This window comes from Aquila chrysaetos, chromosome Z (genome assembly GCF_900496995.4).
Source record: "Aquila chrysaetos chrysaetos chromosome Z, bAquChr1.4, whole genome shotgun sequence".
Lineage (NCBI taxonomy): Eukaryota > Metazoa > Chordata > Aves > Accipitriformes > Accipitridae > Aquila > Aquila chrysaetos.
The window spans coordinates 9,719,813-9,841,708 of NC_044030.1; the positions used below are offsets into that span (position 1 = coordinate 9,719,813).

A 121,896-nucleotide genomic window follows, 5' to 3' on the forward strand; every position below is an offset into this window, starting at 1 on the left:
ATGTTTGATTAGCAGTGGCACAATCCCAAGGCAAGCAGAATGGCAGTCTCCCCTTTCCTACCAGCCCTTGGGTCAGAATCATGGAGCAGGGTCATGTCAGGGGACTTCAGCTGTGTACACATAAGAGGTTCCTCAGCACATCACAGAAATACATATGTCTCCTCTCCAAATCCTTACAGCTGCCCATGTGAGGGTCAAGAGTCTGAGGGAAGGCATGACATCTCAGCACTGTGGCAAGCAACCATGAGTTACTGCCTCCTTATTCTTTCCCTTCTCTCTTTCTCCTTCCCAGCAGTAAAGCCGTATCTGTGATCAATGATAATTTGCAAAGCCACACTTTCACTTGTCCTTTCTGAAACCCAATTGTGGCCATCTTTTGTCAATGGCAATCTTTTTCATGGTCAGAAGAAAAGACAGACCATGTGGTTAAAGTATTGGATAGGAACTGTGTTTCACACTGAGCTCTTGGCTCTCATGCAGATTTACTGCATGTGAGGAATTAACTTATTTACTAACCATGAAGTTCTCATCTACTAGAGACATCAGAAACAAATATATAACAGGTTATTTCAGGCCCCACTTGTTTAGATTTTACAAAATCTAATCAGCATAATGGTATGCTATTTAAGCAAGGACCATAATTCGGACAGGAGGAAAAGAAATACACTTGGTTTAACAATAAAGCTGGTTTGTCCCTGGAACTGTGCAAGATACAAACAATATTGAATTATTGCAAGTCCGAACACATACTTTTTCTTGGAAAGAAAATAAAATTATTAGGTTAGCTTCGTTATTCAAGAATGAAAAAGAAGCAAGAAAAGTAAAACTGAAAGTATCACAAAATTTTCAAAATAACTCTTGTTTTAATACTGCAGAATGTCATTAACTTAAGAAGTCAGGTTTTTCCTGGCATGAATGGTGTGCCAGTTGTATGATATATCAGTTAAACCAGAGTGGTATGGCAGTTACCTAGTGGTCTGGTATTCCATGTTTTCTTTACCACGCTGCTGGTGTTGACAGGGTTACAAAATCTGAACTCCCTCCTTGTTTTCCCATTCAGGAGTAGGGGTAGTCTTTGCTAGGAGTAGTCTTTGACAGTTCCTCACTAATGCCAGTTTTGTCCCTTTTGTTTCTGAATTCCCTTACTTAGCCTGTCCAGTTCCACTGATGCCCCAGGACTTGGGGATGCTCTACCACCAGTGTGAGTTTTCTCTCCAACATGCAGCCTTCTTGCTCTTCCATGCTGCTTTGAAGAACAACACTCAGTTGCAGCACCCCCATTGACTTTTGAGAGGATGGAACAGAGTAAGATGTCTTCACCCCATAACAGGTACTTGCACAGTGGGTGTGATTCGGACCACAGACTCCCCAGCACTCTATTTAATTTGGTGCTACCTTCTCTGGGTGCCAGCACCAGAGATGGGTTTTATGCAGCTCAGCTCTTCAGTCTCCTCACCTGCGGCCTATTCCTATACTCGGCAAGGTGCAAGGCTGCAGCACTAACAAGGACTCATGTTTGTACATAGTTATGCCTTTGTCATCTCAAAAATCCTACTTGCTTTGTATGCTGCAAGGAAAGTATCTTATGACTGAGAGCTTTTCTATATACTCTTAACCCTTGTTAGCAAGACTGCTTCTTGTTAAGAGCTGATCAGACACAAAAGTTTGGCATTAAAACAGTGCACTTGAATACAGTAGAGATTTTTCTGAGATGTGCTAATATTTGTCCTCTTTGCAAATTAGTGTTCTGGGCAATTGTTCCTAGGCAAGGACAGGAATATTTAGTAGCAATTTTACCAAGCCTGGAGTATCTGGAGTGGCTTAAAATACATTTGGCTGGCTATTGGCTGCCTTGCCCAACCAGCAGCTCAGGAAAAATGTAGTGAATCATCACTTAAGTCAATGCATTCAGATGTAATCTTATTCTGTAATGTCCTTTCATGTTTACTAAGCACAATCTAATGAATTTTAGACTTTTGCCATAAAAATATGTGGAATTGTCCCATCACATTCCAAGACACTTTTAATTATTATTAATTGCATGTCTTCCCCAAATCTTCTATGAGACCTTTCAAAAAATACTACAATTCACTAATCTTTGTACCTTTTGAATACGCTGGCTTTTGGAGGCATAACCTAGGTCCAGGCAGCACTGAGCATAGAAAGCTGCTGTAGCCAGAGCTTCCAACATGCAGACCACTGCCCATTTACCACCTTCATGCGCTCATGATAGAAAGCCTCCAGCCAGGCCATAAAGCCATCTTGTTTTCACAGTGCTGTCAAGTAATATGGGAGAAGAAATACGTGTGTAAGAGAGAAATTACAGAGTTGGCCCATGTTCCCAAAAATAATCCTACGGCACCAGGCAATGCTGTAAGATTAGGAGGGAGACAAACAAAACCCATAACTTACTGTTTATTTTTAATACATCTTAAAAGATGTTCAGTCCTCTGCTCTGAGTCCCTCCTAATTTGAATGTGTTATAGTAGACGTTATTACCATTATATCAGTAATGTTTTCAAGCCCCTTTTCTCATCTTTGTTTAAATATTTGAACTCTCTTGAATCTCAGGCAAAGCACAAAATATCCAGTTTCCCCCATGAAATATTCATGTTACAGGTTAGAAGAGACAAAAACCCTAAACAATTGTCGAGGAGAGATTATAAACCTGGATTTATAACCACATTCTAACCAACACAAGGAAAAATAAATGGGTCAGTAGAGAAACAACAACAAAACCTCTCAAAGCAAAGGGGCCAAATCTTCAGCTAAAGTAAACCGCAGCTTCATTAAAGTCAATGGATCTATGCCTGTGTACAGCAGCAGAAAATATGGCTCTGGATCTCTGCTTCTACTAGTGGAGGCCATATGATAAGCCTTCACATGACTGAGTTCTCTTCATAAATGAACGATTGTGTTTAGCTAACTTTATACGTATGTTTCCTGTATGTGACTTGAGTAACATCCACGAATAATTCATGACAGAAAATGACAGATATACAGTGCTTTTCCATCATTTTAGCATGGGGCTTGTACTCAACACACTCAGATAGTATCATTTCTAGAGACTTAAGTCAGGCAAGGCAACATACTTTTCATGTAAGAAGTAATTGTTTGGGTAATATCTGATGTCTGCAATGCCTTTCTCACAAATGTGCTCATATTTGCTAGGATTTTGGCAACACAGTAAAGGACAAAAGACTGAGAATGAAGGTGAAGGTGCCAGACCCAGCTGACTTTCACAAAACCTTTCATGTGCAGAGATATTCAGCAAAGTATCTGCAGAGCCTTCAGTTGCAGCAGCAGTGCAGGCAGGTGTGGAGATGAATGTGTGACCAGCCACCCAGACATCTACCAGCCTTGATAGGAGTTGTAATAACAACTGGTGAGAGTTCATGATCCCCTTGCTAAGCATGAAGACACATGGCATGTCAGCAGCAGAGACCCAGGACCAGATCTGCTGCTCCATCTCTGCTGTTTATTCCATCCCATCAGCACATGGCAGCCATTAAGTCCACTGTAGGTGCAAATTGATTCACGGGCAGTTTTTAGCACAGTGAGTACAACACATTATCACCTAAATTATCTGAGAGACACTTTTCTGCCTGCTGTGTCCATTCAAGATCACCTGTGACACAGGGCAAACCACAGCACTGCCCAGAGGGCTTCGTCTTTGCAACAGAATCACTTATTTCACTCAGTTAATTACAGCAGACAATGTAATTCTTAGTGCACAGGCTTTTAGACAAAAATGCATAAATGTTCTTCCTCCCTCTCCAATTGCAGAGCATGCCATTCCTTTGGTATCCAGCACTTTTCCTCCTTTTGTACTGAGTATCCACAAACCCCATCTCTGGCTACAAAAAGTCAGTATCCTTATTCTGAATTTTCAACTGCAGCCATACTGCTGCTTGTCTGCTGGCAGAAATCTGGATTTGCCAGTGTGCTATATACCTCAAAAGTGTTAATCTTCTGATTGTTTTGATTGTTTGTGGTTTGGGGTTTTTTTTTTCTTTTCTCTCTCCTAAGACGTTGACCTTTTCAGCAAAGGTCCAATTCTTCAAAGTCAATTAGTGATTTCAGGCTCTCCATTTTAGTGCTTTCCACATCAGATATATCAATACTACCTCATTTTCTGAAAGAGCTCAGTATTCAGTCTTGGAAAACTGGACCTTTGGCATAACCAGTCACTAATCCTCAGTTCTTATTTTACTCCCTAGCCCCTCAGCCACAAATCTCTTATTGAGAGAGAGAGAGAGAGAGAGAGGGAGAGGATTTGTTTCTTTAATGACATATTCATTTACTTATCAAAGAAAAAAAGAGGTGAATCAAGACACAGGAGAAAAAACAAGTAGCAGCAATGAACTGTGAGTCAGACTTATACTGAGCCTGCAAGGAATGACTGTCTGGAATTGGGGCTCTACTGAATCTAATCCATCACAGATTGATGAAGAACACCCTCATTATTGCCTAGAGGAATTTTTCTAAAAGGATTTCAATCCAAAATTCAGGTTTGAGAAGGAGGAGGAAGTTGGTGAGTCATAAGGTTTTAATAAATCAACTTTGGCTGTGTATTTGCAGGATGATCTTACTTTCTCTCGCTTTGAATTAATGAAAGGAACTGAACTGTCCTTGATAACAGCCCATTAGGACTCTAAGATATAATTTTTCAAATAACAACTTTAACAATTACCTTCTATATTTCATTATTTACACAAAGTAAACTAATGTAGACTATTCCTTTTCAAAAATAACCTGCAGAGCCTATTTTATGTCTGGGCCTGTATACTGTAGAGCCTGGAGTACCAACAATCAGGAAAAGCAAGACTGTCTCCCTGAGTCAGACCTTCAAGGAAGAGTTGATGGTCAGAGATCACCATGCTTTCCCTCCATTTGCAAATGTTCCAAAAGGCAAAATATCAGAGAGAAAAACAGATGTCATGAGAGACATGGATATTAGAAAAATTTTGTGCAATAGCCAGGAGGATTTCATCCCCAACAAATAGACCTGGGAAATCACCAAAGGGCAGATCAACTCCAGAAGAATTAGTAGGAAGCTGAGAGTGTGTTTGAAGCAGACTGTCTGAGTATTAATAGACAGAATCCTGCTTGCAGCGGTCAAATCAGGACTCAATGTGGAGGAAACAAGGGTGCCCAGAAGAAACTCAGATAAGACCTTTTCCAAACAGGGCAGGGTATGGAGGGCAAAGGGCCTCTGAAGGAAATTGAAAACAGGGAGAAGTGGAAGAGATTTGGGTTTTGTCCTGCAAGCTGGAGTTGTTGCAAGAACAATGAAGGAATGAACTTTCTTCAAAATTTTCAAGAAGAAAGAAAATGATAGTAATTATCTGTGAAGGCACTGAAACAGCTTATGGACCAAAACTCATGGTGAATAATATACTCTTAAAACACTTTATGATTCTTTTTGAAGGACCTAGTCTCTCTCAGCTACCTTCATTAACATAGTTCTTCAAAAAGTTAATGCCAATGATAAATGTTCTCCTAAAGGAGTTTCAGGTTTACAAAATCCAGGTAAAGCACAATTAAAGGACCCCTACAACATTTTATTTGCATCTTAGTATCAGAAGACCTTGACAAAATTAGACCTTCAGGTAATTACCATACACTATGCCAAGGACTTTTTTTGACTATGAACATCCTAAGTAGCAAAGTCCATTTTTAAAACAAGTACAATTCTTCCCACAAAAATGTCTGGCTCAACAGATTAAAAAGCCTTTATGCACAGAAGCATAAACTAGTTTTTCTTATTTGGAAAGTTATATTCAGAAGGAAGTTATGTTCAGAATCTGTTATATTATATATAAATAAAATTAGTTTATTAGTTTCCATCATCTGATGCCTTTAAAGTATTGGACTAGCAGAAGCCAAACAGAGCATTACAATTATTTCGCTACCTACAGATGGATGAAATTTCTACTAAGGATCCATCATCCCTGTTAAAGGGAGGAAATAGGTATCCGTATCCTGATCATTCACAATTCCCAAAGGAAATGAGCTCAGATAGTAAAATAAAGGCCAAGTAGTTAGTCAAGGCTCTATGCAAATTATAACACAATAAATTTCCAAACTCCCTTGTTTTATTGTTTAGAAGAGAAAAAATTGAGGAATCCTTGCATAAAATCAGAAAGGAAATAAAAATCAATACAAACAAACTACACAAGTGGCTCTTCAAAAGTTCACCTCAGACAGGAAAAGAAATCTCACTTCATAACTCATTATCATGATGGTTAAAGTAACTAAAACAATTTTAAAACGTGCCAGAACCCTATGCTCTGTTGTCCTGGTTTCAGCTGGGATAGAGTTAATTGTCTTCCTAGTAGCTGGTATAGTGCTATGCTTTTGACTTAGGTATGAGAAGAATGTTGACAACACTGATGTTTTCAGTTGTTGCTAAGTAATGTTTAGTTTAAAGTCAAGGATTTTTCAGCTTCTGATGCCCAGCCAACAAGAAGGCTGGAGGGGCACAAGAAGCTGGGAGGGGACACAGCCAGGGCAGCTGACCCAAAGTGGCCAACAGCATATTCCATACCATGGGATGGAATGTCTAGTATAGAAACTGGGGGGAGTGGGGGTGGGGGGATTGCCGCCTGGGGACTAACTGGGCATCGATCAGTGGGTGGTGAGCAATTGCATTGTGCATCACTTGTATGTTCCAGTCCTTCTATCATTATTATTGTGATTTTATTAGTGTTATCATTATCATTATTAGTTTCTTCTTTTCTGTTCTATTAAACTGTTCTTATCTCAACCCACGAGTTTTACTTCTCTTCTGCAGGCACAGGGGGAAGTGAGTGAGTGGCTGCATGGTGCTTAGTTGCTGGCTGGGGTTAAACCACACCACCTGTATAGAGAAGCAGAAACAGGCCATGACTCAAGGCTTTTGAAAAAACTTCTTCTGAACACCTCCTCCCACTGGGTGGGATAAAAGGATGGTTGAACTGAAGTCAACAGGACTATTCATTTTCCCAGTTATGCACATGGATAAGCACCTGCATGAACTGAGACTTCACAGTCTAGCCATGATGCAATCATCTCTGATTGGTATTTCTTGTCCGTGAAATAGACATAACCCTGTCTATTTTAGGTCCTGTAAAAGCTAAATTTACTCAAATAACAAAGGTGAACCTAACTTTCAAAAAAAGCCAAACTTATACAATATGTATGTTTAGGAGACTTCTAATTCCAGTACTGAGCCAGTCTAATCCACCTGTCAAAGAGTAACTCTACCAGGACTATCTGTGCATGTGGTTAGAAAAGGACTAAAGTATTAAGGAATCTCATAAAGGTTGGACAGAAATAGAACATTAAACAAATAAATAGGTTTCATGTAAAAAACATGTCTTGAGAGTTTGCAGGTTTTCTCTTTTTTTCTTGAAAGTGGAATCAGACCGACTGTCAGACAGTCAGATGGGCAACATCTGCCCATCATTTCCCAGGAACCTGCCTCCAGCCACCAGGACATTCACAAACCAACAGAGAGCAACTGCACAAGGATACTGGCCAACTACCTCCGTGCCTTCAGGTGCATCCTTCTGCTACCATGGGCCAGGGTCGTCATTCATCCCTTGGTTTTGCTTTCCTTCCCCAAGAGCTAAAAACCCTGGTCTTCTCATGACCACTGTGACCAAGGCTGTCTTCCACATGTACTTCCTTGCCTTGCTAAAGTCAAGGAATACAACATCCACTGCTCTTTCGTTGTCACTAGAGCCAAACACCTCAGCGTAAAAAGGCAGTCAGGGTGGTCTGGCACAATCATATTTCATAACTTGCTGTTGACCACAAGTATTTGCTGTCCACAAGCTTGGGAAAAAAATAACAGTATTCCAGCCTTCTTGGATGAAATGTCCTTGCCTTTTTTTTTTTTTGGTACATCATTTCCTTTTTGATTATAAGCCAGTCTCTTCTCAGCATTTCACTTTGATTCTTGCACTTGTGGGGGGAATTCCATTTATAGTTTAGGTGCTGAATGCCATCCCTCAGCTACACTGAAGGACTCTTTAGGACCTTCTGCACAGGTCTGCTTTAAAAGTGAAATGTTCAGGTTTGGAAAATAAAAAGGTAAAAAAAAGTCTTCTAATATAAGACTACTACAGACCTTTCATAGCTGGGAGCTCCTTCCATAAAGTGGCAGAAATTAAATAAGAAACATTTTAGTAAAAAACAAAAACAAAAAACAAACAAACAAAACCCCCGAAAAACTAAAACCCTAATTGTTTCTAAAAAGCCCCCAACATACATACTCTTCTCACTACTAAGTCCCAGAAGCTCTGATGTTTTAAAATATTCATCTGTTATGAAATTCCAGAAGTTAATATTGACATTCTTCATATGGATGTCTGAAAGTTGACTTTTAAGTAAACCTCTTAATGGTTGGAAGGGATTCTATCAATTTCAGAAGTTGTTGTGGAAAGATACAAAGTTGTCTCAGGGTTTAAGTACTTAATGGTAAATTCAAAGCACTGCCTCTTCACACTCCCAGCTGCATAAACTTTGATTCTAATGTCTAAGCTCAAAGTTTTCTGGTTTTATGACAAACCCTAAACTCATGAAGTAAGTGTAATGTGTAGATCAGTGTAATGTTAGCATTTGCAGCTCTTCTGTTGCTACTAAAGCACTGTCCTTATAAATCATACTACTGCGGAGTCATCATTCCTCTAATTAATTGGCCTATTAAATAGGCCTGCCCAGATTAAACAACTCAATATCCACTGTTGCCTCTCTACAAAGAGGAAGAATATCTTGGTAATGTCAATACTAATACATGTCTGGCATTGGTCATTATCATGGAACTCAAGGGAAAAAAAGGTCTGCTGGGGATACTGGAGAACTGTTATGCAGAATCTCAGTTCAGTCCTTGTAATCATGCATGGGTGATAGTCAATCAGGATGTAAGACCTGCATAAGCACCTCAGACAACTTTGGCAATTTGATCCTCAGCCCCTTGAATGACTCAGCAAAAGGAATACTCCCTCTAGCAGTCCCTCCTTGAAAATAAGGAGTGGGAGAAACGCATTCAACCCAAGCAATTTTTCCATTGCAGAAAAGGCTGCTCTGATGTGAAGATCATAAAATAAAAAAAGCAGCAGAGAGGCAATGACAAAAAAGGAAAACTACTGGAGTCTTAAAGAAGACTCTGAGATAGCATGGGGAAAATTGCTTAGATAAGCCTAAACATGTCCCAGAATATGCTAGAAATAAATAATATTTACATCAGGAATCCATTCTTTTCCCATTTTGGAAGTCAACAGGCTTTGGATTGATTTTGCTCATGTGTCTTTTATGTCTAACACAATGTGTTAGTAGACTAAAAATATATTTTGTATGGTGCATTTCAGACACAAAAATACTCCAGAACTTTTCAGGCATACTTCACACAGCTGCAAAAATTCAGTGTGCACATGCTCGTCAGTGCAACTTCACTCTCACATCACTTGGAGTAGTGATCACTAACTTGCTTGAGGTTTGCAGAGTGGCAGAAAGTAGATACATGAGTTCCAGAGAAGATAGAAAAAGAAACATTACTGTCTGAAGGGTGACTACTGATGGTGCTTGGAGGGGGCAGAAGATTTTAAGGCAAAGTGCTAAAAGATCTCAGGCTGTGGAGATGCAGACAATAACAGAACAAGTGCAGAAAAAAAAAGATACAGAAGAGAAGGAAACAACAGGCTGACAAGCTTAGCTACGGCAAGTCTCTATTGTGTTTTGAAACTACATACAGACATACTTTCACTTAAGTGAGAAAATACTTGTCGACTACCACCCATCAAGGTGCTACTGAGTTCATCAGACCTGGGGTAGAATTAAGGTGATATTCTGAAATGCCTATGAAACCAGTGTACTGTGATTGATTGATTGATTGATTGATTGATTGATTTAGGTTATATCACTGATCTTATTTCCATCACTGAACTCCAAAATCTACATGTCACGTTCAGATGTCTAGGTGGAAAGAACTCTGTGAACCCAGAAGACAAACTTAGCAGCCGGACATAAAAGCATAAACACCCAGAAAGCGCAAAACCAATCTACTGTATTTCTATGTGAAGTGTACAAAAACACATGGATCAGAGGATAAGTAAGATTTTTATTCTTTCAGGTTTTTGTCTTGCCTTTCTTTGAGGAAGGGTCATGCGGAACTTAATAAGGGTAAAATGAAAAAGACTCTATAGAAACTAAACAACTTCTGTAAAAGTGGCTTTAGACATATTTGTGGGATTTTAACATAACCTTTCTTTGGGCCACATGAGCATATAACAAGACACCACACTGACTCAGCCGGACAACTGAGTGTTCACCAGGGAGTCAACATCAGCTACTCCATGTCCCTCCCTTAAGGAAGCCATTCCAATTAGAAAACTACTGGTCTAAGAGCAACTTGTCCTTTAACTCCCATAATAGGTATGGTTCGAGGTCATCAGGGTTTATACCATCCCCAAACTCTTGCCTTTTAAAATTTTTGTCCACATCAATGTGAATCTTCAAACGAGATAGCACTTTTCAGCAGAGTCAATGAACGTTTAACCCTGCATGCCAACAAAAAGGCATGGCAGCTCTTTGTAGTCCTGCTTCCCTCTACCACCCAGGCCAGGCAGCTTCCCTGTGCATACCTTGGCTCCTCTCCTTCCTTCATGCCAGGGTTTCTTCAGGTGGAGAATACACAGTATGAGGCACAGTGAGCACCCAGATCATCCTCGGCTGTAAGAGCCCTGCCTTCCACCAAAGTACCATCTATATCCATGATGTTACTCTCTGCTCCATGAAAACCTGCAGCAGGAATACAGTTTGCTTCTTAAGTTTTTAAGAATCTTCTGAATCCCTAACAAAAGATCATTAGCTTTTCTAAACTTCTGAACTTCACATGGACATAAAATATATCCCCACTTTATATGTAACTGTTGACTTAATTAGAAAGCTGCCCTTTATCTAGCACAAAGAAAAATGGCATTTAAAGCATTTCTAACTCATTTGGGTTTCTGCTCACTCATTAGCTGTACACATTTTTCACCTGTATTTTTCATTATTCACAGTAAGTCTATTTTTACAAGAGTATTTTGACAACTTTTTAACTGCAAATGCTCACTGATTTTCTGGCAGTCCTCTGCAGAATTTTTAGCAGTATATGCTTCCCTGGCATGATACCAGCAGAACTCAATGTTTGCTTTCCCAGCAGTTTAACTCAGTGTATTAATATCTTGGGTGGGGGGCTCTAGTCTTTTAAATTACCCAGTCCTCAGCAGATGCTGTTAATTTGCATAGCTACATTGACCTCAGTGGAGCAAAGGCAAATAACACGTCATGGACTTTCCCCACTTTGCTTACCATTCTACCAGGACCCTGCTGTTATTACTAGTTAGTTGGATTGATCACAAGGCCTTCTGCTGAGCTAATATGATGTGTTCAGTGGGATTAAACCATTACTACACTCATACGCTTATTCCTCCCACAGCTGATGACTTCTTGCTGGAACAATCAAAGGGGGCCCAATTTCTAGTGAATGCCTATTGGCTTTAGACTCATAAACTTATTTAGGTCTAATATTATATCAACATATGATTCATCTGTATCCAAGCGAACTTCAAACACAGGTTAATGAACTTAACCAAAGCGTCTGCCCTGAAAAGCTTCCAGCAGATACTGTCAGAAAGCTTCTTAAAGCACCATGGTCTTAATAAGCTTTGCCAGCTGACCTGGCAAGGGCAGGTCAGTCACACTCGTTGCTTTTCTTGACTCTTCAGTGTCTTCAATTTGCTGGTCACAAAGGCGCGTGGTCATACTCTCCTGTTGTTTTCCTTCAAGTAATGCCATTGATCGCAATCTCTGGCTTGCGACCAGTCTAGAATTTGACCTTTCTCAACACAAAAAATGCAACATGCAACTTGTTCTACAAATGTAGCTCTTCCTTCATTTAAAATACTGTCAACATGTACACTATTTTATCTATTCACAGATGATTATTGTGGTTCTGCTGTTCAATGCAAGAGTAATAACGCAGACATCTTAATCTCAAGACTATGTGGATTAGCTCCTATTCCAAATTTGCTACAAGTTTCACAGAAAAATCAAAGGATTGAGCAAGGAACAAATAGCACTGTTTTAAATAAAAATTGTGATTTTTTTAATGACCTATTTAAACCAGTCTGGAGAACTGCATAAAAGCATACATATTTTAGTCTGAATAGTGCTTATTTTAGATTAAGATTGTTTCCCTGGGTATTTGGCACCACTGTAACTAAACCATTTGCTATATTAGGCTGAAGAGATTCAACTTCTTCCTGTAGACAGGTTTAGCCCCTTGACAAACTTGCAGTGCTCCATATCAGCTGTGGGTTGTTAACAAGGCAGGGATAGCAGATCAAGCCCAATAATTTTGAGGGGTTTTTTTATTATTATTAGTCATCAGTGAATAATTCATAGCAGCCTTAGTGAATCTCATTTCTTTTTCTGTTCTGCAATCAGCCTGTGCTTCTTTCTGGAATATTTGTTGCTCCCCAAATCATTTGTCAAAATCAGTCTCAGCCTGTAGATTTATCAAAAGCAGCTTCTTGCAAGCAGTTGATAGACAGAATTCAAATGCATGATAGGTTTCACCAGGCACACAGGGCTCCAGATAACTTTCTTATTCTAGTAATTACAAAACTATAACTGTAAGACATGGATTTGAGTTAGAACTCATTCATTTAATTAATCAGGTGGGGATTTATTTGGGAGACTAAGGGAATTTTAGCTTCTTTCTTCTTCCCACTTTAACAACATGTGATGCAATCATGCAGCTTCCAACCAATCAATACAGTTTAGGACTCTTATCAGCCCTGAACTGATGAAATATTTATTTTTTAGAAATATATTCAAAGAAGTCCATTGTTCTTATGAAATTTCCTTCTCCTAATTTATTAGGATATCTGCAGAAACAAAGCAAACCTAAGACAAAAATATTAAATTTATATGTGTAAATAATTTTAGGGAACAAAAGACACAGAATTCACTCAGTGGGAGTAGCTGAACTCTGCTAAACACAACTGAATCCACTCCTGTAAACAAACCAGTGGCTTAATCAAAACCAGAAAGGTTTCCTCAAAACACTATCTGCAGAAACCACCTACTGGTTTTGGTAGACACAAGTCATATCAATTTGTCGTGAGTCTGTTCAATATTGGATTTCCTTTCCTCACTTTTCTCCACTCCAAAATACTTATAATCCCTTATTAGAGAGAAAGTTTCTCTAAGTCACATCATATACTTTTTTTTGTTCAGCAGGTGCATTTCTGGTTTTGTCTTCTCCTTTTGTTCCACTCCTAGCCAAGCCAGCTAGTTAAGTACTCCCAACTTACAGTTCTACATGAGATATGCCCCATGGCTGGGTAATGCTTTGGGACATTTAAGTAATGCATGGGGCTAAGCTACTGTTCTGCTTTCCTCCCTACGTATTTATTCAGGTTTAGTTCATGAACATTTTGTGTGCATGTGGCAAACAATTCAGTTTGCTGTTGAAGATGACACCTCCATGGCAAATTTGACTCTGAGACTAGAACATCTTTCCTGTTTATATTGAAATTCGTCAGCTAAAATAATGTCTCCCAAAGTGATGTTCCCAAGGAGTTTCCTGTTGTCTGCAGAAAAAGTCTGAGGTAGGAGACACTGAGCACTTTAAATCTGATCTGCATTCCAAACAGCCTCCAAACTTTTCATTTCTCATCAGCCTTTGTCAGCCATAAAAATACTTGGGCCATTAAAGTTAGGAGCAGCCAATGCCCAGGTTGCCACCTGTTAATGTCACTGACATACTATCAGAAATGTCCCACTTGCTCCAGGTGTGTAGCGCCTAACTCCACCAGCACTCCCACTGAGGTCAATTTGCCAGGGGCAAGCAGTGCACAAATTCAGCAGCATTTGGCCTTCAGTGGTGGGTCTGAATCTTATTATGAAAACTGAGTAAAGGAGAGAGCACAATTTTGCTTCTCTAGAAGCAAATGAGAGAAGCACATAAGCTCTGGCTGCCAGTACACTCTGCAATTTCTTCTTTATTCCTAGAAGCATGTGTTATCTATAGCAGATTCCCTCTCTCTCTCTCCACCAGCTCACTTACAGAAGCTTCTCCGCTGTGGAAATAACCAGGACAAGACAACTGCTTGCTTCCAGAGACCTCTTGTCTAAACTGCCTATGGTCATATTAACCCAACCAACTTCTTACATAAAAATCCTTTTACAACACAGAAGGTAAAATGGCAAGCTATTTGTCGAGTCTTATTTAATAATTTACCTTTCAAATGCATCAGGATGCTTTGCCTTTCTTTTCAGTAGTCCTAATAAAAAGCAAAAATGCATTTTTTGCCATAGCTCTTTGTTGAGGTACAGGAATGCACAAGGCTTCAGTCACAAAAAAACCACATAAGTCATGTTCAACATGTTAGGATTATGTCTCCATTTTTGATGCTTTGGGGTCTTTCCTGGAGATTTACACAACAGTGGTTAGCCACACCATCTGTAAGACTTAGAGCTGATAATTGCTTATTCTCCAGGCTTGCAAACAAGAGAGAAAAATCTTGACTTTCTCCTCCTCATCACAGAACTCTTAGGTGTTTAAAGCAGCTTGTCAAAAGGATGCTTCAAGCATCTCTGGTGGTGGAAAAGTGGTGCTCTGTTTTCTCAGAGATGTTTCCTTCCCAGTAACACCCTTCTGTCTCCCTGTGATGTGCTAGAGTAGTGCTGGAGTCTGTATTTGATAGCAAGAAATCGCAACTCAGTAAGGACTCATGGAGTGTATAACAGAGCTGGAAAGCACATCACTATTTCAAAGCCCAGGATTACATGATAAACCCTAAGCTATCTTTACTCTTTCTTTTCATAGGATATACCTATCCGCTGCTATCCAGCACCATGTTAAAAAAACTTGAGCTTGCTCCAAGACAGCCCATTTGTACAATGGGAATAATTTGACACTGGCATTAGCGCTCGGAAATTTCATGAGTGTGTTGTTAAAGGGAACTTGTGTTTTTGAAAATAGCCTTTATAAATATCAGACTTCATTGTTATTGAGCAGATGTGTAAATTCTTCAGTTCTTAGGTTGCTTCTGGAGCATGACAAAAACCATTTGTCATATGTACATGTCTGATTTAACTATTGCTTCTTCTGTACTACCTTACCAGGAGAGCATCCAGCATCACTTTATTTAAAGGCTCCCTGGAATAAAAGCCACACATGCAGTTCATCTATCTCCTTCTAAAACCAGGACCTTGGGTGAATGCCATTCTCGCTTGTACTTTATCTCACGTGTCAGCATTTTACAGACATTTCCCTTCTGCCAACATAATCTCCTGCATGAGCCTAATCCTGCCAAATTTCAGCATTATTTAGCCGCCTAGGACATTTACTTGTATCTTTTTTTTTTTTTCTGATATCATTTTGAAGGGGGCTTAGTTGTAATTTAGACTATATTGCAGCTTATACCCCTGCTGGGTAGCCTATTCTTCAGCTCAGATCCATAGGAACAAACTGCTCAATACCTCCTTGATACAGAAAAGTCTTATCTCCATTCATGCACATGCCCTTATCAGGGTATTTGACTCAGAAAGATAGATTGGATAGCACAGCTGACACCCAGGACATCTCTTACTGAAGCAAAGACTGAACGAGGTGAGCCCTGTCCCAGGGCTTCCCTGAGTCATTAGCTCAGCACTATGCCCAGGCACAATAGAGTGGGGTGTGATTTGGGGTTTTTTGTCAGTACAGCATGTCTTATGGGGCATTTCAACAAGAAGCATCTTTAAAGGAATACATTATTTGTTACAGGCGCACACCACAGACACACACACACACACATGCATGCCAGTGAGCTAGTACTGTGCAGAAAAGGAAGTTACTGGAGAGACCAGCAGCCTGCTGCTCAGTATTACAACCACACAGGGCTCAATCAACAGGTGTGTGTACCACACCTGCCTGGGGGCTAGAAAGCATGCTGTGTAAACACAGACCCCGAGGAGGTTTTTCCTTCTGATGAAAGCTAGGGAGGGAGCTCTGCACAACGTCTGGATCCTCAGAGGGACTGACACCTCTTTCAGGGTGGCATCCCTCAGGTGCATCCCTGACAAGCTGCCTCTTTGGCTGTGCAGCTTCAGGCAGTGCCCAAAGGCACGAGCGAGCCCACAGACTTTCAGGAATGCAGTTGTCATGACTGCTGCTGGCAAGCCGACTCCTGCCCAACTCAGTTTTTCTTGTACCAGAAATCCTTATTAAAGCCAATAATTTGAGTAAGGTCATCCCAGCTGCTTTGAGTAAGGGTTTGCAAAATCAGTTATTTAAACAGTGAACAGAAGGGTTAAGCCCACGCTGCCTCTACACTTCTCGGAGGAGATGAGGCAGTTTGCCAATTTTGCAGCCCTTAGTAAACTTGACAGAACTGTTTACCTGGACAAATTGGGTGAATTATCTCTTACACAGATGTGGCCTTTCCTTAGTTTGCTTATTCAGTTATAATTTAACTTCAATAAGCACCCATGATTTCTCACTTTCCCCCTCCCTTTTTATCCCCACCTCTAAGTCAGAGGGAGCAGAAGGGAACGAACAGCAAAAAGCATGTGATCTTGCCAGGGTGATGTGGTGTGGGGGTGCCCTCCTAACCTTGTGGAAATTGAAGACTTTGCCTGAAAGTTAAACAGTCTTTATTCATCTTTATTGAACATTTACACCAAGTGGCCTTTTGAAGCCAACCAAAACAGTGCAAAGGTTGCACACAGGCTATAATAATTTTATATTTGCCGCAGAAGCATGGGGGAAATGATATAATGCAGAGGGCACCATGACACCAGCAAAGCAGTATTGATTTTTTTTTTTTTTCCAAAACTATGGGTTTGCTCTATGAGAATGTGCTTGTCTAACCTCACTACTCAGAAGACATTGGTGTTGGTAACAAATTTGACACTGACTTCAGACAGTTTTTTCTCTTTTTTCTCTTTCCACCTCCCAAAATTTTCACAAATGCCCAACTGTCATCCTGGAATAAAGAAGGAAATACGTACAGGGAAAGTTGCATTAAATCCAGCCTGGTCCTAGAAAAGTCCATGGAATGGCATCCTGTTTTCACGGGGGACGTCCTCAGCAGGGCCATGATAGAGGATCTCCTACTACCTGGAAGAAAAATTGGGGAAGGGAGTACCTGCCTGCCTGCTGACAAAAAGTCAGAAAAAAAATCAGCGTACTCACAGCAATGACATACAAACGCATGCACACATTACCCTAGGAACCACTTCCTGCTCAGGGCTTGCCAGCTCAGGGAAGCTGGCCTGCAGCGGCGATGACTTTTCTTCCTCAACAACTCCCTGTGGATACTGGGATAACATTTCTGGCATATAGCTGGTGCTTTTTTGGTAGAAATTAAAGGCCCCTGGCCAGATGTCTCCTGTACCTCCAGGTTTGGAGTAGCCAGACAGCTCTTTCCTGTGCAGTTGGCTCCGCCAGAATTTGACTCCAAGACTCAAGAGGCAGACTTTACATTCCACCAAGCAAGCCCTGGATGCCCAGATAACCATCTGCCTAAACTGAGGGTCTTCTAAAGGCTCTCTGTGCCACCCATCATGATGCTGTAAGCACTGCTGGGACCATTCCCATCTACTGCAGTTGTTTTCATCACCATCATATTAACTATGAAGGAACAACACAGGAGATGTGACAATAGAACAGAAAAGACTTAAAAATAAAAACAACTACAGTCAGTGGCAGAAACTTCAGGTAGTTATAGCCAGAGGCTTAGTACTCAGCTAAGTCATTACTGTCCTTTCTCTACTAGTTGTAGGTTTGCCCAGGATTAATGTATCTATCTCAAAGGTGAGAACAATGGGGAGTGCTATAAAAGGACCAGCAACGAGAAAAACATGACTAAGTGTCAAACTCAAAATATATGGCATGAACAAAATATGTGGCAAATGGGGATCTCAGAAAGGTTTTATAGCTACTTGTTTGGGAAGATATACGCCACCACTTCAGACAAGGAGCAATAAAAACGATCAATCAGATCGCTCACATTAACAGAGAGAACAGCGCTTTCGCCTGCAACTAAACTCTTCCCTCCTCATTCTGGCAACAAAACAGGTCTCACAGTGAGAGTGTATTCATGCCCACTTTAGGCACCTTTACACAGTGCCAGTGGTGGAAAGAAGCTGTGATGGAATACTAGGCACTTTTTTTTTCCATTTATAGGCACCTGGAACATCTTGAGGTCTTCCCATGGTAGCACCAGTTTCAGAGAGGGGACTACCAAAATCAGAGGGGTTGGTGGCCTGTGTGCCACTATCTGGCAATGTTACAAGATCTCCTTCCTGCTCTTTCCAAAAGGGACCCAAGATACAAAGTGATTCACTGCATGTTTTCCTCACTGACCCTTTGAGCATCCTCTGACAGTATTAGAGTTTGTCTGAATTTATATTGCCAGAAGAAACAAAATGGCAGTTTTGCTTTAGGGAGCAAGAACTGTCTCAGCCTCTTTTCTGAGGCAGTAAAGTATCACATAGCCCTCACTGGTGAAAATCAATTTGACTTAGAAGCAATTGTTTGGATTCAACACCAGGCCTGCCCACAGGAGGATATTTGCAGGCATAAGTCTGGAGTAGCCGGTGCACTGTCGATTCACACCAGATGAGCACTACAGTGACGTGAAATTTTTCAAACATAACACCCTACTTAACATTCTTAATGCAGTTTTAGATATCTGAAAGTATTTGCAAATTTCTTCTGGCTGGAAAAAGAGTGTGGAGGACAGAAAGTAAGGAACATCCAGGTGACCTTTTTTTTTTTTTCCTTGAGATGGCAATTCAAATGAAAAACATAGCATTTTGAAATGTTTGAAACTGCATTTAGGTAAATGGGGCATCTAAATAGAAACAAAATAGTTTATTCCTAGTGAATGAAAGAATTAATTTTACCTGAATGGTTTATTTTTCCCTAATTCTCAGTTTTCAATGATGGTTATGAAAGGAAAAAAAAAAAAAAAATTTCATCCTTTACCCTCTCCAAGGCTAGAGAGATAGTGTATGGTACCCTGCATTTCAGCTAGTGACTCGGGCATTTCAAAAAATGTGAGCGGCTAAAAAAGGGGCAGATGAACAGGAGTTTAAGCAATCTGGCTATCATGCTCCGGCAAGCCCAAGGAGCTTCTCTCTTAGAGCAAAGAGAGCAGAGCAACACAGACATGAACAGGAGGACAGCGATAACCTACTTCCAAATACACCAAGTTGCTCAGAGGGAACAAGCCTTGCAGAAGGCCGCTGTGATACACACAGGACAATTGTTCTGCAGCCCAGAAAGCAAACAAACCAACCCTACTTCAAAGAAATGACAATGAGCCAAGCAAGCGGAAAGAGCAGCAAGAGAAATAGGAGTGGTGATTTTAAACACATTTCCCTACTGCATTTTTCATTGCTGAAGGGTTTTCACTAGCTTTAACTGTGACACTCAGCCACCTATCAAGGATGAATAGTTTCTGCAGTCACCATTCCCCAGCAATCAATGCCACCAGCATTGCTGCACTTACAGTTACCCGAGGTGACAACCGATTCAGAGGAGGTCCATCCACTTGCCCGGATCTGCCTGGTCATATTGCAGTTGAATAGTTAACACAGGAGAGGAGATTTCTTGTGTAATTTTCAGAGCTGTTTCAATAATAAGTTTGATTACATTTTCTGAAGCGCTTGCTTTTTTAAACTAGTGTCACCTGTGCCCTAAAGCCAGAGAAAGATCTGCTCCTATAATGAAGCTGCAGATGAATGACAATTTAGGGCTGTCTGTTAAGACATGGAAGAGTAACCATTTCTTATAAAAATAATTCCCACATGAAAACTAGTAATTACCTAACTGCACAGCAGAGAAGTTACGTGCTTACCAGGTTTTTCCAAACCTGACAAAAAGGATGCAAATACAGACAGTGCCTCTGGGGTTGTACAGATCTCAAGTGAGCTCAAACTCACAACCTGAGAGCTAACTCCTGAGGTTTTGGGAGAAAAAAAATCATTTTTCTCTGCACTGTGTGAAATTTACCATATTTGAAGCCAGTTCTCCCAGCCAATAATTCCTTATTTCTAACAGAGGAGACTTTGAATACCTGTGTTAATATGATCCATGCCTTAAAAAAAAATGAGGAAAAGGGACAGGAGGAACCTGGGTTGATCAGAGAAGATACCAAGAGATAAAAATCTGATTATAAGACTAGAAGAAAAAGGAAGAAGAAAAGGGGAAATGGGAAATTGTTTTTAACTCTTAAACATAGTATTAGCTCATCTTTACAGGTGGCAGCTGGTATAGTCAGTCTTGGCCTACAGACCACCACTCTGCTGTTCATCATTTTCCACCTAGGAACCAGTTTTGCAACCACATATCGATTTAGAGAGAGCAGTATGAGAGAAACACTAGCTTTGCAGGTCATTTGGAACATGGTAACAGCAGGCAGGTATGATGAGGTGATAACATGATGGAGATAAGGACATAAGAGACAGAGAAATATCAGCACAGCTGCACAAGACCTTGGTAAGACCTCATTTTGAAGACTGTGTACACCTCTCGTGATGTCCCCTCAAGAAAGGTGAATTTAGATCAGAAAACATGCAGTTCAGACCTCTTGGAGGGTAGTGACCACCTCTCTTATACGGCACAATGAAAAGTGTTTCCTTCTACACAGATTTTGTGCATACCAAATGAAGAAAAAGAAAGGGAACGTATGATGTTTCTTTATAAATCGCTCTGAAGTTACATCTCAAAGAAAGGGGAAAGAAGGTTAACATTCAGAGAGGAAGTTCTCTTCAAGTTAAAGAATAAAGCTAGCACTAGGTCAGGGTAAACTGCTTGTGAAGAAGTTACCAACAGGTTTCTAACCACTCCAGGCGTGAAAGGTCTCAAACCGTCCTCCCACGGGGGTCAGCAGACAGCAGGAAACTGCACTCCGTTCGAACAAGGCTGAACCAGCCAGGGAAAGATGACAGGAGTCCCACAGGCAGAAAACTTATTCAACTCTCTGGGGGGTAGGCAGCCTGCACCTGGCCGCGGGGGAGAGCCGTGGCATTGTTGCCCCTCTGACGGACAGCGTGGCTGCGGGAGAGGGCTTCCCCTAAGATCCTGGAGACCGATCACGCCCCAGAGACACAGCGCTGAGCGTGTCAGTGCCCCGATCGGAGTATTGAAGTCCGAGACGTACGGTCAGCCCAGGATTAAACCCAATTACCAGAACCGAGACGAGGACGGCACTTCCCACAGCCCCCTTGCCGGCACGCACACAGACGCGCACCTCTGCGCTGCCCCATTTTCTCTTAGCATAAGGCTGTCCTGTCATAAAAGCAATTTTAGAAAGTGTCCATGGCTTGCTGAGCAGGGATCTCGGGTCCCACCTGTCGAAAAATGATTCGGTTTGAAGCAGCAGCGCCCGGGGAAGGCAGCGAGCGCAGCCAGCTCTGCTGGCTTTCCCGACGAGCACGCTGAGGCGGCGGGGGACGCGGTTGCCCCCCCAGCCGAGGGGGCGAGGCGAGCCCCCCCTCCCCGGCCCCCAGCCCCTGCGGGGTCGGAGCAGCCCGGGGTCTCGGTTTCACTTCGCCGCCGCTGCGAGAGCCCTGCGACAACACCCGGGCGGAGGTTTCCGTCGAGGCTGTCCCGGGACGCTTCCCCGGGGCGGGGGGGGGGGCAAACAGGAGGCGCGGAGGCAGCGGGCGATCCCCCGAAAACCCCCCTTCTTCCCCCGGGCGGCCCGCGGGGGCGGCGGCGACTACAAGTCCCGGCTGCCCGGGGAGGAGCCGGCGCGGGGCTGCCGCTCGCCGTCCCTCCCGGTGGGAGCGCAGCGCAGCCCAGCGACAGCCCGCAGCCCCGCCGGCAGCGCCCGCCGCGGCCGACCGGCAACTTTTCTCGCCTCCGGAGCCGGCCAGGGGAGTGCACCGAGGGCTGCGGAGGAGAGCCGGGCGGCGGGCGGCGGGGGCTGGAAAAGGGAGCCTTGCCGGGGAGGGGGGCGGGGAGGGAGCCGGGCAGGGGGCTGCGGAGGGGGAGCCTTGCGAGGGAGCCGGGGACGGGAGTTGCGGTGCAGCGGGGAGGCTGCGGAGTGGAGCCGGGCAGGGGAGCGCACGGTGGGCTCGGGAAGGGGAGCCGGGGAGGGCAGCCCTGCAAGGGACCCCGGCTGCAGGGCCGGGCGGCGGGGGGAGCCGCTGGGCAGGGCAGCCCCGCAGGGGAGCTTCTCGCTCGGTGCAGGGCAGCCGGCCAGGGCGAGCGCCCGGGCGGAGGATCGGGGCAGGGGCGCCTCGCCGGCGGTTGCGGCGGGGGCGGTGCGGGGTGCCGCCCCGGGGCCGGGCCGCTCCAGCCCCGCGGGTCCGTGGGGGGCGGGCCGGGGGCCGAGCCCCCCCCCCCCCCGCCCCGCTTCCAGCCCCGGGGCGTGGGCGCGGGCGCGGCGGCGGCGGCGGCCCCATGGGCGGTGGCGGGGGCGGCTCTGCGCGGGGGCCGCCCGCCGCGGCTGATGCCGCTGCCGGCCGCCCGCGGGGCGGCTGAGGCGGCTGGCGGGGCCGGGGCCGGGGCCGGGGGAGGCGGCGGCGGCGGCGGCGGCGGGCGGGGTCCCGGCCATGTGGCGGCCGGGGGTGCGCGGGCTCCTGGCCCGGGCGTGCCTGCTGCTGCTGCCGCCCTGCGCCCTGGTGCTGGCGGCGGTGCCCGGCTCCGCGTCCCACCCGCAGCCCTGCCAGATCCTGCGGCGCATCGGGCACACCGTCAGGGTGGGGGCCACCCACCTGCAGCCCCGCGCCGCCGCCTGGCCCGAGGAGGCGGCGGGCGGGCGGCGGGCGGGCGGCAGCCCCGAGGGGGGGAGCGCCGCGGGGCCGCGGGGCCGGCGCCCGGGGGGCGGCGGGGAGCGGCGGCCGCCCCCCCTCGCCCTCGCCGCGGGACGCGCTGCTGCTGGCCGTGGCGAACCTCAACGGCGTGGCCGGGCTGCTGCCCTACAACCTGTCCCTGGAGGTGGTGATGGCGATCGAGGCGGGGCTGGGCGACCTGCCCCTCTTCCCCTTCTCTTCCCCCAGCGCCTCCTGGAGCAACGACCCCGTCTCCTTCCTGCAGAGCCTCTGCCACACCGTGGTGGTGCAGGGGGTCTCCGCCATCCTCGCCTTCCCGCAGAGCCGCGGGGAGATGCTGGAGCTGGACTTCATCTCGGCGGCGCTGCGCATCCCCGTGGTCAGCATCGTGCTGGGCGAGTTCCCCCGCCGGAGCCCGGTAAGGCGCTGGGGGGGGGGCGGCGGGGGGCGGGCAGGGCTCACCCTGCACAGGGGCAGGGCAGGCGGCACCCGCCCGGCACCCCCGGGTACCCTGCGGGGAAGGGTCGGGGTCCGGCCGGCTGCCGGCGGGCGGCTGGGTCGGGCCGGGCCGGGCCGGGCCGTGGGAGCCAGGCAGCGGTCGGGCTGGGGAGGGACACTGCCCGAGCCCTGCCCGGAGAGAAGCAGTCTGAGTCTGGAGCCGCCGGAATCGCTGTTTCTGGTGTTTACCTCCTCTTGCATCCTCTCCCGTGTTGGCCCTTGCTCTCAGCCCCGGGGTACAGGGGGACGAGCATCCTCTCCGTGGGAAGGCTGTGTTTTGCTTCTCGGTGGCAAGAGCTAAGCCGTGAGCCCGGAGTCATACGCCACGTTAAGTTGTAGATTTGAGAGGGGAAAGGGGGTCCAGCACATGCACTGGTGAGAAGCTGCTCTTCTGGAGGTCCTCAGCTTGGCTTTTGGAGAAGGACACACTTTGCAGACAAAAAGAAGGTTGGGGCGGGGGGGGGAAGGCTAAAACCAGCATTCAGGGTGTTTATTTATTACTTGTCTAAATGCTGCGCTCTGTGTGTGGACACTGTGGGTTGTTCACTAGGTGACACTTCTCAAGGAAGTTGTTCACTGTAACTTGGCTTTGCATTGAGCTGTCTAAAGCATTAGGATTTTCTTTAGTTCATGCATCGCTGCTAGATCAGATTTTTGCTGAATCTAATTGCCTAACTAAAGTAGTAGAAACTAAAGTCTGACTGTGTCTGTGTTTGATTGTGTAGCTAAAACAGTAGAAACTAAATTCGTTGTGTGTGACTGTCAGGCACAAATAGTAGTAATATCCAAGGGGAGCTAAACTTTCTATCACACAGAGGTGGCAACTTAAGTGTTACACACTCTGGAAAAAGGTGATAGTTCAATATTTTGCAAACGTGTTTGATGCCAGTTATCATCTTCAGGCAAGAGGGTTGGAAGAAAATGCTCTATTCTGTGTAGCCCATGCAAGGGAAGTCATGAGTAAAATGGCAGAAGCTGCCATTAAGTAGCCAGGAGAAATAGTTGTTTTATATAATAAGAGATAGCTCAAGTTTGCTCTCAAATTGTAATCAGAAGAAAAGATTACCAACTTAATTTGCAAAAGCAAATACATAACTCAGCCTGGATCACTGTTAGACTTCTGTAATTTTTTGTGTGATTGTGACAGAAAAGGTAGGAGAAGAAAGTCTGTGCTAGGCAGCTCCCAGTCTGTCATTGAAGGTGTGACTGCTGTACGCTGGTCTGAACTGAGCTAGTTTTCTCTACCTCAGCAAAACCCATGTAACTCACGTTTCTGTAGATTTATGCAGCAACTCGAGGGTAATCAGTGCCACCGAATGCCACTATTGATGCGTGTTTGGTGCCAATAGCGTCCAAGTTTGCTCAGTTCCATGTATCAGCTTTTCAGCTACGCTTGCAGTTGTGCTGGAGTCAATAGCCAAAGCTCCCTGAAGACCAGATCCTGAACCCAGCATCTCCTTGCTCTCTGTCTATTAAAATCAGAATTATTTTCCCTTCCATGCGAGATGGGTCGAAGTTCATCCAAAGCTGCCTGAGGACACAAGATGAGTTAAATGCATATAGCAGAGGGTTAGAGTCATTGCTTCTTTCCACAGACTTCACAGCTCCTGCTTAACTTTCACTTTGTTCTCAGTGGGGAGCCAACTGGATCAATCTATCCAAATCAGGACTTTGGTCTTAAGCAGATGTTTAAGTGTCATTGTCTTCAGTGACAGTGAAACCAATGCTTGACATTGAACCTGTGCTGAATAGAGTCTGGGTTTTTTTCAGCTGAGCTGAGAAAATCACTCTTCAAGGCTCTGTGGGTTTAAAAAAAAGTCTCAGCCTTACTCAAAGGCCAGCAGGTAATACATTAGTCTCTAAAGATTGGCTTGGAGGGCTGACATCTTTCTGAACACTCTTTTTTCATACCTTCACGTAATAAATACCATTTTAACGCTAACTCTGGAGGCAATGCTCCAGCAGCCTTAATGCCCATACTTCCCAGAGTTACAGGATTTCCAACAGCATCTTGGACCCCAGGGGACCCTGGAGATGTTGGCCTCAGCAGCCTCTGGTGTCTTACTACCTGCTGCAGGCAGGGATTTTGTGTCACTCGCAGTCCCATGCCAGCACTGGCATGAAATGAACATGCCATGGACCTCCCACCGTCCTGGCTTAACAGCCCCAGAGCCACAGACGGGCCACTTCTACTGATTGGCAATTTTAGAGGAGGCAAGTGTAAATGACATCTTTGTAGGTGAGACAGATTTTGCTAATAGGCCCAGCATGCAATTTTTCAGACGAGAAGTCAGGAAGAAAAGACTGAGATCTGACCCTGCTTCTGAAATGTGAAGCATTGGCCTCCCTGGGGTCACCCTTCCCTCTGATGCTTTGGCAGAGCAATCCTTCCTCCCTCCAAAACACCACCACAGCACACCTTGCAGAAGCAGACCCAAAACTTGTTTGCCCTTGAAGAACATTTCCCACTGTCCACCATGTGAGGAGCACGGCAAACATGCTAACGAACTCGACGTTCGCTGGATGCTGTCTCAAGCCACTTCTCCTCAGCATTCAGAATTTTTGTTAGGATGGTTTCAAGGTAGTAATGTCTAACAGGGTCTCATTTCCCGCATTATGCCAGGACAGGAATGTACACATCTGTTTGTACTGCTGCTGAATGTTAACATCATTACTTTATACAGAAGTTTATAATAAGCAGATATTCATTGAAATTGAAAAAGATGTTGATCTTTGAGCAAATCTTGCCTAAGATGGCAAAAAGCAGTACTTAAAATGTAAAGGAAAATAAGGATCCAGAACTGAAATACATTTGAAAAATACTGGCTGTTGCCTCTGTGGCATTTGATGATATACTTCAAACGTGTAACATCGAGAGGAAATCCACAGTGTCACAGCTGGGCAACTACAGTCAGATGGATACCTAGAATGTTTTCAAAAGTTTTGTGGTTATTCAAGCATCTTTAAAAGTCTGTTTCTCCTTAAATTCTACTCTCCTGAACTTAAAAAAAAAAAATAAAAAATCAAACAGTCTTCCCCCATGACAATTAACAATCACAAGACAACAGCCATCACAAAGTGTGGTACAACATTTGTTCTCTCACAAGGACAGCTTTTGCCTGAGGTTCAGGATTGTGTGTGGCAAAACGCACACGTGGCTTCAAGGGCTGCTACACAGAGTAAAATTTGACATACTTTTTTTCATTTTCATTTGTATATGTGATTTAATGACTAACATATACTGACAGTAAATCCAGATGCTGTTGTGACCTGAAAAAAGCTGTTTACTTTTCCGAGTTTCCTGTCACTCTAGTAAATTTTCACACTCTTGGTAAGCAAAAGTAACAATTTAACACTGTCATTCAGCAAGCAAAAAAACCACTGGATTTCTTTACTACTAACACGAATGCAAATTGCACCAAAGCTTTGACACCTCATTATTTTGGAGACAGCAACTCATGAGCACTGGTGCCATTGAGGCAAGGCTTGTCACCTTATGTATGTTTTTATGAAGAAACACACTTTATTTTTTCGTTCCAAGACTGCCAACATCATTAATAACTTGCCCAGGGATGGAAGAGGGAAAAGATCCAGGGAACGTGAACCATAAATAAACACAGTGAAACCTCTTCTAGTACTACAGTTCAGAGCCAAGAGTCTGGGAAGAATAGCCTATAATATCCATTTTATAGGTGATGCTATCAGAAATGCAGGGGAGGTCATGTTTGCAGCAGCATTTTCTGAACTTCAGAACTTGGGGAGTATTTTCAGTGGGTTTCAGACAGATTAGTAGCTCTGATGTCTTTTAACATGAAAAGGACTCTTCTCAGAGCAATGAAACAGAATAAAGTAAATCTGAATCATCAGTCCCTGCATAGCCAGTCTACGCTTTATCTGGTTTCCTGAGGAACTGGAATTGCAGCAGTGCTGATTACTGCTATGACTTCAGAGAGGGTCAAAAGAATAAATAAATCAAGTCAGAGTTTTAGGTTAAACAGTGAATTTCCTGGTGAAGTAGCAAGCTCAGCCTCAAAACAGATGCTGTAGAAAGAAACTGACCATTAACATTTAATTTTTGGTTTGTTTTTAAAGGAATTAAGCTTTTTTTTTTTGGAAACAGCTTTATAGTTCATATATATCAAACCACCCTGGGTGGGGAATTACACATCTTTGCTTTTGGAAACAGCTAGGAATACCACTGTGTGTACAGTATCCCCAGAAGTCACACTGATCTGCAAGACACTGACTATGCAAAGCACCAATGAGGACAGGCAGAAATTACAGCAAGGGAATGGAGATGTGGAAAAGCTTCTGTCCAACTATGTCCACAGACAATTTTTTTCCTCCTTTGAGCCAGAACTGCATTTTTGCAGAAAAGTGGTTTTGATTGGCAAAAAAAAAAAAAAATTAAAATCCTCATTTTCCAGGAGAGACTGCAAAACACATGCTTGGCTGCAGGTTCTGGTAATTCAGACTGTTATTGCTAATCGGACCTAGTCCAAATGTTAAAGTTTGTAAAGTTACTGTGTAGATGAGGAATATGTATTCAGTCTTTCCCTGTGATCACCAACCCTCCTCACCTCACACTGCATAGATAGTATGGCTTATACGTTTTGTGCACTTCGGGAGGGTTTATGAGAGGTGCCTTGAGGGAAAAAAGTATGGAAATGGAAAGGATGTGCAAACAAATGTTCAGCTGCTTCTCTTTCAGCCAAAGGTCTCTGTGCAGTTTTGCTCATAGTAAGCCTTTGAAACTTGCACAGTTTAGGCCACAGATCTGCTATAATATGAGGGTCCTTTTACATTGCCAGCTAATGTAAAAAAGCTTTGTGTAACTAACAGTTTTGCTCTGTTGCCAGGTATCCTGTAGAGTCATTTTAATTCTTTTAAATACAGATTTCAGAGGCATAACTGATGTTTTGCTGGCAGTGTTGTCGTCCTAGCATCATGCGAGAGGTTTCCTCATTGTGACAGTCCTCTGTTAAAAAGCAATTATGCAATGTTTACTAACTGATCCAGTCTCTGACCTCTCACATGCTTTTCCCCAATATCATACCTTTTCCTCAGGTTGTTACTTTGAGAATGGTGTTACGTGTGCTCCTGTGCTGTGTTGAACATTGTCAGCTATGAGAGTAGTTTTTATAGTTCGTGGTGTTGTCAGCTGAAGCCAATCTGTTACCTTTAAGTTGATAAATGATGTGTGTTGAAGGGAAAGGACTCCTTGTTTATATTCTTGTCCATGGTCAGAAAGCCCTCAAGTTTGGAGAAAGTGGTGTTGGCATAACGTTTGGGAGTTGTATTGGCACATTCTGTATGTTGTGTTTTTTTCGTTTAATGCTCAGGGTCTGTTTTCTCTGTGTGTTGCACACTTAGAATCATAGAATGGTTTGGGTTGGAAGGGACCTTTAAAGGTCATCTAGTCCAACCCACCTGCAATGAGCAGGGACATCTTCAACTAGGCCAGGTTGCTCAGAGCCCCGTCCAACCTGACCTTGAATAGAATCATTAAGTTTGGAAAAGACTTCTAAGACCATGAAGTCCAAATACTTGATAATACAAGAAGTCCTCCGTGTCCCCTAAACTGTCAGTCATAACCACTATTTAAAACACGACTAAAGGCATCTAGTCATGTAAAACAGAACATTGCAGCCTACCTACTCATGGGGACTTCTTTAAGGATAGTTCCTCCATCAACAAGCTTTGCATTCTCAGAAGCATGAGGCAATGAAAAAAAAAAGAACCAGTCTCTTTATTCCAGTTACAGTGTTTAAGGAGGAGTTCATCATGACTGCAAAACATCCTTTTTCAGAATGCAGGAAAGTGGTGAGAGTATTTTTACTTCTAGTTCTCTCCTCTGGATCCTTAATTTTAACAACCTGTTGAGACAGAGGGAGCCAGAACTCTGCTGGGGTGAACTTTTCCAGTGCTATCTCCAGCCCCTCTTCTTTGGAAGAAAGCCCCTCAGAAATCCATTGAATTTGCTATCCTGCTACTGGGCTTTTGAGTTTAAGGGATCTTGCAACTTAGAATATTTTAGCATAGTAAATGGTATATTTGTATGGTACATGTATATGACACTTCGAGGTATGAGAATGTATTATTTTCCCAGGTATTTTGTTGCTTAAGGAGGAGCAAATTTTTGAGGTGAAGAAGTGTTTTGAAGCATATTAGCTCAAGACTTGGAAGTTGTTTGCAATACTAGAAAGTTATTTAGTGTTTCTTACCACCCAAGTCTCAGTGAAATCTTATAGCAGGCTTCTTTCTTAAAGTTCCCTAAGTTTCTTCAACACTTAGCTTAGATAGCATAAAGGTATTCTTATTTTATAGTATTTGTAATTTGTGATATAAGTTGTAAGGCTTGGTTTGCACAACTACCATTCACAGTGTTATTCATCATCCTTAATTTTCTGTACATTTTTCTTTTCCTGGCAATTGTTATTTAAGGAAATGTTGGATATGCGTGAATGTCTGCTTATTTCAAAGTTAGGGTGTTACAAGTGCTACAGACTTTGAAACTGGATAGTGCAGCGTTATTTGAAATACATACGTGCACCAGAGATTCTTTGTTTGAGTGGCATCAAGTCAACAGTGAGCAATGTATCTCAAATACAGCAAGGGGTTATTACCCAGATTTAGAATGTGCACTGAGTCTATAATTATTTAGGGTATCTGATTCTGGGAATCCTTAGATAAAATTATGCCAATAATCACTTTGTTCTTGAAGTACATCCAGTTCTGTCAAGTTTTATCAGATCACGTAGTCAACTTTATAAGTTCTGTTGTATTTTCAGTTATATCGATTCCATTTGAAAAGTGTGGTAAAGAGTTAAGATTTGGGAAAGGGGTGGACGGAAGGTGATTCTTTTACTTAAATACTACACCAGTAGACATTTCCTACACAAATGAAAAACAAATATCTATATTGAATTGTTATCAAAACTCAAAAGCAAAGATACCTGCTTTGTAGTTTGATGTGCATTTGTTTATCAGTCTCTTTCGTTGCTGTACTCATGATAGCATACTGGATTCTGGAGAAAATACCTGAGCTGGCTAGTAACAAGATTTTCTCAATCCTCATCTTGTGCTGCTTCTCTGATGCAGAAAAAGCTGTGTTAATACTGAATTCAATACCATACATGATGTTTTCTTTTTTGTTTTCTGCTGTTCTGGGTGTTCACAAAACAATGTCTTCCTCACTGCATAGCCTAGAAGAGGTCTTTCATAATACACTGCACAAACTCATGTGGATAATGAGTGATTAAACTATGACAGGGTTAAATCATTGGTTATTACTTTACTGAATGATGTGCATTATCAGAAGAAACACCAAAGAATACTTAGCTTTATTCACTAAGTAGAAATCAAAATTTGGCCCAAAAATACAAATTTAAAGACAACTTGCTAGCAGGTACTGTATGAATACAAAAGTTATGCTACTAAACAGATTATTAACAAAGAAAACACTCTCTAGAAATGTAAGTTGGCGTGTTCAGTATAACTTCCCCCAAGAATTTGCCCAAAAAAGTCAGAGAAAGCACCCCATCTTTCCACTAAAATGGAAGCAGAGCTATGGAAATTAGAAACCAGCCAAGGATTTTATCATGCTATATGTTATTCAATTCAATGCTCACAATGAAATTCAAAGACTACTTACAAATGTTTTCATCTAGGGTATATTTAATGAGTTATTTACTATTTAAACTCACAAAATACTGAAAACTCACAGTATTGGAACTTTAGGCTATATTGGATTTAGCTACAGTTCTAAGCCATCAAATAAAATGTTTATCTCACACTCTATTCTTTTCCTCTGTGGATTTCCATGTAATTTTTTAATATGAAAAAAATCCAGGCATAGAATGGTTAGAATTTATATATTTATTGTGATTAGCAGAAAACTGGAAAAAGCACATTTTCTTTTAAAAATCTAGGATTTTTCTTTCAAAAAAGAATCAGGCTATAAATCCCTGTTTCTGTAGCATACTGAGGGGCTTTTAAAGAGGGCAAGGATCATCTTTTCAGTCTGATTGAACAAGAGAGTACACTGAATCTCACTGCAATACCAGTAGCTATGCATTGCAGTTTATTCTGAATAGCTGAAAGGAGCCAGAGAAAAGAGGGAAGAAAACAAGAAAAGGAAGCAAGAAAACTAGAAACATAAATGTCAGTGATACAGGGAGAGAACAGGAGAAAATAAAATGAACTGAGAAAAAAGGAAGAGGTGCCCTTCTCTGTCTCTTTACTTTTTGTGATTCCAGAACCATAAAAACAAGCGAACTGAATTTTACATGAAAGTACTGTACAAAGAGCTGGGATTACCAAGCACAGAGCGAAACAGCTTGCCCAAGTCAGGGTTGAATTAGCAGGGCTGTCTTGATCCCTGGCTAAGGACACTTAACTTCCAGTGAGTAATCCTTCCCCCAAAAGTAGCGCAGACCTCCCAGGGAGCTGCTAAACCAACATCTAGGAAGCAGTGAAAGGAATAGGGATTAGATCAAAGGTAGGTTGCAGTTTATTGCTGCTGCTGGAGGGACTTCTTGCAAAGGGTGTGAGGCCCTGGGGAGGACGAGTGTAATTAGTGGAAGCCTTTTTTCCTCCTTGGTGCTGAGAATTACAGGAAGAGAGATGCACCTGGGCATCTCGGGAGACAGTCCCACCTGATGCTCTGGCATGTGGGGTCAGACATCTGGTCAGCATTTCAGAGCACCAGAAGACAGACCAAGGTCACTTGGATACATGCAGCATCATACCAATAGGTACCCAAAAGGGATTTTCTAATAAATGGGAGCAAGTTCAGGCACAGTGGATTTTGGATTGCAGCTTTGGACATCAGCAACTGTTCTTTACTTCTGGTGTGGCCCTGAAGGTCTCCACGTTTTCCCAAATGCACTGTCAGTCAGCCAAATTGGTTCTCACCACCATGGGGAGAGGATGTGCAGATGGTGGAAGTAACAGCAGAACTGGGAGAAAGATTTAAGCTTGAGTAGGCAGCAGTGACAGATGATTCATTTATTAAGGGAGTCACACTCCAGCAAAGCCATTTGTGCAAGGGACTCCTCGTCAGTGTGACTAAGAAGTTCACAATCTGGCCCCAAGTGCTTCACAGCTGTCACATCAAGCTACTAACATTACTCTTGGTAATCATGGACAACTACATGAAGAACTGAGAAGGGACTTGACAGCGTGGCGTACCACAAACCACAGTAAGCCACAGTAATTGTTACGTGCCACCTTTGCAGGGCATTGCAACCAAACGTTTAAGTGCAGCTGGCCTTGTGACTTGGTTTTGGCTGTAGGCAGGGTTTCAAAACATATCTCTGTTCAGGCTTGATGTTCACCACTTTGTCCTGAGCTTACTGTATCATCTCCCCACAGTGTAGTACAATACAGCCATTCATGAGCGTCTTACATCCCTATATATATATACCCTGTTGGTATAAGCAGAGAGCATGTGTGTACCACTGCCGTGCTAAGCAGCCATCCATATCTCTGTGAGGTACGCGAGTGCGTTATCAGCAAGTTGAGAGATGATGCCGAACCTCCCTGATGCACCCTGCTGCACTAAGTCTCCATTGCGATGGACTGCACCCTTGCAGGAGTGGTGAGCTGGGAGAGGCCTCAGGGTCTGCCTGGAAGGTTTCCACTTGGCACCATTTTGAAAAGATGTGGTGTGCAGCGTGCTGGCTAATTAACTTTTATCTGAAATGTTTCAGTCACCTGAATCTCCATGGCTGCAGGGAGCAGATGGGGAGGTGGAGAAGGAGGGGGAGAAGAGTGAACGTGAATACAGGTGCACCCTCAGCTGCCACTAAGGCATAGTAAATGGGGAAATTACTGTGATCGTTAGATTGTTATTATTATATAGGAGAAATCAAATGTTAGGGAATTCAGAAGCAGGCACCATTTTTTCCTTTTCTTGCCACAGTATTTTTATTACTTTTTCTTCACCAGCTTTCATCTGTGATGATAGTTTCTAAAGCCTGTTTTACAATGTGGAAAGTATTTGAAATGCATTATAAAAATCTATGAATATGCTGCACAGGCATATTTTAAACTCTTAGTATTTCCCTAAAGGCGTGCTATTCCACTTCCAGCTTTTTTAAGACTGTGAAGGAAATGATTGCCCATGCTGTTCATAAGACATTTTACAAGGCTTTCTAACTTGAGACAGAGTTAAAGGACGAGATAGATCTTCAAACATAAACTGAGATTTTAAAAAGGAAGTTTTGCATTTGTTGCAAGGAGAGACTATTAGACCTAGCAATTAATAGCCACAAAGAGCAGCTGTATTATGCACCAGGCTCTCTGAGTGATGCTACTGATAAAGCAGTTATATTACACTCATCTTAATAGCGTACTCACTCAAACCAGCTTAAAAAGAACTTTTTTTGCAAATCAGATGAAAAGTCAGTATTATGAGTTCACAGTTTGATAATTTTCCGGTGCTATTTTAGATGAAAGCATAATTATTTATCACTTTCTCAGCGTTTAAGACTCACATATATATCAGTTAAACAGCTCTCTGTAGGAGAACAGTTGTTTTTAAGAATTTACTGTACTCAACATAAGCATCAGAACATGGGAAAAATAAGATCTAACCTTTACTTGGAGCTGATAGTTGCCCTCTTTCGAGAGTGTACTGAAACTGTTTTAGCTGTGATCTACATTTTCTTGGTACGCTAATACCATGGAGTTGGTTTGACTTCTACATTGGAAGGGCAACAAGGTGAAAGAGTTATGTGCCTGGGTTTCCTCTGTTTGAATTGTATGTCATAGGTGATAAACTATAGAGCTCCGAGGGGACGAATATATACCCAATAACAGCCTTGAGGCAAACGTAGATAAATAGTTAAAGCAAAAAGCATTGATTATGTTTGGTTTAAGCTTTGAGACATGAAAACATCAGACATCATTGCACCATGATGCACTTGCCAAACAGAAGTTTCCAGGAGCTTATTCTTATTTCCAGAGTACAAAATCAAGCAACAGTTTGAAGGAAGGCTCTGCTTTTCTGTCATCTCTTTCCCCAGTCATCCAGCAAGCACACAACCTGCACCAGTAACTTTTAGTGACGTTTTCTTGCTCCAGGACCACAGAAGGAGGTGATGTGGTGCTGTATGATCCCCACATGCCACCTTCATTTGCCATTTCTGCAAAACCAATTGCACTGCCTGGTGTGGCTGGCAGAAGATCTGCTGCCGTTACCAGCTACCTTCCGACCACACGGAGGAGCAGCTCATGCTGAAGTCCCACTGGCATCTATAAAATTGTCTACTGCAGAACTAGTGTGGGGGAAATGATAAAACATAGCATCAGTGTTTGTTCCCCAGAGATTCAGGGAAGAAAAAAACCCACCTATTAATCACCTCTTTAAAAGTTTGTATCACAATGTATCAGTATAGAAATAGGCTGGATAGGCTGGTACAGTTAACAATACTCTTACGGCCTCTGATTAGGAATCTTGCATCAGCAGTCAACACAGGGAAGCCAAAATGATGATTATTCAGTCACCCTTATGATCATCTTTTTATACACGTGAATTATTTACATAGTAGAGGATACTTACACACTTGTTACTTAAAACCTGCTTTTTTCATTCAGGTTGTACCCCTAAGATCTCTTTAGAGCACATAGTCCTTCTAATGGCATTTATTTCACATTCATTATGCCATATTTTGTTTAATGTTGTCTTTCATTGTATAAGTAGAAAATCCTTCCATGCAGAATACCTGTGGGAAAGGATTCCTTCACACTGAGAAATTCTTCTGAGAGAGATGGGTGATCAGTCTGTTTTGAATATTGATGTCCAGAATCCCTAGGAACCCTCAGATTTTTTTCAGCTACACCATTTTCTACCTACTCTTCCATTTTCAGGGTGACATGCTCATTTCACCGTTTCTTAATCTTGCCCATTAGTCTTTGTTCTGAGGTCCTGTCTTGCACTATAGAATAATACAGATCCTAAATTAACAGAGTCTTGACTCCAGAAAAAGACCGCAAGGCTCTATTGTGATACAAATGATCAGCAACATAAATTGCTCATCACTCACTGTTCATCACATTCTCTGAAGAGCACCAAAAATAAGACACTTATTTATAAATAGCTCAGCCTGCTAGATTCCAGTGAAACTCAATTTCATATCTTCCCACCATTTTGACAGTGCATATAAATATGTAACATGTAGTTATGTGAAAGTTAGCTGTGCTGTGATGTCCTCCTTGGGCATTCACAACCCTTACAGGTTTACAGCAGAAGAATAAATTGCAAACAGAGACCGATGGTGGGATACAGCATACCACATGATTAGCATAAGAAAGATGCTTTGCTTGACAGAGAATGGGAGCTTGTTGCCCACATCATACTGCTCTTGTATTCCTCCCCAGAAGTGTACTTAAGATGAAAATGAAGTGAGAATTCGCAGTGAATAATACATCTGATAATCACAGACATTTTTTTTCTGCCTGAAAACCACCTGAAATTTCTGGAGCAAGCACAAACAATATAAGCATTAGGAATGACTGCATCCCAGAGCCTTCCAAAAATGCATGAAAGTGCTTCCTTTTACTTCACTGGCTTAGAATAGGGACCAGCTTGAGATACGGTTTTGGTTGTTTGGCTAAGCCGCATGATTTTTTTTTTCTCCTCCAATCTGATAAACACAGGAATTGGAGATATACATGGAAGCTGTAACTGGCAAATACTGCAAGTGTTCAGTTTTGCTATTAATTTTCTATAAGCATTTGTCCTAGTGTAATTTGATTACTGGAATGTTCATGAAAAGCAAATGTTGAGGAGAACAAGAACAGCTGAAGTGAATAATTTCATTCATGTGAGTATCTATGTGTTGTTTCTGATGCAATTGCTATCATGAAAAAACCAAACCAATATATTCAGACTTCCTGTTCACTTAAGTGTGGTATGGCTTTGCTTAGGATGAGGAACTAGTTCAACAGCATCTGTGGCTTGTTGCTGTGATATTAAAACTATATTTATAAGCAAACTTAACACTTCTATCAACTTTAACCTTTAATTTTACCTGACTTTGCCTTATTTTCACCAGAGAGTTCCCTTCACTTAAAAATCTATAGAAAGCCATTCACTAAGATCGAGAATTCAGACAATTCATCTTTTTGTGGATCGGTATTATGCCAGCACTATGAGAGCAAATGCATGTCTTCTGAGAGTCGTACAAAATTATTACAATCTTATTAGAGAGCAATAAGAAGCAAAATGGCTTACTATTGTCAGTAAGAGAGGGAGGAATGAGTATGCAGTCTGACCATTAAACAGGGGACTCAGATGGGAAATTCAGTCTTCAACACAGTTAAAAACATATGGGAAAATACACTGGGCTGAGTACTGGAATCATTACTGGTCTACCAGTCCAGGCATGGAGAAGTCCAGCAGAATTTCCTTGCTTTGTCAGAAGTTATCTCTGGTAGGTCAAAAGTTGTCCAAGGCTGTCAAAATCAGCAGCAACCTGTTGCCTGTCTGTAAACAATGCATTGAGTCTGCGTGCACATTTGACCACTGCCCAACGTAATAATGATGTGGTAACCATTGGAACTGTTGTGTGGTCCTGCAGCATCCATCCTTTTTTAAGAGTATTAGCAGTGACAGAAGGAAACAGCCAACCCAGAAAGCAAGTTCCCTGCGGTGCACGCAATCTTTTTTGCAGAGGACTTTATTTGACCTGAGCAGTGCTTCCAATCACATGGCATGGGCCAGGAGGCCAATGCTGCCCTCCTGATGGGGTAATTCCGCTTGCCTTCACTGTGAGCTTAGAGGATGTTCCAGCAGCCTTCACACCTCTTTGGTGTGTGTCCCCCCTGCCCCGAGTTTAACGGTCTGTGTGTATGTCAATCAGTATGCTCAAGCATGTATAAAATCTTCAGTCTTTTAAGAGTGGTCTCCAAACTTTGCTTACCTTTCAGAAAAGAAAAGCAAACCTTTCACAGAAGATCCTGCTTTCTGTGAGTGTCTCTCTCTCCCTTTTATTCTCACAGCTGGCTGGCTGTTCAACTCCAATTTCTTAATAATACATCCTGGTATTTGGTGTGGCACCTGGTAAAGGTTTTAAGCAGGGAGTTTTACAGAATATTTTAGTTCCTTTGCTCAGATGGGGCAGTGCAGCCTCCATGTCAATGCAAAATATCGAAGCAATGCTACAACAAAATTTAGAGCTTATGGTTTTTCACCTTCCTTAGTTCCATCCCAGGTCACTGAAATGTGTAAAAGTATAATTTATCTTTTGGAAAACTGACCAAGATTTGCATTCAAGTGCTAGCATCATGTAAACAGAGAAAACTGAAATGGGGAAAGAAAAAATATACATTACTATTTCTTCAGGGAATATACATTTTTTGTGATTTTTTTATTACAGGTTCTCTCCCTCAAGCAGTACCATTTCCTGCAGAGAGAGGCAGCAGCTTTGATTGTATGTTCTTGCCAAACTCATAGGAGAGGTGTGGTCTGTCATCCCTTCCTTTCAGGTTGTCTGCAGGAATTAGATACTCCTCTGCAACACTTCCCCTGTTCAGAGAGTTAAAATGAATCACAGTGCCAAAAATAGTCGATGTGAATTCCTTGTCCCTAGGCTTGGTTCACCAGACTCTGCAGAGTCATCACAGATTATTTGTATGGAGATGGATAGACACAAACATCTTGCTGAGATTAGTGAAACATGATGCTTTCATGTTTTATCACAAGCGCTTATCCATGTTAAACTCCCAGGTCGCGCTTCATTTTTGCTGGTTCTTACCCTCTCCTTTAGGAGGATACAATCACCCACTCAAGAAGCAGAAATAGTGCATGACTAACTATGTCACGGAACAAATGATTAACACTAAGTAGTTTGTGCTAGCTGTTTGCAAACAATCCACGTGCCGACAATTATGCTGAAGCAATTTTGTGAATACCTAACTCAATGTATTTTGCATAACTCAAGACTGGCTCCCAGATCATTAAATTCATAACTTCTGTCCTGTTTGTTAAATTCATAAATGTCATTATTTCTTCTAGTCCACAGAACTGGTAGTGCTAGTCTTGACTGTGATATTAGTCTGTAACACCGGACTGTGAAGGCTGTAGGAAGTATGGTGGCTCTGATGAACAAGGTGCCATTCAAAATGAGTTATAGCTGCTGTGCTTTAAGAGTTTATAAGCCACGAAGTGCAGGGGAGGGCAGTCGTACGCAGGCAGATCCATTAATACATCTGATGCTTTGGGATTTGCAGCTACCCAAGTGAAGATGCTATTTGCCCCAGCTCCACCCAGCCTACCCACAGACAGCTTGGTCTGGCTGCCCAAGTGCGTTAAAATGCTCGCAGAGTTCATTATCAGGAGCTGAGGGCCTCTTCGTCAGCTGCAATCACTCATCAGCCATCTGCTGACGTCAGGATTAAAGAGCTGACCTAGAGAGACCATGGCATCCATACACGTCATCACATGGGTCAGGGCAGGAAGAGCTGAGCTGTGAGGAAGAAAATGTCTCGTATGTCTGTAGGAAGCTCAAGCACAGATGAGTTTATTGATTCATTTGGTTTGGTGTATTGGAGAGCCTTTTGACTCACAGAAATGTGCAGCCCTGGCAGATCCTAGAGCACAAAGCTCTTAAAAAATAAATTAAGTATGCAATGTACTTGGGTAATTGGTACTTTGCAATGAGTGTAGTGGTTTTCAGCTGACACAGAGTTGCACAAACCCTACATAACTTTAAGGAGGAGATACATTGTTTTGTAAGAGGGGGGTACAGAGGCAGTGGAAATTTAAAGGAATTGCAGCAGAGAAGGTAGAGCCAGTATTGTAAAGAAAACTAGATTTGTAAAGGCCTTTCTCCTCATTTCCATGCTGCAAAGCATTCTTCCCATCAATAACATCCGGCCTGTTAAATTGTTTCTGTTACTTTCATTACTTTCTCATAAATGAAGCCAACCCCTATTAACCTGCCACAACCGTTTTTTCCCTCTCCCCCTCAAGAAACTTAAGGTAGCAGTACAAATAAGTTTTTGCATAAATAGGTAGGACAAAGAACCTTATTTATAATGAAGTAAATTTGGTATTTAATTCCATCGCAACAGTTTGTCCAGCTACTCCTCCCTATTTTCTTCTACAAGGGTAAAAAGTATGTTAAACTTCACCACCACCAAAGGTTTTGCTAGTAAGAGCAGTATGCTGAGTTATTTTTGTCCATATGCTATTGAGTTTCTCATTAACAAGGGAAGATCTTGTATTTCTTTGATACAGTATGGATTTCCAAATATTTTTTCAACTATATGCAGTTTGTGCAGCCCTCCAGCCTCACCAGCGATGCAGTGCTGGCCTCTGCGGCAGAGCTTGCCCCCGGGCTGCCCATTGAGCACAGCAGCACAACAAAAAGGGAGGGAAGGCTGTAAGGTAAAAAGCTCTCTCTTTATGGCAGAGCTGCTGCACCCAGGCAGTTGTCAGGGTCCACTGCCACCAGCAGTGATTTGTCCATGTGGTGCTTTTATGCAATTGCAGCAGGAAAGGTATCTACAGGGGAAGGCTGACGAGCTTCTCCTGATGGCGTGATACTGGGACCACCCGCACTTGCCACAAGCAGAGCTGAAGGAAAAGAGAATTACATTTCTCTGGCCAGCGGCAGTGTCTTGTGATTAGTGCTAGCTTCTGGCGAGTGATGGTGTCAGACAGCAGTATGAATCTTCTGTACAGCCAGATGGTCCCATCAAGCATGGCATGCTGTTTTTCCCATGCTGTGTGCCTGGTCACAGATTTATCTTCAATCTGTGCCCACTATCACATACTACATACATATGGATGGACACATTGCTTAAAGCCTATGAAGTATCAGTTACCAATGCTCCACTGAGTCCAAACTCAGTACAAAGGAGGGATTAATAAGTATAATTCATATTTTATAGTGATTTACAAGCTCTCTGCAATCACTTCATTGTTGGTCTAAATGTCCACACTAGGTGCAGAGTAAAAGAAAACCTGGTAGCAGTGATCTAGGCAAATACTTGTGCGCAGTAGAGAGATGATAGTATTGTGTATTTTCTGTCAAGCATTTAGATGAGAGCTGAAGATTGAGTCACAACTAGGAGCTCTAAATGTTCACCCAATGAGCTTACACATTATAAATCAAAGGATGAAACAGGCATGGGTGGTGATTTTTGATTCTCCCAAGCCTTACCACAATAATTGCTGTAAACCACTTTCTGCTCTGTGAAGTACCTACTACAGTAAGGTCTCATTTCATGACTCTGTACCCAGGACTCTTTTGGAATACAATGGATAATTAGTAAGTTGCTTATCCACTTAAAACTAATGAGGAAATCACAGTGTCCAAATGCTTACAGACATGGGGCCCTGATGAGGCAAGTATCAGTGAGATGGGTAACACTAGTCTGGAAGGACAGACCAGTGTACTGTGAGTAGTGTGGTGGTACAAATGCCCAAATTATTTAACAATAACTCATAAAATAAATGGCTGCTCGTTACTTTCCACATTCTTTTATCTATTGAGGCAGCTGTCTAGCATGGGAAGAAACAGGACATTTGAGCCCTAGATTCTGCTTCTGGCAAAAATCTTGGTATATTCTCCAAGACATGTGACTTAACCTCTGGGTTGTGTTGGGTTTTTTTCCCCCCCATTTTTCACCTCTGATCCTTCCCCAGGTAAAAGGGTGTGAAATATTCATCTTGCTGTAAGCCTTAGGAGAACCGTTTCACAAAGGACTGAGAAGCCTTGCCCTGCCACGATGGTGATCTGTACCCCCCGGGGCACTGCAGAGGGGGTTGTCCCCATTTTGCAGGGAAGGCTTCGCTCACAAAGGGAGCACAAGGCAAGGCAGAGATTTCAAACCAGATTGCTCAGTTTCTGTGTTCGACAGCCAGCCAGGAACCCATCTTCCTAATCATCCTCCTCCTCCTCCTCCTTGTCTTCCTCCTGCTCTTCTTCCTTCCTTGTCCTCCTCTCTTCCTCCTCCTCTTCTTCCTCCTCCTCCTCCTCCTCCTCCTCCTCTTCTTCCTCCTCCTCCTCCTTTCTTTCTCCTCCTCTTTCTTCCTTTCCTCCTCCTCCTCTCTTTGTGTGCCTACGCAGTCACACACTTTTGTGTGTAGGTGCTATATACTTTATTGGAAGCTCAATGCTTCTGCCTTTGGCAGCAGGGGGTAAGTTCCTCCTGATTACAGGATCATGCCTTATTTTGTGTTTTGCATGCCCAGAAAAGCAATTTGCAAACACTGCCACAAAACTTCTAAATTGTACAGTTGTCTTTTGGAGTTTTGTTTCTTTGTTTGTTTTTTAATGACAATGTATTAATTCAGGATTGGGAAGGAAAAATGGGGAGCAGCAATTAAAAAATTTACAGTGAATATAAACCACTAGGCTTTGCTGCATTTTCAAAAGTCATATTCTTGTTTTCTGTTGAAAGATAGTAAATCTGCAGCTGAAGAGCCAACATCACACCTCCCAGTTAATTTTTTTTTTCTTCCTGCAGCAACTGCTGGTGTTGAGCAGCACTTATCTTTGAACTATTTCTTATGCAAACAAACTGCCTCCTGCTGAGGAAAGTAGCTTCACCACCTGGCACACTTCGTGAAAGGTGCTCAGCAAGGTGAGGATGCCTGTGCAGGATGAGACCCTCCTACCCTGGCCAGCGGACAGCATCATGGACTTCGGGTGGGCAGTGGGTGGCATTTCATGGCCACTCGGGATGGCATGTCCCAATGGCCGGTCCTCTCTGTCAGCTCCCCACCCCACCTCACACAGAGTGTATTTGTTTTTAAAAGAGATGTTTGATTTTTGAAATTATTTTTTCCCCTGCTCACCCCCTGCCCTGAGAGCCAGTTAAAACTCTTCTTTCTAATTTCCCATCTTTCTAATTAAATCCTTGGTGTATTAAATAAGAAACCTCAAGTGGAGATGTTTAAATTCTGTTCCTGATATTAAGCCAAGCAAGTACACACAAGAATTCACCTTAGAGCCATGATTTAAATGTCTAGCCTCAGAAATATGAACTACTAGCTTAATCTACCCTGGCCTAATTTAATAGAGTTAAGAGATCAGTCTTTGCAAGCTTAATTCTTAGCTTGCTTTCATACGAAAAATCAATATAGAGCAAAATGCACCTGTAGGTAAACTTAATCCTGTGGAACATGCCTGGAGCAAGGCCCAGCAGAAGAGGGTGAAATGATGAGCTGGTGCTGGCTTTCTGAGGAACAGGACATGGGTCAGGATTAATTTCTCCCACTGTATTTTGCCACATGCCCTATCATTTCAGTGACTGGTCCATGCATAACTTCATGCAGCACAACCCGTGGGCATTTCTCCAACAGGCAGGGAACCGTAGAGACGAAGAAGCTAACTTGGTGGCTGGTGATTGTCCTTGAGGAGCGGCACCCAGTGCCCTGCAAGGAGTGCATGGAATCCCACAGCAGCCAGGGCTGTCCTGTGCCAGGAGATGCTGCCTGCAGCAGGACAGCCCTGAACACCACATCCTGAACGTCATTTTACGGCATTGGCTCAGGATGAATGGGGAAGGTGTCTTTGTTGAGTTGTCACCTCCTTCGCCATTTGTCTCCAAGGTCAAATGACCTATTTTCATTCTGCTGAGCTGCAAACACCAGATAGGGTTGCACAGCCTGTTGGGAGGCACATAGTCATTTGTAAAAATAATGAGACGCAGGGGCACAGCTACTGAGGGTAAGGGGAATGCAAATGCTCAGGAAGAGTTGAAGACACTTTCAAGCCATGCTGGAATTGGACTGGAGAGTGAAAGCAGTGCTCCAGATTTTATTCCTTGCTGCAGGTGTTAATGGTGAATAAAATCTAATTGGATTAAATGCTGTGTGGGTACACCAGGTACGTATCAGAGAGGACAATAGCTGCTTTTGTAAAATGGGATCAGACTTCTTTTATGTACATAACATTGTCCATACCCCCTCCCCTTATATTCTACACTTTCTTCCTGAATTAGTTTCTTTCTGTTTGGCCACCATTTTTCTCATGCCTAAAAAGCTAGGTAATACAGAAAGTGTACTCATAGCCAGTTGTGCTTGTGAAAAAGGTATTGGTTTTGTTGGCAAGGTTTTGGTAGTGGGGGGGTTTACAGGGGTGGCTTCTGTAAGAAGTTGCTGGAAGCTTCCCCTGTGTTCACGAGAGAGCCAATACCAGCCGGCTCTAAGACAGACCCGCCACCGGCCAAGGCTGAGCCAATCAGCGATAGTGGTAACGCCTCTGTGATAACATTTTTAAGAAGGAAAAAGTTGGGACAGGCAGATTCGGCAGCCGGAGAGAGGAGTGAGAACATGTGAGAGCAACAACCCTGCGGACGCCAAGGTCAGTGAAGAAGGAGGGGGAGGAGGTGCTCCAGGCGCCGGAGCAGAGATTCCCCTGCAGCCCGTGGGGAAGACCATGGTGAGGCAGGCTGTCCCCCTGCAGTCCATGGAGGTCCACGGTGGAGCAGATATCCACCTGTAGCCCGTGGAGGACCCCACGCCGGAGCAGGTGGGTTCCCAAAGGAGGCTGTGACCCCGTGGGAACCCTGCGCTGGAGCAGGTTCCTGGCAGGACCTGCGGATCTGTGGAGAGAGGATCCCACGGAGCAGGTTTTCTGGCAGGACTTGTGACCCTGCGGGGGACCCACGCTGGAGCAGTGTGCTCCTGAAGGACTGCACACCGTGGAAAGGACCCATGCTGGAGCAGTTCGTGAAGAACTGCAGCCCGTGGGAAGGGCCCACGTTGGAGAAGTTCGTGGAGGACTGTCTCCCGTGGGTGGGACCCCACGTTGGAGCAGGGAAGAGTGTGATGAGTCCTCCCCCTGAGGAGGATGAAGCGGCAGAAAACAACGTGTGATGAACTGACCGTAAACCCCGTTCCCTGTCCCCCTGTGCCACTGGGGGGGTTGGTAGAGAAGCCGGGAGTGAAGTTGTGCCCGGGAAGAAGGGAGGGGTGGAGGGAAGGTGTTCTGAGATTTGGTTTTATTTCTCATTACCCTACTCTGGTTGATTTGTAATAAAGTGAGTTAATTTCCCCAAGTTGAGTCTGTTTTGCCCGTGACGGTAAGTGATGAGTGATATCTCTCCTGTCCTTATCTCAACCCACAAGCTCTTTGTTATATTTTCTCTCCCCTATCCAGCTGAGGAGGGGGAGTGATAGAACGGCTTTGGTGGGCACCTGGCAACCAGCCAGGGCCAACCCATCACAAGCATTTTCTAGTGATGTACTGCAACGTGTCCATCTTGCTGATGGGAAGGTGGAAGCTGCTGTAACAAGGCAAGGATGGGAATGCCATTGCAAGAGCCCTTTATGCTGAGGAGCCTGGCAGGGGTAACATGCCAAGGAGCCCAGTGTGGAGCAGTGCTTGGCAATGTGCATTGTAATTACAGCCTTGGTTGCCAAATTCTCTGTCAACTCTTGCACTGTATTAATGGCAGTCCTGAAGAGCGAAGCTTCAGAGCAAACACCGCATGCAGTTAACGTGAGCTTTAGAAACCCTTTCTATATGCAAAGCCAAGAATTATTGTTAGTCTAATTGAAGTCCTAGCAGTCATATCAAAGTAGTAGTATTGGTCCCAATGATGCTAACACTTATAGGCAAATTATCCAAGTACTACAGCTCATTCTCAGTAATGATACGGTTCAAATTGTCATACGTGCAGTTCCTGTATCTCTTTTCTCCAATGTTGTGCTCACCCTTCCATGCACCTCTGGGTCCTGAGGTCAGCATCACAAATCTTCTTTAGGGAGACAAAGCTAGTGTGTGTTTTCAGGGGGTGGGGGTTGTTAGCGGCAAGTCGTCTGTGTCCCAAGATCTCTGAAGTGAGGAGTATCATGTTTATGGCAGGAGTTTCTTCCTCCTCTGGGTTTGCCTTCGATCACTTTTATATATTTGTTAATGCTTTCTGCATGTCTGCTGTATTTGCTTGCCCATTCCTCATTCATTCGCAGTTCCACCTTATATCCACATTTGCGGTATCATCTGGTACATATTACATATTGGATACTTGTTCTTTGTTCTCCCTAAACCCGGTTTTACTCAGCTCCCAAGGTTGCAATCTCCTAGTGACCAGTAGCTGACCATTGGTGAGTTACGATTTTTAGCCCTGGAACCTCTGGTGCTATCCTGTGCTTGCATTATTAAGGCTTCTGCTGTCATCTTGTGATAGCGCGTCTGGGGATCCTTGATACAACCCTGTTTTGTGTTTTCAGCAGTCTTTGAACTGTGATTTCTTGATAATCCAAGTAACATTTTATTACTGCAGCCTGATCACACCTATATGCTTGATCTAGGGTTGTTAGTAATCACTCTGAAAGAGTAATAAGAGTTCTTCCATTAGCAGACACACACACAGAGTGCTCTGGTAGCTACTTAAATAATTTTCTTCAAGTTGAAACAGCACCGCTGGAGTGTTAGCAGAATTTCTTTACAACAACAGAGTCTTTCTGCATTGCATCTCAGAATTTAGGAGTGCCAGGACCAAGGAGGCAGATCTCAGCAAGCCCAAAGTACGTGCGCTGTCTGCTCCCAGGTGCTGCCACGGTTTTGACTCTGCTGCTGTCAAAAGTTGAATTGCTACTTGCCCTCATGAACCAAAAATTGGGGGAAAAAAGCCCTTCCCCTGTGAATTCCCTGAATAACACATGTGGGAAAACTCAGACTACCTGCTTTGGAGTTGCTTTAAAACAGAGCCTTTCTGACTGGTGGCCAGGATGTGAAAAGCACCAATGTTTGTGAGGTGCTTCCCAACAGAAGAGCACACAAACTCCCCTAGACAGTCTGCTGAAGAGCTTTGAGTTAGCTGAATGCCATGTCTCCTTAAGGGAAGAATTAAATTCTGCTAAATGCTATTTTTCAACCATTCAGGCTTTTAGTGGCATTCAGAAGAACCCCAAAAAGATACGCCTCTGTGGAACAGCTACTGCATTTTGCATCCTTTGTAGGAGTGGGAAGACTTGTAATGGGGTAGCTCCAGTATAAACGCCAAATGAGAAATCCTGCTCACAAACATGACAGTCTAGATGAGGCCAGCCGTAAGGAAATGTGTTACTGGGAAATGGCATTAGAAAGAAAGCTTGGAGTAGAGCTAGCCAAGATCTCCTTGCTGTTGCTGGCAAGTGTTCACTTACTTGTGACAACCTGATTCCATAACAGTGTTGAGCTTCTAGAAAATTATACCATACAGTAACAGATTCTCCATTGTGGCTAATATTCACACTCAGTATGTCCTGGCATCTTTTAGCCAAACATTTGCAAGGGCTTTGTAGACATTGATTATGATAATGTAGCACTTGTGAGCAGGATTCGCAGACATGGACCTGGCTACCTCTTTCTTCCATTTGAAGGGTACCATGGAGCAGAGGTGGTTCTCTGGAGTTTTGCATTGCCATTTTAATGATGGAGGAAAGCCAATCATGGGGAATTAATGCAGCTCCCCCTATCTATTTGTATTAGCAATCATCTGTCTTTTATTAATTATAATGACAAATTTTAGGGAAGAAAAAACTGGTTTGGCTCTTGGCATCTGTGTGAAATATTCTTTGTCAAACTTCAAATGTTGGATTTTTTTTTTTTTCCTCCTGGAGCAAAGAACACCTTGAAGTTTTTGAAGTAGTATTACTTACGGTAATTTATAAGTGGCTATGAAGATAAGTAATGGGTCTTACTTTCCAAGAACAGCTGAAAGTTCATATATTATATTGCCTCTTTGACCTTGTGGAGAGCTGTACATATTCAGATTAGTTTGGAGTATTTGTGTGTAGGCATTAGAGATGCTAAGCAACCTCAAGTGATGACTGTCTGGTCTAATGAGAGAAATCATTTTCAGGACAAACTAAGTCAAAACTTAAATTAATTTAACTCTTGTGGTTTTGTGGTTTTTAGAATCAACAGTCAGTGCCTTTTTAGGATCTGCTTATAAGGATTGCCTGGACAGATGCCAGGCTTCTTTTGCTGCATGAATCAGAATACTTCTGGCTAGTCTAAGCTAGCTTTTCCCTCTCAGAAGCTTTTAAACCACCTGCAAAAAATAGCCTTTAGTGTGGGGACCTACCCTGTTTCAAATTACGGTCTTGGTCAAACGGGTATGTATGTGGAGAGAGATGCGCAAGAGAAGAAAAAGGAATTCATGAAGTCATCTTCCTCTTTCTGGGCCAAAGCAGGTCTGGGATTTTCTTCCCCAGAGAACCAAAAGTCTAAATAGCAGAAAAAAAACGTACTGCTGGTATTTTTAATCGTACTGATGCTGCTGCTTAAATAGGTGCTTAAGTGTTTTGCTGGGTGAAGGCCTAGGAGCCAAATCTAATGCTTACTGACGTCCATGACAAGGCTCCGGGGATTTAACCAGAACCAGGAGGGAGCCCAGGAGCAGCACAACACCCGGGCCCAGCTCCTGCTGCTCTTCACGGGACAGCGGAGGGACGCGTGCCTGCCCCGCGTACCGCTTGTATCTCTGCGGAAGCTGCAGGACGGATTTTGAGAAGAAAACCTGGATGCTTCTCCCTCCGCTGTGGGAACCTGCGGGTGCGTGGCCTCTTGGCCACAGCCTCCCCTGCGGGCGGAGCAGGTCTCTCGCTGCGGGCTGGAGGTGGACGTGCTGGAGCACACCTTCCTTTTCTGTTGCTGCCGGGCAGACGGCCCAGCGACTGGGATGTGGGCAGCTCAGCGGATGGTCGGGAAGGGTGGCAGGACCGCTCCATCCAAAGCCCTTCCCATAGTCTGTCAGCTGCCAGCACAAAATCCGCCTTGGAGCGTTGCAGTTTCAGCGGTAAGGCAGATATTAAAAAAAAACAAAACCATTTCATAGCATCTTTTTTCATGGCATGAAAGGAAGAAGCAATAGGTGTGCCCATAGCCTTTAGGGATCTGGGGTTTAAGCCTAAATTTTGTCATTTCAACCATGGAAGAAAGAGCTTCCCAGTTCCTGAAGCTTGCTCACAGCTGCCATTTAGCTCTGTTTGTAAAGCTGTGAGTCCCCACAGTTGCACTGTAAGCCAGAAGGCTTTCCTTATTCCTTCAGTGGAGCTTTCTCTGATGTAATTACATAGCCTGTTTTCTCTTTTGTGTTTCTTATCATAAATACATATTTGGGCACTGCCTTTGCCCCCAAGAGTCAGAGGAGAATAATATTTTCTGTGTATTATTTACTTTTACACAGTTAGCAAAAGAATCTTCACATATATGCTTTTAACTCTGCTAATGAAGCTATCATAATGTCAAACAAAATGTCACCGTGACCATGCCTAATTAGCATTACAAATTTTGTTGAAGATCCTTCAGGGTGTAAGTTGGTCCAGCTCCAGGCATTCATGCTCACAAGATTTACAAGGACTAAGGATGGGTCTACAGACTACTGAAATGGAGGCTTGAAAAATATTACATCAATGAAATGCAAATCATGTTTCAGTTGTTAAATGAACCTGCTATCTCAGGTGTCTCAGGCAATGAAACTGTAAAACTGCTCTGGTTGGGTTACAAAAAGCAAATAAGTCGTTACAGTCTCTGCTGATGTACGGGAGTGAAATGCATCAGACCATGTAAAGCTTAATATTCCGTGAATGGCTTGGTCCAGAGCCCACTGAAAGTCAGTGGAAAGACTGTTGGTCTATCTGATCCAAAGATGATTAGTCAGAACTTAAGGATTCTAGGCCTGTTCTTTACCCAGTAGACACTGAAGTCAGTTGATCATGGCTGTTTATAAAACAGGAGCTAATGACATGCAATAAAAAATTAAGCTCTCATAGACATAGAAAATGTTTTTGCTAGTGACACTGTGTAAATGCAAACACATTATTAAAAATAGATCACAATTAACATTATTCAAATGAAGTTTAATTGTCTGTTTGTGTAATTTGAAGAAAAACTGATGCAAGTCCTATCATCTTTAATGACAGCTTACAGTCAAATTTAAACCAAGCAACTGAATTTCTATATGAGCTTTAATTGGCAGTTTAACTGAAATAGTCAAACTTTACTGATTTCCAAACTGAGGTAATGAAGGAGTTTGCCTAAGAACTTTAATAAAGATGAATGGGCACAGTTCAATACACTGATACTATCTCATAAATCTTCTGTTCCATTATAAATACAAAGTTATACACATCTAAACTATCATTTAAGTTGTCAAAAGCCTTTGCTATGAAATTACGCTGTCTCAGTGATTGCTACTGAATGACTGAATAAACAGTTTTTGGAAGTTCCTCATTAAAAAGCAGTAATTATTTTAAAGAAAGACAAATCAATAAAATTATGTAAAAGCATTAAGAACACTGTAGTATCAAAGGCTGTATACAGACATGTGACTTCTGTGTCATTTTTATCAGGGCCTATATGTTCAGCTGCATCCTACAAATGACAAATAAACTTTTCAAAATAATATTAAGAAGGTATTAAATCCAAACATCTCCACATCCTTTCCTAAAAGGATCTTCTTTTGCATATAAAACCAGTGAAGTCAGCCAATCACTCATTAGATGGAACCTGAGAGAGATGTTCTTGGTTGAGGTGTGAAACAATGTGGCCCATCAAGCATCACCTTCCCTGAGTCCCTGTATAAAGCAAACATTAATTGCTGTTCCTCCCCAGTGTCTACAGGGGTGTTTGCATGGTGGGCTGAGAATTAGCTGAAAGTTTAGCAGAAGACAAATGCCTAGTGACTGAATTTTATGTATAGTAGTGTATCAGAAAAATGCTGAAGACAGGTTTGCAGTCCGAATACACTTAATAAAGAAAAGGGAGTGTGTTTCCTACTTTTTCAAGGCTGAACATTTACCTTTCAAGCAAACTAACAGGGAATTTAGCAACTAATAAATCACAGTGGTGATAAGTACTCACGTAGATTCACCTGTGGGCTTTTGAAAGTGACAGCTGAAGCACAGATGGTTTCACACCAAGAAGCACTTTAAATGCAGGCTCAGTCTAAACCAGGTTATCCCAAATCCACCTCTGTTCAATGAGGAGCAGTGTCTCAATACAAGAACAGTCTGTTGGACCACATTGACACATCCCAGTACATAAGACGGACCAACGCTAGAGCTCTTGAGGACTAAGGCTGTAGCTGCAGTGCTACAGGAGAGTCCAGCACTGCACTTGAGAATACCAAGTCAGAGGGAAAGTGCCTTCACCTACACTGCTGAGTAAAATTATGTCGAGTTTTCTGGCCCTGAGGCAGAGTTTCACTTTCTCTGGACTACGTGTGCTTCGTGCTATGTTTGCTCTGGGCCCAATGTAATGCCCAGTGACTCTAGGGTGTAATTTTTACCTTTTGCTTATCAGTTCAAAGTGTTTTAATACTGGAAGAACCATGCTGTAGACAAGCAGAAGCAGTCTTGCATATGTGAAGCTGTGCGTATGCACTGGGTTTAGCATGGGGACATAGAGGTCTTCAAAGATTTAAACCTGCTGGGTGAGATGGAGAGCCAGTTCTTATGCAGGTTTATCCATACTGCCTACTGGGAGTGATCCCCAAAATGTGCTAGAACCCAAAATGCCAGTGCATGGTATGAGAAGGCTAATTGGCATGTGCCAAAACCAGACCAGGGACAAACTAAGCAGTACAAATGCTCAAGTTTGTTTCCCGGGGCTGTTTTGTTCAACAGTATGGACACAGTTGTTATTGCCAACTTTTATCACTCATCAGCACATAGTTGTTTTTCTGCATCCAACAGATTTTTTTTTTATACCTGTGCCTATACTGTAATAGCTATAGTACTATGCTTTGGATACTATGCTTCTGAACATACTGAAGACATTTGCTGTTCCTTGTACAGGTATGGTCAGGTTGTGTGCTATCATTTATATATGCAAAATATTCTACGTATACTGAATAACTCATTTCTTCTCTAACACTCAAATTAACTAAGCCAATAGGCTTGCAAAGTTTTGCTGATTGGAGGCAGATCACCATGTAAAAAGTGTTCATACTTTTACTTGATCTTGGACAGAGAGAACACAAGGAAAATCCTTTCTACTCCCTTCTATTTGCAGTGAGAGACAAATGAGTTAATTTACCCGATCATCTCATAACCTCAGAAAAAAAGTTTGTTGTGATTCAGTTTGCAGTGACTAATTTATTCAAATAAGCTTCCCAAACCCAGATATTATGCACAATGCTTTTTTTTTTTCTGAACCAGTCACGTATTTTAATTAGTAGGCAGTGTTTTCCAGCATGGAACTCAAAGAGTCTGCACAGCATAGCTTCTTGTGCGTTCAGTAACTTGTTCTTTATCAAAGAGTCAATCCTCTTGTGTCTTATTGGAAGTACATGATGTGCATCGATTGTGGACAGTGATCTGTTTAATTAGCTTATTCATGTGTCTGTGTAAAAAAAGGCCACAGGTACCAAAACCAAGAATTTACAAAAAGAGCTGAGAGCATCTTCAATTACAGCATTCTCTTTATCAAGCTATGAATTTAAATGATCTGCTCTGGAAAACGGATGATAAGTTAATTTAACTTCAAATTAACACAATGAAATCTTACTGCTTATAAATGGTGTTTTGCTCTTAAGGGTTTTTTTTCTCATTCCACCCCTTACATCCGTATTGGAGAGCACAGGGTTTTATTTTAGTAAAACTAGTGTAAATTGAGCGATTATCATATTATTCCAAATTCAGAATGACATTTCTAAGATCCATACAAACTGAAGCCTACAATGAACAGTAAAATACTATTAAAATGAAAATGACGCCATTTTATACCAACTTGAAACACAGTAAAGGTTTGATCACTCTTATATATAATACATGTTAACTACTGAAAATGTAAGAGAATGAAGAACAGACCTTAAGTGTTTAGTAACTTCATGGATAGAAAGATAAAATTCAGGTACCTGTGTAGGATAAGATATAATTTGAAGGGGCATGAATACAGACAAATGTTGACATAAAGTCATAACAAAGATCTCACAAACCAAAAGATGCACTAAAACAGGCATCATCATTGACATTTTTGAACAGTCTCATGGCCGGAATCAAATGCCCGTGTAAAGTAAAATAACTTTTTTAGCAAAGGTACACTGAAGACTGTCAAATTCTGAGCTGAAACCAAAAGTTGGAACAGTGTATAATGTGCTAGCTGAAGGCCCAATCGAAACATTTTGGTAGAGCAGAGAATTATTTTGTAGCAAATTTAACTTCATTAAAATTTAACTTCATTTTGGGGACCAGGGAAGGTGGAGGAATAAGAGTAAGGGAAAAGTATTTATGGATCAAAGAATAAGAAAGGAAGAAATATTTACCTTAAGAGAACAGATTAATTACCCACATCCTTCTGCCTTTTCTGGAAAAGATAAAGCCAAGGGCAATGGTGTTGGGAAACATAATGGGTTAAGTTCTATTATATCATCAATTACATGGAAAAAATGAATATGGAATGCTTATTTATCAAGTATTTTCCAGCTCAGAAATCACTGTCTGCATATCATACCTTCTTGTGCATTGAATAACTTGTCCTTTACCAAAGAAACAATCTTCTTGTGTTTTATTGGCAGTAGATGATGTGCATTGATTGTAGACTGTTATCTGTTTAATTAGGTTACTCATGTGTCTGTGTAAAAAAAGCCCCCAACTACCAAAAAAAAGAGAGAATAAAAAGAACTGATGGCTCTTCTTTATTTTTCTTACTATTTACCAAAGAACTTGTCAGCATCCATTGAATTTGAACATTAAAACCAGAGTTGAACCTGAACAGTAAGGGCATACCTTCGCATACCCCTGTTAGGAGAGCAGGGAAATTTTTTCTTGAGAATGCCAAGAAATCCAAAAGTAAAAATGGATTGAAAGAAATACAAATTCTTGGAAACACTCATTAGTGACTACTGAAGTTGACTCAAGCTCTAGACGAGGAAGCTCATGAATCACAGTCCATTTAAGTTGGGTGGGTATAAGTTTCCCTGTTCTCACACAGTTCTCTTGGTTGACAGGTGATTACTTTGAACTAAATGCGTGAATAAAAATTAAGCAAACTCGTTAATTTTGGTTCCAGCATATTCTGATCAGTTGTCTTTCGTATTTTTAACTACAGAATCCCCTTCACCTGCAGATGAGTTTAGAAAACTCACTGAGTTCTGATGCTGACGTCACTTTCTCAATCCTTGCAATGAACAACTGGTATAATTTCAGCCTGATGCTATGCCAGGAGGAGTGGAACATCACAGATTTTCTCTTCCTCACGCAACAGAGCTCCAAGTTTCACCTGGGATCCATTATAAACATCACAGCAAACCTCACTTCAACCAGTGACCTTCTGAACTACTTACAGTTGTACCTGGAGAGCATCAAAGACACAACGTCTACCATGGTGATGTTTGGATGTGACATGGAAAAAACGCGGAGGATTTTTGAAATAACCACCCAGTTTGGTGTGATGCCTCCAGAACTTCATTGGATTATTGGGGATTCACAGAACGTGGAAGAACTGAGGACAGAAGGTTTGCCACTCGGTCTCATCGCTCATGGCAAGACAACACAGTCAGTCTTTGAGCATTATGTACAGGATGCAATGGAGCTGGTAGCAAGAGCTGTAGCAGCAGCCACCATGATTCAACCTGAACTAGCTCTTATTCCAAGTACAATGAATTGCATGGACACAGATGAAAGAAATATCACTTCAGGGCAGTATTTGTCAAAGTGAGTTTTTCCTTTTTTTTTTTTTTTTTAGCTAATATTTGTGGTATACAAGAAAAATCATTTTCCTTCCCTTCCCCATCATTTTCAATGACTTAGCTATCATGCTGTTAACCCTCCATAATACACATACTTGTTTCAGTATTTCCTCCTGCTTTATTACTTTTGGGCAAATAATGGAACTTAAACTTAGCCACAGAGGAAGATTAAGCCAGTTGTAGAAGACATTGTTCCACAGAAGTAGAGATCACATAGTAAACATAGGCTAGGTTACTGACTATGCTCTGAAAGTATCTTGTATGTATGTTTATGCATGTAAGGGAAAAGTCAGGGCTAGTGTCAAATTCTCTGAGGTTTTGAGATACCTGAGGGAATACAAAACACGGTAAGAATATTTGCACTACCAAAGCAATCAAGAGTATAAAAGCAGATGTGTAGCCCTTACTAGTATGCTTCCATGGGAAAGAAACGAAAAAGATGAACCTTGACCACCTCACAGGCCACTGCTGGTGGTGAGAGTACTCAAAACTACAAAGTGCTCTCTCTATGGCTTAGTGTGGGAGGCTCCTCTTTCAGCTTCTGCTAAAACTATTCCTGTAGGCCACTGCACATCACTATACTGAAGTAATTGCCAAAACCATCGGGGGATTCACGTCTAGAAATATCCTGGGTTTTAACATATGAGAGGAAAAATTGTATGGTTCTTTCTGGAAACAAACAAAAAGGTCTTTGCTAAGTGTGTTAATTCATCAGCTAGTTTACGTCCAGTGACTGTTGCATGTTTTCCCCCCATTACACCTTGTTTTCCACCTGGAGATTTTCTTGGATGGAGTTAGGATAAAAGTTCTTGAAGCTTTTTATATGTTTGCAGCCTTTTTTGAAATTATATCTGAGGTGTGTCTTCACAAAAATTTGGTAACAGTACTGCTCAAAGCATAACCATTTGAGACCCTAACAGTTCTTTAGTCAGCACTTGTCCATAATTTAGGGGTCAAAAACCCCACTGTTTCCAAAGAGTGAAATAAGGCTTGGGAATAAATACTGCACTGGCTTGCAATATCCCCACCTACTTGTGATACTAATTTTGTCTCATTGTTCTGGGTATTTTAACTAGATCATATCTGAGTCCCTGAAGAGTAAAACTCAGCAAGAGGCATCTTAAAGTAACAAATATTTGAAGACAGTAGTTTTACGAACAGACTTTTTGAGCGTTAAGGAAGCGACAAAGAAAAAGGAAAGCAAAATTAAAGCTCTTAAAAGTATTCCTGCAAAATATTTCTTCATCATTGCTTCCTACAGAAAACTATTAGCTCTCTCACGGTGACTGCTGTAGCTTTTGTTATATTTTGGGAGACTATATGCAATTTCACATCTATGAAATTTCTTGTCCCTTCATGTCAGTAAAGGTATTGTGGAATCGAAAAAAAGGATCATATGCCTTTTTTTCCCTAGGCATCTGCTTGTGGACCTTATTAAAGACAAAATAAAAGGTTAGGTAAACCCTTCTCCTGACTCACTGCAGTTGTTTTTATAGTGTATAAGTGAGATGGATACCTGATGGCCAGTACTGATGTATTTGAGTTAGCAGCATAACTATTAACTCTGAGTGGTACCAATAATTTCTCAGACGTGAAGCACCGATGAGTGGCTTAACTGTGACCAACCTTGTCCATTGCACGAGTGCTTTTAGGCAAGTGGTGAGCCTCCAAAATGAAGCTTTTATCTGGTGCTTAATGAAGTGTTTACTAATGTGGGTGTTTTTCTGTCTCAATTAACCTATCTGTTTTGATACGTAGCCTTGGAGCTGCAGTGGGTGGGGATGGAGAAGGCACAGTGGCACAGACCTTTGCCTCCCTTAACTGCAGTGTGTAGTTAAAACAGCATTCCCACTAGCTGGCACAGCTGACACCTGAGCTTTCATTGCCAACACTACACTCATACATTATACATTGGCTGTGCAGATATTTAAATGCCACCCAGGAGCAGAATAATGATTGTGAACAAGACCAAGATCTGGTCCATGGCAAAGCATGCTTTTATCTATATGGCTGTGGCTATAGATATAGCTATAGATGTACAACCCCCTGAAGATTATACTGTTGTAAGTCTCCATCCTTCATTCCTTTTACAATGAGATCGATTCCCTGATCTATTCCTGCCTGCTCATGGGAGCATCCTTGTTGATGGAACAAGGCATTAAAATTTCAAAGCCTCATCTTGTCTTACAGCTTTAATTAGTCTTACAGCTTTAACTCTGCTTCTTGGGTAATTTCAGCAGCCTCCTATTTGCTTGTCCATTCTAGTTCTTGCCTCCAATAAACTTTCCAAGAAAGATGTGGAATGACCAAGCCATCAAGCCTGAAAGAAAATTAAATCATTTAATTAAATCATTCTTAAAGGTACTACAAAGTTATCACTGCTGGAGTATGGTAGTACCGCTAAAGCTCTAATGAGCAGTTCTTACAACAAAGGACATGAAAAACAAATAAAGCTGAAATGAACAAATGACACACTTTGGACTCATTGGTCAAACTGAAGTGACTCTAGTAAAGCTCTGATACAGCTATCACAGCCTGTCAGTGTGATCATCAGCTCACACATATTGACATAGCATCAAGGAAATTCATTCATCTGCCAGACTTGAGGATCTGGCCCTTCATGTTCTGAAATTTGTACACATCATCTTTCCATACAAATCTGTCAGTAGCCCTACTGAAAAGATACTGCTCAGATATTGCCAATGTGTGTATGCAATACACAGCACTTGTAATTCCCAAAGATTCACTAGAGATTGCTGGCTTAAATAATGTAGTCAGATCCTCCTATCTGTTTCCTAAAGTTGTTGAGTAAGGGAGTTTTTACGTGAAATCCCTGGCATGAGTTTCACTAGTGCTGCATACAGTGTATGCAAATGATTAGCAGCCATAGCCACGTGCATATAAAACAAAGTGTTGTTAAAATGTATCTCCCACATGATTCCCCTCATTTATTTTGATTCATGTCCTGTCACTACCAAAAATATAGAACATGCAAATCAGCTGCAAAAGTAAGCCACTAACTTGATAAGGTAGCGAAGTCATACATTTAAATGCTACTAAGTCTCTCAGGTAACTGCTTCTAACACAATTCAGCCACAGGACCAGTACAGAGGGCTCGATTCACCCTCATGGGCACACTTACTTCTACAATGAACGTCAGCGAACACAGTGCATAAATTCCACTGTTCCCATTCTACCTGCAGAAAATAAATCTAATGCATTATTCCATAGCTTCATCTACTCCCAAAGCACCTGGTCTGCAGCATTCTGATATCCAAGTCGTGCTGTAGTAGCAACGTGCAGCCAAATTCATCAGAACTTTGCTAGCTTATTCCATCTGAGGACTTGTCTCCCTCAATTTTGGCATTCTGTGAACTGCTAGCACTATTTTCCACACTTAAACAAATCTTTCAAAATTTTACATACAGAACCATCTACACATGCAGTGGTTTTACTGTTATTGTCATAGCAATGGCTTCAGCATATAAGCCCAGCAAGGCTTTAAGGAAGAAGTTGCACAATTTTTTACAAAGACTGAGGAGAAGGAAAAAACAGATAAGTTTATGGGCACATAAACCTTTCTTTAGTGCTTAAGATTGCCTTCCGCTATAAACTTTATCTTGATAGTGTTTACATACACAAACATGCAAGTACACCATCAAATATGAAACACAAGGTAGGAGGAAAGGACTAGTCAAACAATAGCAGATACCACTGATTAATGAAGTTACGGTATCATTAACACTAGACTAAGTGGTAAAGGATTTTAAAAATGAGAACCGCATTTATGCATTTGTCCCATTTATAAACACCTCTGTGAGTTTTTAGGTGTAATTTTCAGGCCCAAGTTAACACATGTACAGATCAATTGCTTTTGACAGTATTGGCTGTATCATCTTTCTCCATACTCAACCTACTCAAAATAGACTACATAAGAAGAATTTTGAAGCTGTCTCAGAAAAGAGTCGCACACACAACCACACTCAAAACTATATTAATTAGTTTCGTAAATTTACCATTTGCTGAGGACAAAAACTGATACGATCTTGAGACATACACAGTCCAGAGTTTTAACTGCTGAAACTCCATCAAAAATCATCAAAAGTCATCAAAACAAAGGGTAGAGACCGGGCAGAAGTATGCATGCACACACACTTGCTGTGGATTTATCCTTTTCAAATCAATTTAAGGTTATTTTTTTATCCGCTCTAACTATTGATAAACAATTAACCCTACTTAAAGTTTATCCCTTGGTTATTGAGGCTGGAATGACAGCTATAGCCTTTATACTTCTTTCAATACTTGCTTTCAACCAATTCCCAAAACTAATGTGAGTTGTTATATTCTACTATGACAGCTAAATAGTCTGTCTTCTGAATGCCTTTTACTGAAAAATATGTGCCTGACTTACCTGACACCATATTAGCAGCAATTCAGCTCAGTTGTTTTTAATGGAATTACCATACTAAGACTTACACAGTTTTAGTAGGGTCCCTCTACAGCCCCTGAAAAACGCATAGCAGCTTTCTTATTAACAGAGTGCAGTTCAGCTGGTCATGATGTTTACACTAAAAAGGATTTTCTCCTCACAACACTTATTTCCTGCTCAGTTCACTGCTCCTTTATCCATGTCATTTTAGCCTCTTTTGTAATGACTTACCAGAGGCTGAATTCAACATACAGGGAGGACAACTCCTAGCAAATATTGCCACCCAATACAAAGGAAATACTTAACTTTATTGTGAATATCGGAATACTAAAATCCCAGAAATCTCGATGTAAAATGTGCAGTGAAAAACTGGTACACTTCATAAGACCTGCTACAATGTCAAAATTGGACTTTTAAGAACATTACTTTGCACATATTTTAAGGAACTTCCTTTTTTTTTGGTAAGAATTAAAACTGACTGTCCTAGGGCAACCATCTTTCTGAGTCCCTTTCTTCATTCTGAAGTGGCTAACAGTGATATACCAATGCCAAATTTGCATTTTTTAATCTGGATTCGTTCACTTCAGAGTGCTTGAAAGCTGTTGACAGCACTTCAGTAGCCTCTCTGATGTAAGCTAGATCTTACTGAGATTATAGGATTTTTCTTGGAAGGACATTTCATACATAATTTCCACTCTTCCATTTTCATACATATTTTTATCTAGGAAACTGACTACAGACCTGGTGAGTTCAGCTTAGAACTAACCTTATGTTTCATTAATTTATGAAGCAAAGGTGACTGAAAAAATTTGGGTCCTCTCACTCATTTTTTCTAGTAAGTAAAAAGAATATCTTTCCTGAGGAGTTTTCATGTAGTTTAGATAAGATATGTAGGAGAACATTCCCAAGTACTTTAGTCATAAATTAAGTGGCTTGTTCATCATGCCATAAGAAAGCTATTAATGATCCAGGTGTTCAACAACAACCGTAATCTATTCTCTTAAACATAAATTCATGGTGTCTGCATATGCTTTAGCATGATGAGTTCAGCTGTCTGCTTCTGATTACTCTGCTTTCTCCCTCCAACAGGTTTCTAGCCAACACAACTTTTGACGGTCTCAGTGGCCACATTAAGGTGAAAGGCTCCTCCATTGTCAGCTCAGAAAACAACTTCTTCATCTGGAATCTGCAGCATGACCCTGTGGGGAACCCAATGTGGACTCGTCTGGGGAGCTGGCAAGAAGGAAAGATAATCATGGACTATGGGATATGGCCAGAACAGGCCCAGAGACATAAAAATCACATGCAACACCCCACCCGGCTGCACCTCAGAGTGGTAACTCTCATTGAGCATCCATTCGTCTTTACAAGAGATGTAGATGATGAAGGTCTTTGCCCAGCAGGGCAGCTGTGCCTGGATCCTCTGACCAATGATTCAGCTGTGCTGGATAGCCTGTTTGAAACTCTTCAAGGAGGGAATGACACCGTTCCCATTGAGCTGAAGAAGTGCTGCTATGGCTACTGCATTGACCTGCTGGAGAAGCTAGCTGAGGATATGAATTTTGATTTTGACTTGTACATTGTTGGTGATGGAAAATATGGAGCGTGGAAGAACGGCCACTGGACAGGGCTGGTGGGAGACCTCCTTGCTGGCACAGCTCACATGGCAGTGACGTCATTTAGTATTAACACTGCCCGCAGCCAAGTGATTGATTTCACCAGCCCTTTCTTTTCAACCAGCTTGGGCATCTTGGTGAGGACCAGAGACACAGCAGCTCCTATTGGAGCCTTTATGTGGCCACTTCACTGGACTATGTGGCTGGGGATATTTGTTGCTCTCCATATCACAGCTATATTCCTCACCTTATATGAGTGGAAAAGTCCTTTTGGGATGACCCCCAAAGGAAGGAATAGGAACAAAGTCTTCTCTTTCTCATCTGCCTTGAATGTCTGCTATGCGATCTTGTTTGGAAGAACAGCTGCCATCAAACCCCCCAAGTGCTGGACTGGAAGGTTTTTAATGAATCTCTGGGCTATTTTCTGTCTGTTTTGTTTGTCCACATACACAGCCAACCTAGCTGCTGTCATGGTAGGAGAGAAGATCTATGAAGAGCTTTCTGGAATACATGACCCAAAGGTAAAGCATGTCTGTTGTTACTAACTCAGCCTTTTCTTCTTCCCAGTCAAAATTCACTGCTGCCTAATTTACTTTTTCTAGTAAAATCAGAAAACAATCTGTGTGCAAAATAGCAGTTGCACTACAATTAGTTACCACCTGACGGCACTTCAGGACTAAAGTTCAGTGAGAGAGGATCTTTAATCATCCATAGAAGTTGAGGGGGGTGGGGGCGGATTTCAAAGGTTGAGGGTGAGGAGGAAGGTGAAGGGTTTTGGTGTTGCCCACTGCAGAGAAAAGTGGCTTCTACATGCAGATTAAGGGTTTGATTTCAGTTCTGAGTCCCTTTGGCTGCACTTGTTTTGATCAGTTGGATGATTTGGGTCATCCTGAGATCTGCTCAAACAAAACAACCACACAGCACAAAGACAAAACCACTGATGTTCTAGGTAGGATTTTGCCAGTATTTCGCAGGCCATAACGGTGCTTACAAAGCCATTACTGGCAAAATTCCCCATGAATGCTAAAGCAAATGGAGCAGAATTGAAGTATTTTGAAAAATCCTACCTTCTGCATCAAAACAGTGGAATTCACTTTACAAGTAGTCAGACATTTGATTTGCAGTGTTGTTTCTGCTGGAGAACTGTCATGGGAGGAGATAAATTATGTTGTAGACAACCCATCTGCAAATAGCTGAGACTTCCTAGTACTTTTTGGTAAGGCAAGGAAAAATGTAGAAGCAGGACTGCCTCCACCCACTCTCTCCCCTGCTCCCAAAGGGGGATGAAGGTACCTTCGGTTGGAATGTAAGTCCAGTCATTTTATAAGACTATTCTGATTTATTTGCCACTAAGTAATGATCATGAAAACATGCATGCAGAATGGTTTGTAGAGACAATACATGGCTGCAGGTGACACAAGAGCAGGCATCCTCTTCACTGGACAGTCACTCTAGGGAACAGGGTGGCAACAGCAAATTTCACTTGTTTGTTTGACACTTTCTCCAGTGAAGGTGTGCTTGTATTGTCCACAGTTCTACACTCATGACCTAACTGCTGGTATATAGCTTTGAAACCATCCACCATTAATTTGTCTCAGGTGACTGAATTGATACAGCATTGTGCCACTGGAAAAAGTCATTTTCAGAACTCAAGAACTGAACATTTACTTTGCCTTCATAAATTGTGTAAATAAAGGTTACATATGTCCCTCCAGACAGCAAAGGCCAAGCTCCATCTGTTATGTTAGTAAAACCTTGCATTCAGACTAATGACCATACAGTTTTGACTTTGTGAGTATGACTTCTGACTCACTTCCTCCAACGTTACCTAGATTGTTTCTACTAAAAATATTTTAAACAAAGAAAAATACTTTTTATGGTTCACCTGAGGCACTCTAAAATTGATTTATGGCTTCAAGCAAATTGCTACCAATAATCTGCCCTTCCCCTCCCAGAAAAAATATCATAAAGACTACATCAATAACTTCATCAATTTAAGCTGCAAAAGTCCAGGAATCATGTATTTGTTTTATTCAAAGCATTCTGAATAAGCAAATGAGAGCTTTTGGCTGAATTTTCCCAGCTCCAGGCATCTCTCTGTTACAGTCATTGTTGTGTGAGCCATAATATTGGCTTGAAAATAAGGTTAGTCCTCTACTCTTTGTATGGGCATCACCTAATCCATCAAATCAAATCCTATGACATTACATCCTATTCTTCTGCATCATTATTGTGACCACACATGGAGTTCCTAAGACAGGTATTGGGAAATTTCTGCAATTGTAAGAAAATGAAATTATTCTAAAGCTGCACTGTAAAGGTTGGCTGTTGAGTTACAAAATTGAGCACAGAGTATTAAAGCATATCAGGTGCTGCAAACACAGGTCTTAGTCCTGAACAGAAACACCGATGACTCATGGTTAGTAACCTCAGTGATCCCATTAAATTAGTGGCATTACTGGCCTTTCCTAGACAGGCACTTCTCTGCTCCATCGACTAGATCTAAGTTTCAGTTACCAGTTTCCAGTGTGGGAATAAGACAAGGTAGATTTTATGGAAGAGGATTGCCTGCCATTACATGAACTATAAAATAGTTTAATGTATTTCATTCATGCATTTGTTTCCAAAGTCTGAGTCTGTGACAGTAGGTATAATAGAAAATGTACTGGTTTAACCTTTTCTCACACAAAGTCTGAGCTGTGCACCTTCAAAGTTCTCTCTAAGACTTAAAGCTTAGGTTTAGGAAATGTTTGGGGCACAACAGTTGCAGAGGTACATGCACCACTTTTTAGTTAGTTACTTAAAGCATTTTTTATGTGATTTAAAGTTTTTACAGGTTTTTTTCCAGATCTGCTTACCTCTTTCTTTTCAGTAGTGGAGACTCATTTCAAAAAGAAGGCAGCAGGATGCAGAAATAATGTTTTTAATTTTACTATATGTTTAATCATTCTCCTGCTGCTCTCAGGATACATATGCCCTTGTACTGTGCTTTTGAAATGTATTTAAAAAACAAAGCCCAAAATAGAGGAGCAACCTTCTTGAGGTGACATAAGACATAAAATTTCTTCAGGCTGTCAACCACAAACAGCAGATCCCATCTGAGATTGCAAACAGTCAGGAAGGAAGGCAAGTTGGGAAAAATTAAAAGGTTTTTTTTTCAAGATTAGAAGCCTGGTATCTAAAGTCAGCATTGCCAGGAATATCTATGCTCTCTCTTCTGGTTGAAAAAAGACAAGGTTAGATATTGCCTGAATAAATAGCATCTGCCCTTCTACAGAAATTCATGTTACAACAGTGATGTTTAATTGACCAAGCAGTACAGTGTTTTAGCAATTGCTCATAGCAGCTCAGCAAAAGAAACATGGTCCTCCCGTGTTGCTGAAGTCTCGATGGTATAACATTTTCATCAGAAATCAAAGGAAAATGAGTTGCGATACAACCAGTAATCACCAGGTAAAGTGGAATGCAGAATTAGAGAAATCTCAGTTGGACCTTTAAATGCACTAACAATGTAGAAGTAGAAGTAAGGGGATATAGGAATATCATCACACTGCTGAAAGGAGGAGCAGCCAGTGAAGCAAGACAAACCAGAGCAGAAGGCGAGCAGTGGGAGGCAGGAGAATTAAGTTCTGGGAATGTCTTGAATTTGGAGAACTTTGTATGTATTTTCGGTGTAAGTATCTTAAAAAGGCTGGGTCACTAAAGCCAAACATCTGGAGTATCCATCAGAGCTGGCTACTCCCTTTACTAGGTCACATTTCAGGTGACTTTTTATGGTAGGAGTTGCAACATAGCCAGTAAATTGCAGAAATATTAAAGCAATGTCCTGCCACCTTAAAATCTTAAAAAGACATTGGGCAGTTTTCAGCCACAGCTGCCCCCTCTCTCCCCATTTTCTAATCTTACACATTTTAGATCATCATCTCTTGCCAGTGGAAACTGGCAAACACAGCATTGGGGGAAGAAACTCACCTGAACATGTTCAGTGTGCTGTTTGAGCACAAGAGGATAGCTACAGGATGAACATGCCAGTTACCCAGATGAAAGTTGCAGCAGTGTCCTGATTCCCTGTTAGAAAGCTCTCTACAGGATCTCTACAGGACATGGCAAAGAAGTTTAAAAGCTTGTTTGCAGAGAGAGGAGATGGCGACAGAGGAAAAACATTGTGTTTGCATCATTTTGTACCGTGCTTATCCCTTCTCTTATCTGAATTGCAAAGGCTTATTTCATTTTTTCTCCTAATGTCGCATCTTTGGATGCACAAAAAATTACAACATTCTTCTTTGTCAGATTGCTTGGCAGACCAGGTACACTGTTGTATGAGCTGACTTCTTTACAAGGTCAGTCATGCAGCCTGCCTTTGGGCTGGTCTGATCATTTGTCCTACCTACCTGTAATGCCTTGGAGACAGCTACCTTTAGTCCTGACATCTCCCAAACCTGTTTATCACTTTCTTTGTTGTGTAGCTCCTTAGCCCCTTGGTGGTGACATTATACACAGTTACAGTTGGAAAAGCCACCACACAGGTTTTATCCTACGCTGGGGCCAATGCACGTTTTCACAGTGGCAAGACTAGGTTGCAATAGGTGACTCCTTAAAACAGAGCTGGTGCTAGAGGAGCACGTAGGTATGCAGATGGGGACAGATAAGTCTAGGACAGTTGGCCACTGTCGTCTATTTCCTGATTGACAGGTGATAATTGCATTACAGATCTACAGCAGCAAGCTGAGTACGCAGCCTTGGAGGCATGGGCTGAGCAGAGAAGGGGCACATTGATAAGCAAGGGGCTCTGGGTACAAAAAAGATAATTTGCTACCATCCTGCTTTGAAAGCATGTATCTGTATGGCTGATGTCTCTTTTAGCCAGTCTTGTGACAAATCCAGATATTTTATGTTTCAGTTTCCAATATGCTTTCCATAAAGCGGTACTATCTGCATGTGAGGAATCTAGGTGTCAGTGCCACAGACAGGGAAAAGAAGAATTATTTGTAAATACATAGCAGTGTCAGTGCCTTCCTTTGCCCAGCGAGCCTGCAACTAAGGCCCGGATCCAGTAAAACTCTTCATTATTAAGTCCAAAAATAGGGTCTTGTATTACAGGATCTCCCCAGGGAGTGGGTTTTTTTTGGTGGCAAGGGGACTTGAAGCAGGGACTTTGCTGTCAGGCTTCTAATACAAGAGCACATGTTGGAGATGCACCATAAAGTCAGGATTGTGTTGAGTAGTTCAGATTATCTGAGGCAAAATAATTGTGGAAGCCCAGCATAAAGAAGAAATATTTCAAACATGCCAACAAGAAAGCATACAACAGCAGAAGCTGATGAGCTGGACAGATTTTCCACAAGGTGGTACAATGCATGGCCTTTCTTTCTGCTAAAAATATCATTCTTTCAACAATATAATGAGCTTTTCAGGTACTATCCAACCATTGTCACTTCTGTGAGAGCTGTCAGCTTTTCTTTGCCATCTTCAGGAATCACTTGAGTATCTATGCCTGTTAATTTACTATGGTTATATTTTTACTTCTCTGGATCACTTTACCTTCAAAACACCCTTTGACAATGGCAAAGTTCCTTTCCACGTTGTATTTTGACAGAAAATATTGAACCTATTGGGATTCATTTAACAAAAAGGGCTACACCTTTGAATCCCACCATCAGCAGTTTCATTGTGTTATCTCATCTAACTTTACTTGTCTGCAGTGGAGACATTACATATGATTTACTCAGTCTAATATGCTTTTACAGTTAGTTGGGAGAGGTAGGCACATTGGGCTGCTGTTGAAGACACTTACTGCAGGACGAGATCACCCAAACCATTCCCTGGAAGTGCCTACTTCCTCCATCATGCATGATGGTGTACTAGCATGGTCAGCACTAATGTCTCACAAAAACCATAGTTGCCCCAAGGAATACACTGCAGACACCTACAATCACTCTGAGAAGCCCCATCCAGCAAGTCTTTTCAACAGCTTTGGTGTGCTTCGGGATTAGTCCTCAGAAATCTCTGTTTCTCTTCCAATCCATTGTCTGAACACTTGCTCTTGTGAGCTGTCCATCTTTTTATTACAAAACTAAGCACTTTGAGTAATCCAGACAAGATATTTCTGAGATTTTGTTACTCAGGAATTCAATATGTACAATCACCCAGATTTTTGTTTCTAGATTTAAAATATAAAATGTGAGGGTGCAAGCTCTCATTTCTGATTTATGACAATCTCAGCTGATTTAGAGGCCTTATGGCAATTATTATATCAGTTAAAAACTCCCTGTTACATGTATTAGAACAGTCCAGAAATACCAACTGGCAAGTAACTGCAGATGAGCTTTAGCAATACTAAACCATAGAAAAGAAAAGGTCCAGCCACTTTATAGGCCTTTTTCATCATTAGAGGCATGATTCAAATACCTCTGCATTTAATTATATTTTCCCTCAAGTTAAGCAGGCTTTAGAGTGAGGCCATAACTGTTGTGTGTTTATAGATAAATTTTCTTCCTGAAAAAAATGAAACCCTGGATGAATTACACTGAAGTAAGTGCTCTTAAAGATTGCGATGGTCTTTCACTGCAACAACCTAAGATGAATCTTCATAAGGAGCACCACTTGCACTGCTATGTATTAAATATATAATGAAATAGCATGTATTTAAATATGCATTAAATGTATTAAATTGTATAGCAAAAAAACAAGCAACAAACTCAGTGGAGTTAACAACTTATTGCTCCCAGGGGGTTTAGTATCTGTACAGGACTGCAGGATTCTCTCTTTTACAATTAAAAGAAGTTGGCTGCAAAATCTATAGAGCAAATATTTCTGTGCAGGAAGTCATTGGACACAGGAAGGTCATGAGTCACAGCATCACAGCCTCCTAATTAATACATGGTGCTTTTCTGAGTATTAATGAGTCAGTGAAGGATTTGAACTCAAGAGGACTTTGTCACAGAGACCAAAGTGAAAAAATCTCAGACAAGGGAGAAATTAAGTATCAAACTCCAGTCAGAATAAAGAACAGACATTGCAGAGCAATCTCATACAGGAATGAAAGACACCTGCAATTTATGGAGGTGAAATCTTGGCTTCTTTAGCTTTCCTGTGCAATTTATGGTGGTGAACACTTGACTTGTTTAGCTTCCCCCTCACCTTGTTAAAGCTTTCTCGTAAAGTTACAGCTTTGGAGGCTCAGAATCTGTCTAGTTCGGATTTTTATCATTCTGATATCCAGTCTGTCAGGCAACGCACTGTAATGTTCTCCAAATCAAGTTTCCTTTCCCATCGAGACCTGCTTTTTTATGCCTTCTTGCTGACAGCTATCTTTTTGGTATCTTTGCATATTAACCCCTACTGCTTCAGGTCTTCACCTACATAGAATGCCTTGTACTGTCACCTACTGTCTTGGCCACTCTTTACCTCACCATCCTAATTGTTTGATCCAAAGAATGTAGGGGTAGCGGGGAAGGGAGAAAGTCCTGCTGTCTTCATTCCACGTGGTGCAGGTCATGAAGGTTGTTCTTTCAGCACCAGAAGGAATTAATGTGGTTTAGCATTTTCCCACATGTATTCACATCAGTTTCTTACTCTTCAAGCTGCAGTATACCTATATGTCATGTCATTTTAAAAAAAAGGAAAGCAAGCCCACCACCAGAAATAGCAACTGCATCATAGCTGGGGCTCAGATCCTTGCAAGAAATAATGCAAGCAGAGAAATATGAGGAGAAGATGTTACTGAAGTAACTGGCAAAGAGGAGCAGAGAACAGTGAAGATGCATAAGGTTGATCTTATCGCCTGGCAGATGGAAGATCATCATACAGCTGACTTAGCAGCAGTGAGGATATTTATTATTCTTCACAAAAGTCACAGCCATTGTGATCTATAAACAGTGACCTGGATACTAGCCTGGCTCACCTTCTTAGTGATAGAAGTCCTCAGTCAGCTCCCACATTGATGCCCTGGATTTCAGGGATGCCAAGAGGTGAAGCCCTCTAAAAAAAAAAAGTAGTTTTCACTGACTACAATAAGATTTGACTGAACACCAGGTAAAGTCAAATATTCTTGTCTATATTTCACTGTGCAAGAGGTCAAGACATCCAAATGAGCCCATCATTCTTCTTTTACACTTCATGCTTCACACATGCCTCGCTGTTCTAAACTGATTCCAAGAAGGAAAAAAAATAACCTTTAGTTCCAATGTTGGATCTCTCAGTAACAAAGGACTCCTGATGTGCCTTCATTAGATGCTATTGAACCAAAAGCCGATAGCAAATAACGTATTTAAGAAATTAGGGCTGCACTGGTAGACAGTTCCATGATCTGCAATTGGAAACCTCTTCATCCTAGTAACTGGTGACACATTTGCAACACGAAACCATTGCCTGTTCCTTTCCTGGAAACCATAGAGCACTAGCCTTGCCTTACAAGTTTACAGTGTCAGCACAAAGGACCATGTTCAGCCCTGGTACCTGGGGGACAATTGCCATATGGCCAGTGGGCAGGAGGACTGACAGCGTTGCCCTAAGCAACCAGCAACAGCTAGAGCAGGAGAAATTGGTAAGAAAAAGGATTTGAAAGATGATTGTTTTGAAGGCGAGAAAGCTACCTACACTTTAAGCTACTGTCACATTAGGTTCCCCCTCCAGCCCTCAGGTGCTTGTAGAGAAGTGTGATAGCTTTTCCTCCACAGACCTGAGACTTGGGATGGAAGGACAAGAGGGATTATTTAACCAGAAATCTCCCATGTCTCTTTGGTAGTTTGAGCATGTATTCAGCCAAACAGCTCTCCTTCCCTTGCTTCTAATTTGAAAAGGACTTCATCTGCCTTAGAGCAGCATTAGCCCTATTTTACAGGTAGGAAGCAGAACACGGTCGATGAAGTGACTCAGTCTGGAGCATTTTTATGGCTGTTTTGTGCTGCTGAAGTACAACTGGAAACAGTGATCTATTGCCTGTTGGGAATTATATACCTTTTTTTTTCTCAGTCTATCCATTTTTCCTACAATAATTTACACTTACTATCTTACAGTTCTCAGCTCTCCTGGAATAAATTCCAGCTCAAAGATCCCTCTGTCCAGAAAACTTTTTAAGTGCTATTAAGAAACAGGGATAAACACACCTTTAAGTGCATCTTCACCAGGGTTCTGTTGTTATGGAGCTTTGTGCACTAAAACACTGCCCAGCAACTCAATCAGCAGGGCAGTCTTCAGAAATTAACCTACCTACCACACACTAGAGTCCCTAGTCTTATTCCTTAGCTGTACAGCTTCTGCATCACACAGAGCAGAGCAGATCTTATAATTAATTATTAGCACTCACACAAGAAGTGTCAATACAGAAGCTTTATATTTTTAAAGAGAGACCTAAGTCACAATTTCTTTTCATGTATGCTTTTTTTGCAATGCAGGAGAATAACTGTCAGTACTGGACTGTGCATTTGTTTCTAGATTGAAACTGCTTATTGACTTCAATGCAGCTGTAAAGATTTATGCCAACTAATGACCTAGGTGAGTTGGATTCAAAGTGACAGGATTTTAACAAAATCTTACATTACCCTGACAAGCCAAGAATCAGCTCCACTGACACTTTTTGCAACAGAGAAGGCAAAGTGAGCTTTCAAATGTATTCTGCATACACCATCTCCTGGAGGCCCTGGGAACGTCTCCACCTCCCAAGCCTGAACACATGGGACAGTTTCTGAACAAAGCCTCCACTTCCAGAAGTTCAGCTGCGAATTTTCATCTGCTAAAATTTGAAATTCATGTGCTTCACTGTGAATAATTTTCTTTTCTTTCATCTTCCTCTGCACCCCATAAATATTCACTAGTTAGTTTTCAAAAACTCTTGCAGATAAGTAGGGAAAAGCCCATAAACAGAGTTCTGCATTGTTTGGGGGGGGGGGGGGTATTTCAATTTGGTTTGTTCTTTTTCTGCTGAAACATTGCACTAACAATTGCATTTCTTCTATCAGTGGGTCATAAGAAATCTATTAGCAGCTAGACAACCACTTTTAAATGTATTGGTTACGTGAGGCAAGATAAAATGATACTGCTTCTTATGCCAAAGACAGAAGACTGATTGCAAAACAGCAGATCTCTAAAAGCATGTCAGTTCTTCACAGCAGAGCAGGCCACTTAATACTACCCCTCTCCAGCAATTAGCAACTGCAACTGAACTGAAAAACTGAAGTTTTTCAAGATTCTGCAGCAGTTCCCTGGCAGAGATCGTGCTGGCACTAACAGCCATTCTGCTGATATACAAGATGTCCATTAAACACTACACTGGGTGTTATACCAGGTAACCAGCACTATCATGGGGTAGAACTACTGAAACCTTTTAATAATAATTTTTCCTCAGAAGTTGTTGTAAAGTTAGGAAAGTGTTTTCAGCCATGTTGCCCCTTTCTATACCCTATTAAAATGAAAAAGCAGTATTGTATGTGGTGGTAAAAGCCAAATCCATGTTAACTCTGCATCTGTCACTGCAGGATGCAGTCACTGGCACTGCAGTCCAATGTATACTGGGTTGCCCCTTTCTCATTTCCTTCAAAGAATAATTCATGGAGTTGAATTTTGGAAAGGAGAGGCTAACTGAATGAATGATGAAATCATTGTAATGATTTAAATTGCCAATTAGAAATTACGTTCCTGAAGCATTTTTCCTTCAGCCAGCTATCAAGGTGCACAGAACAGTTCTGAATCAGATTCAGTGAGGCAGTTAGTACACCGCATCAGTCAAATACTGGGAAAGCATTTCCTAGATTCCAGTCACTTCATTGCTTATAGAAAATAGCCATAATTTCACTTCCCAGCAGTTGCTCTGTTTAGATCTTACTTGTCTCTCCACAGCTCCCAGCAAGCTCAAACTCCATGGGATTGGCAGGCAATATTGTATTGCCTGCTTTTGTGGAGCTGAGACAATCTTTTCACTGCACTTATATTCTGAACACCTGGGGTTCTTACACACTGCAAAAAGATATGACAACCAAGTGTGATGAAAACCTCAAAATGATAGTAGACATAACAACCAGGGCACTAAGGGGGGGAAAGTCTTGGAGCCAAATCTTCTAGCTTCGCAGCACTGAAAGGTCATACAGAAGCCAGAACCTGCTAGAAATACCTCAAAACCCAACAGTCCAACTTTGGAGTATGTCAAGGTTACCTGCTAGCACCATCTCATGCATTTTCAGTTTTAAATCCCAACTTGCACAGGGTATTTCTATGCCTGAGTCTTTTCAAGTCTGAGTCTAGGTGTCCTCAGCCTAGCTGATGGCACTGAATGCAATGGCACTGTATTACATAAACTGGAATGTGCCAAGTAATGCAAAATCCCTGACACTCAGGATTGTATTTTCCTGTTTCTGCTCCTGTGATTTTATCACATTGGTATTTTCATGTATAATTGGCACCCCAAGCCACAGATGTATGCAGATGCCCAATTCTTCTCAACATCTTCCCAAATAAAACAAGTTCTCCAATTCCCACTCAGCAGATGTTTTAACCACAGAAGACAGAAACCAAGAAGATCTAGAAATAAGGTGCCAAGCCAAGGGAACTGGTAGCTGCAGTATTTGCTTTTGGCAGTAAGCAGCACAAACATCATTTGTCTAGTAGCACAATGCTGTACAAGGTACAGAAGACCCGGAGAAGTCCCAAAGCTTTTCCTGGCGCTGTCAGAGAAGCTGGGTATTCTGTAGAGCTCTTGAGTTTCCTTAAACACTACATGCAAGTGACCCAACAATCATTTCACCTCCTTAGTGCTTGCAGGCATTCACATTACCCCTTGTTTTCTTACACAGTGTAAGAAAACATTACGCCTTGTTTGTTTTCTTACCCATGGTATGTTTTCTTAAACAGTGAGACTTGTTCTTGGAAACACCGGCACAGCCTGTGCATCCCACAGTAGATACTGTCCTTAGAGGTCACAGGGACAGCATTGGTACCCCAATTCCAGAAAGCGTACTCACTTCCAAATCTCTTTAGCCTTTCTCCTGCACCTTCATCCTGCACTTCCCAGCAGCATTTCCTAGTCCTCCCTCCCAAGAGGTCTGTCTTCACAGAAGGTGGGTCACCTTCCTGAACCACCTGTCCCTGACTTATGCAGCAAGATCCTCTGGACTTGGCATTCCACAGCCCTGAACCTGTGAAGTCAGAGTAGTGATTCAAGACAACAAGGGCTTAGCCTCCTCCAGCACTACATCCTACATACCTCCTCTGCAAGGGCTCTCATGGCCATCTCTTGAGTTTGCCCCATGTACTAACCCAGATCCAAATGGGAGGTCACCAGGTGTCTCACAACTTCATGTGCAACAGCTTTCTCACAGTGGACTGGGAGATGGTTCTAAAAATTTGGGATGCACCCTAGTATGGCCTTTCATGGTATACACCAGTGCTTCAGATATAAAACTCAGATTACTAACATGAAATCCCTGATCTCCAGTATTTGAGCTGCAAAAATTATATTGTTAGCTGCTAGAGCCTTCACCTTTTTTGGGAGAGCCACTAACCAGCAACACTAAATAGCTTTTTAACCCCTGAAAACCATTGGCTTTTAACTACTCCATTGGTATATTCATATACACACTCTTACATTGCCCAGGCAATTGGCATTCCCCTGCTTCTCCAACTCAGCAGCTCGGCCGGCACAGTTTGCAGTTTGCTGTGGTGGCCTTGCTAGCTAACATTCAAAGGCATGGTTACTCGCTAAACATGAGTCCCACGCGCGGCAGCAATCCTTAGCTCTCGTGCACTGCATGGGAGACGCTCCTTGGAAGTACAGAGTTAGCCTATTGGCTAAAAAGCAATTATATTCAGGAGCAATGACCCTTTTAAAAAAAATGAGTGATTTACTTTGCTCCCAGGTCTTCAAAAGGGAGGTCTGGCAGTTAAAGAGACGAATAAAGAGGGATATATCATCTGTACCCATAACTATCTTTACTTCTTGTTCAATGAATTGTCAAGCCAGGACTTCACTGGCCCCTGAAAGCCTCTCTCTAGGTCAAAACAAACCATGGTTTTTTGGTTTCTAACAGCCATATTTGTCTGATTTTGGAGGGACCTTGTGAGGTTATCATAAGCTGAGTGCCAAGAAAACTCATGTCTGCAGATGGATCTGCAGCTATTGCATTCATTTATTTTTAATCATACTTGAATCACTAGCAAATCTCCAGGTGCTCTATGGATATAAAAAGTGTCAACAGTTCCTAGTGCCCATTACCCGCTTTGTGATGGTTATTCACCTTTCACACTGACTGAGCTTTGAATGAAAAAACAGTAGAGTATACACAGAAGTGTGGTCTCCACATACTAGAAAGGCCTATAATTTGGATAGCTATTTCTTCTCAGTAAGATAGCTTTTATATTTGCTATTACTGACAAAAAAGCAAGTAACTGTCTCCCCAAATCACCAGTTAGAAAAAAAAAATATAATCCATTCTTGATTCTTCAAATTGTGGTTCTTCAAATGCTGATTTTTCAGAGTTCATGATTTCTCTGAAGCCCAAGACATTAGGATTCTGTTATTGGTTTAAAGAAACAGAAAGACTCTTTCAATATCAGACCCTTAAAATATAAGAAACACCAAAGAAACAGAGCATGAGAAACAGAAAAGATAAATAAAAAAAGAGACAACTAACAAGGCAAGACTTACAGAAAGACTATGACATTTACCTATCCTGTTGGGACACAGGTATTTGTGGCTTCCATCTTTTCACAGAATCTTTCCAGGAGAGGAGTACAGAAAGAAAGAAAGCAGCAGTGACAACTGATGAGTCTTGTTTCAATCCTTAAATTTTAATCTTCCATTGAAGCAAGTAACGCTTAGCAGTCTTAGTATATTAGCAGTGATGGTACTGCAGGTAGTCCGTTATCTGCTTTTGGCAGCATTTTGCGTTGTTAGTCCGCTATTCATATAGCTGCAAGCAAATCTTTTCCTCAGGTCGATAAGCAGCAATAAGAAGAAAATTGAAGTCCCAAAAGACGCAGAGGATTAAAACACTATTAAGATTTATCCTTCATAAAAGGAATCAAGAGTCATCAAATACAAAGTTGCAGACACATAATTATGCTTAAGAAAAAGCATAGATTACCGGAAGCAGGTAGAGCATAGGATGGAAAGGATCACTACATAACTTCCTTACATAGACTTTCCAAGACTTCCCACCAGACCTATGGTTTTGCTAGAGACAGGATATTAAGCCACATGACTTCTGATCTAATACATTGTTGTGGTTTAATCCCAGTTTTCAGCACAAATCCAAAACATAGCCCCATACTAGCTACTATGAAGAAAATTAACTCTATCCCAGCCAAAACCAGCACGTACATAGTCCAATGTTGTCATAATCTGTGGCAAAATTTGACAACGTGCCCAACACAAAGCAAAGCATGGACAGTCCTCATTAAAGCATTTGGGACAGAAAATTGCATGGAGGTGCAGTTTACTCTCTTTCATACTAGCCTTTCTCATAGAAGCTTAAATATTTAGCTAGATGTATAGATATTGGTGACAATCTGAGTGAGGGATACTTTCCAGTGAAGTCAGGCATCAGCAGTCTTTATCTACAGATTGGATGTTGCACTGCAACTGGCATCACTAGGTGGGCCACAAATAGCACAACAAACACCTAAGTTGACTTCGAAGCTGGCAGTATGGTTCAGTGTTGAGACTCAGTGGGTTTTTTGGTCTCTTCACTGAAACTGCCAGGAAATAAAACCTAAAAAAATAGCACTGACTGTGGTGACGAGCTTTTTGGGACATAGAGTGCATAGAGCCCACTCCAAGCTCATTCATTAAGCAGGTCATCTTCAATGTCTCGAGACTAGACCTAGATTTGGGTTGACAGCATTGTGCTGGAAGTCTCCGTGATGTATTGTCGCAGCACAACTCTGTGTTATTTATGTCTTCTGGCACTTGAATGCTGCTTCCACACTTCCAGGCAAGAACATTTCCTTCTGCGCCCACAGTCCTTCTGGCACAGCATGCACTATGGCCAGCTCCAGATGGAGGCACATCCTGCATTGCTTGTCCCATGGTCATCCAGACCAGAACACCTTAAAAACGATGCCAAGACTCCCTCCATGCTCACAGTCTGGCGTTTACCCTCAGGTCTCATTCCTGGGTTGCAACACAGGGACCAGATCAGCAGAGCACAATGTGGAAAGCACCTGCCCATTCTCCAGATAACAGTTACCAGAAATACAGTATATTCATAGCTTCCAAGACATCAGAATACCATCCAAAAGACCTTTTTCTGTTCCTTTTCAGACTGAACTAGATGACTGTGCATTTACATCCTACCTCTGTTATTCTTAAAAAAGCTAGAAATACTCTTTTATTCATTGGGTAATTAAAAAGAAGAGTGGTAAAGGTCTTTTGTATTGCTTTGTGTTGCCCTACTCTGTTTTACATAGATGATAATGCAGACAGCCAGACGGACCGGCAGAATGCCTCTTTGTTTGGTCTTTGCAAAGCAGAGCATGGCCATGGTGAGATCATCTTTGCAAGCTGCTGTGAAGACCATGAGCTTCCTGGGAAGCAAATAGAGCATGACTACTTAAGCCTTAGCTTTATTTGGCTTCCTGTGCTCTGAAAGTTTGACCTTTTAGAGACTGGTACATTGCTGAAGGCTTTCCAATTAGTATGGTCTTGGCAACACTCGGCCATCTCAAGGAAGTGCTTGGCATAGTAGGGGACAGCACTTGACACCTCCACTGCAATTTGAGAATTTCCCCACAAGTCACTAAATGCTTCAAAGACAAGTAAGGTACTTTAGAAACAGAGGTCTGTGAAACTTGTGAACATCTAAACTACTTGGGGCTTTAATACAGAAGGTGGAGCCAGTTGTGAAAAGGAAAGAACACAGAACTGCAAAAATTATCTGTATGTGTATAGCCTGGTAATCAAGCTTACAGCCTGGGCTATGCTGAGGGGTATTCTTCCTCCTTCTCACTGCCAGGGGAGACTTTCTGGTGTCTGCAACACTTCAGTCCTTAGTATCTCTGTGGAGAATAGCAGTAAAGACAGCAGTGGTCTGTGGTATGGTGTCTAGGCTTCTAGAGATGAAATGGTGGTGCTACCCTTCTGCAGAAGACTAAATCTCATCCTTAAGGAGTCAATAAAAGACATTCTGCCAAAACAAATCCAGACTGTGGGTCCTTTGCTGGATACCCAGAGACCCAGAAAGTGGAACCTAGCAAGCCTGGAGGCTTCTCATGACACTTCCTGAAGCATTGACTGGTTTAAAGACAAATAATCTAACTAAACACCTGGATTTAGGGGTTCAGGGTGTCTCAAGGGAAATGTTTTTCACATTTGAAGAAAATCCTGAGAGTACATAAACAGGCTAATCAGTCACTTGGTAAGTCTTTTCAAACTTTTTCTGTGATGTGGAAAGCTGACTGCAAGAAAACATCAGAGACAAGTTTATGAATGCTGAGAATTTCTGACAAACTGTTCACACATAAGACCAAGATACCAGATGTGAAGGAGGCAAATGACTGCTAATCTGTAATTTCATCTCCTCAGCTCCACCACCCATCCCAAGGGTTTCGGTTTGGAACCGTGCGAGAAAGCAGCGCAGAAGACTATGTGAGGCAAAGCTTCCCAGAGATGCATGAGTACATGCGACGGTACAATGTCCCTGCAACCCCGGATGGCGTGGCATATCTAAAGTGAGCCTCTGCATGCAACAGCAGATCTTGTCCCTTGACCAGAATGCATGGCAGGGAGATGGTGATGGCTTTCTGTCATGGTTTAACCCCAGCCAGCAACTAAGCACCATGCGCCACTCACTCACTTCCCTCCCCATCCACTAGGATGGGGGAGAGAATCAGGGAAAAAAGAAAACTCATGGGTCGAGATAAGAACAGTTTAATAGGACAGAAAGGAAGAAAATAATAATGATAATAATAAAATGACAATAATAATAATAATAAAAGAATTGGAATATATAAAACAAGTGATGCACAATGCAATTGCTCACCACTCACTGACCAATGCCCAGTCAATTCCCAAGCAGTGATCCCCCCCTGGCCAACTGCCCCGAGTTTATACACTGGGCATGATGTCATATAGTATGGAATACTCCTTTAGCCAGTTTGGGTCAGCTGTCCTGGCTGTGTGTCCCCCCCCCCCGCCAACTTCTTGTGCCCCTCCAGCCTTCTTGCTGGCTGGTCATGAGAAGCTGAAAAGTCCTTGACTTAGTCTAAACACTACTTAGCAACAACTGAAAATATCAATGTGTTATCTACCTTATTCTCATACTAAATCCAAAGCATAACACTATACCAGCTACTAGAAAGAAAATTAACTCTATCCCAGCTGAAACCAGGACTGTTTCCCACTTTCAGTGTCACTTATCCCACAAAACAGTTATTGAAGGGAGTGTGGCAGATAGAGAAGAAAGCATGTAATCCCCTGGAGGGAGTGATGCTTGGAGAGCAAGCTAGCATAGTACCAGCTGGAGTGTTTTCCAGGGGAAGAAGTCTTCACAGTAACTGCTAGGGTGCCTTCAAGCATGGCCAGCATATATATCCGGCAGGTTTCTGTGCTTGAGAGCCCTTTACCAGGCAATGAGAAACATTCAGAAAAAAACATCACAGTCCAAGCAAAAGCTGCGAATGAGGTTCCTCAGCATCTTCAGCATGCTGGGAGAAGGTTCTCAGAGAGAAACCTTAAAGCCTTTATCATTAAAATGAGTAAAAGAAGCATTGGACTGGTAAAAAGTAATAAACACCAAGTCTTCTTGCTTTAGGGAATCATGGTATCACTGTGTTTCAGACATTTGTGCCTAACAATCTGGGGTCACACAATTGATTCACTCTGCCAGGAAACAGGAGGGGTGATAATAAGCTTGAAATAATTCATTCATTTTGCACATAGAAGTTGCATAACAGATAGCCTGCGAATTTTTCATCAGAAGTTGTTTCCTGTTTACATATTTTTCGCAGACCCATCCTGATGATAATTAAGATACATGGTAGTTCCTTTGGGTTAAAGTGGAATCAATCCATTGAAATCAATGAAGTCATGTAACTTCACATCAGGAGAACACCCAGACCTTTAAGGTGACAAGAGTGGAGGGTGCAGTCCATGGATCAGATGAGAATAGGCACTGCAACTGTTCTTTTATATCATCATTTTATGCAAGCATGTTTTTCATAAATGATTATGTTAGTAAAATTCAGTCCTCTGTGTTAATGAAGACTGAACATCGAGAAAAGCTGATCTGGGTGAAGAAATTAATTTACCTCATATTCAAGGAGTAAGCAGGAGAAACACCTTTGTATGAGTTATCCTCCTGCGTTTCTGCCCTAATGACTGTAACTTTAACATCACAAAGAACCCAAGACAGCACTAGTATTTTAGCAATTTTTTATCTTTTCCAATAAAGCTTGTGCTACCTTTCAGTTGAGTCAAAGTCTAACATACTGTAGTATTTTCCATCTTTCAGTAGTACTTCATGGGAGCAAAAGAAGTCCTATGCCCGCTGTCCTGCTCTAGATGCACAAAGTTTATATTTCATGCACAATTCCTTTCTTCAAAATATAAATCAGGTTTGCATTTAAAATATCAGTCCCTGGTCTCTGTTTTCAATCAGTAATCTTCCCCAGAACTGCACAGATAAATGTTCAGTGAGCATCACTGAATCTTAGACTATGAAGTGATTCTGTTTCTGACTTTGGTGTTGAATACAGGCATGATCCAGAGAAACTTGATGCCTTCATCATGGATAAAGCACTCTTAGATTATGAAGTATCAATAGATGCTGACTGCAAGCTTCTAACTGTGGGAAAACCCTTTGCCATTGAAGGTAATAATCAGGTTTATAACATACTGCTCTATTTCTCATGTGTTGCATTTGCTTTATTGTGATTTGATATTCTCAAAGGAAGTATGCAGGTGAAACTGCAGACCCCTTGAAGATCATGGTAAAATTCTCAGTAATTAAGCTGAATGAAGGTTTTACCCTTTTTTGTAGTTTTTGAGCTTTCAGATCATTTGTACCATCTGTTGCCATGATCTATATAGGAATTATTCAAAGTGCTCAGACAGTCTGTCTCCAAACAAGTAGGAGGCACAGTCCATTTCGCTGCTCACAATGAAATAAAGCAGCTCCTGAAATGAGGCTTGCTTTTTGTAGGCTTACTTTCATTACACATGTTCAAAACTCAGTGAAATGTGTTCAAAACGCTGTTCTACAGTTTCGCTCTCATCTGAAGCAGACAAACACTATTCCCATTTTAAAGGTCAGCTTAAGATTCCCACTGAATCTGTAGCTAATTGAAGCTAGAGAAGGGAGCTTCTCTACCCTGGTATGTAGCCTCCTGCAGCCCTGGTGTATTAGCAAGGACAGATCGGAAGGCAGCCTGGAAGCAAGGCTTGTCTGAAGCTGTGCCCCAGCATGGGTGAGCACGTTGGCAGCTATTAGACTTCAGGAATCACTTTTGTGATAGATGGCCAGTGAAAATGGTTGAAGCTCCCTTTTTCCTCCCCTGGTCGCTCCCATCACACATTAAAACAACCTCCTTCAGAAATGTTGAAACCTGATTGAGGAAGGCAATATGCTAAATGAAGGCCGGGGAAGCTGAGCATTTTAATCATTTCAGCTACAAGTCACCAGCACTAGGCATTTTGTAGAATGCTCCTTTTTGCTATACCTCATTAGTGTCTCCCATTTGAATTCACACCAAAGACCTCAAAGCAATCCATTTTCTTCTTTTCTTTTTCTTGTCAGGGAGGATATATGCACAGAGAGCTGTTCAGGCTATAGCAAGATTTGTGTGTGTGCAGCTGCATGTTTCACCATGCACATGCAACCTGATAAATCTTCCATTTCAGAAAGGTCAGCTCTACTGAAGTAAACCATCAGCTTCCACACCTTTGAATCAAGTAAAGCAAATTTCAATACAGAAAAAACAAATACATCCCAAAGTATATGTTTTTATGTAACTGGACTTCATATCACCCAATTACGAAACAAATATGCTGAAACTGTGGTGTTTGTGAACCCTAGCTATGCCTTCTCTGAAAACATTCCTTCAATGTTAGCAAATATATTCAGGTGGAAATACAGGCACAATGTACAAAAATCAGCAGCATGGGACACTAATGCGTTGTAAGTACACATATCACCACATCACTCTGCATCACTGAAAAGAAAGCCACTGTGACAGCAAATGTACCACTCATACATTTATGGGGTTTTTTTTCTTTCTTCCTGTGTTGTTGTTTTTTTTTTTAAAGGAGACAGTCTGAAATTCTGAATTCTGAACTGAAAAGCAGAAATCCACAGTGGACTAAAAAGGAATCTTTCAAGGCAATTGGCAGGCCATCTCTGCATGCAACTGCATGTCTTCCAGGCATGAATTGTAGTTGTTTTTCTGAAGTCAAAACCCAGATTCTGCAAATTGAAAGACCATATTTAGAGTTACTGAATCCATTTTCACTTACAGTTAAGTCCTTTACCAGCACTTTAATGTGGTAAAAGATGACACAGTGGCTAAAAACTGTATTTATTACTGTCTGAAGGTCCATGTCACTGCCAGAGTATAACTGCATGAACACAAAGCATAGCCCCTGGGCTTTAAATTGCTGTGTGACAACAATACAGACTGCTTCCATATACATTTACATGCACACAGCTCAGAAAATGCATAGGAAGAAAAGAAAATGTCACATCTGACACCACAGTCACATCCACCGCTCTAACAATGTAAATGGATCACAGAATGGGTTACTTGACATTAAGGCACTTTTGCATTGCTAAAACAAAGTAAAAAAGAAGAACCCATGGCAAGGGCATGCAAAAGGCTGTGTTTCTAGAGAAAACAGATTTATTCGTCTATCTGTTCCTCCATCTTAAGTTTTTGAAGCTCCAGTTGTACATACTGCTTTTGTGGCCTTAATAATTTTGAATCTACATATCCTGTTTGTATTAGGCTACTTTATTTTGCACAGCAAAAAGTCTCATCTTAGCATTCTCAGTCCACAGTAAGCCAGCATCCAGGTTTGAACTGGCTTGCTGAAACAGAATGCCAACTTGATCTGCCACACTGATAGTTGATAGCTGAAATGAACATAATTTAGCAAAAAAGCAAACAAGTAAGAGAGAGATGGTTGTACTGTTTTTCCTTCTAGGATATGGTATTGGTCTTCCCCCCAACTCTCCGCTCACCTCAAACATCTCTGAACTGATAAGCCAGTACAAGTCCCACGGTTTCATGGATGTTCTGCATGACAAATGGTACAAGGTTGTTCCATGTGGGAAAAGAAGCTTTGCTGTCACGGAGGTAAGCGATGAACTTGGGTCACATAAATGAGGATTTGCTCAAGTTGCCAATTATTTCTCCTTATTCACAATGTCCAGTACACATACACGTGACAGATATGGGCTGCAGCTGAAGGGAAGCACGAGGCTTCAAAAGCAATAGATGCTAAGCCCAGCAGCATTCAGATCAGAGCACAAGAAAAACATCAGCAAGACTGTGCTGCTAAGTTAGGCATGCAGTGCATGCATCAGAGAGCACTTCTGGAGGCAAACAGGGCATGTAACGTAGCATTAAAAAAGTGATCTGGCACACTGCACAACAAATCTATATGATTCCACTCAGTTATGTGTATCACCATCTACAGGATCTGTCAGTGATTCTGAACCATCTCACACGGGAGCGATAGGTAGAATAGCTAACACAGAGACTAACAAGAGCAAAAGAAGCAGAGAGAGTGGGAATTTAGTACATCCAAAATTTCTAATATAACCCTGACCACTTCCTAACATGGGTGGCAGCTACTTGTACCAAAGATAGAACTTCAGCCCAGAAACGGTCCACTAAGATATCATGCTAAGAACAGAAGAGAAGCAGGTCTCACGTCTAAGTAGATCTACAGAAAATGGAAGTAAATCTCCATGGATTACATCCTGGTATCAGATCAGAGGAGTTATGCCAGCTCGTGGCAGCTGAAGATGTAGGCCATTATTTATGAGAAAAAGACTGCTCTTGTCAGAATAGCAGGTTTTTGTCAAGTTCCCTAGACTGTCAAGTAAAAAAAGATAAAGTACTGAGGAATCAAAAGATCCAGCATGCCTGAAGCTTAGAGCATACACTTTAGTTCAAGATCTTCCGAAAGACATAGGTTACATATTCTCACTGGTACAAAACACGTAGCTAGAATTATGCTATCTCCTCCTCAGAGTGTTCAGCCAAATATCAAACCAACCCTACGTGTTCGCCAAGGAAGTGGTGGCATGGCTGTTCTCCCCTAAAAGAGTAGCCCAGCTTCCTAGGGCTCTGACTGCCCCTCTTCAGTAGTCACCTAGGCATCTTGTCTGCAAACCTCTGACTGCTGCTCTGACTAAATCACTAGAAAAATAGCATTTTTTGGAGATAAGACAAAGAAAATCTTTATTTGACTTTTTAAATACATAGTTTGTTGGGGTATTTCTGCATCTCTTACTATGTTTTTTACTTTTTCATTAAGATTGTGTCAATATGAAATAAATTATATTTTAACATCAGACATTCATAGAAGAAAATTCAGTTTATTTTTATTCAACTTAATTTTTTCTTTTTTCTGTGATTAATTCAACACAAGAAAGCACATTTAAACAAAAGTGTGTATTCACTGCTATTTCTGATCTAGCTTATCTGAAGATTATATTATCATCTAACAAGACATGTATCTGGGGAATTTTCTTTTTAATGTAGCTGACATATCTGTTCCTGACAAGCACTTCATTCAATGACCTCTTGTTACTCTACTTTTTTAACACAGTCTTTTGAATTAAATCTCATGAAAATTACCCAATGGTAAATTTAAACTGTCTTAAAACTGAAAACTCTTATAGCAGAGACAAACTTTCCTTCTTAGTAATTCCCCAGTGATGAGACATAAGGAGCTTCCTTTGATCACGAGAATCTTACTGCAGTAGTTGTACCCAGGGCTGTATTCTCTGTATTTCTAGAGAAATAGCTAAGACACAGAATCATTTCTAAACATCTTCCAGTTAAATGATACGGTTTTATGTAGTACTATTTTTTCTCCCAGAAGACATACTTGCTGCTTTAAGCCAGTGGTCTCTAAGAGTGGGGTACCTCCAGCCCCTGGGAGTGTGTGAGACGATCCACTGGGTTGCAGGAAGACAGTATTAGAACTTCAGTAATATATATATGTATATAAATTACAAATAAATATACATATATGGGGGTGCATGCTCAAAAAGTTACTGATAAAGGTGTGTGATCAAAAAAAGTTTGGAGATGATTGCTCTAAGCCTTAGGATCTCACGACTGTTTCTAGAAACAGGAACTTTTTTCCTGCTGTAGCAAATACAGTAGTAGAAAAAATAAGCCCTGGCTGGTCAAACTGCAGAAGGCATATTATAAAACCAATTGGATTTGTCCTTTTGAGAAGAAAAACAAACATGAGCAAAGATAGAATACCTTGCATTCAAACTGGAGAGAAAAAAATCTAATAGGCAGCATGTAATTTTTACAGTTACTCTTCTGAAAGCCCTTTGCAATTTAAAAATATGAGGAAAGACCATACCATTTTCCTGCACAGCTATTGCTAGTAGATTTTCTCTGAGGCAAACCCAGTTCTTTTGCTTCCCTAGATTTTCATTAACTCCTTCATGTTCAATGCATGCAATACTGAGAGTCACTGGTTTTCAGGTAAGCCTTAAAATTCCCTGTGTTCATGGCATGAAAAAACAATTACATGGTGTAAGTACTCAAAGATTCCTCAAGGCCTGCCAACAAAGGGAGAGGAGGTGAGAAAAAAGCTGCTCCAGTCTGGAAAAAAAAAAAAAATATTATTTTGTCACATGAATAGGTTATGGAATTCCTTTTTTCTCAGTGTTGAATAGCAGGAGTTTTTAAGCATGGGGTCACAGCTGGAAGACATACCGTGCTTTAAAGTAGTTCAGTCTTTTGAGTGTAACCCTCACATGATGGCCAGAAAGGAAGGCAGGTCTAGCTGCTTGGGGGCTGGTTATCTGACTGTAGTCCTTATTTAGTTTTCAGTTGTGCTAACCCAACATGCATAACTGAGTTTTTCTCCAGAGACCAAGGTCCAGCAAGCTGGTTCAGGTAACTGAACTGAAGGACTCTGAAGTCACTCAAAAGACTGTCTTTGAACAAAGCTTCACAAACTCAAAGGCCTTATGCAATCAGAAAGAGCGAGCAGAAACAAAAGACCACTTGTAAGTGTGTGCCGTTGTAGGATAAGCTCTGCTAAGTCCAGACTTTCCTCTTCCTGAATTATTCTACTTCCACCTCATCTCCCATGAGCATACCCTGCTCTTCATCTACTCCGCTTGGCCAAGAACTTGCAGATTTTAGAACTTGCAATTTCACAGCTGGGACAAATTTACTAAACTAAACAGGGCCAAGCAGCAGACACTCTCTAAACCATAGCTACTCCATCATTACATCAAGAAGCATGGGAATTATTCTTTGTCTTTATGTCAGTTTGTATCCTTTACTCCTGTACAGCATAGAAATCTCCGTTATTTAACTCCTTGCAGTCAGTCACAGTAACATTCAACAGATTCACTGAAGTGTAGACAATGTTCAACACAGAAGCAAATAATTCATTTTTTAAAAAGTCTCAGCTTCTAAGTGGGTAGTCATTCACATGGATTATATGCCAAACTAAGACCCGGCAATTGCCTTTTGATAGCTGGAGTAAGGCTTTCTACTTTTCTATGTCTTTGTGATAAATTTGGTCTGTGCCTGTTGACCAAGGGTAATGACCCAAAAATGGGAACATATGTAGGTGAAATATTGATCAGTATAGCCTTTAAATGGGTGAAATAGCCATCTTCCTTTTTTGTCATTACCTCTTTAGGCTCTACCTGATTCTTATCCACCTGCCACTCTTGCCCACCAAGGTTAATTTTTCTTTAGATTTGTTTTGAGATTCATCTTCCTACACATCAATTTTTTCTAATCTTATACCGGGAAATTGTATTTCCAGTGGCAAAACTCACTGCTAGCTCCTTCCATGTCTCTCTATCTGGCAGCACTTTGCTCATTCTAAATTGCATTTGAAAACAAAGCTGTCTTTGAAAGGCATGATTCAGACTGGGGCTAGAAAATTTGCAGTGACTCCTCAAGCTGAGAAGCCAAATAAAGATGAGTTTGAAAGTGCAGAGGTCAGTAGGGCTTGACTCCACTGTTTTGTATGAACATCTTCAGCAAAAGCACTTGTCCAAAGCATCTTACTCTGGCCAGCGCCCATTGGATCATTCCTGGGGGATGCAGCTAACTCAAACTTAGAATGAATTGCTGCAGTGAATTGCATCTTACCTTCACCACCACAAGTAATTGTAATTGTTGGTAGCAGTGACTGTTCACGCTGATTGCTAGCCACTAGCAATATCGCTTGAGTACTCTTGATTTAAAATTGTCATATTCTAGTCTCAAAGGAATTTCTTTGTTGTAAATTTGCTAAGTCCCTACTTAGGGCAGAGCATGGTGCAGGAGGGAAGTGGGGTTGACAGAGTTATATTTGCACATATTACATCTGGACATAATCAGTGTAATTTGTTTTCAATTTGCATACAATACACTTAGCCCTTCCTCTACCCTACTGTTATTCTCATTAATGCCACCTCAGCAGGAGCCAGGCTCCTGGGACTTTCGCCTCCAGCACATTAGCTCCACCCAAGCTCAGGAGAGACTGCAAATTCATACTTTCTGTGGCATTTTGGGGAACCAAAATACAGTGAATTGGCAGCTTTGCAACCTTCTGCTCATGGTAGCAAAACAGCTACAGCACTAAGCCACTATGTCAGCAGGCAGGGTGGATGGCCTGAACAAGCAAGTTGTCTGTCAATTAGGAGTGGTTTTGACTGTTCAGACCAGGCAGTAATGATCAGGGCAGGGTGTTTAGAAGATGAGCTGGCACACTGTGGTTTCCTCAGACAGTATGAAAGAGAAGGCCCCCTCCTGGTCCAGGGAGTAGTCAGGCTTTGGGAAAAGCTAACTACGCATACAGGCTGCTTCATAGCTTTTAAGCTACATTTTTTTAAATGTTATTGTTAAAACCGTATCCTCTATTTCACTTGAAAGGCTTATATATTCTCTATTCACAAGTGTCACAGGACAACTGAAGCTCTAAAACTTAGAGACTGATTTGCACATAGACTGGCTGTTCAGTCAGATAACAACCAGTATGTGGAATAAAAAATCATGTATTGTTACGTAACACTATCCCAACTATTAACATCAACAACTTATTGATGCTTCACACAAGCAGTATCTAAGGTGACATTTACAATAACAGTATACGCAAACATACACATAATGGCAGCCCAAACTGACCCTGTTACTGCAGACCCACTACTTTCCATGGGTGCGGACACTGGGGAAGGCATAGTGCTGCGCACCTCCTGCCAGTGCCTGAGGGAGTGGTCCATGCCACCAATGGTGGGGATTGGTCATTGACCATGGGCTTCCATCTGATCCAGGCCAGGCATACAGTAAAGACAGAAGTCCTTTCATCCTCTCTTCTCTCATCAGTGGTGGGATCACTGACGGCTCTTCTCCAGCATCTTTGAAGGAATTTGCTCAAACTTGACCTGCTGTGACTTATGCCTGAATTGGTGATCTTTGGCCTTGGCATCGCCCAGGGTGCACAATCAGACAGCGCCTCATTCATCTTGCCATGATTTCATCCCATTGTCATCCAGCAAATTGTCCCTTTCTGCTCTGAGTTTTGCCCAGTCTCCTTAAAGGTCAACAGTTAGTTTCTTTTTTTTTATACCAATCATTTGACAACTCAACAGTCATTTTTCTAGCCATTACCTTGAAACTGCGGTTTATATGTTTGTCTCTGGTGGACTGCAGGTGTCAAGAGAAGGCCATGCAGACCCCTCCACAAAGGGAACAAACTGCCCTGTGCTCATATATAAAAGCTGCCTATCAGTCACCTTTCACAGTACCTTGTTACTAGTGCATGAAAAACAAACACAAGAACAGGAACAAAGATTTTGCTTCCAAGACAATTTGCTCAGTCTGCACGTATGCTGTCTGGGGAGGAGAGCTGGTCCTTGCCCACTGGAGGACTGGGATCATTATGAAGAAGGTTATCACAAAATGACAGACATCGCATTGTAAAGGGGTCATCTCAGTGTGGGAAGAGCCAGTGGCACCTGGACTTGCCCTGGGGAAAAAAGTAGTTTATGCAATGATCCTGAAGAAAGGAGTGTATTGTGTATGGAGTCTGACAACAGAGTCAGGAAAAGCATGTTTTGAGTCTCCTGGAAATGAGTAGCAGATTTAGATTCACCTATTGAAACTGAAAAAAAAAATAGTTCACTATTTGAGGAGACAAAGCTGTTATTCGCAATTCACCAGCCTGTAATAACACAGAAGCAAACATCTCAGTACCTAATTCAGAAGATATGTGTATTGTTGTTCTTCCCACTATGGACAGGTCTTGGATAATGGATGAGTTGAAAGAAAAAGATCTATTACAAAAGGAAGTTTTTTTCCAGATCTGTGCAAAGCTCCTTACAAGAGGGGAAAGGAACTTGTCTTCCTAATGTGAGACAGTGATTTACAGTATCTTAAAATTTGGCACTTGAAACCCTAAAGCCACAGTCACATGTCTGTCTTTGCTAAGGATAATCTCTCTAAAGAGATTAAATACATACTACTTCAGTGCTCCCACTTCTCTGAGAGCACAGAAAGCCGTAAGAATGAACAATGAATAACTAACAGTCTCTGCAGCTACAAAAATGCCACAATCTGGAGACAGGGACAGGTTTTAATACTGTTTAGTTACCTAAATACAAGCATCAGCAGCCATAGGATTTTGCAAACCTACTGAGATGCCCAAATGAGTTTTGAAATCTGCCCTTCGTATCCATTTATCTCTAGTAAAGCTGGAAATAATTCCTTCTTCACAGAGGTGCTGCAAAATTTAACTTCCTGATCTCAGCAAAGCTTTTTAAAATCCTTGTGGGGAAAATGCTATCAAAAAGGATAGCTTATTATTATAGCTAATACACACATGATACCCCTATTTAGTATTTGGGTTCAGCAGTGTGTAGCACCAATACCTGTGCTGTGCTGCCAAGCTGCAAAGTATCCACAAAATTCTTTAGAGGCTTCTAATTAGCCAAAGGTGGACCACAGACGTATTTGATGGCTTATTCACGGTTCTCAGTGCAACCAGGGAGAGTAAATCATTTACAGTCTCTTGTAGCAGGGAGTAAAGGAGGAGTTTTGCCCATGAGATCCAATAATGAAATCACTGAATGCTGGTTTTTGTCTCTGCTCCCCCCTTCAAAGAGAATGCAAATATCAAACTCTCATCTCTGCATCCCCTTCCTTCTCTTCAGGGCCCAAACTAAAAGCCTATAACTACAGAGGAAACAGCAGGAAATGTTTAGGTAGCAATTGCAGATATGGGTTGATAAATTAGAAAAGTCTCTCCAAGGATATATAAAAAAAGCAGATACCTCCACTTCTGTTCTTGTATTTGTTGGTTTTCGGAAACTGCCACTTTCCCAATTTGCAAGTGGCAAATAACTTAGAGGCTGTTGCCAGTGTAGTGCTTAGCGCCCGTTAGCTGTAATAATCACAGGATTGACTGTGGTTGCTTATGGCTTCAGAACCACCTCATGGGCATAATTGAGTTCCTTCTCCTAAAATGCAGGGAGCTACCTCCTGAATTTATGATTACAAAGTTGGAGCAAGGACTGTGTTTTTATCCTGGCTTAACAGAGAATACACCACATTATGGGCTTTTATTCCCTCCCCCCAAAAAAAGGAAAGGAAAGAAGATATTTCAGTAGAGAAAGTCATCAGTTGGTTTTCTGGCAATAGCCAGCAAAGACTTAACACACACATACCTGACCCCCTACCACCTCAGGAAAGAGGAAAGCAGTGATACAGAGAATCCAATTTATTGCTGCTCTTTCCAAATATATTCTATATATGCACCTAAAAATACATGAACAAACTACAAAATAAGTAGAGCTGCTCTGATACCGATCCGCATGAAGCTATGAAAATGAGAGATGCCTCTATAAGATGGTTTCCTTTATTATTTAACATGTGTGTGTCTACAGTAATTGTGAACAGCTGATAAATTGCCTTTTTACAATGGTATGTAAATGTGCAGATATTGCTATAAATAATCACTTCATACACTGTAAGACACACTGTGCTAATTATTTCTCCCCTACCTCATTTCCCCACTTAATTTAGTCTCAAAAATTTCCCTCTACTGTGCAGCCTTTATCAGGCAGCTGTTTCAATGCATTATTTTCTGTATTGCTAGATGAAATATTATTGATGGTTTGTTTTGGCATTTCCTTTCCTAGGAAAAGATGTCTTGTTTGGGACAATTTCAAAAGCTATCCATTGCAAATGAAAAATGCATCTGAGATGCCAGTGCTGGAACTTCTTTCACCTGTTTCCAGGGAAGGTAGAAAACTATTCTGCAGAGCTGACAGGACAGTGAGCCAGACCCTCATCAGCATAAATCAGAGCACCTTTACTGAAGACAAGGGAGTTATTTTTCATGTAAGGAGCTGGCCAAGTGTTCTCTCTGCAGCAGTACTGGAGTGGCATCAAACACCAGCCTCAGACTGGAGGAGACATCTCAGGCATGCAGGAATCCCCACTGCAATTGCCACTGTCTCTCTTTTTATTATTATTATTTTGAATGGCTAGAGTTTTATCATATGCCATGAAACCTAGTTTCTATTCTCAGAGCAATATAAATGCTCCCTACCATACAGCAACCTAACCCTAGCAGATCAGGCCTCCTTACTGATCTCCCCTGCCTTTGGGACTTCTGCATTACTTCTCAAGTAGCTAAGCAAAAGGACCTTCACCCAGCTGATTCACTGGTTCCTGCCACCAAGGGAGTTTATAGCAATGCCCACTCATAGACTGTTGTTCTGTATGACACCAAAGAGCAGTAACCTGGGAACATATATAGACACAGAGGTGTGATCTTCAGATAACTGAGCAAAACTATTCCTTTTTAATTATTATTCTATTTCTCATTCAATTTATCCTTATATCTACTGTTAACTCTAAATCTCTAAGGAAGTTGTTTCATACTTGCCCTTGAACATTCTTTTCAGGAAGCAAGTGATTTGCATTAGTGCTTCTTGGAGAATTAACAAAAGCACATTTAACCAATATGTTCAGCTAGTACGCATAACCGTCTCTTTGCTTCTTACAGGTACTTAAATCTGCTGAGTTCAGAGATGGGCCGTACTGAGGTGTTGGCTCTAAAGACCTCTGAGAAAAATGTCAGACAGGGGGCCTCATGCTGCTTTTATGCTATATGGGCTAAAAGTTGGGCTTCACTGCTAATTAAGAAACAGGCCAGGTAACACAGACCTCTAGTCAAACACTTTGGTTTTTCAGTGGTTTAAAGCATTACCACCTGTGATTTTTGTGTCACCCTCCTGTTCCCCTAACTGGAAGGACAAAGTATGGGACAACAGGCTCTTGCCAACAAGAAATTCCGATGCTGAGAGGGAAGTTTTGCTTTTAGGTTGAACTGATGCACTCTCAGCATCAGGAAACCCTTGTACCAAAACTCTTGACACCCTTCTACCCTAGATTCACTTTATTGTGGTTTTCCACTTTCCTTTCCAGGCTGCAGTAAGTTTCTTTAGAAACTACTTTTACACACCCATTATACCCTTCACCAGCCTTGATGTGTTTATTCACTGGTACAAAAATTCTCTTCCCAAAAATTCTGCTCAGTGCATTTTGGGGCAAGCAGGTTGATTTTGGCAGAGAACTCCTGAAATAAGAGTTCATTGCCAGTGCCACATGCAAAAGTTCTCACTCTGCTAGATTGCTGAAGCTCTGCTCTTGTTAAAAATCTGTGATACGCTATCTCGTATCATTGTGTTTTAAAGAACAGAAATCAAATATGAAGACCAGAACAAATACTGCTCACAATCACCCAACAAAAGTACACAAAGGGAATTCCAAGCCTTCAACTTCAATGGACTAATCACTAATCAACTCTGTGGCTTAAAATGACCTTATAACAAGATTCTTCAAACATTCTGTAATTTATCTTTTGACTAAATTCAGTTGCTTTTCTGGATTACACAGCTATAGTCATAACAAAGCACAATCCCCACCATCACCCACCCACCAAACTAAGAACAAACTGAAGGAACTCACAGGTCAATTATCCAGGGGGATAGCATCCCAGATACCACCTCCTGACACACAACCCCACCCAAAGCAATTTTCTGCTCCTTTTTTTTCTGACATGGGGAATAACATTCTTTAATAGAAAGGCACAAGTAGAACTTGTATGCTTAGAAATATTTCCAAAGTAGTCTGCTGGCAGTAATTATTAGAAAGAGTTTTTAGTTACTGATAAACTCATAACTGAGTTACAGAGGCATGAGAATAAATGTACTAAGAATATACATAACATGCAAACCTGACCCACCCATTGGGTGCAGGTATTTGTAGTACAGATTGCTGCCGTACATGGTTTCTTGGTCTTCAGACATGATTAATGCCAGTAACAGACTCAAATTAATTAAAGGCTTCCTACCCTACATGAAAATGGTGGGTCAGCAGAAGAAGGTGAGAGTGTTCCTGTTTCTCAAAATTGCAGTCAGGGTTCCTAATAGACACAGTTTCAGTCCTGTTAATGTAGAGAGTGGATGGGTGCCATGTTTGTTCTACTACTTCAAAATGTTTTCTCCACGACCTTCCATCAAGGGTAAAGCCTAAAAAGGGGAAGTTAATGATCAATTCCCAGAAAATAATGAACAGCCGGTCTTAGCTTACTGCTGATGAAGGACTTGCTCTACAGTTCATTGACTGTATTCCGTCAAGCAATATTTGCTTTTACAAATGCAAAGACACCACAAATACTGGATTCTTGTACATGTTCAACACTTCATCTCCTCAGGGAAACAACACAGGAAAAAAATTCCCTGGTCTTTAGCTGATTCTTACTCCCATGACAGGTCCTTTGCTCTGATTGAACGAGCTTTCTGCAGCACAGAAGGGCTTTGTTGTGAACAGTTTCCAGACTATTCTGCAGTATTTCACCACTCTGTGTCCAGTCAGACCACATTTCCAATGAGAAAACAGAAGTATCTGTTAAAATACACTAACAGTCTACTTCATTAACTTCCCCTTTTGATTTTATTCACAGACACTGCAAATGGGCATCAAGCATTTTTCTGGGCTCTTTGTGATGTTGTGCATTGGGTTTGGCTTGTCCATTCTCACTACCATTGGGGAACACATAGTGTACAGACTGTTCCTACCACGAATCAAGAAGAAATCCAGGATGAAGTACTGGCTCCATACAAGTCAGGTATGTATTGAGAAGGAACCCTGTGAAAGTCATGTGGCTGATTAAGAAAGTCTGGACAAGAACCAGGTGTAAAAGGTTGCAGGAGCACTGATGACTGGCATTTGAAGTGTGACAGCAGCTTCTGGAATTTGAAGAGGCTTACTTAATGATGGAAGGAGAAGCACAAAGGAAACAGTTCAAATATTCACAACTGCAAAGCATACAGAAGGGACCTTTCCATTTGCACTTGTAACCTTATAACTCTTTTGGACACCAGAAAAAAACAGTGTTGTTATCCTGAACTGGCTAAGCAGAACATTTTATCTCACTGTTAACAGCTTCCCAAACTTTCGATGCATGCAGGAAGTGCTGGGTAACCTCCTTCATTATTCTAGGGAAAATGATGGAAGAAAATTGCTCTAGGTGTTTGCTCTAAAGGAAGAGGGTACTTTGCAGCAAAAGGCACAAAAGGGAAGAGCTTCTATTGCTTTAAAGCAGCACAGTGGAAGAGATCCTTAACAAAATAACAAAGTTTGCCAAGATCCACTCTTTTTCTGAGGAATTCTAACACCAAGGATTGTTTGCAAACTATTTATCAGCCTTTCACATTGCCCTCCCTTGGGAAACTATGCAAAAATAAATCTGTTATAATGACAAAGCACAGACATTGCTTGTATCCCTGAACATGCAAAATAATTTTGGCACAAGTCCATCACACAAAGCCCAAATTGTTTACCTATTTATGGAACTATTCTTAATCTTGCTTTTACTAATTTATTTTCTTCTTTTCCCTCTAGAGATTACATCGTGCTCTGAACAGTTCATTTATTGAAGACAAATGCCAGCCTAAGACGAAACGAGTAGAAAAGAGGTAGGAAGTTCTGCATGCTTTAAAACACAAACTACAAATATTACTTTGAAATGAAATATGTTGTGTCTGGATATCTACTTATGGATCTAATACACCCCAAAGATAATAGAAACAAAAAAAGGAAACCAGATAGAAGTGACAAGGGAGAGAGAAATGAATTAATTAAACCTAGTTCTTTCATGATTTTGCATACATCTAATAAAAGCACACCCATTCTAAAGACAGGCTTTGCAGTTTTTTAAGTCTGCTGGCCTTGTTTTTAGGTAATTAATTACTCACATACTAAAGCACTGGCAGCTAACTAGGGCCCTGTGAGATAGCTTTACAGTGAATGAGATGTCAGGCAGTATGTATGTTAGAAACTTTTTCAGCTTGCTTATTTTTTAGAATGAGAAATAATAAAGCTGAGAAGAGGAAAATGCAGTCCTTTCAGAAACCTTTGTCTCAAGCAACTCTTGTTGGAGAAAAAAAGTAGGTAACAACCTTGCCTTGTTTTCATAGCCTATGTCCTCTGAAGAGGAGACAATCTTATCTATAGCTACCAGGAACACAAGGCATTTTATTAAAACTATACATTTGCTCAGTAACTCAAAACTATTAGTGCACTTTTTAAGGACACAGACAGCAGTATTGCTTTTCTACAGATAAGTTCAGCCACAGACTATAGAAAAAAAAAAAGTCTTCCAGGCTGTTGCTAGATATTTGGCATGACTGAAACCCACGTATGAAAATGTATGTTGTGTTTAGTTTGTCATTCCTGCACTAATGGCAGCAAATATAAGAAGTGAGCATCTATAAGTTTCTAGACTGCCTATATACAAACAAGTATATAAAAGCACATGCAATTAATTTCCTCTGTTCATTCCTTCATCTTATTGCCCCAAAAAGCCCCATAGTGTGGCACGTCCTTGCACACAGCAACTCCTTGCTTTTGATCTTTGAACAGCAGTACCAGGAGCTGACTGCTGCAAAACATTTCCTCCTCCTACACCCTCCTCACTGGGTGGTAGCATTCACACTCCCACAACCTGAGGCACTAACTCAGCCGGAGGAGAGTCTTCCAGAGGAGGGGGCTCTCTATATCTTTGGTGATACAAAAAGCACCAGCTGAATTATTTGCTGAATATTGAGCAGTGCAAAAATTTCATAATACGAGGACATGGCCAGAAGCCCCACGGAGAATGGCTTAGAAGTAGCAGCACACAAATATTATTTCAACATTGAGAATGAAGATGTGCTGCTTGCCCAAAAACTTCTGCCCACACGGTATCCAGCCCATGTGTGTGCGCACGGACACCTACCCACTGTCCTTGCTCTTGTCATGGTCTGAGCTGCTGTTTGCACAAATTACGGTGAATTTAACTCAAGACACCTAGCAACAAATGGTGCCCAGCTTGGCATGAACACTGATGTGGCAAGGTATGACCCAGAGCTCTCAAATCAGTTATATTACTACAGGTTTTTTTATTCCTGCTGGGGACTGTGGAATTATTAAAAGCACCAAGATACAGAAAAGAGGTGGACAGAATTTGTATTATGCTACTGCTATTTTCCTCAGGGAAGAAAAGCCACTGTTTTTTTCAGGTCATAACTTTCCAAAAACTAGGACAGCTGCTCAGCATCAGTAGCCAAACTGTAAAGGGTTTTATTTACTTGCTGTAACTTGAGTGTTAACTGTGGACTCTGGCCTTTGTTAAAACCAGCTGCCCAGACACCCAGACAAAAGCACCACCACCAGCAGCCACAGAAGCTATGTCAGTTACTAACACTTTATCAAAAAAAGCTGTGCTTTGATTTGCGAAAGAAAAATGTATCAGAAATTATGGATTAATGATGACTCTGAGAAATATTTACAAAACAAAGGGCCACAGCTTCTCTGAGACATGTACTTCTGCTCCAAGTTGGGCGCATTGGCTGCCCGGGACCCTGGGGACCATGGGCTCTGCAGAGCTACACAGCAGGGAGACAGCTTTGGGCACCACAGCTCCTTGCCAGTAGTTCCGCCATTTGCTAGGTAGCCTTTTTTGTCTAGACAGCTGTCTGTGTGGAAATGCAGCATGGTGGCCTTCTGCTCTTGGCCCTGGAAATGCCTTGCCAGTTTCTACTTGCCAAGGCTAATCCTATTCCCTCTCTGAAAAACGCTTAAGTGGTACTTCTTTGTTTTCATCTCTTCAGGGAATTAACATAATTGCATCACAAAACATACATCCAGTTTAGCACAAGACTTGAGACTCTTCCCGTCTTTTATTTTGAAATATGAGAAAATCGCTGATCTACATAAAAATAAACAACCCTACATACAGATCCCCACTGCGATTCCCTGAGCCCTCCAGAGCGTGACCTAGGCTGGGGCTGCCACTCCTGTGTAAAGCCTCCCCTCCTCCCTCTCTGCCATCCCGTCTTTTCAAAAACACTCCTGATTGCCACCTCCTCTAAAGAAATTTCCACTTTCCAACTTTCTTCTCTGCAGGCAGGCGAGAAAAGTATCTACTGCCAGGTCCAGACTCCTGCTGAAACCAACTGTTTTCAGCAATCCCAATCCTGAAATCTTAATCCTTTTCCTTAACCTGCTGATTGGTAACTCACACTAATAGGCATTTTGTCCAAGGATACCCACAGAAGACCTCTATGATGGAGCAGTTTTAAGAGCAACTACTTCAGAGTTTCAACCTCAGTTTATCAATTGAACGCACACAGATCTATCCAAAAGGTAAAACAGGTAGGAAAGCCAAGCTCGTCCCCCACAACAGCAAACTCTGTGCTTCCTTATGTTCCAGTTGGAGAGTGGAGGCCACAGGGTGCTCCTCTATTTGGGAAGAAACCCTGGGAATTGCCCTGAATTGGGAGGGCTGCAGAGTGAAGTTCCCAAGAAAGAAAGAGAAGATTCTCTGGAATCAAAATATTTTGGAAAGACTTTTCCACAGGAGAACATTGAAGCATTTGAAAAAGTACCCAAATGGGAATTTCTCCCCCAACACAAAAACTCCAAAGTCTGTTTGTTCTGTCAGGAAGCTCAGGTCTGTACCTGCAGCGTTGGGATGCACCACATCATCATGTCCATCCCCCAAAGCGCAAGCAGCTACTCAACAAGACTTCAAGTCCAAAGGGCACGCTTTCCCCTTCACCTCTCCACACCAACTCTAGGCAGCCTCTTTCCTCCTCCATGGGAGCAAATGCCCAAGCTAGCAGAGTACTAACACACAAAGGAATAACACTGTAATAAACTTAGAACATTGCAACCACAAAAGCTTTCAGAAAGCTATGGAGGAGGACTCACATTTTCCTGAGCTGGAGTTGAGAGACCGTAATTTCATAACTAACATAAAAAAAGTTTCAGGGAAGATGAATTTTAGGATTCTGTTCTAGTCTCTGCTATGGTTTAATCACAAAAATTTGGCCATTTACATTCATGATTTGTGCTTCTCTAGGAAAATAATTGCAAGGATAAAGCAATAATATTTCTATGTAATTTGTAACAGCAGCATATTTTTCCAGTAGAATGGCTCACAGGGGAGGGTTGCATACACACAAGAGCAGGCTCTGATTTCATATTAACTCTCACATCTCTGTTCAGGTCCCATGTAGGGAACAGCCAGCATGCTGTGTGGAATACAGCCAATCTAGGCAACTGTCACCGGAAAAAATATATCTGCACCGATGAAGCGCAAAATGAGGTGACAATCCGACAGCACCAAGACATCCCCCTGCCACAGGTGAGGAGAGAGACTCCAGCTTCTTTAACAACCAACGGGAAAGCAGAGTCCCTCAATGCTGCTAGGACCTCAGTGATGCAAGAGCTTACAGAGCTGGAGAAGCAGATTGAAATCATCAAGCAGGAGCTGCAACTCGCCATGGACAGGAAATCAGAGCTGGAAGAGTATCAGAGGACAAACAGGACTGCAGAGCCCTAGGCCAGCATACCTGGGCCCTTTCCCCTTTTATTCCTTTCTCCCCTTCCTCTGTAAAATTTGTAACACACTTTTGTAATGCCAGAAAGAGGTGCAAAAATAAAGCAGGCAATATGCTCTTCATGACAGCAGAATTGCAGCAGCCCACAGCCACTGCCACCCTCCTGAGTCCTCCTCCTTTCATAACAAGTTTCTCATTCTTCTGGCAAACATCAGCCATTCCCAAGGGACTGGAGAAACAAGGAGCATCCAAACAGCGAGAGTTCCTGGTTCCTCCACTTGACAGTACAGTGAGGTTCCCACTTTTTTAGCCCTTTCTGTGCATTAATTCAAAAAAAGAAAAAGGAAAAAAAAAAAGAAGGAAATTTAAACTGCTCATTGGAAGCATGTTCCTTGTTGGTATGTTTTTGTTGTGCTATCTATGGGTCTAGTCTCTGTTCATGCTAAGGCTCCTTATGATTGCCTCATTACACCAGGTGCTAGTTCTGTGTTGGCAATCCCTTCCCTCCTGGCACAGGCTGTGCTTTCATGAGACAAATTCTTGGTGGCAAACCCAGTACACAACATTCCCTCAGCTCTGTCAGCACAAATGCAGATGTGGCTACTCTGTGACTGTGATACAGGAACTCACCCAGCTTAAAAATAACTTGATAAAAACCAAACCACCACCTCTGCTTCTGAGCCCTGGTTTGGCTTCCACTCCCACCCAGAGAGAAGCCATGCAAACAGCTGCACTGGCAGATGTGAGGGGATGGGTTCACAGTGGCATAGAGCAATGATGAGGGGAAGGGAGGGGTGGCAGCACTGTAAATCAGTATTTACCGCTGAAGAAGTACTCACCAATGCGAATCTACTCCCTTAATATTCTCTGTCTTCAAGTGACAATAAGGTTCTTTCTGACAGCCAAAGTGACATAAAGGCGCTCTGGTCCATGATTTATTCTGACACCAAGCTCCCACCAAAGTCAAAGGGAGTCACCAAAGCCTCCCTGTGGACCAAGGCTCACTGTGAAGGAGAATGAGAATTGTGGTTTCAAAGGCAATGTACGGAGTGGAGCTCCCTCCCACCTGGACGATCAGTAGAGGGGCAGGAAGGGTAAGCTGTTCAGCACCTGAATAAAACTGCATCAACCCAGCTGACTCTGTTATTTAAACAGGATTTCTATGAATTTTTAAAAAACACTTTCCAACACATCCCCTATTACAGAGAAAAAGAACATTTGTAACACTGTCAGGATTAACTCTGGTCTCTCAGGTATGTCACCAAAGTCATTTTTACCCTCCCTATATCTCCAGCCACCTGTGTGAATGCTGCCAGGGGCGATGTTCTCACCAGGCATGGTTTAAAGGCTACAAGCAGATCTGAAACTGTATTTTGGGGTTTGAAAAAGGCATTCTACCTTTTTGCACCTTTAACCTTTGAAAAACACTTGCAAATTAAAAGCTCTGCATGGACCACTAAAAGCTGATAGCAGCAATACCCAGACTAATTACCCTCATCAAGAGGAGTTCACATTCTATTCCCTGCTCAGTCCTTGGCCTCTGCTTTTGGGCAGCAAGTGTGTCTGCTTCTTTCAATACAGTCAGTAACAAAGAGAAGAGTAATTAGACATGAAACAGGGAAGTAGGATCCAGAGCCCTGCACACTAGATAGGTCTGAAAGACCTAGGATGTCCCTTCTTTCCTTGCTCCTGACAAGGTAGATGACTATGGGCAAGTCACTTAGGCTGCTTTTGTGGCCCTCCCTTACCCTCCCTCCCTCATTTAGATTATCAGCTTTTTAGGAAGAGGTTTTTATTTGTGTAGCATCCAGTACCTTACAACCTCCAACATCATTTGGTTAGAACAGATGAACACTGCTCTTTTCATTATTATGAGACAAACACTAGGAAAGAAATATTTCAGCCCAATTTTATCAGTATGTTTATCAACAGTTGTTATGTCTTTATCTCTACATGCACAAGCCCAGAAAAAGGTGGGGGTTTTTAAAATAATTGAAAATGCTAATGACATCTTAAACAAAAATGTCTGGTTTAGTTCAAAGTTCCAATCTGAACACCCAATCTTTCAACAAACCTCTCTTCATTTAAAGACAAAAATTTAAGTGAAAAAACATCAACCACCTCATAATTAATGTTAAGCAAAAATCTGTATTTCTGGTGGGTAGCCTTAGGGGCTACTCCCATGTCAAATGCAGAATAGGGATTGCTCCAATTACTGCAGCACCAATTAGAAGCCTTTTGGGAGAAGGTCCAAGTTATTGTTGCCCAACAGAGACATTTTGGCAACTTTACTTTCTTCGTCAACTATTGCTCCAGCCTGATCCCATAGGAGGCAGAAAAAGATTGCTGTACCTTTCTATGTGATGAGGAGTATCACACACCTGCCAATGCCTGCAGACTGCATAAGCAGAGGGAGGACTGGCTATGACAAGAAGATACACTGGAGACTGTAAATGATGCTTTTCTCTATTTACACTTAATTACTCTAGCTCGGACACCAAATTTAGACAGATTTTTTATAAAGAATACTTGTTGCTCCTTCCCTTCTTTTACCCCAAAATACTTCTAGTCTTGATACACTTTCAATTATTTCCACTCATTCTGGCAAGTCAAAACAGACCATCTAAAATTTTCACTGTTTCTCAATGTTTAAGTTATTAGCACAGAGAGAAATTTAGTCACCTCCAAAATGAGCTTCAAGGACTTCCTGAGCTTAAACTAAAATATTATTTTAAAATAAGAAAATACTTTTTTCTTGGTGAGGAAAGAAAAAATAGAAGTTTCCAAACCTCATCTGTGAAACAAATCTAGACTGTTTCAAGTCTGCTTCCTACCATGACCAGTGAACCCAACACTGACAGTATACACAAAGTTTCAAGCTTGACTTTCAGTACAAAGGTGATGTGACTTAAGGACTGGGAAAGTGTGAAGGGGCTTTGCACCTCTACAAGGGCTGTTTAATTCAGATTGTTGTTCACAGCTGTAAAAGGAAGTCTGCTGTTATAGCAAAGCTGTTTGAAGATCCAGTGTTTGCTGGTGACCCAGGTCCTGGTTTTGATGAAAAAGCATTTGTACCACAAAATCTACCATCAGCATTAGTATTCTGTTCTTTCTCCAACTTGATGTCACAAACTGCAATCCAGGAAGCAACCTCCAGTGAAAGCAGAGAGGGTTCTGCTCTCATTTCTTCTCCACATGCTCTAACAGAACTTAAGCCGTATCACAAACTCTCAGCATCCCAGCTTCCCCTTCCAAAGATCGGGTCATGTGTTCCTTTTCACTTTTCAGGATTCATAATAATTTACAAGGTTTAATTCATATTTTCTGAATGTTTTCAGAAAGATAAAAATAATAATGCATACTATAAGACAGTCTGTGATAATTGCCTTCACTTTACTATTGTTTCTGTTATTTCCTACAGTGAATACAGGAGAGTAATACAGAGTTTATAATTCAGGGAAGGGACACAGACCTCTGACAGTTGTACCTTCCAAGAAAATTAAGTTTACAGGAAAAACACTATGCCCTATGAAGGAATGCTGTAAATAAATGACTTTGCGTTGTGATTTTAGGAGCAGACTTCAAATACAGCCTTGCACTACAGCGAGCATAGAGACTATAACCTATGCCATGTCCTTTCACAAAATTCCCAGCGGCCATGACAAAATGACTGCATAAATAATGCAGCATCTTGGCCCTTCTGTTGTGCCAGGAATAAGGTAGTGAAGGTAAAGCCAAAAGGACAAAGGTTGTTTTAGTTAACGATTTTTTGAAAACAGAGGAAGGAAGAAATTCATCTCTACTTTACAGGCTTAAAGCTTGTCAAAAATGTTTCCAATAACTGGACAAAGGACAGGAGCACAGATAGACACTACTAGAGGCAAGAAAAACAGAAAAATAACCCAGACAACAGCTTTTATTAGGCTCTGTGCATTACAAGATTAATCTTTGTGGCAAAGTTGCAACAAAGTAACCCTTACAAATTCTCTTCTGGAAACTTAAGGACAATGACAGCGATGCTTCAACCTAGGTGAAGATGTCCATATCAAACAGGGTTCATCAGTAGAATGCTATTTTCAAAGATTCTCCAGTCTCTTATCCTCCTCCTCTTCTGGATACTAAGATGTGCATTTGCTTTTGGGGGTAGGGAGGATGTTTACTAATGCACCACCCTTCACAGATTCTTGCCCTGACTCAGGAAGATGTCTAAGGAGTCACTCCACTGAAGTCTACAGATGCACCTGTTCATACGGTTTTTGGCCCTTTAATTGGGAAACTATTCACTCTCAGAAACACTACCATACCTTGATGGGATTTAATAATTAACATCCAAAGCAAACTCCTCAGATAAAGCCCTCATTTATCTCTGCTGCACCACAGACAGCTTCCATCCCGTCAAGGCAGGACTTCAGTTAGATGTTCCCAACTTGGCAGTGTGAAAGTGATGGATGGGCAATGTCCTCTGAGACACAAAGAATCCACAAAAACTGAGGGCAAGAATAAAAGAAAAGGGACAAGAAAGAAACCAGGATCCAGCATCCATTTCTTTCCATACCCTAACCACACTTCCCAGAAGAGACTACAGATCAGCTGACAGAAGCACTGACTGCCCCAAAGGTGACAATCACAGAAAGTGAGGGAGGCTGGGTGGTCAGCATAAGCAGCAACTTTTCATGACACCAGTGGAAAGAATCAACCGATGTAGATCCTATGGAAGTCGTTGGCACCAAAGGCAGCATTGCACTTGGGGCACTTACGCTGCCGGGTGTCATAGCGTGTTTTCACACACTCAAAACAGAAGACATGAAAGCACTTTGTGAGCACAGCATCCTTTTTGCGCATGTTACAGCATGGGCAGGTCAGGCGGGCCTGCAAGACAGAAACATTATAGTGAGGGCCCACTGCATTGTGCTAGGTATGTTAAAAGATGACTGAAGATGAAGGTCCTTCCATTCCTCATAAGGAGAAGGCGGTTTCTTCAATGCAAGATAAGGCTACAATGCCAGAGTACATACAGGAGATGTCAAATACTGAAAACATGACTGAAGTAGAATTAAAGAGGGCAGTTGGTAGAGACAGCTACTCACCTTGTAATCCTTGATTTCTTCCATCAATATCTCATCACAGTTGGGAACCATGTCAGGCTTCTTAGTGGTCTCCAGCTTCCTGCGTAACCTAGAGATATCTTCCTGCATAAAAACAAGTGACCAAATAAATAAGCAGTATATTCTCCATCACAGCTTCTTTAGGGACCAAAGAGAACTAGCACCCGGCCAACAGTGCACCTAGCTAAATCACTCCACCCATACTTTCATCCCCGATAGTCCAACAGACTTATGACAGATTACATTATCATCTGGTGCCACATATATTGTCAGTTACCAGTGGACAAAACCCGAAAGAGCCAAGACCCAATGAAGCTGAAATCAAACTGAGACTGGACCCCCAAAAAAGCACTGTACTTGAAACCCACTCCAAGCTCAATGTACAAGGAGACAGACACCAAAGCAGACAGATACTGAAGGACTGTGCGTGAGGTATATACCTCAGCCCTTTTGAAGTTGAACATCTCTTTCTCTCTAGTTACTCTGTTTTCCACAATCTCATCCTGGAAGTCATGTAACTTCTTCTGAGCCAGCTCTAGCTGGGCTTTCAGATCATCCGCAAGCTGAGCTGCATCCATGGCCTGAAAAAGAGAACCAGTATAGAAGTACCAAACATGGAAAAAGAGCTCTAGTGATTTCTAGTCCCTCTGCCTGGCAATCCAAGACTGCTCACAGAATACTCCTCAGGCTGCTGGAGATCTATTTTTTCAATCTAATTTTGGTACTTCCCAATGGCATAACTGGAATTACTCCCTACACATTACTTCAGCAGCAAAATATCTTATTATTAACAAGTTCTAATCATTTAGCTTCAAAATTCCTCTTCAGTACAGCCAAGCCCTGTCATACGGCAATGCATGTCACTTAGAAAAACACTAATGACCATACAACTCTCTTCTTGTTCAAGTATTTTCAGCCCTCCACCTTCTACGTCTTCTCTACTAAATTGTTTAGAGGCAGTTCCATAGCTGAACTAGATGGAACTGCAAGATAAGTCTTTATTTTCTCTCTTCACCAGTTCTCCTATCATTTTCTAACTGTCCCTGCACCAGTGAATCTATTAGCCAAGTTCCCTCAATACCACAGATTGTGATATTAAGCACAAGTGATTGTGCTGAATTCCCCCCGATCTCCTTTTCACAGTGGTATTTCTGCTTTCCTTTCTGTCTGTTTTAATGTCATTCCTGAATTTCTACTGAAGATTTAACAACAAAGGCAGCATCAACCATGAGACTTAAGTCTTGTTTTACTCGTAACAGACCTACTTTATTGATCTTAGTCATTTGTTAAAGGTCTTAACACTCATCAGTCATATTTTCCTTTCACTTACCCCATCTTTCCTTTAAAAGCTTTGACCCCAGTTAACTTCATCTGGCTGCTGCCTCTCCTTTCACAATAGGTTTCCTTTCAAAGGCAGCTTATTTCAGCTTCCTAATCAGACTTTCACAGAAACACCTATGACCTGCTCCTCCTTACCAAAGGAAACATCAGTCTGCAATACTTTAATCAGAACTCTCTTCAGGACTCAGCCTTCTGGTACACTAGTCCAAAACCAAGGAATATCAGGTTCTGTAACACCAATGAGAACTAGGAGCCTTCTATGCTTCCCACAAAACAGCAACTCCATCTTACAATCCAAGAGGAAATCAAGCAATCACTCGCCTTGCGTTTGTTCATCTCCAGGGCCTGTGTTCGGAGACCTAGTTCTTTCTCTCCTGTTCCAATACTGCTTTGCAGTAAGTGTTCCTTCTCCTCCAGCTTACGTACAACCTGCAGCTGGGCATCCACCTTGGAGAGAGGAGATACAGAAGGCCTGAAATGCATGCTCTCCAGGTCTTCACACTTGTCATTAAGGCTACATGCTGAAACTATCCCTGCCTCCCCATCACCAAGGAGTACCTCTTCAACTTGTCTTTTTCTCCCTGAACAGACACAATAGCAGTCTAAGAGCTGTATCCAACACTTTAAAACTTAGCAGTCAAATACCAGCAAAAAAGATGTCTTATTTTTTGGAAGGTGGCTTAGAGCATTGCTGCAAGGCAGTGAACAGTTCCACCTTGGTTCCAAGGATGGCAGAATATGTATGTAGAAGTACCATTATGACAGGAAAAAGACTTCCCACTTTCCTTCTCCCTCCTGCTCTCCACAGCAATGAACCTGTAGGACATTTCATACTCACACAGCAGTCTCTGCTTCTTGCTAAGACAAGTCCCTTTGAAGTCTGATGCAGCATACCCAGGTTGATTAGGGGAACATTCCCTCCTGTGCTGATTTTGGCAGCAATACAGTTAATTCTCTTCATAGCAGCTCACATGGCGCTGTATTTTGGATTTGGGACCAAAACAGTATCAATAATACACTACTGTTTTAGCTACTGCTGAACAGTACTTATGCAGCATCAAGACCACCTGTGTCTCATGCTGCCCGCCAGAAAGTAGGCTGAGGGTGCACAAGAAACTAGGATGGGACACAGCTGGGACAGCTGACCCCAACTGACCAAAGGGATATTCCATACCATATGACGCTGTGCTCAGCAATAAAAGCTGGTGGAAAGGAGGAAGCAGGGGGATGTTCAGAGTTACAGTGTTTGTCTTCCCAAGTAACAATTACACGTGATGGAGCCCTGCTTTCCTGGAGATGGCTGAACACCTGCCTGCCATGGGAAGTAGTGAATGAATTCCTTGTTTTGCTTTGCTTGTCCGCACAGCTTTCCTTTAACAACTGAACTGTCTTTATTTCTCGCTTTTGCCCTTCTGATTCTCTCCCCCATCCCACTGTGCAGGAACAAGCAAGCAGCTGTATGGAGCTTTGCTGCCTACCAGAGCTAACCCACAGCACCTCCACCTTCCCCCATTATTTCTGTTGTCCTCTCTCCTTCTCCCAGGTTACCTGTGTCTTCAGTGTCAAAACTTGGTCTGCCAGCTCCTCCTTCTCTTCTTTCAGCAGCTTGTGGATCTGGTTGGCCTTGATCCGCTCCGACATCAGCTTGAAGTTGGCGTCGTCCTTCTCCCGCAGCTGCTGCAGCAGCCGCAGGTTCTGCTCCTGCATGTCTTCAAAGGCTTGGCCTGTGACATCCATTTCTGACAGCAGGGCCTCCTCCTCCTGCAAAAGAATCACAGGCTCTGGCAAAACTGTCTCTTGTAGGCCCTACAATGACCCTGAACATTAGAGGCACCAAACCTAGCACAGCTGAAGGAAGATGTCTCAGTATGAGAGAACAGTATCTTCCCTGCAACCAGAAAAGAATGCTCCCTAGAAGTCTGCACCACAGCAAAGATGCCCTGAATTAGGTGTAGAAAAGAGATCATCATCTCCACAAGCATTCACAGACTGTGGCAAAATCAGCTGTGACACGGTCGTTGCCACAGCTGGGCAGAAACCGACTGCCAACTTCAGGCAGCTAGCTGAATAGCTGTCATATATACTAGGCCAAGAATTCTGCATGTGGACAACTCAACAGCTTCCACCTAACAGGCTGCCAAGCCCCTTAAACTCACTTAGGCCACTTCAACATTAAAGGAGTAAGTGACAAGATAGAACAGTTCTGTACTATAAGGAAAAGAATCTGAATTCTAAAAAACTACATGTCAAATCACTGGCTTGCCTCTCCCTTACTGAGGTATCCTGCTCTCTTATCATTAGATTAAGCCCTTTTATGTGGAAGAAGATATGTCACAGTACCATGCACACGTATTAATTATATGAACAGTGCAGATAATACTTTTAAAAAAGAAATTGTAACCTCCTGCCCTAAAGGCTGATCCAGCAGTCTCTCCTCTGTGCTCTTCACCTAGGCCACAAACAACTAAACATTCCCCACCACCCCCGCCATGAGCTTTGTGACACCCTGGTGGTGTGGGGGTTTTTTGATCATCTTTTGGCTGGTTAGGTTTTTTGGCTGGTTAGGTTTTTTTTTCTCCTTCAATAAACAGGGACAAACCTCACATCTCTGGCACATACAGAGACAGAAATTCCTTCTCTCAGGTAATCTTCCTGGCTGTAACCTGAAGGCAGTTCCTTCCCAGATACTCCAGCCAAGACAGAACTTGTCAGAAACTTCTCACCTGCTTAGCCATGGCTAGTTTCTTCTGTAAATACTCAATTTGTTCCTCCACTGCTCGGATCTTGCGGAGGGCATCCTCATCAGCCATCTTTTTACTCTCCTTTTTCTCCTTGTCTTCCAATTCTTTCACCCTCTGCCTCAGTTCTTCCAGCTACAGCAAGGACAAAACAGAAGTGACACTAAACACAAGAATGTGGCCTGAACCTTGTTAAGAGCCTGTTTTCCCTACAATTCTCTGAAATGTTGGAGACACTGCCTTCAAAGCATGGGAAAAGAAAACCCATCTCATCTTGACAGGACAGTGTATTACTGGCAGATGAACCATTAAGATGGGCTGTAAGTCCCAGATCTTGATTTCAAAACCTTTGAAAATGCCATGGCATCTTTTATCAGAGTAGGAACATTAGTCTCTTGCAGTTGTGTATGTAAGGGTATGTGGACAGAGAGCATCTGCTCCTTTAAGGGTGTCTGGTCAAGGACCTTTTTCAATACAAAAAGGGATAAGAAAAGGAGGAAGCCATATACAAAACATACAGAGGCACAAACCTGACAGACAAATGGTAAGGGAGACAGTGATAAGAACCAAACCTGGTCAGTCACACTAATTGGCGAGAGCATGTGAGAATGTTTATTCCAGCAAGGTTATCTAACTGTGGACCCTGACAATTGGGAAACTAAGGGGGTGGGGAGCAGGAAAGGGAAAAAAAACAGAAACAAAATATACAGAGAAACAGACCTGACAAAACAAACAGGGAGACAAAGACAAGAAACAAACCTCCACATTCACAATAGCTGATAGGCTACCAAGAAACTACAGGCACTACTTCCAGGAAGATCAACCTGCGCTTTGCAACTGATAAAACTGTAAAGCAGGGGTGGATCCTGGACTGGGAGGGCTGTGGGAATCGACAGAGCTATACAAACCCAGGAGGGACGTGCAGGGTTGAACAAATTGGGGTTAGACAGAGAAGGGTATACAAGGAGCCAGTCACATGTAAAATGTGGGCAGTCAGTACACATCTGTCTGGCTCAGCCCTGTGCATGATCACCACAGCCTGTCCTATCTTCTTGTATCTTCTTATTAAATATTTTCTTAACTATCTCTGTGTAATCTAACTCTCTACCCCATGTGTATGTGTGCTGCATAGAATAAGTGCTAGCTACAGGCAAGACCTGTATGTGAAGAAGGTAAGAGGGCCTGGGATCACAGGGGTACCAGACAGACAGAGGAGCCGTGCTGATACTTGAGGGATCTGCGAATGTGTGTATGCTTGTGAACCTAGAGATTGGTGTGTGTGCGCCTGCATTAGCAACGTTCTATCTCTACCAGCTGAAGAGGAGGAAGGGGACTTGTCTGTCTATGCTTACGTTTTATGACTCCTGTATGTACATGCTGTTGAAGGCAGCACTTTGTCTGTGGCAGTCTGACTGGCATGTCAATGTCCTCTGTGTGTGTATGTCTCTGGGACATGTGCTCAGCTTCGCTACTGGTTGAATCTGCAACTGAGAAAGCGGCAACCATGGCCTTCAGCCTTGGCAAAGGGATCATCCCTTCCCAGTGGAGGATATTCCAAAATATCCCTGTTCATTTCCAGAACATTCCAATCTCTCTTCTAAGTGACAAAGATGAGAAGAGGAACAATCTCCAATTTTGAAGAAAAAACCAACACAGTTCAGGTGCACAGTATCCAAAGAGAACTTGCTAAAGAGAAAAAGAGAAGAGAAATTATATTTACCTCAGCTTTTGCCTTCTTCTCAGCTGCCATCAGCTGCACTTTGTCTCTCTGCTCTTTGGGGGCAGAGCGGGTACATATCTAGCAACAGTTTCATCTCCTTCTGGCTCTCCTGGGCCTTCCTGGAGACAGAGAGATAGAGAACTGTGAGGAGACAGCAGGAAAGCTATGCTGTTACATATCCAGCATGAGAGTCAGAGCAATATTCTCTCCATCTCCCACATGGCATGCATATGGAGTTGTCCTTGGCTCATCTTATCCTGGTAATGTAAAATAGCCAAGGAGTAAAGGCTGGGGGCTGAAAGAAACATGTTCAGGCACATATGGGTTGAAAAACCAAGAGAAGTGGGGTGGGGAGGAAACATCTACCTTAATGGTAAGCAACAAACTATCCATCTCTGCTTTGGTACTGGATCCAAGCCAGGGAAGACTACTGTACCCTTTATTAATAACCTGCTGCTGTAAAGCTTTACGCAATTGCTATGAAAGCAACAAATAAAGATTGTTTGACCCACACTGTGAAGTATCTGGTTTGGTAATTCATGCTTTAGGCTACCATAGGAGAAATGTTACTACATTGTCCAAATCACAATCAGAATAGAGGGTGCCAGAAACGTCTCACTTCAGTGAAGCTAATCTCACAAGAGCAAGCTACAAGTCATGTCACACAACGACTCTTACTTGAGCTCAGCCTTCAGCTGCTTGATCACTTCAGCCTCCTTCTTTCTTCCATCTTCATGTTTCCCTTTCTCCTTCTCTTTGGACTCTCTCTCTTTCTCAGATTCCTTCTGCTTTTGCTTTTCCCGCTCTCGTTCCTTTTCCTTTTCCTTCTCTTTTTCTCTCTCTCTCTCTTTTTCCTTTTCCTTCTCTCGTTCCCTCTCCCTCTCACGTCTCTCTCGTTCCCGTTCCTCTTCATCTCGCCTGGCCTTCATTTCATTAACATCTTCAGAAGCAGGCTTGGGGGCAGTCACTTGGGCAGAAGGATCATCAGGTTCCTGCTTGATCTCTGGAGGTTCCTCCTTTGTGTCTTCAGTGCTGGACTGGGACTGTAAGAGAGCACTACCACTGCGCGAGCGGATCTGTCGTGGAATAGCAAGAAAGAAGACACAGTAGAAAACAAACCATTCAGTTCTTAGCCAAAAATCTACCTTAACCCCCTTCCCTGGTCTTCCCAGATCCGTGCTTCCGTGCCCCCTCCATAATTGCTACTACTTTTCATGGAGCGCTATACAGCTACAAAGGAAGACCATTCATTTGGCAAGTGGAAGCAACAGAGTGTAGAACTCCATCAAAAATTGCATGCCATCCTGCACACCGTAACAGAAAAGCTGATATTGCAGGCAAGGGTGACACCATTCCCACTTCTCCTAAGCACTTTCTGCTCTTTTCTGGCATCTCCTGCTCTGATACCTTGCTCAAGTCAGATTGGGCCTCTCTCAGTTTGCGCTTGTATCTTAACACCTCTCCCTTCAGCTGGTGGTTGTGATTTTGAAGGCTGCTGATGAGATGACGCATCTCCCGATTAATTGGGCCTACAAAAACAGAAACACAACTGTAACAAACCACACTTTTGCCAACCTTCTGCAAGGACTTTCATGGAGATGGAGAACCAGCTAAGTGACAATGACAAAGAACCAAAATGAGGCTATTATCATTCTGCTGAACAACAGAGCAACACAACACATTTGCAGAAAAATGTCATGCCAGTTTTACATGCAACCGTAAGTCCTTGCAAATTCCCAGTCCTAATTTCCCCTTAACGCTACTTTTTCCCCACATTCCTAAGGGAAATGTGTCATGCTACAAAAAAATCTCTATGATTTAATTGCTACTTTAGAAATAACTTCTTAATTTCCTCTGATGAAATTTGAAAATTACTGGTGGCCTATCCAGGTTGTCATTCCAGACTTGTAAATTAACCCGCCCCAAAGTCATTTTTAATAATGCAAAATACTCTGTCATGAACCAAATTATTAGCAAAATATATGTGTTATATAGTAAATATATAGTGCAACATCTAAAAGGAATTCAGATAACATGGAACTGGCCTCCCATAAAACAAGTGAAGAGCTTTGTTTTTTTGAGATAAACACCTGCCAAAACAAGTATTTAACAATAACAAAGAATCAAACCAGGTGTTTTAATGCAATGCAATCTCTAATGGGCATGGGGCGGGGGGGGGGGGAAGAGGGGGCATTTGTTTCTTTTTAAGCACAACAGAAAAACTCCCTACCTGCTTGTTCATTGGCAGCAAGTGTCTGTTCAAACTCTATCCTCAACATCTCATATTCTTTGCGGACTTGTGCCAGGGTGTCCTCTAGCTGAATCACTTCTGTGCGTAGTTTCTTGTGAAGGCTGACCTCGTCCCTCTGAGGAGTAAGAAAGGGACAGAAGTTGGTACTGTGACCCTGGAGTATCTCTCACCTAATCAACATGAGGTACCAGAACAGATGAATTATTGCCAGGAAGATACATTTCCTGCAGATTCCCAGAGCCACCCAGACCCAGCAGTGATGGTCAATGGGATGACAATGTTCCCTAGTCTGATGGAGCAGAGGTGCTACCTCGATTAGTTCCACCTGGCGCTGGTGTGTGGTGCGGGTGCCATGAAGCAGAGTGCGGGCCTCATCAAGATGTGCCTTCAGCTGGAGACTCTCATTATACAAAACAGAAAACTGGGACTGCATGCAGCGATATTCTGGGGTCTCCTTCACAGCCTCTTCCACTGCTCGTCGCAGCTCAACCTAGTCAGGACACCAGAAAATGCCACAGAAAGAAAAATTATGTCCTTGTTTTTGACATCTGTTTTGCAAGCTGAACAGTGAATCAAGCTGCCACAAGCAAAGACAAAAGTAGAACTTTGATAGCATTGCTGTGAAGTAGATGCAAGTGATATGCTTCAGTATCCATTAAAAAAGTCTATACATTCTCTGTATGCACTAGGCTGTTTTTCTTGCATAGTCACATGACAAGAGTTTTTGATTCTCAGCTTCTGCAATAGTTTCTCTCAAAGATACAAGCTTGGAAAATATGATATACCTTTTCAATGGATTTACTGTAAAACTGTAATCACCTAAATAAAGATGGACATATAGAAAAGTACAATAGAAAACTAGAGAAAATACATGAGCAAATAGGCATCATGTTAGCTTTCTACCAGTAGGAGACAGAATGCCTGAAAGGAAGAGAATTGAGAGAAAGCAAAAATACAGAATCTGAACTTTCCTTACAAAAAAAGTTAGCAAACGACTGTGACTACCAGCAGTGAAATAGACACGTATGTACACACATACAGCTTAACATTAATTAAGAGAAAAGGAAAGTTGTAAGCGAAACAGTGTTTCTCTCAAAAAAAAAAACCTCATGTGGATAAACAGAACTTAGAGGTGCCTCAAAACAGTTTCTGGAATCTCATCTCTGAAACTTAGGTTATCAGCTCAGACATTTCTCATAATAGGCTAACGTATCTATTGATCACTAAGGATATGATATAGAGCATAATCTAAATTTTATGTACAGTAGATTCACACCTTTCTGTGTTACCACCATTAAGATGTAAGAAACTCATTCACTGTTTCCTATCTATCCATTTTACCACACTGGGAAAGATTTAAGTTCCCTTACTTGTTTCAGTTCTTTGGTTCCACTTGCACGGGGAAGGTGGAAGAGGGGTCAATACTTGTAAAGACGTGAAATTAGTTTTAACTAGACAGCATTAAAATGTACCAAATAGATCAGAATGGAAAACAGGAAATAAGAAAGCACTACAACTTCCAATGATGACCACATGATGTCACCAATGCACTGAACTGCAAGTTTAAGTCCCACAAACTTGCTGAATTGTACCTTGAACAAAATATAATCCAGCTAAAGAGCAAATACAGAATAGAATAATATTAATGAGGTTTTCAAGAGACACAGTACAGCAAGGCAGAGGGGAACCAACACCTCCATCCTCATCCTCAAACAGGTACAAATGTCTCACCTTGAGTTTTTCATTCTGTGTTGTTACTTCCTCAAGATCCTGGCGTAGTTCCTCCAACTCACTGAGGCGATTCCCAGCAAGCTCTTTGTTCTCTTCCAGCTCTGCATTCATCTCCTCAAACTATTGGGAAGAAACTGCTCATAAATTCTATTTTTAATGTTACCTACTGAGGGTACTAATTAAGCAACTGTTTATACAGTAACAGAAATTACAGATTTAATAGTCAGGTAACATCACCAAGTGAGACAAAGTCTACTTCCATCAGGTCTGTTTTGTAAGTGGGAAACTTGCGCACAGACAAAATGGCTTGCCCAGAGTCACCCAGATTTGTGGCAAAGCAGGTATCTGAATTCTGTTCCAAACTGTGGCCCTACACACAAGCTCTCCTTGACTTTATTCTTCCCCTTACCCACAACCAAGCCCCTGACATTACCTTGCGGGCATTTATGGTGATTGTGCCCCCATAGAGGCTGCTCCCAGCTCCATACACTTTGTAGCCTTTGGAATTTACCTGCAAAAAAGGCAACAGGTTTCATCAATACCCAACTAAATGCCAAGACTGCTGATACAGCATATTCAAGACCAAAGATGGCACACTATAGATTCTCACTTCTCACAGCAAAGTACCATAAGATGATGTCACACATCTCAAAACTACACCCATTTCTCTGGTTTCCTAGCAAGCAAAGAGGATGGTGCTTACTCGTTCCAGAACATCTGCTAAGTGCCGGTTGAGTCTCTGCTCTCTCTTACGTATCTTGTCAATATCCCACTGAAGGTCATCAATCATAGTCTCCAAAACAGACACACGAGATTCTGCTGTCTCCACTCTCTCCTGCAGCTTGGAGAACTGCAATCAAAACAGTGTTTCAGCCAGCATATTGAATAGAATCAACATTTTCCAAGACTTCTCAGTATTAATTTTTCTCTTATTCATCATACCCTGGATTTATGTGCTTTCCGCCCATCTTTTACTGTGGTGACAGACTACTCAATGAACTGCCCTGAATTTTACACTGGCTGAATCCCAACACAGTAATGATAAGACAAAACAGAAAATTGAAAAAGAGCAACAAGCTGGTAATAACTGGCAGAGTACAGAGGCAGTGACCTCAGCTTATTCAAAGGCATTTTTTTTCAAATCTTTTCAATCCGTATGTTCATCTACTCTACAGATCACTGAAGTGCTTGATGGTCTAACAGTGAGCGAGGCCAGTGTTAACACAGTTTTTAAAGGAACTGAAATCTCTGAAGCAAATATCGCCAATAACATGAATCCTTTAATGACTGGGATCATCTTGCAATTAATGTTGTTACACTTTCATACATGACCCAGAGAAACTAAGGAATTTGAAATGACAGGGATGTCACGTCAAGTGTCTCAGATGTTTATACAACCACCTTAGCATCACCTTACCACTTCCTCTGCTTTTGTTTTCTTTTAAAATTACAACCATTCAACTCACTGGTTTGGTTATACTCTTTCATTCAGTGACATAACAAGCAAATCAACCCAAACCACAGAAAATCTACGTACAGTTCTCCACAACAACCTGCTCCATAGCCTTTGTTCAGAAGGGAACTTTCAAACCTTGTTGCTCCTGTCCCCCTCCAAGGCAATAGCCTGCTCTCCAAACTATGGTAACCACAAATTATTCTAGGAAGGACCTCTGAGAGACTGAAAGAGTTAATGTCTCAAACATTGTGGTGGGGCAAGTTCTGCCTAAAGACAAACCCTGCACAGCAAGGAACCAAGGTGAAAAGCCCTGATGGGCTCAGTCATCAGCAACAGGAGGGGGAAGGCGTGCTGGAGGGTGCGCAGCTCCCTGTTCTGATAAGCTGTTCTGATACAGAGATCAAACAATGGCAGTGTCTGCAGGGAAGGAGAAGTTACTCCACAAATGACCCCCAAGCCCAAAGGCTCACAAACTGCTCATTAACCTGATGAGTTCGGGTTCCCGCCCGAAGGAGGGGCAAGGATGACAAAGGGAAACGAACCAAACCCCCAGGTGTGCAAGCCCACCAGAACTGGACCCCTTGGCTGACTGAACCAACGCTGGACCCAGGACCAGTGAAATCTTTCTTCCTTTTTCTCTCTCTGTCTTCTCTCTTTCCTTTTCCTTTTCCACAATCCCCACACCTCATCCGTTTCAAGACATAAACCAGTGACCAAGTCTGAGACTAAGAGTAGATCCAGCCGCCCCTGGGCCCTTCTCTGGGGAGGAGTCTAGAAAGCAAGAGGGTCTGCTCTGAACCTAACGGGAAGGATCTCCTTCTTCCCTGAACTGATATATATGGTTACCCTGGGTTACACAGTTTACAGAAGTACTCTTATGCCAATTCCTGTTGTGAGAAGCCCTGCCACCTACTATTACGGCTCCCCAGTTCAGTTTGCTTCTGTCATAAATAAAAGCTTTAACTAATCATTTGGTGGTGTTTCACCTTAATTTAGCCTGAGGGAATTTAAAATTAAACACGACACCCTGGTCTGTCCTGTCTGGGTCGTGACATTTTTTGGCATAGTCGGCAGGATTCCCTCAGTGTTGCTAAAGCAATCACTGGGACCAGGTCCTTACTGTGGCTCCTCTCTGAGAGGAGTCATACACAAGGGGAAATAGTCCTCAGAGGACTTAATAATCTGATTTTGTTGCAGTCTCCCAGGGAGGTCCAAGTGTAGAGACAGTCCTCAGGGGACTCAATCTGATTTCTTTGCGGTCTCCCTGGGAGATCCCACTGTAGAGATAGTCCTCAGAGGACTACTGAAAGCATCTGATCCCTGTATTTGTGTGTTCACTATGGCCTGACCTCCCTGGGAGGTCAGACTGTAGACTGTACCCCTCTCCTGAAGGGATTAGAGGGCTACAATGTTCGACCCTCTCCCCTTGGTATGACTTGGGCCCATAACAATTGACATGATCCGCAAGCTGTAGCAGACAGAATTCTCGTTTTGGCTAAAGAACGAAGGTTGAAGCAAGGAAAAGGGAAGGCATTGGTTTGTGCAGTTTTAGGAGCCGCTTTGGTGGCAGCAAAACAGGACAAATGCGTGGCCCGACAACCAGAAGAGAAGATGATTAAATCCCTTCAAGACTTGGTGAAAACTTTGCAGGAGCAATTGGAAAATGAGACAAGGAGCCTCTCCGACCAACTCACCACTGAGCGAGTGACTAACCAGAGACTACATACTGCTTTGACTGAGGCTCTGGAGCGGGAAAGAGTATTAAGAGAGCAATTAGATGAAACCCACTCCCAGATATAGATACAGGTGCTCAGATATCAGCACTCCGAACAGATGCTGCCAACCATAATGGCATAGTTGCTGTGGAGGAGATTTTGAATATCACCAAACAGGGAACTTTCTTGGTGGGATGGGTAGCTGCACACCAAGGGGGAAATCACCCAGCACACATCTGGAATAATCAGATAGACTCTCTAACTCGCTTAGCTACAATGGCAGCAGAAGCTGAAGAAGACGCTTGTTAGAGTGGTTACATGTGAAGTGTGGTCATTCAGGGGTTAAAGATCTTTTCAAAGAAGCTGGTGGCAGAGGTTGGCCTGTTACTCAGGAATTGTGTAATATGATCATTTCTGCTTGTAGTCAGTGCTGACCCAGCTAGAAAGACAACCCTTACAAGAACCCCCGCTCCACCTATGAGATGGGAAAGGACTCTGGAAGACTTGGCAAATTGACTATATAGAACCCTTCAAGAAGTCAGATGGGAAGCAATATGTTCTTGTTGCAGTGGAAGTGGTGTCGGGACTTACCCAAGCAGCAGCAGTTGCAAGAGCGACTGGAGACAATACAGTGAAAGGATTAAAGCTATGGTTCGGCTATCTGCCTAAACCCCAAAGCAGATTTCTTTCTCTCTCCTTTTTATACCTCCTGAGACATGATTCGGTGCTTCTCCTGAAGAACATCAGCGAGCTCCTGCAGCCGTCCATTTTCATGAGAGAGGTAGGTGTTAAGCTCCAGGACTGCTTCTTCCATCAATGAAATATCTGAAAGATGCATAAAGAAAAGGAAATTAACAGAAACCAAGGAAGATTGTTTTTAATTCTTAGCCAGCAAAGACAGAAAAAAGAAAACAGAAAAGGAAATTTCTGGTTTTAACTTCTGCCTACTGTATCTGTCCACCAGGTGGCTCCCAAGGGTCTGATCTCCAGCCACACAGAGCTTTGACTTGCATTCACTAAGCAAAAGGCTCTGCAGTTTAACATACTACCCATTTCTGTCAGTTACCATCCCCTAATGTCAGAGATCATTCAAATTGTGTCAGTATCAGCAAGACAGAACATGCCCTTGTAACCCAGTGACACCCTAATGCAGATCAAATTCATGCGTCAACTGGCTAAAACAGGTGGCTTGAGCTAACATACCAGATGACAATTAGAGCAACTCAGTACAGGCTCACATTGCACTAATGCCAATGCTACTACAGAGTTTAAGATTGCCAGCTAAGGACAGTAATGCTTCAGCACGCTAATGCTAGACTTGCCAGAGCTCCTTGATCAGAGCATACAGAACACACTCAACACAAGGCAAACCAAGGATGAGTTGATATTTCGCCTGAATTTTCATCAAAGATTAAAATTCTAACCTTAAGCTAATGAAGTTTTTCAGAGAGTCATCTGAGTGTAAACAGAATCTGCTACATTAATTTTCAGAAGCTAGTCATTTGGCTTTCTTCTGCAGAACTCTGCTTTGTGTTCAAAACTGACAGCTACACTAGGCATACCAAGACATTAGAAGGCTACCATTTTGCTCAAAACTCAGGGGAAACTGAGGTCCTGGTTATTCCCACATCTTTTACTAAACTGCAAGTGAGGACTCCAACATCAGTTTGCAATACTGATTTCACTTCTTCACTTGTAAGCATGAAGCCTTTTACACAGTGGCTGAGGACAGCTGGGCGACAAGGTTCAGCTGTAATCTGTAACTTCTGAGGTGCGTGAACACACTACTGGCAGAAACAAGCCTTTCCTTAGCCCAACACACTAAGCAGAGTTTCAGCATTCAAATTTAGAGGCAGTTGTAATACACTTCTAGTATATAGTACTAGTCTTTATTAGAGGTTTTGATTATTGAGAGTTTGGAAAGCTAAGCCAATTTATTTTGGAAAATAAATGAGCATGAGAAGGACCAGGCCTTAACGCTTACAATGCAGAATCATGTCTAAGCTGGGGGTAGATGAGGATTCTTGAGTGTCAGCCAGGGATCAGCCACCTTGGTCATACCTCCACTATTCAGCTTGTGGGACAGCACATCCACTTTCTCCTGCAGCTTGTCGTACATCGTCACAATCTGGGCAACAGCACGGCGGGAGGACTCTACACGCTCCTGCAGCTGAGATTCTATCTCTTCACTAGTGCTGCTGGCTAGAGTGGCTAGGAAGGAGAATGCCGGCTCCAGTCCTTCACCTGGGAACAGAAAGAGGTGCAAAAAAGCAAATGTCCTTTTGCAGGGAACATATCACTAGTCTTCATAATCCGTCACCCTTTAGAAAGGGACATCAACATTGTCCACAACTGAAATCCATCTTTTCCACTGGCCCCAACCAGGTGCCTCACCTCGTTCCCTCTCATCTTTGCGCTCCTGATTACTGTCTGAGTCTGGTTCAGGTTCTGGTACCACCAGCGCTTTTCTTTCAGACAAAAGGTCTCCAAGACCTTGGTCTAGGTCGAAGCGTTTAAGGATGATGCGGATATTTTCATCAAACTGAGTGATGGGACAGGAAAGACAAGACAAAGAATGGATATGAATAAAAGGAGTGTAGTGGAAAAGAAGAGACAAGAGAACAGCATATATAAAATAAAAAAGCATGTTACTAACCTGATTCCAGTATCGATTGATAATCAGCAGAGAGGCATCATCGGTGGCCTGCCGACGCTCCAGCTTCTCAATGTGCTCCCGGAGCTCATCTTCAATGGCTTGCCGCTGGTCCAGCATCTCTGCTAGTTTCCGGTTCTTGGTCTGTAGGGTCCGGATGTCCATCTCCTCCTGTGCAGAGGTACAAGTCAGGGCACATTGCACACAAGCCAGATCACTGCGCTTATACATAAGTCAGAGAGATATTTTTGTTTCCAGATGAAAAAAAGCAAGAGGTTGAGTGGGGGTGTGCAAGGAAGACATACCGTTGAAGAAACGCCACCGAGCTTAATGGTCTCCACTGTGGTCCCTGAATCTTCAACCCCTGCCTTCTTCTCTGGAGGTGCAGAAGGGCCAGGCTCTCCAGCTGCCCGTTTATTACCAATTCCAGACATGGTGGCTGAAGCATATAGACTTCTGCTTTCTCTAAGTTCTTCCTGAACATTAAAGAACACTATTTAAAAACCCCAGCAAACACACACCCACACAATCAACTCAATTTAGGTTTTTTAACATACTGATCCATCATGGTAACAAGATGCTCCATACAGTACAGACCATGTAACTCAAAAGGTTTTGAAAAATACTGGTCAAACATTATGTCTTAAAAGACACCACTAGGATTAGCACTGCAAATAGCAAGTTGATGAGAAAACAATCCACTGCTCTGTAATGTTAAAATGGAAGCACTGTACCTGATCACACTCTGGAAAAAAATCTTCATGTGGGTTCAGTCTCTGCTTTTTTGACCTCTCTCTGTATTAACAAAAATGATCAGGGTTAGACTTTAACAAGCAACTGAGACTGTGTATATCTGGCACCAGTTCACTTCATACCAACCAAATTGTTCTTATTATATCAACATTCAAAATCAGTTAAAGCCAAGGGCAGCAACATCTTGAAGATGAGCCCTGTAAGAGCTTATATAGAGATCTTACAAATCCTATGGAACTGAACAGCGATTCAGAGCCAAGGTTTGTAAAGACCCATTTGAAGAGTCTTCCTGTGTATCAGGAGAGACACAGACATTTTTGAAGAGTATTTATCCCCAAGTTAGTGCAATCTGAAAAGCTCTGGACTACTAGTTACAGAATCACAGAACAGTTGAGACTGGAAGGGATCTCTGAAGATCACCGGCTCAGTGCTCCTGAATAAGGCAGGGTCAGCCAGCAGAGGTTGCCAAGGGCCTCGTCTAGTCAGCTTTTGAGTATCTCCAGAGATAGAAACTCGGCAATGTCAATGAGCAACCCATCCCAGTACTTCATGACCCTCAGCATTAAAACAGTTTTTTCTTACGTTTGAACAGTATTTCTTGCAGTTCCCTAAAATATTATTTAGCAAAATAACAAATATCTCCTTAAAGCGTTTCCAAAACAAATATAACAACTAGTGATGGAAAACAAAACCAATTAGATCTTCAGTAGATGTAAGCAGCATTCTTCTCCCATATTCACTGATGCTGTGCCAACTTAATCCACAGATCTCTAACTCTAAACTAAATGAAACCCAGAAGTAAATGAAATGCAGACCATACAAGTAAGATTTCTATTTTTCAGTTTAAATCTATAATGGCATTTACAGTTAAACTAAGGGTTACAAACCGAACTTGCCAGTTCTTATGTATTTGCTTTACTTGAGCAGGTCTACTGAAAGTATTAAGGCTACTGTATTTTTAGGATTAAGCTGGTACACTGCTTTGCCAAATCTTATCATTTAACAAGCATTTTTGCTGGGCATTGCCCTTCACCATATGCAACATAATATAAAGATTATTTCTAAATGAGTTACTGAAAGAACACATATAGTGTTCGTGTAACCTGTCTTTTAACATAAGTATTAAATACATCTGAAAATTAAAAAATAAACAAAGACAACTTCCACTTAACCGTTTTCCTCCTTTGAGCAACGGAATTCAGTGGGCATTGATTTTAGCTAGAATGACTAGGCCATTGGAGGGGGTGGGGGGAACAGCTGTCATTTAAAAACATCTGCTACTTATCAGTCCAGCGAGCCACCAGTGACTACTGCCGTTCACATTTTTTGTCCACGGAAAGAATATTTCTTCCATTGCCACCTGACACCGTCCCTCACAGCTCTAGCTCCCCCTCTCCCCACTACTCACTTCCTCACATACTGTACGCCAGGGCCTGACCCACTAAGTTTTCATGACCACAGACCTTCTCTTTCCTTTAGGAACTCAACCTTACCCTCAGTCCCCGGCTAGTCACATTCTTGTCTCCCCAGACAGATCACACAAACTCACCAAAGACTGACTGTCCTCCCCCATCAGGGACTCAGCTTCGCCTTAATCCCCCTCTTATGATTAAAATCCTCTTACACAGAGACCAAAATACACCTCCACCTGACACTCCCCACACCTACTACTGGCCAAAAGTCATCCACTCTGACCACCATCAATCACCTGCAGAGATCAAACTTCCCCAGGCCCAATACTTTGCAACTCATCTACAACCCATGCCCACCAACCGCGTTTGAGCCCTTTAACACGCTTGTGGCATCTCTAGTCAAGAAACCTGCCAAAGCTCACCATTCAGCTTCCTGCACAAACCAGCCACTCTCTACGCTTTCATTTTCTGTTCATACAATCCACAGCCCCTTGGAGCTCCCCAAAAACCTGTCGTGGCCACCCATTCAAATCCCAGAGATGTCCCACAGAGACACCACCCCACACAGGGTACATAAAGCTCCACATCGCCCACCAGAGACTCCTCTCTACACAGAGCAAGAAGACCACTCCGAATCGCCACAGAGTCCCCAAGCACATACAGGGAGCCACGCCACTGAGGCCCACAAACACTCAGGGACGTGCCCCAACACCTCTGCCTGCCTTCCACGCCCGGTGGGGACCCCCACGTTCCTGCCACTGATCCCACGCACAGCAGGGAGCCTCCCACCCCACCAACCACCGCCCGCGCCCGCAGATGGACACCCTTACAGCGCACCTCCGGGCCCTCCGGCACGGCTCCCCGGGCACCTCCGGGCAGCCCCACACCGGCCGCTGCTCCCCATGACAGCCCCACACCTACTCTCCCTTAGGCCCATCCCTTCCTCCACGGGTGTACACTGCCTCCCCCTCCAATCCCTCCCCCTTCCCCCGCACCCCCACCTCCCGGCCAGCACCCTCCCCAAAAACCCGGCCCGGCCCGGCCCGGCGGCCCCACAGACCCCCATAAGGGCCCCAAAACCGGCCGCCGCCGCCGCCTTCCTTCGCCCCACCGGAAGTCGCTGCCGTCAGCGGTCCAATCCCGTGCGTGGCTGAGCAGACGTCACGCAGCGCCGGCGCCATGGGCGGTCGCCCCGTCTGGCGGCCATTTCGCCCCTCACCAGTCATGGAGGCTCCTGGCCCCGCCGCTTGCCCTCGCTCGACATGGCCGCCGTTGCCATGGTGCCGCGGAGGCGCCTGACGCCAGCGCCCTTACCCGCACGAGAGATGGCTGCCGCCGCCCAGGCAGCCAGCCGCGGGAGGCGGTGCACTCCCCTCGCCACACGCTCCTCCGGGCCCCGGGAGGACGCCGGGGGCTGGGCCTCCCCTCGGGCGGGGGGTCGGGTGGTGGCTGCCGCGGCAGTCCTGTCGCAGTCCCGGCGGGGGCGTCCCCCACCGACACCCGCCTGCCCGTCTTCCCGCGCGGTGCTCCGGCGGTATATATGAAGTGCATGTAAAGTTTTGCAGTGCATATAACGTTTACATGTGCAAAATACATGAAAATACATATACCTCGCAGGCCTAGCTCCAAGACTGAAGTAGTATTGTAGATAACGCAGCTTTGAAGTAAAATTTTAATATTTTAGGCTTGACATCTTCACCTCTGCCCATCTTTGTAGAAAAACATGAAAACACCTATGAACATCATCAGACTGACAGGGTTCCTGCTTTATTTATCAGTTTAAAGTAGAATTATATCTCTTAAGCCACTGCAAGCATTTTGTGCAGGTGGTGGAGTTCTCCTCTCCCCCCAGCTTCACAGCAGCTGTCTCCACTGGGAAATGCCAAAAAAGGTACGGTCCCCGCATTGCAAATCACAATGTAAGGGGCTGCTATGC

General features: G+C 42.4%; 2 protein-coding genes across 2 annotated transcripts; one reads left to right on the plus strand and one right to left on the minus strand.

Moving 5' to 3' along the window:
• The first annotated feature begins 22,554 nt into the window (after nucleotides 1-22,554).
• GRIN3A (glutamate ionotropic receptor NMDA type subunit 3A) lies at nucleotides 22,555-98,218 on the plus strand. Its single transcript, XM_030003845.1, is given in 10 exon segments — nucleotides 22,555-22,806; nucleotides 22,808-23,230; nucleotides 53,316-53,920; nucleotides 59,474-60,521; nucleotides 76,514-76,659; nucleotides 78,685-78,800; nucleotides 81,128-81,279; nucleotides 92,162-92,326; nucleotides 93,103-93,176; nucleotides 96,751-98,218. Coding segments are annotated over 10 exon segments (3,279 nt in total). The 5' UTR covers nucleotides 22,555-22,593; the 3' UTR covers nucleotides 97,088-98,218.
• A 2,765-nt stretch (nucleotides 98,219-100,983) lies between these two features.
• On the minus strand, nucleotides 100,984-120,930 carry RNF20 (ring finger protein 20). The gene is given in 22 exon segments (XM_041120720.1): nucleotides 100,984-101,954; nucleotides 102,173-102,274; nucleotides 102,631-102,771; nucleotides 103,853-103,978; nucleotides 105,080-105,292; nucleotides 106,255-106,404; nucleotides 107,990-108,058; nucleotides 108,060-108,108; nucleotides 108,668-109,065; nucleotides 109,397-109,518; nucleotides 110,220-110,355; nucleotides 110,551-110,730; nucleotides 111,972-112,091; nucleotides 112,405-112,482; nucleotides 112,675-112,821; nucleotides 115,849-115,967; nucleotides 117,204-117,386; nucleotides 117,537-117,684; nucleotides 117,799-117,966; nucleotides 118,101-118,271; nucleotides 118,530-118,590; nucleotides 120,798-120,930. Coding segments are annotated over 20 exon segments (2,955 nt in total). The 5' UTR covers nucleotides 118,230-118,271; nucleotides 118,530-118,590; nucleotides 120,798-120,930; the 3' UTR covers nucleotides 100,984-101,777.
• Nucleotides 120,931-121,896: the final 966 nt, after the last annotated feature.